The sequence below is a fragment of the Ailuropoda melanoleuca genome, chromosome 10, assembly GCF_002007445.2.
Source record: "Ailuropoda melanoleuca isolate Jingjing chromosome 10, ASM200744v2, whole genome shotgun sequence".
NCBI lineage: Eukaryota > Metazoa > Chordata > Mammalia > Carnivora > Ursidae > Ailuropoda > Ailuropoda melanoleuca.
In genome coordinates this window covers 24,274,888-24,418,556 of record NC_048227.1, presented here as the reverse complement: position 1 = coordinate 24,418,556, position 143,669 = coordinate 24,274,888, and the positions used below count along the sequence as shown (strand labels likewise).

The 143,669-nt window shown below is 47.7% G+C and overlaps 2 protein-coding genes and 1 long non-coding RNA gene across 4 annotated transcripts in view; all 3 read right to left on the bottom strand.

The window, feature by feature from the left end:
• Nucleotides 1-25,202: 25,202 nt before the first annotated feature.
• CLEC19A (C-type lectin domain containing 19A) lies at nt 25,203-46,289 on the bottom strand. Its single transcript, XM_019800997.2, has 5 exons — nt 46,185-46,289; nt 37,594-37,759; nt 31,591-31,684; nt 28,690-28,822; nt 25,203-27,480 (listed from the first exon to the last, which is right to left on the bottom strand). The coding sequence occupies exons 1-5, from the start codon at nt 46,273-46,275 to the stop codon at nt 27,401-27,403; spliced, it is 564 nt and encodes a 187-aa protein (XP_019656556.1). The 5' UTR covers nt 46,276-46,289; the 3' UTR covers nt 25,203-27,400.
• A 5,559-nt stretch (nt 46,290-51,848) lies between these two features.
• On the bottom strand, nt 51,849-127,424 carry SYT17 (synaptotagmin 17). Of its 2 annotated transcripts, none has more exons than XM_019800991.2 (8): nt 126,975-127,424; nt 123,303-123,320; nt 122,495-122,643; nt 116,352-116,500; nt 113,012-113,631; nt 82,490-82,610; nt 80,770-80,925; nt 51,849-53,152 (listed from the first exon to the last, which is right to left on the bottom strand). In XM_019800991.2, the coding sequence occupies exons 1-8, from the start codon at nt 126,987-126,989 to the stop codon at nt 52,956-52,958; spliced, it is 1,425 nt and encodes a 474-aa protein (XP_019656550.1). In that variant the 5' UTR covers nt 126,990-127,424; the 3' UTR covers nt 51,849-52,955. The 2 variants fall into 2 exon arrangements, with proteins under 2 accessions (XP_019656550.1, XP_019656553.1); XM_019800994.2 differs by lacking the exon at nt 126,975-127,424 and adding an exon at nt 123,487-123,560 and having other exon boundaries at nt 123,303-123,325.
• Nucleotides 127,425-130,471: 3,047 nt separating this feature from the next.
• The window catches only part of LOC109489820, a 22,585-nt gene continuing 9,387 nt past the window's right edge, over nt 130,472-143,669 (bottom strand). Inside the window, exons 3-4 of the long non-coding RNA XR_002142954.2 lie at nt 137,066-137,260; nt 130,472-136,059 (exon numbers count right to left, since the gene is read on the bottom strand). This is a non-coding gene — a long non-coding RNA (uncharacterized LOC109489820). The remainder of the gene's footprint in view (nt 136,060-137,065; nt 137,261-143,669) is intronic.

Here is a 143,669-nt window from a genome sequence, read left to right as displayed (position 1 = left end):
GTCACATGGAATGATATTTTTATATTATCTTTTTAAATGAAATTGAGGATAGGAAGGTTCTGTAAAAAGTGGGTGCTCCAGGGGCCTGGCCTCTGGTCTGCTTGGGGGTGTGGGGATGGTTATGTGTGACTGGCTAAGGAAGAGTCAGGGATGGGAGAGGAGTTAAGAAAGGAGGAGGGAGGCAGTAAGGTTTCACATGGGGAGTGGGAGAGACATTTTGACTATGTGCAATCTTTCGTTATCTGAAAACTGCACCCCCTTCTGCTATCTTTCATAGATGTGCCAGAGGGTCTGAGCCCCAGGCTATTGGTTTAAGCAGGAAATGTGAAAGAATGGGATATAATACAACTGGTTTCTCCACTGTCACAGCGAGGAAATTATTATTATTTTTTAAAGATTTTATCTATTTATTTGAGACAGAGAGCAAAAGTAGGGAGGGGGATCAGAGGGAGAGGGAGAAGCAGATTCCCTATTGAGCAGGGAGCTCGACTCAGGACTTGATCCCAGGACCCTGAGATCATGACCTGAGCTGAAGGCAGATGCTTAACAAACTGAGCCACCCAGGTGCCCCAAGAGAGGGAATTCTTATTGGAACTGGGATCTTAGGGATTTGGCAGACCCAAGCAGGATCTCTGCCCACAGAAAGAACACAACCAGGTTCCCAGAAAAAGAGTACCAAGAATTGTGTTCAAGTTGTGACCTGTGGCTGGAAAAAAGAAAATTTAGGGAGGCCTAGAAGTTATTCCCTGTGAGTGGAAGACAGGTTGGAGCAACTAGTATGGGACGAAGGCTGGGTAGGATGTGTGGATATGGGAGGGCTGTAAGTGAACTGCAGGTTGTGGGGTGGTGGCAGGGTGGGGGTGAGGGGTTGAAAGAAGGGAGAGTTTGTGAGAGGAAGGTTTGCCAGATTTAAGAAGTGAAAGATAGCCTCCCTTTTCCCCATTCCATTGTTTCTGCCTTCCAAGACGATTCTTATTTGTGCTGACGTGGATAAAAACATCAAGAGAAATATTAGATGAGTTAACCTCTAAACAACCCAAGCTGAGCATAGTTATTTGGTACAAGATGATTTAAAAATCTAATTTAGAGGTTAAAGAGCAAGGCACTAGGGGCTCAGACAGACCTGAGGTCTATCCTGGGTCTTCTCTTCACTAGCTGTGTGACTGTAGACAAGTTACTTAACTTCTCTGTGCCTCAGTACGCCTTTGAAAAAGGGAATAGTAATAAAATCTACCTTGGGTTGTAGTGAGAATTAGATGGAGACAATCCACGTAAAATGCCTAGTACAGATTCTGGAGCACAGGAGGTCATCAATACACCATGGTTTCTCTGTTCCTGGTGACTTTAGGGACATCATTTAATCTCTTGGGGCTTCTGGAGATGGTTGTGTGGAGAGAATGATATAAAAGATGGGAAATTGCCTTGAAAAGTTAAAAATGTACTTATAAACAGAAGGGTTTTTTCTTTTTTTAAAAAAGATTTTATTTATTCACGAGGGAGAGAGAAAGAAAGAGAGAGAGCGTGAGCACGCTAGCAGGGGGAGGGGCAGAGGGAAAAGGAGAAGCAGACTCCCCACTGAGCAGGGAGCTTGATGTGGGGCTCAATCCCAGCACCCTGGGATCATGACCTGAGCCTAAGGCAGACACAAGCTTAACCAACTGAGCCACCCAGGCGCCCAACAGAAGTTTGTTTTTTTTAATCATTCGAGAATATATAAATAAGGAGCTGAAGGGATTTTGCTGGTTGCTTTGAAAGCCAGAGTTCTGGAGGCTGTCCAGGGGCAGCAGACATCCATGTTGACAGAAGCTAAGATCTTATCCATGGCCAGCTTGGGGTCTCCCAGTGGCTTGATTACTGGAAATTGTGTGTAGGATATCACGGCAAATACTGCTAGTTGCTTACCTAGTAGACATTTTCCCTTCTTATCAACCATATTCTGGTTTTGTTCAGATATTCTGTGGTCATAAGCTTTAAGGAATGCTGGTCACCTCCCCAGCCCCATTGAATGGGGAGGGTAAATCCTGAGTATTTCAAGCTAATCATAGTAATTCTGCTTCCTTGGCCAGTGATCGGTTAAAAAAATGGGCATGTGGGGGCTCCTGGGTGGCTCAGTCGTCAGGCGTCTGCCTTCGGCTCAGGGCACGATCCCGGCATTCTGGGATCCAGCCCCACGTCGGGTTCTTCCACTGGGAGCCTGCTTCTCTCTCTCCCACTCCCCCTGCTTGTGTTCCCTCTCTCGCTGGCTGTCTCTCTCTCTCTCTGTCAAATAAATAAATAAAATCTTTTTTTAAAAAAATGGGCATGTGAAACCTTTCTGGCCAATGAAGGAAAGTCTGGAGGGGGCCTCCGTGAAAGTTTCCCCACCCTATAAATGGACACAAGGAGCATGTATGTCCTCATCTCTTCCTCTGACCTACGGATGTTGCTTTGTGGAGATGTGATTTTTGGACCCGTGTTAGTCATTGTGCACCCATAAGAAGCAACACTATATTTGGCAATGTGGAAAACTTTAAAGAATTTAGGTACTTAATGATACTGTTAAACAATCAGGGCTATCCCTCCCCTTCAGGCATCTTGATATACGATTGTTTTGTATATTGATCTACTCTGGAACCTTGTTAAACTCATTTGTTCTAGCAGTTGTTGGGTGGATTCTTCAGGTTCTTCTATGTAGATAATTACATCACCTACAAATAGAGACTGTTTTACTTCTTCCCTTCTGATCTCTATTCCTTTCTTTCTTTTTCTTAGCTTATTGCAATGGCAAGAACTGCCAGTATAATGTTGAAAAGAAGTGGTGAGAATAAGCATTCTTGCCTTGTTTATGATTTCATCCTATTACATGAAATTGTACGTTTATCATTGCTTCAGCCAGTTAAATCGGGTTTTCTGCAAGGCTTAATGCTTCCAGCTGAAAGCACTGTAACTGACACTGTTATTAAAGAAAAGATTGATCCCAGAAAACTTGGTTGAATATAGGCTGGAGTTACCAGTGATATGGTTAAAATAATAACATCTCAAGTTACTTCTAATTGCAGATCTGTCGGGTTCCATTTGAAAATACAGCTTCTGGGGCGCCTGGGTGGCACAGCGGTTAAGCGTCTGCCTTCGGCTCAGGGCGTGATCCCGGCGTTATGGGATCGAGCCCCACATCAGGCTCCTCCACTATGAGCCTGCTTCTTCCTCTCCCACTCCCCCTGCTTGTGTTCCCTCTCTCGCTGGCTGTCTCTATCTCTGTCAAATAAATAAATAAAATCTTTTTAAAAAAGAAAAAAAATACAGCTTCTTTGCTTCTGGGGAACCCTGCTGTTCCCCGTGATGCTGAGAACTGGATTTTAGATGGGGTGACTCGATAAAGCCAAGATCTAGGTCTCATGGAGAAGCCTGGCTGCATTCCCCACAGAATCAAGAAAGTACTATTACAGCTACATATTTCTGTGACAGGCTCCCAGTCTCCTAGGAAGAAGGCTGGAATTTGAGCTCACTGATGCCAATTACCAAAGAGGATGTGATCTAGAAGCCAGATAAGGATCAACAGGGCTCAGCTGGGATTTGGCCTTCTCCAAGTGGAAGGAATAAAATCTTCAGTTGTCTCTGAAAATGAAAACTAAACAAANGATTTGGCCTTCTCCAAGTGGAAGGAATAAAATCTTCAGTTGTCTCTGAAAATGAAAACTATCTCAGGCGATCACAGACACAGTTCTTTGCTATCCATGAGCTTTTTAAAAAAATTTTTTTAAACAAATGTTAAGATTCTCCTCTGCGGATCTTGACTCCAGCTTTTATGCTGAAACCCAACATCACATTCAAAGCACCTGCAAGCCATATGTGCTCCAGAAAGGGCTTTGGGAATGTCAGGTGGCGCCAGTGGGCACGTCTGATCCCCACCTGCTACCACATGAATGCCCAGACCCAAGGACTACCGGTGCCTTTCTGAGCAGTCACTCAGAAGCCTGGCCAAAATATCACGATGCCAAGTAAGATGGACAGAGGGTGCTTGGCTTTCACCTGCAGCGGCCACCTTTCCAATACCGGAGGCTTTGAGGCTTTTCAGTTCCAAAAGCCATACGGCAGCTCTTAACCTGGAGAGAAGGCACATGGGACAAGTGGCATTCTTCCAAAGCCTTTATTTTGGTCGTTTGGGATAACTGGGTTTTAAAATGCTGGTGCCTGTCACAGTCTTTCCAGCGTGACATTTTGGAGGAGGCGTGTCTAACTTTATAAATTTATGATGCATCATGAACCATGGGGAAATCATTTCAAGAATGTATTCAGGCAGCTTCTAAAGGGCCACTCCCACAGCTGCTGACATAGGTCATTGACGGTGCTTGGATGGGGTTATAAACAGTCAGTCACCGTTTTTGGTTTGCCCTGGTTCTGAGTAGAGCTGAGCTGTCCCTGGCTGATTTAACTTATGGCTCTGCGGTCAGTCAGTAGGGCATGTTCACAAGACTGCAGGCTGGGAAAAACTGCTCTCCTGCTTGTTCAAATATCTCTGTATGGACAGCAATAGCCTTTGAATAAAGCAATAATACGAAACTCACAGATCACGTATCATCTGTCCAAAGCAGTCCAGACTTTGTGACACTGTTAGGATGAACAAATGAATACTTTTTTATTGTGGTAAATCACACAGCATAGAATTTGCCATTTGATACTAAATGCCACTCACTTGTACTCAAAATATCCACTGTATTACTAATTGCTTTGTTGTAATAGGATTTGGTTAAAAGTAGTTCACTTGGCAGAATCTTAATATCCATTTGCCAAAGCCAAGGTCAAGGTTGAAATGGACATGCAGCCTCTCTGCTACTACGATTTGATTTTATTTTTTAAAAGATTTTATTTATCATTTATTTATGTATTTATTTGAAAGAGAGAGAGAGCACAAGCAGGTGGAGGGGCAGAGGGAGGGAGAAGCAGGCTCCCCGCTGAGCAGAGAGCCAGATGCAGAGCTTGATCCCAGGACCCTGGGATCATGACCTGAGCCAAAGGCAGATGCTTAACCAACTGAGTCACCCAGGCGCCCCTCTGCTATTACGATTTTAAATATTATGGGTATTTCGTGTGTGCTGGTGTCGTAAAACTTTATATATTTTAACTAATTAAAATGTGGGTATTATCAGTATCCCCCTTTACAGAGATGAGACCTCTGAGGTTAAGTAACGCATCTGAAGAACTACACANACCCAACTTTTTTTTTTTTTTTTTTTTTTTTTTTTTTTTTTTTTTAAGACTTCAGTTACTCATTTCAGAGAGAGAGAGAGAGAAAGAGCACAAATTGGGGAGAGGCAGAGGGAGAGGGAGAAGCAGGCTCTCCGCTGAGCAGGGAGCCCGACGTGGGGCTCGATCCCAGGACCTGGATATCACTACCCTAGCCAAAGGCAGACGCTCAATCGTTGGAGCCACCCAGGCACCCCAGGACTACAAAGCTTTAAACCCAGATGGGCTCTAGAGTCCACGTGCTTAAGCAATAGGTTAAATTGGTAATAATTACTACTGTGTCACATCCGATGTTGTCATTGGTTGAGGGCTGACTGTGCGCCTTTTTTTAAAAAAAGGATCTATTTATTTATTTTAGAGAGAGAAAGTGAGAGAGAGCAATGAGAGACAGAGACTCTCAAGCAGACTCCCTGCTGAGTGGGAGCCCGACACGGAGCTCCATCTCACCATCCTGAGATCATGATCTGAGCCGAAATCAAGAGTCAGACGCTTAACTGACTGAGCCACCCAGGTGCCCCTGGCTGCGTGCCTTTATACATATACGTGTGTGTGTAGAGAGAGAGAGAGAACTGCCCAAGATCATAGGCAGTGGCAAAACCAGTATTTGAACTTGGCTCCTCTGCTCTGGCTTTTTCCGTTACTCTATGCTGCCGCTGGTGATGGAATTAGCAAGCAGGGAGTAGCACCTTGAGCCCTGTCAGGATTAAGGAAGCTGGCAAGCAGGAAGATGGGCGGACCTGTTTGAAGCCCAGCATGACTACCCACTTGGGGGCCAATTCAAAACCAATTCCAGAGAGGGAAAGACGTTAACTGAGTTACTTTTATCTTCTGCAGTTGCTGTCACCACGGCTGGACCGACCCAGACGAGTGGGCACCCGGATGGGCAAATGATGTGTCCGGTTGAGTCAGGTGGTCAGGGTTAAAAATCTGGCTCCACCACCTTACCACGTTTATGACCTTGAGCAAGTGACTGGAGCTCTGTGCCTCGGTTTCCTCATCTGTAGAATGGCAACAATAAATTGTACTGACCTTGTAGGGTTGTAATGAAGTCATCTGTAGACACAGAGCCCTGTAAGTCATTGCAAAAGATAATGACAATTTTCTCTATGTGGTTGCATTTCCAGGGATGTTTTAGCACCACCCTGTGATTTGGCACCTACTGTCCCATCCCTTAATTCAGTTTGAACCCTCTAGACCCTCTCCTGGCCCCAGTCACTTTGCTAATCAGGATCTTATCACATCTCAGTCTGGGTTCTCCCAGACCAGGAAGGGACCCCTTGGGTCCTGCCGGCCTCCTGCCACTGTCTGCATGGCCCTCAGCTGGGGAGACAGAAACCGAATCCTTCCCAAAGACGCTGGGAAATTAGTTTAGCACCGTCTGCCGGTGTGCGGTGACTCAGAGGCTGCCAGCGTGGTGGGGCTCATGGGCTCTGGGGTTTGAACAAGATTGATGTTGTCATGAAGGCAAAGTGGGGCGAGGTTGCTGGGAGGCTGTGAGGCAGGGAGAGCCAGGGCCTTCTGTTTGCTCCTTGGTCCCTTTCTAGGTGAGCTGAGGTTTTGGGCAGCAGGGCTCCCTTGGCAGCTCACTCTCATGGCAGAGAAGCCAGAGGGCTCTGAGAAGAGGCATTGATGTACAGGAGAAAACTAGCAGTTGGTTGGAATAATGTCAGTGGGCCTCCATCCTGGTTGCTTACTGTGTGACCTTGGCAAGTAGTTTAACCTCTCTGAGCCCCCATCTCCTTGTCAGTCAAGCGGGTATAATAATAGCAACTGGGGTTGCTGGGAGGATGAGTGAGATCTTGGATGTGAAGAGCACAGCTCAACACAGAACACCGTAAATGCTCAGTCATCACACCAATCACCAAGGTTGGGCTTGATATGCTCCGTCTCTTCCTTTCTTCAAACATTCCCATCCCCTTGGACCCTTCAAAAGGACTCTCTGAAGGCAAACATTCACCAAAAGGGTGGCAAAGGAAAGACCAGAGGTGGTGGTATGACCGTGTGTGTGTGTGTGTGTGCGTGTGTGTGTGTGTAAGTGTAAGAAAGAGAAGGAGAGGGGCGCCTGGGTAGCGCAGTCGTTAGGCGTCTGCCTTTGGCTCAGGGCGTGATCCCGGTGTTCCGGGATCGAGTCCCACATCAGGCTCCTCCGCTGGGAGCCTGCTTCTTCCTCTCCCACTCCCCCTGCTTGTGTTCCCTCTCTCGCTGGCTGGCTATCTCTGTCAAATAAATAAATAAATAATCTTTAAAAAAAAAAAAAAAGAAAGAGAAGGAGAGAGACACACACACAGAAAGAGAGAGAGACCAGGGGGTCCCAACCCTGGCTCAGCCACTCACTAGCTGTGTGACCACAGTCACTCAGCTTCTTGGTGCCTCACCTTGCTCCTCAGTACAACAGGGACAGCAACAGCCCCTCCTCTGTAGGGTTGGTGTGAAGATTAAATGAGTCCATATAAAGCGGTTTAGTAGAGAGCCTGGTGCACAGTAACTGCTCATGAATTGTGGCAGGCAGGAGTCCAAGATGGCGCCCCCCGTGTCCCCTCCCCATATCGTCCCCTCCCCTGGGGTGCAGGTGGGATGTGGGAACATGGTGAGGCATCACTCTGCTGATTAGGTTACATTATTCGGCAAAGTGAAAGGATGCTGCAGGTGCAATTAAGGTCTCTAACAGGTTCAGTTTACCAAAAGAGATTACCCCAAGTGAGCCTGATTTAATCACATGAACCCTTAGAATCTGCGTCCAGAGGTCAGAGACAGAAGAAATGAAGACATTCAAAGCCTCCGAGATGCTCTCCAGTTGGCCTTGAAAAAGAAACAGCCGTGTGCGGAGAGGGCCCTGTGGGCGGGAACAGTGGGAAGCCTCCAGGAGCCAAGAGCTCAGTCCCACAGCGGGAAGGAACTGAGTTCTGTCAACAACCAGTCAATCCTGGAAGAGGACCCCAGCCTCAGAGGAGACCTCGGCCCCAGCTGGCACCTTGACTCAGCCAGGTGAGACCCAGAGCCATTATGGTATTAAGATACTTACCCATTCTATAGTTAATAGGCGTTCGGATTGTTTTCAGTTCTAGTTGACACTTTTTCTATGCTCAGCAAACTTTTTTTTTTTTTTTTTTAATAACAGGGCCAATATAAAGCAGGCTGGCTGTGAGAAATCCTGCCACACGGCGTTCATGTTATGGTTTGGTTCTACTTGGGTCAGAGCTTACGCTGAATTTGCACTGGCCCCTTCCTTGAACAAGGAGCTGGAAGGAGGGATTACCACCTAGACCGGCTCCATCACTCCAGGGCTTGCACGGAGGGGGAAGTGCCTTCCCTGAGATTACAGAGTAAGTTCATGGTCGAGCTGGAATTAGATCCAGGCATCCCGGAGAGAGCATGAGCTTTGGAGTTCGGAGGACATTGGTTCCATCCACGCACCAGCTGCGTGATCTGGGAAAATTCCTAGAGCCCTCTGAGCCTCGATTCTCTCATCTGTAGAATGCGGGATCTAGTAACACCTTGCAGGAAGGATTGATGAGTTAATAGTTGTACGTGCTCAGCACAGTGCCTGGCCCTTCGCAAGCATTCAGGGAAGGGGTTCTGATCCCCAACCACCCCCAGTCTGGTGTCCTTTACATGCACCTCGCTATCTTTGTAATAACACGGAAGCGATCCCATGGTCTGAAAAGCTTTCGGCAGAACTTCACGCAAGCCAGACTCCTCTCAGTCACTTCCCAGAGGTAACTATCTATTCATCTGGAAAGATCTATCTTGACTTATCTACAGTGAAGAGCGTATTTTGCTCCTTTAACATCTGCTCTTGGTGAACCACAGGCAGGAGATGGTTTTTCGCAGGAGGTGGAAGGAATGTCCCAGAGAAAGGGAAACCAAGAGCTCTCCCCACCCCACCCCTGGTCCCTTTCCTTTTTCTTTTCTGTCTGCAGTCTCTTTCTTCATTAAATCTTAGGCCAAATAATAATACTCTTTAGCATCTGGGAATACACTCAAATTTTCAAATCCCTTCACATCTTATCACGTTTTAACTTCACAGCAATTTAACACTTAGCACAGGCCTATCACATGCTTATAGCTGGCAGGACAATATTTATGATAAATGATATAATTATATGATAATTTAATAATGGCTAATATTTGTTGATCATTTACAAAATGCTTGGCACTGTTTTAAGTGTTTTTATGGGTGTTAATCTTTTTTTTTTTAAGATTTATTTATTTGAGAGAGAGAGCGCGCCTGCACACGCATGAGAGTGGGGGGAGGGGCAGAGGGAGAGAATCACCAAGCAGTCTCCTCACTGAGCACAGAGCCTGACTTGGGCCTCGATCCCACGACCCTGAGATCATGACCTGAGCCGAAACCAAGAGTAGGACGCTTAACCGACAGAGCCACCCAGGCACCCCGGTGGGTGTTAATCTTCACAACAACCCTAGGAGGTAGGTACTAATACTAATATCAATCTACAGGTGAGGAAACCGAGGCACATACAGGTGAAGGAACCAGCCCAAAGTTGCACAGCTGGTAATAGAGAAGCTGGGTGTTGAACCCAGGTGGGCAGATTTTTCTCCATTTGTCCCCTAGATCCAATGGCTGTCTTCTCTGCCCACTGTGTGCTCCAGCACTCTGACCTCCATGACCTGTTCCCTTGTTCTCTGATTTCCAGCTGGGTTCAACCCTCCTGGCTGCAGTTCTGGTCGGCCACAGCTCTGTTAAGAGCCCCCCGTCTTGGCTCTCCTCTGGCTCTGGGACACATCCTCTCTTCCTGTACTAACCGGGGTGGTCCAGCTCCCTGCTTCTGGTATTCCTGCCTGTTGTACCACCTCATCGTTAAACTTTTTTAAAATAAACACTGTAGCAGGTGTCCTGTGTTTTTCTGGCTGAGACCCCAGGTAATCCAACCTCAGAGGCCGAACGCTCAGCCGCCAACTTACATTGCCTCAACCCAGAGAGGAAGCTTTAGGATTCCCCTTGGAGAGGAAAATGAGAGAGCCTCTAGTCTAATTATCTCATTTCACACCTGAGAATGCTTTAGGAGGGGCTGCATGGGGAAATGTCTTGCCTTTGACTGTAACAGATGTTGGTGACGCCCTGGGCTCCCATCATGCTGTACGGCTTCTTACTGCCAGGCACCTGTGATTTTCTGCCTGGACCACTCTGTGGCCCCAAGAATCTGTTCGCGAATCACTCCAGCCAAGCAGCTTCAAGCAGTGACAGATAGAGGCTGGTGGATAAATGCCCCAACTCCCTTACCGCTTAGATGAGTTTTATACAGTCTCCCAGAAGTCCCCAGCTGGATTGGGTCCCAACTGTTCTAAGCAGTAACCCACTCATGAACGCACCCTGTATTGACGTCCTTCCCTTCCCTGTCTCACTTCCCCATGCCCTGTTGGTGCTTCCTGGGATCCTTTCGCAAATAAACTACTTGTCTCAAATTCTTGTTTCTGGATCCACTTCTAGAAAACCCAAACTAAGGTAGGGACCACTCAGGGATTTCTCTTGTCCTATACCTTCTTTTAGTTCTGGGAAGCAGCCTTCCCGCCCTCAGTCCACGCCTTGGGTGGGGTAGATCCCACTTCCCAGCTCCGGGGTTTGGAAGTCAGAGTACCCCTGTCTGTCTGACCACACTGATTGGTTCAAAGATGAGCATATGTGATACTGTGATTTATAATAAGAAATAAGTATTTGTTCTTCATCCACAGGCTCTTGGCTCAAAGCTCCTAAAGCCCTTGGACTTTCTTGTGATGAGATCAATTGTCATGCTAATCATCTAAGGATGGGGGCAGGCTGTCAGTGGAGCCAACCTTGTGAGAAGAGGGTTGGAACTTTCAGTCCCACACCTCTCCCAACCCCATCTCTGGGGAGGGAAGAGACAGGCTGGAGACTGAACTCAATGCTCAAGGCCAGTGATTTCATCAATCCTACCTATGTAATGAAGCCTCCATATAAACCCAAAAGGACGGGGTTCAGAGAGTTTCCAGGTTGGTGAACACGTGGAGATTTGGGGAGAGGGGGGCACTCAGAGACTTTGGAAACTCCACGCCCCTTCTTACATACCCTACATGCCCTAGGCATCTCTTCCATCTGGCTGTGCCTGAATTATATCCTTTTATAATAAACCAATGATCTAGTAAATACACGTTTTCTTGAATTCAGTGAGTGTCTCTAGCGAATTCATCAAACCCATGGAGGGGGTCATGGAAACCTGCAATTATAGCTGATTGGTCACATGTACAGATGAATGACAACTTGGACTTGCAATTGGCATCTGAGGTCAGGTGGGGGGTGGGGGTCAGTCTTGCAGGACTGAGCCCTTCACCTGTGGGATCTGATGCTATCACCAGGTGGACAGTGTCAGAATTGGCCAGAACTATAGTTGGCGATCGAATCTTAGCGTGTCACTCAAAGCCAGGTGCATAGAAATCAAGTATAAGACCACTGGTGGGAACAGAAGCCCTCCTTCCATGGGATCATTGAACTCTATGAAGAAGGGCAGTGGGACTGCCAGCAGACCTCTGCCACCTCTTAGAGAAAGCCTGTCTAAGAATGAAGCCAGCTCCAAGGAAAGCAGGGCTGAGAGAGAGAGAGAGAGGCAGACTTCCTGATGACACCGTCTGCATCCTTGTTTTAGAGATTTTATTATTATTTAGGCAAGGTCAACAAATGAGATGATTAAAAGATAACCTGTTACGCTCACAGGCCTTGAGAGAGAGTACATGTCACATACTGGGGGACAGCATGGAAGGGGAAGCACGAGGATCAGTCACCAGGCAGGGCTGGGAAGAGGCTCTGCGGGTAAGAGCCTTAATTTTTTAAAAAAGATTTTATTTATTTATTTGACACAGAGAGAGAACACTCGAGGAAAAGCAGGGGGAGTGGCAGGTAGAGGGAGAGGGGGAAGCAGGCTCCCCATGGATCAGGGAGCCAGACGTGGGGCTCAATCCCAGGACCCTGGGATTATGACCTAAACCGACTTAACCGATTAAGCCACCCAGGTGCCCCAGGAAGAGTCTTTATTGTGGTTTCTGTGGGAAGGAACAGGTGAGGCATTGGGTAAGCAAGTTTGAATAACTCAAATGGACTCTGGGGCACTGGGGCTGTCCCTGATTGTTACCTGGCCCTGGGGTCATTAGAGCAAGTGTTTGGTGGCCTGGGTGTGAGAGCCCGATAAAAGAGGTGATGAGGGGTGTAGGCTCTGGAGTGGGTGGTTTGTACCTGAAAAGCACATTTGGAGGAGTTCTCCCGGGGAGTGAGGGTGACGAAGGAGGCAGGAGGCCAAGGCAATGTGACTCAGAACTGAGACATATTATCGTGTTGTCTAGAACAAGGTGTGTCCAGCATAAGCATGCAGTGCAGATGGTAAAGCAACAAGTTTCCAAGATATATAAACATAGTGAATATTGTCCCTGGATCCAGCCATACCTTGATTTTGGACTTTGTCATAGGAGCCAATAAGTTCCCTATTCTTTTGCTGAAGCCAGTTGACCTTGTTGTCACTTGCAAACAGAAGACTCACACAGCTAGCTGAAGGCAGGTTTGGGAGTAAGAGACCACATATCTTAACATCCAGGCCAGTCTTTTTTTTTTTTTTCCACTGCACCTCTGATTGTGTTCAATGTGTCCCAGACACATGCCACGTGGCCCCCGGGCTGCAAGAAACAGGGTGGGTGACATGACTCCATGGAGACTGTAATGACATCGGGTGATCAGCTACAGCCTCCCATCGAAGCTTGACGAGAGAACGAGGGCACCGAGATGTGCTCAGCTGGGGCAGCAAACCCATCAGCAGAGCCTGGGCACCTACTCCTTCATTTCAGTCTCCCCAGGATGACAGAGTAAAATTCCAGAAATGTGCACCTGTTCTGTATTCTGGAGATTGTTTTTGTGCATAAAGAGACCACTTGAGGCCCTGCAAGCAAAGACTTAATGGAGCTGAGTCAAAGTCTGGGAATGTGATGAACTGACGTCCTCAGATAGAGATGACTTGTGGGCATAAACTAACGGAGCAAATGCCATGGGGTGGTGATGACGGTGCCGTTAAAAAGCGCTTTCCCATCCTTCCGGCTCTGCTACCAAAACACAGCAGATACTCAGCCACTCCAGAGGGTTTCATCCAGAGACCAGAAGTTCTCTGAATGAGGAAGAGAGAGGGTGATATTACGTTGTGTTGGTTGGCACAAGGGTTTGACAGCTGTAACCAAAACTCAAAATGATCATGGCTCTAACAAGATGGAAGTTTGTCTTTCTCTCTCAGGCAACAGTCCCAACTGGTGTGGTGGCTCATTCTGTGACGTCATGTGGGGGTGCAGGGTCCTCCCACCTTGTTGACCTGCCTTCCCTGGGGGTGCTGACTCATCTGTAAGTTCCAAGATGGCCACCACAATGTCCGAATTCCAGACATCAGAGAAGAGGGGAAGAGGAGAAGAGGAAGAGGAGGGCACACTTCTTCCTTTAAGGGCATGATACAGAGGTCTCTCATATTGCATTGGCCTGAACTTGGTCCCATGAGGTCATTATTCCAGTCAGCCCTGTGCCCAGCTAAAAATTGGGAACCTGTAGAGCTTGGTTCCCCAGCCTTGGCACCATTGACATTGCGGGCCACATAATTCTGTGTGTTGTGGTGGGGGAGAGGGGGACTATCCTGTATGTTATAGGGTGATTAGCTGTCCCCGGCCTCTAACCACTAGATGCCAATAGTGTTCCTCCTCCACATTGTGACAACTCAAAGATGTGTCTCCAGACATTGCCCAGTGTCCCATTCGGGACAAAACTGTCCCTGCTTGAGAATCCAATTAATGGTGCTTTATAAAGATAAAGCATTGTCTCTCACATGAAAAAAATCTGGAGGCAGGTGTCCGGAGTCGGAAAGACAGCTTGACATTGTCAGCAGAGATCCAGGTTCCTCTGGCTTTCTGCCCCACCATCATTAGCATGTGTCTTTCAATCTCAAGGTCATCTCGCGGTCACAAGTGGTCACTGCAGCCATTGTTCTCCCATCCGCATACCAAGCGGCAGGAAGGACGGGATAGGAGCAAAAGCATGACTATCAGCTGAGCCAGCCCCTTTTCAGAGAGCTTTCCCGGAAACCTTATCCAACAACTTCTGTTTCCATCTCATTGGTCAGAATTCTCCCTGAAAGGGAATCTGGGAAATACAGTTTTTTCAGCCAGGCATATTGCCTCTCCCGGGGTTACAGAGCTCTTTTGGAAGGATTAAGGGGTGAATTGATGTTGTATAGGCAACTAGAAGTTTCTGCCTCACCTTCCAAGGTGGGAAAAATCTGTGCGTGACCAAAGCTGAGGGTGATGGGGTTGGGGGGAGTAGGGAGGAGTGAGAGAAAGAGAGAAAAAAGAGAGAGCAATCATTGCTGAGTCAAATTCTGAAAGGAAGTATCACTCCCAGGAGCTGCTGGGCCTGGTTTGAGGAGAGACAGGTCAATGCAGAAGCTGGCTTCTCACTCCTATGCTGGGTCTTGCTCCTGGTATTGTCCCCCCATTACAGTGTGTCCCACTCAGCTGTGAGTCCATTATTTTTATGTAAGCACTTGTCTTCCATACTGGGTCATAAGCCCCTCAAGGGTGGAGGCTGGATATAATCCAGTGTTTTCAGAGGCATACCTGCCTGGCAGGCACAGAGTAGGGTGATAAAACAGTTAGCAAACAACTTTTCTTTAGATTTTTCCCCTCTTGTGCTATAGAAGGTCCAGATTATCAACTCCTTCATGGCTTGTAATGGGAGTCCCAAGGCACACGTGCTCAGAACATAGACCTCTTGATTTTTTTTGCCACTTGCTCCATTCACTTCTTTCTTTAGTGATGGGCTCTTGAAAGGAAATGACTGGGTCAAAGGCCATTGAACACATCTTGATAGAGACTGCCAAACTGCCTCCACAAAAGTGTTACAATTTAAACTACCCAACAGTGTCTGAGGGTGTCCATTTCACCATAACATCTCCAACAACACATCTTTTGTTTTTTAGCTTTTTGCCTATCTGAATGATGGACCCATGTGGGTCCTGGCCTTTACTTTATTATGGACTCTGAGCGTTATTTCATATGGTTACTGGCCATGCGGTTTCCTATGAGACACCTTTCAGCAGTAGAGGCATGTGGTTTGGAGGACCATATTGGGACCTCTTTTTCATGTTTTCAGATTTCTGTGCCCCAATGCCTACCACAGGGTATGGACAAGGCTGGCCTCCATTTGTGTCTGTTGAAGGGCACTGAATCTTTTTGCAGTCAGCAATGGTCTAACTAAGCTGTTCCCTGGGGCTGGAAACCCTCCAGTTCTAGAAAATCATACAAAAACAAATTGCAGAGAGTGAGTGGAATAAATATTTGAGCATTTCAGAGCCACGGTGGCTTTGATTGTTAAGCTGAGTGTCTTGCTGAGGGGCAGGTGTCTAGATTGACAGATCACAGGCTGTGGAGCCCTTTGTGGGCCAGACCCGCTGTGCTATTTGCCAAGACTGTCCCCAAAGATTCATTTGGAAGCTACCCAGTGGAGAGTCCGAGGCTACTGCAGGAGGCACTGCCTCCCGGCGCCTGTGTTGGATGCGACCTGCCCTGTGAGTCAGAGGCTTCTTGGCTGCAAGGAATCCAGAGGGACCAACGTGAGCCTACCCTGACCACCAGCCCTCCAGGGCATGCCCTTCACGACAGCCAAACCGCCCGTAAAATTCCCCACTTGTCCCTGAGCCCAGCCCTGCAAACTGGCCGCGGAGACTGGCCTTGGTCTGGCCGCCTCCCCTGAGTCCCATCTACTGCCGTCTCCACTCGCTTGCGTCTTGAGTGCAAGCGCTCCTACTTCCTTGGCCGTGAGGACAAAGTCTGAAATCAGAGACCTCTGCACTCACATCCTGAGCGCTGAGAATGATGCCGGGTATACAAGAGCTCACTCATCAGCCTCACAATAAATGACTCCTTGACACTCAAAGTAGGATCCCTGGATCTGTAGCAAAGGCATTGCCTGGGAGCTTGTGAGAAATACAGCATCTCGGGGCCCTGCTCCAGGCCTAACGACACAGCTTGTGCATTGTAACAAGACCCCCAGGTGATTCATATGCACCTTCAAATTTCAGAAGCACTGGCCTAATTCATACACTTGTCCTGAAAGTCAATGACATCAGGTGTGTTCGTGCCTGGCCAAGAGCTTGGTGTATTACAGATGTTCAAATAACATGAGTCATTTCTTTCTCTGTCCCTTCTGCCCTAGAATGCAAAATCCCTGAAGCAAGGGGCCATGTCTCATTTCTCTTGAGATCTCTAGTTAAGTTTAGCACCTGGCTTGTCGTCATGCTCAGTAAGTTTTTAAGTGCTAAAGACTTAGCATAGCTTAGCACAGTGATCTTTCCAATTTCAGGCTGCAATCCACTAGTGGGTGGGGAAATAAATTTAGTGGGTTGTAACCATTTAGAAAAATAATTAGGGGGCACCTGGCTGGCTCAGTCAGTAGAGCGTGTGACTCTTGATCTCTGGGGTTGAGCCCCAGGTTGGGCATGGAGATTACTTGAAATATAAATACATAAATAAAAATTAAAAAAGAAGAAAATAGAAAATATCAGAGTGCATCCCATGTAATAAGGGTAAGTTTTATTGTGTGAGATCTTGTTTCTGTCTTGTGTGCGCATGTGTGCACATGTGGGTATGTACGGGGTCAATCTGTCAAGTGTATTTCTTCCTGAGAGTCACCGTCTAACTTGGTCATGTGAGGCCATACTTACCAATTCTGTGTGCGGGTTCTGGAGTCAGATAAAGATGGATCCAAATCCCAGTTCTCCTATTTATCGACTGTGTGACCTTGGGCAAGTTACTTAACCTCTCAGTTGCTTCCCACTGTGAATGAAGTTTTTATAAACATCCATATGCAGGTTTTTGTGTGGACATAAGTTTTCAAACCCTTTGGGTAAATACCAAAAAGCATGATTGCTAGGTTGTATGGTAAGAGTATGTTTAGTTTTGTGGGTTTTTAAAAAGTTTTTATTTAATTCTTCTTCCTTTTTTTTAAAAGTAGGCTCCACACCCAATGTGGAGCCCAACATGGGGCTTGAACTCATGACCCTGAGATTGAGACCTGAGCTGAAATCAAGAGTAGGACACTTAACCGACTAAGCCATCCAGGCGCCCCTTAAAGTTCTTATTTAAATTCCGATAGTTAACATACAGTGTCATATTAGTCTCGGGTATACGATATAGCAATTCAACACTTCCATACAACATCAAGTGCTCCTCACAAGTGTGTTCCTTCATCCCTGTCACCTGTTTCCCCCTTCCCCACCCACCTCCCCCCTGGCAACCATCAGTGTATTCTCTACAGTTAAGAGTCTGTTTCTTCGGTTGCCCCTCTGTCTCTCTCTTTTTTTCCCCCTTTGCTCGTTTGTTTCTTAAATCCCACATAGGACTGAAATCACACAGTATTTATCTTTCTCTGACTTATTTCGCTTAGCATTATCCTCTCTAGCTCCATCCATGTCATTGCAAGTGGCATACGGATGCTTAGTTCTATAAGAAACTACCAAACTGGCCTCCAAAGTATCCGAGCTATTTTGCATTCATTCCCACCAGCACTGAATGAGAGTTCCTGTTGCTCCACATTGTCGTCGGCGTTTATTATCGTCAGTCTTCTCGATTTGGGCAATTCTAATAGGTATGTGGCGGTATCTCACTGTTGTTTTCATTTTCATCTCCCTCAAGACATCTGAGGCAGAGCGAGCCTAATGTTTTCAAGGTTCACCGGCACTGTAGCAAGTGTCAGTACTTTGGTCCTTTTTATGGCTGAATAATACTCTCAATTATTTATAGTAGAAGAAATAAAGGAAGTAGGTCCTGGGATTTTTTTGTTTTTAATGCTTCAACAACTACATGGGAGAAAATAAAAGTCGCTTGTGTATCATTTTCATGATGGTGATATCACCTCCACTGTATGAAGAACTGTCCCTAACCAAGCCGTTTCATGGCCTTAATACACTTCTGCTTAAATTAGTTCTGCTGGAAAGAAGTTATTTGGGTTCCCCCTCACCCAACCCCCGCTTTCATTGGGTTGGTAATTTGGAGCTGACAAACTGTTGAATTTGTATTATATCACCTTAGTTAGCTACAATGGAACTGCCTTTCTCAGAACTCCCTTCCTTGCAGAGTTCCCTGTTGGCATGAGCTGCAGACATATTTGTGCAAGATTTGAAAGCTGGAAATGGGGTGGCAACTGTATTGCTGTCCATACGATAGAGATTATACTAGGTTTCCACTGTTGTTGTTCTGCTGTGGTGGTGGCCTTTTTTTGCTCTCCCAACAGCTGATCACCCTAGGCCAGGGGAAAGATTCAGATTATATAGAATCTGTTGGAAAGTATGTTCAATGAATGGAAAACTATAACAAAGCATATGGATATACTTCCCAAATCTGAAAATAAACAACAAAGAGAATAAATTGGAAATGTATGCATCACCAGATGAAAGGATTAATTATGCATTTTCCCATATGAATTCTTCCTGTGAACACTACCGCAATAAGTCACTTGCACATACGTCCTTGTCTTAGGCTCTGCTTCTAGGAAATGTGACCTAAGAGAGCAGGAATTCCTGGGTGCCTGGAATGTGTACCGCCTAAGTGCTGGTCTGGGGGTCCCGAAAAGATGGCAGAGGATAACAGCCCTCACCCACCTCTTCGGGGACAAGGGACTATGTTTCCCAAATGCCAAATGCCTACAGGTCCATTTCATAAATCCCAAATGTCTCCAAGGCTCTCAGGATACCGATAAGGTACAGGGGAAAAAGGGAAACAAAGTGAGAAGTATTATGGCACCATATAGTGGTGTCAGCCCCTACCCCTCATCCTAGAAATGTATCTAAGAGCATGCGGGGAGGTGGTGGGAGCTGGAAGTGGGAGAAATATCATGGACTTGCATGAATACTCTAGTGCGATGAAATGCTGATGCTGGGACTTGGACTTTGGGTCCTGCCTGCTGGGAGCAAATTGTGAAATAGGTGGGCAATGCCTCTGTGATATATTGATATGTTTAAGTCCCGACTCACCCACAGTTAAAAAAAAAAGCAAACAAAACCAGCCCACTTGGCCTGGGGCTAGGGGCTTGGGGGTGATGGCTAAGGAATGTGTGTTTCCTTTTACAGGTAATTGAAATATTCTAAAAGCGGTTATTGTGATGGGTGCACAAATATGTGAATGTTCTAAAAGCCATTAAATGATACACTTTAAATGAATGAATTTTATGGTTGTGTGCTATAGACTGAATGTTTTGTTCTCCCCACCCCCGCCCCAATTCATACGTTGAAATTTATCTCCAGTGTAATGGTATTTGGAGGTGGGGTGTTTGGGAAATGATTAGGTCATGAGGTGGAACCCTCATGAATGGAATTAGTACACATATAAAAGAGACCCCTGAGCATTCCCTCGCCATCCTCACCCTTTCCACCAAGGAAAGACACAGTGGGAAGTTGGCCATCTATGAACCAGGAAGCAGGTTCTCACCAGACACTAAATCTGCTGGCGCCTTGATCTTAGATTTCACCTCCAGTAGTGCGAGCAAGAAACTTCTTTTGTTTATAAACTACCCAGTCTATGGCACTCTGTTACAGAAGCATGAGCTAAGACATTGTGTGAATTGTTTCTCAGAAAGGTTTTTGAAAAAGAAACCCACCCAGACTTATTTCTGGGATGCTCCAGTGGTGGCAGCAGCCCTGGTGTGCAGTGTGGGCCACTTGAATGTATGGGGTTAGCAGCCGGGAATAACTGGTGGGGAGGGCAATCTCTCCCCAATTTATTGGAGAATGGCTACTAAGTCTAAGTCCCTTAAACCAATAATAATCAAAATGCCACCCAGTTCCCAACATACCCCCAGGACATCTTGGCTGCCACTTTGGGATTTGCCCCTCTCCACCCCATTCCACCTAGGCTGACACAGAATAACCTATAAGGTAGACCAGCAGGCCAGTTTTCCCCCAGTTCCTCCTATTTTGTCCTAAGTCTGGTTGTCTTCTCTCTGCTCAGAATGAGAGGCCTTCTCTGAGCTTTATGAAAGAGCTCTCCAATCTTCAATTCTGAGAACTCCTGAGAAGGAAGTGACTTTCTAGACAATGAATTGTAGATCATTATAGATCACCCAGTCTCAATTACTTAGTGATCTTTTGGTTCCAAGTGTTAAGAACAATTATCCACAAGTTTGAAAAAAAGGAAAAAGAGAGCTATATAACTTTTCAAAATTAAATTAGAACACTATCTGCTTAAAGGTTATCTGATTTTCAAGGGGATGTAACTGTTTGACTTCGTTATTGACCGGGCCACAGTTCTATAAAAGTCGGTGTTAACTTGTAGAAAATTGGTAAGTTGCAAATGTTTTTTGTCTTGTGGAGATGCAGCTGATTTTTGCCCAGTAGAGACGTAATCTCAAAATTATTGACATGTCATTATTTTAGAGCAGAGGTCAGGGAACTTCTTCCGTAAAGGGCCAGGCGATAAATATTTCAGGCTTCGTGGGCCATACATTCTCTGTTGCAACTATTCCACTCAGCCATTGTTGTATGAAAGCCACCACGGACTGCTGTGAATGAGCATGGCTGCGTTACAATAAAACTTTATTTATGGACGTGGAAATTTGAATTGTATGTCATTTTCATGTTACGGAATATTGTTCTTTTTCCAGCTGTGTAAAAATGTAAAAAAAATATATACAAAAATAGGTGTTGGGTTTGATCACCAAGTCATAGTTTGCTAAGTCTCGGCCTAAAGGTTTTATTGTCCTGTCATTAACTAGTTTCATATTTAACTTGGAAATTTATTCCAACATTTTTTAAAGATTTTATTTTATTTTTATTTATTTTTATTTGAGAGAGAGAGAGGATGAGCGGAAGGAAGGCACAGAAAGAGTGTTCTCAGAGACGCAGACTCCCTGCTGAGCAGGGAGCCCCATGTGGGGCTCCATCCCAGGACCCCGAGATCATGACCTGAGATGAGCTGAAGGCAGACGATCAACCAACTGAGCCACCCGGGTGCCCCCAAGATTTTACTTGTTAAAGTAATCTCTACACCCAATTTGGGGCCAGAACTCACAGCCCCAGATCGAGAGTCTGCACACTCCACCGACTGAGCCAGCCAGGCACCCAGCATTCTGTTTTCTTATGAACGATATGTGGTGGCAATGTGGATGTATGAGTTTCTTCTATCCTCTGAACCAGTTTCGCCATCTAGCTGGTTCCTTCATTAAAGAATTAAATACATCTTTGACACAGGCTCACCATGTATTTTCAATTCATTTTGAATATGGAATTGTTTGGCTATCTCTTTTGTTCCTTGGGCTCCTCTCCTCTCCACCAAGTGCTTTATCAAGACATTTTCCTAAATAAAGTCAGGTCTGTCTCTAAGAGAAATTCTGATGCCTATGATTTTTCCCCACCCCTCTATTATTACGATGAGGCCCTTTGTGCAACAATATCCTCCTTTCAAGGGGCCAACTGCTGGGGGCTGGCAATGGGCTGGTCTGCACGGATGAAAGGTAATGAGTTAATGACACTGATCGTGGCAAATGCACAGCGGGGCTTGGCAATGAGTTACCAGGGCCCACGTGGAGGAGAGCAGGGTGTGTGGAGCCTCTGAGGGCTCCTGCACGGCTTCTCCCCATCTCCCCCCTGCATCCATGCTTGCAGCACAGCTGGGGACTCGTTCCTGTGGTATCATTAACAGGAACCAGTGCTCCCTAGAAGACGTGGCTTTGACAGGCCAGCGTTATTGCTGGAGACTTTCTATTGTAAGACAAATAGCAATGACTCCAGTGGGCGTGGGGAGACGCCTCGGCTCCTGCCGCGGGGAAGCTCACTGGATGCCTGGTTGTTACTTGGTTCCATGGGGGGTAGGTGTTCATTAAATAGTCCCTGGGTGGTGGGAGGGAGGGCATTTCCCAGCTGAGGAGGACTGGAAAACCGAGCACCTCTCCTCCCAATTCAAGATGGCCACGACCACTATAAGCAAATGCCCACCCTCCATGGTAATCAAAGAATTACTGTTTAAAAGCAGTACTGGCAATGAATGCTATTATTTTTGTCATCTTTGCATAGATTACAGTGGAGATTGTTAGTACCTCCTTGAAGGCATTTGGCAATAAATTTATTAAACATATCACTGTTTTGTCTTGATCACTGCAGTTGGTCCTGGGTCCCTGACCAAGTCAAACCTAGCCTTAGGGGGTTATGAGAGAGAATGGGCTGAATTCATCATATTTTAAAAGTAGCTACATAATGAACATCCCCTAGGGATCACGAAGTGTCACAGAAGGAAGGATCTGTGGCAACAAAGACATTCTCAAGTATGCACAAGGGGTGTAGTCATTCAGGTTGAACACTAAATGGGCGGTGTCCTGTCCTTGTCCTAGCCGACAAAGCGGGGATACCAAACACCATCATGACGGTGAGTGTTTATTGAGTGTCTACGATGTGCCAGCCACCGCTAAGGCCTTTTCATGAAGCATCTCACTCCTCACAGCCTCAGAGGACGACTGGCGTTCCCACCTGCATTTCCAAATGGAAGCCTGGCAAGGTGAAGCAGCTTGCTCAAGTCTACACCTTGCAAGTGCTGCAGCTGGGGTCTGAGCCAGGAATCTGACTCCAAGCCCACCACCTTCACCTGGAGGCCCAGCAGAGCCCTGTAGTGGGGTTGTGGACAGGACTGCATCGGCTTCCACGGCGAAGGTCCCTGACAGTCGGTAGATGTTAGGAAGAAGTGCTGTGTGGCTAAACCTGGATGGAAAAGAAGCCCTGGATTCTTCTAACAAGGCATGTTTGTGAGGACTGGCTTCCTCCAGAGAATTCCCCAGCTGGTGAGAGCCTCCTTAAAAAGACGGATGCCAGGCTGTTGGCTCTGAAATTCGCTTCAAAATAACAGAGGTCTGATTTCTCTCGTTTTTTTCTTTTTTTAATATTATTATTATTATCCTTCGAATTGGGCAAACCACTTAACTATGCCCCATGTGTTTATTTTGACAGCTGATACGGCTCCTGATTCTCTTTTGCAGCTCTACAGAGAATATCCTACTTCTTCTGAGCTGAGAATGGGGAAAAAAAAATACTCCCTCTAAAGACTCTGCACGGGAGTGAGATGTGGTCTTGCCCTTCTCTGGGAAGACTGCCCTGAGGCTGCAGTTAGCTTTTTGTGTTTTCAACCTCCTTCCCAGTTTGAAATTTAGAGTTGGTTCCTCGATGCCTTCCTGTACTAGAGATACTTAGTTTTGTTTTCAAAACGGCTTCCATTAGCTCTTTTTTTGACAAAACACACCTCCAATTCCTTTTGGAAAGCCATGTGTTCCTCAGTTCTCAGGCTCGATTGCACGGACCCTGACTGACTTAAGCAATCCATCTTTTATCCTCCTGGCTATGACGATGGGTTGAATTGGCCAAATAACCCAGGTACAGCCAATGATATAAGAGATGTTTGCCGGGGCTTCTGAGAAAGAAACACCTCTCCTTCTCTTGAAGGATAGAAGATGTAGACTGGCCATTTTTGCTTTGCCAAGTGGAGAGACTGGAACTTCAGGATCAAGACAACACCATGGAGGCAGAACAAAGTGACAGATGTCTTTGGCAATATCATTTAAGCCGCTGGATCAAGCTAAGCCTGAAGCTAGATACCTCTGGACTGTTCAACTCAAAGAATAAATCAAAGTCTTTTTTTGTGTTTAAGGCAGTTTGGGTTGGGTTTTCTGTCACTAGCAAGCAACACAGTCTGAGTGATGCACTTGCGTCTGAGGACTGCCAAGGGAGCGGAAGGAGTAGCCACCTGCTCACTGGGGGCTCCGTCTGAAGCTGGGGACCAATGTGTTGGCAAAAGCGCAGGTGAAGGGGGGCTCTCATATACTGTAGGTATGAGTATAAACTAGTATGGGCTTTTGGGGGGGTGTCTCATACTGTGTTTGTGTGTGAATCTGGGTCCTCTGAGAAGCAGGCACAGGGATGGATTAAGTGTGCAAGGATTTTATTAGAGGAAATGCCTTTGTGAAAGAAAATATGAAGGGAACCAGGGAAAGCTGGGAGAGGTGTCAGCCTGTGATGCAAGTCTGGCCCTCCAGTGAAGGAGAGAAGGTGGAGGCCTCCTAGACTGGCCTGTTCAGCAAGGCCATCGGGATGTCCCTGAGCTAAAGTCCACCGCCAAGGGAATGTGATCCCCCAGGAACAAGACTGCCTCACTTAGTCATTGCCTGGGAGCAGCCTATGGGAAGTGAGGCCCCTGAGCAAACAAAATGATGGAATTCACCCACAAAAGCCAGGACCCTCAGTCAATTTTGTTCCTGGGAGTAGGAGGCCCTCGTGGTGCATTCTCACGTTGCTCACGGTACACAGGCCCAGAAAACACTTTTAAAAGGTCAACAGTGGTTAACTCTGGCTGGTGGGATTATGGGAGATACGCACAAGACACTTTATATATGTTTTCGCAGTCCACATGCATATTTTTGTAATAGAAAAGTAATCCTATTTTTTAAATGTGCTTACACTTTGAACTGGTAATTCAACTTCTAGGAATATATCCCCAAGAAAATAAATGAACATGTATACAGAGATGATTATCACTGTGTTATCTGTAATTGTGAAAAATTAGATGGCACCAAAAAGACTAACAATAGAAGGATTGTTAAATACATGTTGATATGTCCACATGCTGGGATCATATGCTTCATTTGTGACGATTGTATGGGTGATATATATTTATTGTCGTGAGCACCAGCCTCCCTGTCTGTCCATCTATCTATCATCTAGGTCCCTCTAAAAATATCTCTTGATTGTTTTCCACTCCTTCCTCCATCCATCCACGCATCCACCCACCCACCCATTTAAACATCTGTCCGTCTACCCATGTATGCATGCATGCACCATCCATCTATTCATCCATCCATGCATCATCCATGCCTCCATGCCTCCATCCATCCATCTATCATCGATCTATCTCCCCCGCTCTCCCCCACCCTCTCTCTCTCTCTCTGTCTCTTTCACGGATTATTCTCAGGCTTGGTTGCCTGGCTTCCCTGCCCACAGCATCTCAGCAGCAACAGTCTAGAAAAGATGGGAGATTCTGTGGGCTGCCAGAGACTGGCACAGTGACACCCAGATATGATGACAGGCGACAAAAATACCTGAAGTAGACGGAGCGCACATGACCCTGAATCATCGAGAAAAGACTAATCTTGCTGAATATCATCTGTTTAGGGAAGCAGGGAAATGTGTACGTGGTGTAAAAAGATTGCGATCCAATGTAGAAAAAAAAAAAAAGATAGTTGAGATGCTCAGGGAATGAGTTTTAGTTTTCGGGAAAAGTCCCTATAAAGCTCCTCATTCCCCAGATAAATCACAGTCAGAGCTGACGGGGAATGCATCTCCACTTTACAAAGGACAAAACTGAAACTCAGAGAGGTTAAGCCACTTTCATGAGGTTACATGGTGAGCGGAAATGGTGGCATTTGAACCTATGTCTTTTTTAAAGATTTATTATTGGGGTGGAGGGCGCGGGAAGGGGCAGAGGGAGATGAGAGAGAGAATCTTAAGCAGGCTCCATGCTCAGCGCAGAGCCTGACTCAGGGCTCGATCCCACGGCCCTGAGATCATGACCTGAACTGAAATCAAGAATTGGCTGCTTAACTGACTGAGCCACCCAGGCACCCCCAACCTATGTCTTTTTGATTCCAGTTGTGCTAACACGGAGATGCACCACTCAGATCCCGAAGAGGGCAGACAGCTTTCAGCTGTCAGCAACTTCAGGGTCAGCATCAGCTCCGGAGAAGTCACATCCTTTCTGGGGAAGCCTGAATCGCCGACAGTGTAAAGTTTGGGTCTTTCAAGGCCTGGCCCTTTCAGCCCCATGTAGTCCACTCTGATAGCAATATTTCTTTCTCCTGGATCTCCCTGCCAGGTTGGCTGATAATTTTCCAGGTCACGTCTCAGTTCCACTTCTTCCTCCGCTTTCCCTTCGCAGGTATTGATCCCTAAGCAATCTCTACGCCAAACGCTGTCTCAGCAACTGCTACCGGAAAACCCAGTCTAGAACCACGGATACTGGGAGCAGTCTGAGGGAGCAGGCAACAAGGCAGGGGCGAGCATCTGGATGGCCTCCCTCTAGGCTGGCCATCAGTCATGGTGGGTAGAGCACATACAGTTCCCAGGACCACGTGGTTCAGACTTTCATGCAGGGAGCTGGGAGGGCGTTCCGGGGGGAGGGAATGCACCAGCAGAAGCCATGCATCGGGTAATTGATGAACAGAGAAAACAGTACACGTCAGCCTAACTAGGTTGGTTGGCTATTGCTACAAGGCTTTGATGCTCTACAGAAGGATACTTATCAGCCAAGGACGAGTAACGGGCCCTTGCTCCAGGAGCGAAAGCTGGAGAGCCTCTTTGGTTGCAGACAAAGAAGTTGGCGGGAGGGCAGACCAAGGCCAGGACTCAGAGTGACCAAACTTCAAAGGCAGTGAAGGTTCCCAAGGAAGGCATGCAGTATACTACGGTCAGGGCTCTGGCTGGGACCCTCAACCATGGGATGAGGTCATCTGGGTGGTACCCCCAAAGATGTTTCCACTTTGGGGGTCATTATGAATAATGCTGCGATGACCCCTCACGTTTGAATACCTGTCTTCAATACTATTGGGTACATACCCAGAATTGGAATTGCTGGGTCATATGGTATTTCTATGTTTAACTTTTTGAGGAAGCACCATATTGTTTTTCAGAATGGCTTCACCATCTTATATTCCCACCAGCCATGCATAAATCTATTGATAATTTTGTTTTAATTTGGGGAATTGCCCACCTCTTTGGGCCCAGGTGGTTCAGATGATATTGACTCAATACCCTTCCGCCCCAGAGATGTGCATCTAAACAGGGTCTAGCCAACCAACATAGCCAAAGTGGAATGGGACTGAGCCAGGCCAACGAAATTCAACTCTGAGTCTAGAACAACCTTGGACTTTTGTTACTTGGAGCAATAAATCCACCTCCCCTTTTTATTTATTAAGCCAGTTTAAGTTGTGTTTCCTGTCACTTATGACCGAGTAACCACTCTGTAGCATTAAGACTTGCTTGTTTAAACTCTCTTTCTGGGAGCTTTATCTTTCCCGTGTTTCACATTTATTGAGTGTCCGATCTACACTAGGTATGGCTACAAAACGGTGCTGGAGTCGGGCTTGCTGTGAGGGGACAAGACCAGATCAGTGAATGGTCAGAGACGCGATCTTGCAGACAAAAGGGAACTTGTGGTTGCAGGTGTTATCATTCCATGACCTCAGAGCTGCGGTGGGAAGAAGCAGAGAATCTGGGTGAGGGTCCACCTACCACAGTAAAAGTCACCTCACCACCCCACTGGAGTAAAAGCCCTCTCCAGTGGCCTCGTGTCTGCACTGGCACCTCTTTCTTGCTGTTGCTTGATAAGGCTGCTGTCCAGTCTTTCTCTGTCATAAAGCTGGTCTTGACTTGCCACTGTGCATGGGGCGGGACAAACTTCACCCAGAGGCTTGGCCCAGCTCTGGCTCCCAGGCTCCAGCCTGGCCCCCAGGGTAGCAAGTCCCCATTCCATCCCTCCCTCCTCCAATCAGGAAAAGAAAAAGGAGCACAGAGGGAGTAGCAGTTGAGTACTTGAATCTGGACTTTGTTTGAAACCCACTTCACTCCTTGCTGTGTGACCATGAGCAAATCACTTAACTTCTCTGAGCTTCCGATTCTTCAACTGCAAAATGAGAATAGTAATAGCTTTTACTTCTCGAGATTGGTGTGAGGAGTGGTGATGTCGTTAAATGCTGATGGCGGTGATCGCTAATACCCCATGCGAGCCATTGTGGCCACTTTATGTACGTTAGCTTCTTTCTTCTTCATAGCAACCCTGTGAGTTAAGTATCAAGAGCCCATTTTGCAGATGAAGACACTGAGGCACCAAGAGGTTAAGGCATTCACTTTGGGCCGCGTGATTAATAAGGGGTGGGGCTGGGGTTCCAGAAAGAGCATTCATGCTGGACCAACTGTACTTCCTATAGCCCTCAGATCTGCCCTGTGGATGCGAATGATTACTAAATCCATTTTACAGAAGAGGAAATGGAATGTCAGAGAGAATAAGTAATTCCCTGCAAGCGCACAGAGCTAGAGAGCAGTAGGACTAGGGTTGGAACCCAGGTGTGTATTCTTTTCACTGCCCCAGGCACACCTCTGTTCTAATACTCAGGATCCTGGGGCAGGGGCTCACACGTCAGTGCACTGGTGAGCTGACACAGAAGCACCATCCTTTGCTCTTCGTACAAGTCCTTCCCCCCACCCGCCCCCGTGCTTCTGCCACTAATACTTTTTCATTCAAATCCCAGTCCGCGTTCAACCATGCGCCGCTACGTACTGTTTAAACTGCATCCGCTGTGGAAAAGGACGCCCCCAGCCACCTATTTCGCCAGCCTCCCTGCCATCCGTGGCACCTCCCCAGCACCCCTGCGAGAGCCCTGGTCTCAGGGGCACCCACCGCTGGTGGGCCGGTACCATATCTGCACGCAGTCCTCCTCTTCTGGGTCCGCGTGGACGCCGTCATCCGGCTGGCTCCCGTCCCAGTAGCTGTAGTCATAGGAGGAGCCGTCGGTCCATTCGAACTGTCCTTCCTGAGCAGTCCCATCCGGAGTCGAGGAAAGCAAGCCCGTGGGAGAAAGATCTGGCATTAGAGCCAGGCCCAGCTCAGGGAGGACATTCTAACACCTCCACGTGGGGCAGTACGGGGGTCCTCATGTGGATGTGAGATACTGTTATTACCACCACGCCAGCTGCTGTTTGGTGAAGCCTTATTAGGTGCCGTGCCAGGTGCCTGAACCTCACTGTCCTCCAAGGGGCATGCTCGTCTCCCTTTCACAGAGGAGGAAACCGAGACTCAGACTGGTCTGGCCAAATTCACACAACTCATACAGCATCCGTGCTGCGATTCCTTCCAACTCAGGTCTGTGACTGCAGTATCCAAGACCTTACCTACTCCACTTTTTTTTTTTTTTAATTTACCAGCAGAAGGGGGTCACCCTTCTTTTCTTTCCTTTTGTCCACACAGTGTATATTTTTCTTGCCCAAGGTGGGACCGCTCTGTCCAATTACAAGAAAACGCCTGTTGGGAATTTGATTGGTGTTAAAATAAATGTGCAAATTAACTGTGGAGAGAACTGCATCTTTGCAATGTTCTGGAACACAAGGCGTTTCTGCATTTATTCAAGTTCTTAGAAAAGTCTCCCCCAAGGCACTGATGATTACGGAGGGGGCGTCAGATAATGGAAATAGCACGCCGCCTCTGAGACAGAGACTCAGGCCTGCCATCCAGCTCTACCCACTTCCTCACTGCAGTCTGGACATGGGACTTAACCTCTCCAGTCCGTTTCTGCACCTTTACGAGGAGTCTAACAGCTCCCCCAGAAAGCTGCTGTGAGGACTGATGAAGTAAAGCACGCAAAGGGCTTAGCTAGTGCCTGGCTCACGGTGCCCAGTCCTGAAAAGTTTAAAACACGAGCCCTTCGGCTGTACTGTTTGTTACTATTATTCTTAAATCTTGTCATACAAGTTCCTTAAACCCCAATTCACTGTATTTATCATCCCATTTTATTATATATAATTTTTTTAAATTTAGTTAGTTTGTTTATTTATTTACTTAAGTACTCTCTACGCCCAATGAGGGGCTTGAACTCACGACCTCAAGATCAAGAGTTGCATGCTCTTCTGACTGAGCCAGCCAGGCACCTCTATAATCCCATTTTATTTTAATATTTATTTATTTATTTGAGAGAGAGAGAAAACATGAGAGCATGCACATGAGTGGGGGGGTGGGGCAGAGGGAGAGAGAGCATCTTCAAGCTGTCTCCCCAGTGAGCACAGAGCCTGACCTAGGGCTCGACCCCGAGATCACGACCTGAGCCAAAACCAGGAGTCAGACGCTTAACCGACTGAGCCATCCAGGCGTATCCCCCCCACCATAGTTCCATTTTAAAGTTACTATTACAAATAGAAATTTTATAGGTTTTTAAAAAATTACAACTTCTAAACAGGTTCTTGCCAGCTGAATTCTATGGATCTGTGAGACGTGTCTCTGGCAAGCGTGGCCTCTACGGTTACCTCTGCTACACTGGCAGCAGCTCCCACCAGCCTTAATGAGCTGCGATCGTGTGCCAAGCACCAGGCTAAGCTCATTTACTTTCTACAACAAGGCACTGTTATCATCATCCCCACTTTGTCACTGAGGAAACTGAAGCTCAGAGAGGTTAAAAAAAAAAAAAATCGCCTGAAGTCACCTACCAGCCAGTTAGCGGCAAGACAGGAGCCGAAACTGGAGCCTTGTTCCCCACAGCACTCTGGGGCAGGGCTGGTAGCATACGTCTCTCAGAACAGAGGCAGTATTCAGCTCACTGAGGGAAAGTCTGGGGACAAAATTTCCAGGTGGAGGCTGAGGTGCTATTGCCAGGTATTAAAATATGGTGTCAGCTCTCCTTTTTGACCTAATGCTTCACCATGAATCCATCGACCCCTGCCCCGTGCTGCATCCCAGACCCACTTGTCTTTAATGTCCTTGAATGTGTCAGGATCGCTCACACCTCAGGCTTTTTGCCATGCTGTTCCCTCTACCTGGAATGCTTCTTTCTCTGGCTGACTCCTATTTACCCATTAGATAGTAGCTTCAATGTCTCTAACCTAGGGAGGCTGTGGCAGCCATGGAAGGACACTGCTTCAAGCTCTTTTAGGAGGACTGGCTACAGGGAACCTGGCTGACGGACAGCCTCAGTTCCCCTGCCCCTTGGGATCCATCCCTGCATTCACAGTGAGACCAGGTTTCCCCCAGGCTGTGCCCCGTCAGTGACTCAGCAAGAACTCAGGGGTGCCAGTGCTGGCCCAATTCTGCCCCATTCGGTGTTCCTCTCCTGGCCCTTCTTTGCCTGAGGACTCCCCACTGGTCTAGCCAAGTCTTTCTCAGAACTCCGCTATACCAAGAGGCTCTTCCTTTCCCCACTCCCCTCCCAGGTCTCAGACCCACCTTGCTGTCCGGAGACCTTTCCTGCCTCCTCATGCTCCTTCCTCTTTCTTTCTTCACAGAGCTTTCCCCTCAGAAATCTCTTGCACATCTAATCACATATTTGTGTCTGCTTTTCTGAGAACTCAAACCCAGAGGCCTTCCCTGACCATACTATGTTCCCATCATGTTCACACCACTGTATTCTAGTATTCACACCACACTATGTTCACACCACTGTATTCTACCTGGGGCATCTCGGTGTTTGATTTCTCTCTGTGTGCTGGGCACGTAGCAGCGACCTGACATACAGGTTCCATGTGCAAGGCTGGCTAAATCGAAATGGCATCTTGGCTGGGAGCCTCCAGGAGGACCTAGTGGTCATGGCTTCCTTACCTGTCTGTGATCATGAAGCCCTGTCCAAATGTCAGCTGGGATCCCAGGCACACAGCTGTTGACAAGGTCATACACGAAGACATTCTCTTCCCAGCTGCAAATGTAAGCAACACAGTAAGCATGTTACTCCTTGCCTCTTTTCATAGGACAGAGTCGAAAACTGAAAACAATCCTTAACCTTCTGGGACCACAGTAAATTGAGGGTACGATGCAACCCTGCTTTTTTCTTCTTTTCTTCTTTAATTACATCACCCGTACGTGACTGTCTTTTCATAGATACCTCTGGATTGGATTTGTGCTGGTTCAAGGCAGATCTCAGCACTGCTATTCATTCTAAAAATTTTAATCTGCCTCAAAAGCACAAGCAAACGAGGTGGATTCTGGGGCGCCTGGGTGGCACAGCGGTTAAGCATCTGCCTTCGGCTCAGGGCGTGATCCTGGCATTATGGGATCGAGCCCCACATCAGGCTCCTCCGCTATGAGCCTGCTGCTTCCTCTCCCATTCCCCCTGCTTGTGTTCCTTCTCTCGCTGACTGTCTCTATCTCTGTCAAATAAATAAATAAAATCTTTAAAAAAAACCAAAAAACAAAAAACAACAAAAAAACGAGGTGGATTCTATTGACAATATCATGAAAAGACAAAGAAAGAGGTGTGCATTGCGCACATTGAACAACTTAATGAAAATCTCCACTAGACATCTGTGTTTTCTCTCAAAAGCCCTCCTTATGCTGCCGGTCCTTACCTCTCCTACTAATTTTTTTCTCGCATACCATCTCCAAAATCTTTTGCTTTCCTGGAAAATTCAGCTCTGGGCTTGAACTTACAGAGCCCACTCAGCAAACCAAAGCCCTCCTCTCAACAGTCCACGCTCCTTTAGAAAATGTCTTAGTCTTTTCAGGCTGCTGTATCAAAATACCACATGCTGGGTGGCTTTCAAACAACAGAAATCTATTTTTCATAGTTCTGGAGGCTTGAAGTCCAAGATCAGGGGGCCAGCATGGTCACATGAGGGCCATTTCCCTTCGGGGTCACAGACTTCTCACTATATCCTCACATGGAGGAAGGGGCTAGGGAGCTCTGTGGGGTCTCTTGTAGATGGGCACTAATCCCATCCGTGAGGGATTAAGCACCTCCTAAATGTCCCACCTCCTAATACGATCACACTGGGCATTAGGATTTCAACACAGGAGCTTTGGCCCCCCAAATATTCAAACCATAGCAGAAGGCATTGGTGTCTTCTGGGGGATTCTCACCTCCTATTTCAAAGAGCTTATAAAATAATTCACCTAACAAAAGAAATCAGTGGAGGACACTGATGGCGGTCTGCTGCCAAAAACAACAAAGAAACAGAGATGGGTGGATGGATAGAAAGATGGACACAAAGAGATTTCCATTCGATCATTAACATGTTTCTGTGTTATGTGTTTTGCACACAGGAACTCATTGAACCTTCACATCAAAACAGCATGAGGGCAGACACGTCTGATTGCTTACTCCACAGCCACGACTAACCCCTTTTGCCTGCATGAGAAGTTAGTAAAGCTAGATTTCACTTTCCAGCCTCCTTTGCAGCTCCCACTGGCCATAAAACCCAGTTCGGCCAATTGGATGCAAGGGGAAGTTTGTAAGGGCATCTTGGAAACTCTCCTCCCTGATAAATGGACACAAGCACGTAGAGAAGACCCAGTTTCCATCACTGCCTTTCCCTCCTGGGTTATAGTCATGGAGTATAGACATGGTACTTGGAGTTGCTGCAGGGAGACACCCAGTGCCTGGACATCGGTGAGCCTGGAAATTCCACTGGCCGAGCTCAGAAGGGTGGGCAAGGGAGGTGAGAGCCAATGGACAAACAATGGGCACACTCCACTCAAGTTGTTCTCAGACCCTGAGGAACAGATCCCACTGGATAAGGGATTCCCATTTTTGGCTTCCACGTGGCATTAAAAGGTAAACATTAGTGTGTTGAAGAAGTTATGATAAAGTAATAATTATCACCCTCGGACCTAACACCTAATGAGTAACTCATTTCAAAACAGGACTACGTTGGCATACCCTTTATGTTGCCACAGAGCATATCTGCTCTCGTTGGCTTCATCTGAATGGCTGCTCTCCAAAGGCTGCTGCCTTGCCTAAAATGCCCACTATTAAATTTCCTTTGTCTTGAGCCATTGGTAGCAAATCAAAGCAGCCGTGTTTATTCTTCTTAATTTTGTGTTTGTGGAAGAAATTACTAGTCTGTTCCAGAAGCACTCAGACTTCTGGCACTCAGAACCTTTCTTGACACCATTCTCCAGGCAGTCATATTCAGGGAGTTGCTTAATAGATTCTGTTATGAACTAAATCTTTGTGTCCCTCCCAAATTCATATGTTGTAACCCAACCTCCAATGTGATGGTATTAGGAGACGGGGCCTTTGGGAGGTAATTAGTGCATGAGGGTGGGGTGCTCATGAATGGGATTAGTGCCCTGATAGAAGAAATGCTGGAGAGCACTCTCAACCCCTTTCACCGTGTGAGGATGTAGCAGGAAGATAGGCCATTTGTGAACCAGGGAGCGGGCTCTCACCTGGAACCCAACCATGCTGCCATCCTGATCTTGGACATCCAGCCTCCAGAACTGGGAGAAATAAATTTCTGTGGTTTATCAGCCCCACTGTGTATAGTATTGTTGCAACAGCAGCCTGAAGAGACTAACACCGATACTATTGGAGAAAACGGAGGGGAAAGAGGGTGAGTGAGGCAGGGCTTCCGTGCCCTCGGAAAGATGAGCTGACATGGGAATGCTAAGTAAGAACTGAGCCCCTGAGATGCCTAAGATTATAATAAATGAAGCTAATAACAGCTCCCACTGTTGAGTACTCAGCTGAGCTAACCATGGAAGAGTTTCAAGTGCTGGGTCTCCTTGGTCAGATGGTGTGCAGAGGAAGTGATAGAGCTGGGACTAGCCCAGGACTGTCTGACTCCAGTGCCCTTAAGGCACCTAACAGCTCCTCCCATGGGCTTCTCCATCTGGAACATCTGCTATTCCCAATCCTTAAGCTTCCTAAATTCTGCAAGGTCCTGACCCAAGACCAGTTCCAGAAGCCTTCAGAGAGCACCCCCTATCCATTCCTGGACCGCCTGGAGCACCCACTTCTGACCTCCCAGGGGGCAGGCTGGTTGGTTTAGTTCTCTTATTTCTCAAAGTCTGGTCTCCCCAAATGGGCCACAAGGACCACACAGTCCAACATCAAGTCTTATTTCTATCTGACATCTTCTCTCATGCCGTCAGCAGGCTCTGTTCAATATCAATGCCCCAAGAGAGTGTGGTCTGACATGGGAATGATCCAGTTTCTGGGAACAAAGTGTTCTTCAGCCCAGTGGGTCACTGACCTTGGTTCTACCCAGCTGGGTAAGCACTGGCATCCCCCAATGCCTCTCTCGGGCACAGTTTGGCTATACTGACTGCTGAACATACATTTTGAGCAGTCATCTGGTGGAGTGGCTGCCCAGTCAATTTTAGTGATTTTGCCATCTTTGTTCAACAACACCTGCTTGGGAAACTATTTCAATAATTTATTGCATTTCCCCCATATCTGGTGAAAAATAACAGGAACAGAGAGAAGCCCAAGGTGCTACTGCAAGTAATAAGGAGCATGGATCAGATGAACTTAATTCAATTCAACTGTCGCTTGAAACAAAGACGGAAATTATTAGGTAAGCAGAAAGTATGAGGATCTTAAGCTTCAATCAGATGCTCTGTGGACATAAGCTGATTGTGTGTGTAATTATGAAAGAAAAAAATTGAAAAAGCATGAAGAGAACAGCAGAAATACAAAGGCGGCCTGTGTCTCAAAGACAAGATGTAATTAGGGATTTTATAACGGTGTCTAGCTTTATGCAAACTGAACTTCATGAATAATAGGTGAATGAATTGTTCGGGTTTAACTTTCCTACATGTTTTCGGGAAAGTATATGCCAACATGGAAACCTACCTGTAAAGGAGAGGAAAGGGAGAGAATGTTAGTATAAGAAAGGCAGGGAGGGGCAGGGCAGTAGGAGTTGAGAAGATAGGAAGAAGGTAAGTCGAGGCAGAAAAGAACAGGAATTGGGTCAAGGTTGCCAGAAGCCCCCCAATTTGCCTGGAATCCTTTCTGATGCCCAGCTAACCAAGGTCGAGGTTACAAACACCATGAGCAGGCTGAGCCGCCCTTCCTGTGGGCTGGCTAAAGGGAAATCTTCATTTGGATTTTTTTTTTGGGAGAGAGAGAGAGAGAGAGAGAGAGAGAGAGCAAGTGCTGGGGTGGGGGGTGGAGGGGCAGAGGGAAAGGGAGAGGGAGAGACTGAATCTTAAGCAGGTTCCACACTGAGCGTGAAGCCTGACATGGGACTTGATTTCATGACCCTGAGATCATGACATGAGCTTAAATCAAGAGTCAGACACTTCACCAACTGAGCCACCCAGGCACCCCTGCAATCATTTTAAAATTTACTCTTTATCACGCAGATCCCATTTTCCCGTATAGGCTCGCAATTTTTGAGAACTTTGATCCATTCTTGTCCGTGCCAATCCTGGGCTCTGTTCTCTATCACAGGGGATTTGCCCTGAAGACCACTTTTCCCCGGTTTTCTTGCCAGCTGCCATGCCCATGATGGGAGGCACAGATGAAGACGGCAGGGAGAGAGAAGCCAGGGTCTCTGTCTCCCTCTCTGCCTTGGGAGTTGCTGGCCAGGGCTGCCTCACCTCAGTGGCTCCAGCTCCCCTAAGACTGGGTTGTCCTCCCGTTAGGGGTGGGATTGGCTTCCTGCCATTGTGAATCTCCGGATTGCCTCAACTACTGCCTCTTTAAGCTCTTAGATTCCAGCACTCATGTGTATTAAATTCTGTTTTGAATGATTTGTAGTGGTTCCTGTTCTCCTGAGAGACCTGACTGCCTCGCTATATCCTCCAGCACCGCTGAGAACACAACGGGAGCTCTCCGTATTGGTTGGATGAAAACATGGAGGACTCGCTTACAATCTAAGACAGAGGACCCCTTCTCTGTTCTTACCAAAATTTGGTGATTCTAAAGCATAGATAACCAACTGTCTTTCTGACTTCAAGTCTCTGAGATTCTTAAAAACAGAAGCAGGATTGTGAAGTTATAGTGTGGGTGCCAATAGGACATAGCGAACTTGGCTTCAAGGAACCCACACATCGGCGAGGACGTCTGAGGACTCGAAAACAAGTCATAATAGGGTGAAGAAAAAAGTGCTCTAGGAGAGGTGGGAGAGGAGTGCAACTAGGGTGCCACGGGGTCAGGGTGACTTCAGTGAAGAGATGAGCCTGAAGGCTGAGGAGGTGTTAATCTGGAGGAGAAGATGGGGATGGGAATTCCCAGCAGAGGGAAAAGAGTGTGCAAAGGTATGGAGGAGCAAAAAGGCTGCACCAGACTGGAGAACTTTGAGACGGTCCGTGTGGCTGGGGCTTGGGAGACACAGAGGAATGTGGAAGGAGGCCTTGGAAGGTGGGCTATGGAATTCAACTGTTCATGTTCAAATCCCAGCACCACCACTTTACGGCTAGCTAACCCTGAGCAAGTCACATTTCTGGAAGATCAGGTTCTGTGTCTGCACAATGAAGATACTTACCTAATGTGGTTTGAGACAGCTTCAGTATGATGATGTATATAAACGCCTAGCAAATAAATGTCAGTTATGATTCCTCATATTATAGTCATATAATATATGACTCATACATATATTTGTACGTATGTTATGTGACTCGTATCGCAGGGTCAAGCCCTTTGCACAAAATCAGCACTTACAAAGATGGACCCAGCAACTTGCTATTTGCCACCCAGGCTAAATGCTTCTCCTTCTACTGTTTCAATGCGAAACTGGGCTGGACCAATTCAATGAGAATTTGGGCTAGATCAAAGCTAGCAAGAATTACCCAAGAGAAACAGCAGGGAGAATTGCCATTCACTCCCCTCTCCAAAGGGTGTGCTTGGTTGGGCCATGAGGGGGATGGATGTCCACTCACCTGTGTATGGAGGCCAGTTTGGCGGACTTTCTGCCAATAGAGAACTCAGAGCAGTAGAAGTCAGCCTCGGCCCAAGTCTTATTGAGAGGGAAAAATCGGTAACAGTGGCCTTTGAACTCCATCCAGAACAGTGGGCACAGGGAAGCCCGGGGCAGCTCCGGCATGGCTGTGGGCAGAAAGAAAACAGACTGGCAGGAGGGCTGGCAGTGTGCAGACATTGTTCCTATCATGACATCTTTTCAAGAATGAACACCAAACATGGCCCATTATGATTAGTAAAATTCTACGCCTGTGGTCCAAAGAACACGTGCATACCTAACATTTACTGAATGACAGAAGTAATATATGCTTATTATAGAACACTTGGAAAAGTTACTGCTCTGATGTATTTTTCTTCACGTCATGCTTGAATGCAGGGATTTGTAAAAATTCAATCGTTCTATTGTACTATACACACCTGTCAGTATTCCAAGTTCCCAAAATGAGAATATATTTCCCCCATGTCATTATAAATTTTTGTAAACATTGTTTAAATAGCTCTTGAATCCTCCATTGAGTGCCCCCCCCGGAGTTTATTTAATCATTCTCCTATTTGTGGATAATTAGACTGGTTCCCTTTTTTAAAAACAATTACACCCAATGCTGAGATGAACAGCCCTTGTGCATCAAGCTTTTTCAGCATTTCTGGTGATTTTCCGGGAGAGATTTTTAAGGCTTTGATACAATTTGCTAAATTGCCTCCTGAAAGCAATTTATACTCCCACGGTAATGCCTGAGAGTGCCCATCTCAGTGCCCTTGCCAGCGCAGAGTGTTATCACTTTCATGGCAATCTTTGCAAATTTTATAAGCAAAAAAAATGGTATCTTGTTTCAGTTTGCAATTCTGGGTTCTGCGGTGAGGGCGGACATTGTTCCACGTGTTTATTGACAAACGATAGCCCATCGAACTCTTTATCTCTGTAAGCCCATCGAACTCCTGGGGTTCAGGATGTGTTCTTAATTCTGAAAAAAAGCACGCATGGAAAACCCATGATTGAGACAATAAAGTTCTCCCAAGCGTCAGCCCCCGTGAAGGCTTCTGAGGAGATAACTCTTTTTGGAAACCACTCAGGATGACTGGCTGGGGAAAGGAAGGCATGCTGAGAACGTTTCTTGAACAACCTTAGGTATCTCACCCGTTGCAGTGGGCAGTGGTGAGATCTGTTGTATTGAAATCTGGAGGCCTGGGTCCCAGCCACCAGCTCTAAGCCTGCCATGCCATGTGACAATGGCACATTCACTCCCTTCTCAGCTGTCAAACTGGCTGATCTTTGGGGTCCCTTTTGTGGCCACCCAACGATGTGGGATCTTTGCCTTTCCAGCCATATAACAGCTGGCTGAGCTCTTGAATAATTAAGTAGTGGACAACATTCACACAGCATTTGTGATGTGCCAAACACATACAGGGAAACCAAGGCTTAGACAGGTCAAGTGACTTGCCCAAGGTCATCCTGCTAGTCACTGGCAGATAGGGATGTGAGCTCAGCCTCCGGACACCAAAGTCTTTGATCTTAAAGCCCATGGGATGTTTCATCATGGGAAATCAACAGGACTGAGAATGGTCAGCAGTCCTTTAGCACCTACTTCATGAGGTTGGTAGACCAACTAATTGGGCCAGATCAATTCGCCAAATGCGTGGCATGTATGGATTGCTCTGTAATAGTATGATTATTAATGATTAGCTCAGGGGTTCATAACCAGGGTTGATGGGGTTTCAGGGATCCAGTGAATCCCCTGAAACGAAATGCAAAATCAAAAGTGTGTATGCGTACGTGTGCACATGCGTGTACCTCTGTGCATTTATTTGGGGGAAAGAAAGAGCCCGTTGTTTTATTCAAGAGAGCTATGCTAAGCAGACAGCTTCCATGCCTCCCATCACTGACCAGAGCCCCTGGGCTTTCCCGTTTGACCAGAACCAGCCCTTCCCCCACCCAGGCAGCTGTGCTGGGCAGTCCTGGCTTGTCTCTTCTTGTAATGCTGGGTGTTGCTGAGCTCTTTGTAGGGACTTTGTGGAACTATATGTGGAGAGCCAGGGATAATTAAATGAAGGGGGCTGGAAGGGGAAAGGAGGGGGCGAGGGTCCTCACTCCCCTCTCCCTAAGGCCCAAAGGCTTCTCCTGGGTCCTAAAGCTTGGTGGATATTTTAAATCAAGACTCCTTGTGGAAGACAAGCTTCTTCCTCCACACCGCTGGTTCCTTTGATTTTCTCCACTGAACAAATGGTGGTTATGGATGCCTGCAGTGAAACATACCAGAAAATGGGGCTGTGACAGGTCACTGCTCAATTACTACCTTTTCCACCTGGGCAGGCAAAGGCCTTTAATTGGAAAGATCTGGGAGGCAAAAAGCCACGTGTTTGCACTGGGATGATAATGAACTCCACCATGCCTCGTATCCTGCACCCTTTCTTCCTCTAGGGATTTGAGAAACTGAGAATAGAAGGGTCCCAGAGGCCTCTCATCAGCCTGAACCCCAAAATAGCCTTCACTAATCCGTGTCTCTCTTGTGAAGGGATTTCTCTAGGTTTATAGCTTTACAAGTCAGATAACGATGGCAATATAATAAACAGGACCAACACTACTGAACTTTCATCGGAGCCAGGCATGTGTCAAGTTCTTTGTATATAACAATTCATTTAGCGTTCACACATCCTACCAGGTAGGTACTCACAATTCCTCCCACTTTTCAGAGGAAGAAACTGAAAGACAGAAAGGTTGAGTAACTTGACCAAGGTCACACAGCCTCTAAGTGGCAGAGGTAGTTTTTAAAGCCAGGCTATATGGCTCCAGACCTACTTTAGGGATTCCTGCTGCATTTAAGCCCATTTCCTTTTGTCTCAGTCTTCATGGTCTGGTCCTTCATTCATTCCCTTTTTCATTCAACAAGTCCCGTTTGAGCACCAACTTGGGCTCAAGCAGTTAGTTGGCTACATGCTGGAGATACTGTGGCCAACTCCCAGAGGTGGCCTCTGACCTCTTGGGTCTTACAGTCTAATAGAGATCGACATTAAGAAAAATAAGCACAGATATAAAACGTCATTAATACGTCATTTGTGGATGTGTGTCATTCAGGCAAAACCTTGAGGAAACAGCCCCCAAATTATTTCTGGAAGCTGGTTATTTGTTTGCCCCTTTTGTCTCCCTCCTTGAACTGGTGGTTGCCCCAACCCTCTCTTCAAGGAGCCTGTGGGGTGATTAAGACAGGGCACCAGAGACCCCTTCCCGGATGAGGAATTTCAGGGAGTTGCCATCAGAGCACCTAAACGTGCCATATAAGGATTTGGAGATCTGGGAGGCTTCCTGGAGGGGATGATGTCTCATCTGAGACCTGAAAGGTAAGAGTCAGAGAAAATGTTTCAGGTGCTGTGTGGACACAGCAGGTGCAAAGGCCCTGAGGTATGAGAGAATGGAACATTTGGAGAACATTTGCAAATGGTTCAGCCAAGCTGGGAATCTGAGAGGGGGGAAGGCAAGAGATGAGGCCAGAGGTGACAGAGGGAGGGTGGAGGGGTAGAGAGGGGAAGGGATGCACAAAGAAGCTTGTTGCTCTGGAAACCAGGAGGCCAAACAGTAAGGTCTTTTACTTCAATTAGCAGCACTAAAGGCCACCAAGGTCTCCCAGCTGGGGTGGGAGTCAAAGTCTTTGGGAGCTCTGAGCTTGTGAAGAAAAAAGAACACACCAGTGGAGTTCAGGGCTCATTTTTTTTTCTCTCTCTCTTTTTAAAAGAATAAATTGTCACCTTCCCACTCAATCTGGCTGCCTGCTCCCCTGGCTTCAATCCAGCCGCCTACAAATGCACTACCCTGCTGCCTCCTGCCCAGATCAGCCTTGAGAGCCAGCCAGGAGAGGAGGTGAGAAAGGCTCTGGGGTCCACATCCCAACCCCCACCCCACTCCCACTACTGGGCCCCAGATGTCCCAGGAGACAGGAGGAAGAGTCTTCCAGTGTCTTAGAAGGTGGCGATTGGGAGGGCTCTGTCACCCTCACTGCCTCTCCTTCCCGCCGCCTCCCTGGTTCACATGTCCCACGATCAGACTGTCCTCACCAATGAGTCCTGGCTCTGGTTTCCAGAGCTGGTGGTCCTGGGCCTCTCATGCCTGAGCTTTGCTTTCCCTTCTCTGGGCCACGCTTGTGGCCACATGATACAGAGGAAAAAAGCACTGGGCCATTTCTTCTATTGCCCAAACAGCAGCCATTCATTCGGTGGTGAGAATGTAACCACTAAGACCAGCCTTGGAGGGTATCAGTATCATCCCCATTTTACAGCTGAGGAACCTGAGTCTCGGAGAGGTTAAGTCACTTATCCCACAGTTAGCAAGTTGTGGTATCAGGATGAACCCAGAAATCCCTAAACACTAAGTGCCTCCAGAAAACATCTTTTTTTCTGCCCTTGGTTTTCTCATTTGTAAGACAAATACATTAAACACCAAATGTAACGGTGTCATGGACTGAACGTTTGTGTCTCCCCCTCCTCAAATTCATATGGGGAAGCCCTAATCCCCGATGTCTTTGGAAGTGGGGCATTTGGGAGGGGAGTAGGGTTAGATGGGGTCCGGGGGGGCACCCACGATAGGATTAGTGCCCTTATAAGAAGAGAAAGAGAGCCCAGAGCTCCCCCCACGTCTCTCTCTGCCAGGTGAGGAGACAGCAAAGTGGCCATCTTGGAGCCCGCAAGAGAGTACTCACCAGGAACCAGATTGCTTAGGGTCTTGATTTTGGACTTCCCATGCTCCAGAACGGTGAAATATCAATTCCAATTGTTTAAGCCTCCCAGCCGATGGTTTTGGGGTTTTGGGGGGGATTGTTTGTTTTTACCATAGTTTATAGCAGCCTGAGCTAAGACCAAAAGTTAATCAAGCAAATAAGTCCATGCCTCTGGGTGCCTATTTGGCTTTGAGGTCTGTGCCCTCAAGCTGCTCACAGTCTGGGGAGAGGAACACACGCACAGCAACGAGTCATGCTATACTCAGACGCAGTCCGGAAATAGGCCGAGTGCTCTGTGCCCATAGAGGTGGGGGGGTTGGAATCGGGCCAGAGTGTCCATGGGGCACTCTACGATCTGACTCTATGATCCAGACTCCAAGGGGGATTCTAGGAAAGGCGGGCATCCAGTTGCACAGACCTCTAGGCTCCAGCTTGGACTCTGGATTCCAACGGCCCCCGCTGGACACTCAGCTCTTCATGCCTCCGTTTTCTCATCTATAAAATGGACATGATGATAATGCCTACTTCACAAGGAAGCCGTGGCCTGGCTCATGGTTGGCATTCTAGTAAGCGGTAGATATTACCGCGGTGGAGACAGCCCGGCCCCTGGAACCCGCCTGGAGCTGGGAGTGCAATGCCAGCCCAACCCCCCCACCCACCGCCAAGCCCTGCAGAAGCACCATCCCACCCCGCTTTTTTTTTTTTTTTAAGATTTTATTTATTTATTCGACAGAGATAGAGACAGCCAGTGAGAGAGGGAACACAAGCAGGGGGAAAGGGAGAGGAAGAAGCAGGCTCATAGCAGAGGAGCCTGACGTGGGGCTCTCCCATAACGCTGGGATCACGCCCTGAGCCGAAGGCAGACGCTTAACCGCTGTGCCACCCAGGCGCCCCTCACCCCGCTTTTTAAACGCCTTGCTGGAATTGCCTTTGCTGTGAAGAGTTCTTGGACTCAGGAGCCAGGAAAGGAACCTTGATGGTAATGGTTGAAGAACCATAATAGCAAATATTTATGTAGCTTTTACTAGGTGCCAGGCTCTCTTCTAAAGCACTTTACACTCATTAATCCCTTTGAACAATGTGATCAAAGCCAGGTTTGCAGAAAAGGTTTTGGGAAAAGGCTCTAGTCTAGCTAAATCCTCCCAAGTCTCTCAGAAGTGTCTAAAGGTTTTTTTTCCCCCCAAAGCAAATCTCGAGGTGTGGCTGAGTTGCCCTCTGCACATATATTTGCATGTTCATGGAAGGCCGGGAGACTTGGGATGAGTGAAGAAATGACCAATGCTCTGTTCCGCTTTGCACAGGAAGGCTGGGACCCAGAGGAGGAAGACAAACAAGGCTCCTTCTCAACAAGGAGGGCTCTTGGCTGTGCACTCACCTCCGTGGTTTGCAAATGCCCACCAGGATCATAGAGAAATCCTTCCTAGTCACACGTCAACATGCACTCTCTCACACACACACATACACACACACACGCACATGCACACGTACACTCACACATTCTCTTCTGGTTTGAAGTCACTTTCCTCTAGATCTGTCTGCTCAGACTCAAACTAGGCATTCTGCCCAGCTGGGCACCTGGGGTGCAGGAGAACTACCACTTGGATGGATGATGACCTTGGCAGGGTCACTGGCCTCTGTAGGCCTCAGTTTCTCCAACTGTAACATGGAAGGGTTGGGATGAATGGATTCCCTGACCCTTCCTGCCAACTCCAGTTCTGAGCTCTCCAAGATTGCTGGGTTTGAAGTGATCTCAGTCCCCCCTATCAGTAGAATGAGGGTGAGCTGGGGGAGAGACATCTGGAAGGTCCTTTCTCCAAGGGAGGCTTCTGTCACAACAGAAAGCTGTGTCTCCTGACCATTTCTATCATATCACCAACAACTGCAGTGGCAGAAGAGCTAACAGTAATAAATGTCATTCTTTAAGCACCTACAATGTGCTAAGCCCTTCATCTGCACCATCTCACTGAAGGTCCCAAAACATTTAGTAGGCACCATTATTATTCCCACTCTCCAGGGGTGGAAACTTAATGCTCAGAAAGAGGTGCCATAGGCCCTTCCCACACACACGGGACAGAAAGGCAAGACCGTGGGATATACGAGACAGACTTCAAGAATATTTTGTCCAACTTCTCTCCTGCTCACCCATTGCATGGATGAGGAGACTGAGGCCTAAGAGCAAGGATGCAAAGTCACTGTTATGGACTGAATTTTGGTGTCCCCTCCTAATTCGTATGTTGGAGCATCAACCCCCAATGTGATGGTGTTTGGAAGTGGGGTCTTTGGGAGGTAATTAGGGTTAGATGAGGTCATGAGGGAGGGGGGCCACGATGGGATTAGTGTCCTTACAAGAAGAGGAAGAGAGACCAGCGTGTGCACATGCTCTTTCTCTCTCTGCCACGTGAGGACTCAACAAGAAAGGTGGCCATCTGCAAACCAGGAAGGGAGCCCTCACCAGCAAAAGGAGTCAGGCAGCAGTTCGACTTCCAGTCCCCAGAACTGTCAGCAGTAACTTCCTGTTTGCAGCCCGAGCCGACTAAGACAGACACTCAGAGAGTTTATGACAGATCGGAGCCCCTAATGCTTGCCCAAATGAACAAAGACCACCACTCACCTTGGTTTAAGGGGGATGCCCAGGTACATCTGAATTTCGGATAAACCACAAATCACTTTGAGCCTATGTCCCACGCAATTTCTGAGACATGCTTCCACTAAAACATGTTCGTTTATCTGAAATTCAAATGTACCTGGGCATCAGGTGTTTTATCTGGCAACCCTATCACCCCACTGTTTCAATTTACCCCAACGCCGTAACAGCCCAATAATGGGGTCTTACGGGAATCTTTTGAGTCTTTCATTATGAGTTGTACTTTAAAGAAGGTCAAAATAGCATCTCTGCCATAGACTTACTGTGGAGGTTAAATAAATCCATACACAAAAAGCGCTTAAAACAGTGCCTGGCACATAGAGAGGGCTGTGCAAATCGTAACCGGTTATAGGTATTATTATTATTTTAAATATTTTAAACAGTGTTTGGAAAGAACCCTCACGGTAGAGGTGACAGACAAGAACCTCAGACCAGAGCAGACTGCAGAATTCAGGAATCTTCCCGCGCAGAAGGGGGTCCCTCACAGTGAGCACCCGGGTCTGCATTGCAAAAAGGAAGAAACTGAGCTCCTTTGAAGCCTTGAGTCTTTCACGTGGGACACTGGGAGGCCACATGCCAGAGGCTGGTAATTGCTGTTCTAATTGCTGGGGACACAGAAAACCCATAGAAGTGGGCCACAGAGCAGTGACCTCCAGGGAGGTCACGAGAGGGACAACTGTGTCCCCTTGCATGCCCAACCTGTGGCGGCAAGCAGCAGTTCTGAAAGGTCCCTGGGAACAGCTGTCACAGCCAAGGTGGGGGCGAGGGGCCCCGATGCCAAATCCCTAACAGAAACCCTATTTTTCAGAACTTGCTGTGGTACCAGGCACCAAGCATGAAGCATTTCCCCACTTTATCTTACTTCCCTTGCAGAGTTGCCCTAGAAGTTGCTACCCTGACCCCCATTTTCCAAAGGAAGCTGAGCTCAGAGAGGTTAAGAAATTTGGGCGAGGTCACACAGTTTTTAAGATGCAAAGCTGGGATTTAAAAATCAGGACTCTTTGGGTCTGCGCCAGGGACAATGCCCCTGGGGTGGGGGGAGGGGAGCAGGAAGGGCTGTCAGGAGGCTCAGCTCAGCTCCCACCACTCCTTGGGTCAGGCGGGCCTGTACCCCAGGCAGCTAGGCCTCACCAACAGAACCTCAAGTGTCCGTGAAGTGTCCGTCCTCCTCTCCACCTGCTCCGGCCCTGGCCCCGGTGCTCACCTGGGCTGATATTGATGTCCGTCTGTGGAAAGGCCTGTGCAGAGAGGAGGGTCAGGGAGGCCGCCGTGGCCCACAGCCCCCACCTTTGCATCCTGAGGCCCGAGGAAGCCACCTTCAGGCCTGAGTGGAGGAGAGACGCCCTTTCACTGGAGCTCTCTTGGGAGCAGGCGAGAACTGCTGGGAGCTCAGGACGCACTGGATAGACTCCAGTCTCCTCCTCCTCCCCTCCCTTCTCTGCTCCCTCCTCTCTGCACCGCTGGAGACAGCTCTGAGTGACAGCTTGAAAGCTGCCCCTGGTCAGCCCCCTTCAGGGAACTAAGAGAAACCACCGCCCTGCTTCTGAGCCACTGTGTGGCCTTGGGCTTGTGCTCGCTTCTCTGAGACTCAGTTTTCTCCTCTGTGAGATGGGACGGTAAAGGAGCTTACATGTGGGCCTGTCACAGGAGCTAAAGCATCTCGGGCCCCCTCAGAGGAAATACATACCAGAAGGTAAAAACAGAAGTCAGAGGCCAGTGCAGAAGTCTACGGGGCCTGGGCTCACACCCAGCCCTGGCCTTGAAGGCATTAGCACACCGCTTGCCTAGGAAGCAGCAAGGAAGGCCTAGGTGGGTTACCCTCCTCCCTTTCCCTCCACTTTTCAGGGTTTCTTGGGGGTTAAACAAGGTGCCAGTAGAAGGTTCTTGACCCAGCATAAGTGCTCAATGAAGAGAAGCAAACGTCATCATTCGTGCACAGGTCTCGTGTGTGGTTTGCTCCGACTTAACATAAATGTTTTCAAATCCACTGGTGTTTCATTGGGAATGTCATTGCACTCGTGAATTAGTATCTCCAAAAATCAGAGTCTTTCTCTCCCCCACTTCATGTGTTGTCAGGCAAGTCACTTTGCCTTTCTGAGGCCTCGGTTTCCTCCTTAATACAATAGGGGATGCCAAGAGTACCTACCTCGCAAAGATTCAATGAAATAATTTGTTTGTAAAACTCAGCATAGATGTTGGCAAGTAGTCGGTGTTCCATAAACGACAGCAAATTTCACTACCATTATCGTGGATCCCATGCAAGCCTTTTCCTGGCAGGAGACCCTGGATACTCCCCTCCCCCCCTTCCCTCTCCTGAAATGCTCCATTGGGTGCCAGCCACAGAGAGTGTCAGGGCACCCACAGGGAGGACTTGAACCTGTCCCGAGCACTCCTTTGCTCTCTGGTACACCTGCGGCTGTGCCTGCGAGGTCTAACTGCATTGCTCTGCTGGCACGGGGTAGAGAGCCTGCCAAGGCCGGACTCAGGCCACTAACGCAGATCAGGCTGTTTCCTCCTCACGCCCCATGTCTACCGGTTCCTCAAACTTTGGGCTGGTGCACACCCTAGAGCATGCACGTGTTTATTTAGAAACGACATACATTTATTATGTGAGTGCTCTGTGTCGATGACTTACTGTACTAAGAGATCAAGTCTGTTATAAAATACCCCTCCCCCAAACTGACTTTTTTTTTGAAAGGTTGACACAAAACATAGATATAAAATTTGCATCTTTTCTCCCCACTCTCCATCATCTGGTGCACTGCCCTTTGGGGGCCTCTGTTGTCACAACAGTCAAGCTACCCTCTGAGTGGGGGATCCACCAGGTGGGAAGGAGGGTGGTCAGACAGAGGCCACTGGAAATTCTCTTGAAAAGTGGAGGATCCTTTGATTTGGCAAATCAACTAAATGATCTGTATTGATAATGTCGATAGGTGGTGGCTGAAGGTTTTGGTAAATGGGTTCATTTACCGAAATGAGCAAAATGTTGGTTATAGGCCCAATCCCAGGCATTGGAGTCTCCTGGGAGCTCATTCAAAAATGCAGAATTTCAGGCCCCACCCCAGGCCCACCAATCAGAATCAAGGGGTCGTGTGTACATTAAAGTTTGTGAGGCACTGTTCTAAGCACGGGTAGGCAAAATTTTTTTTAATTCTAATTTTTAATAAAAATTGTATATATCTAAGGTGTGCAACATGATGACTCCATTCACACGCACAGTGAAATGTTCCTACGAACTGATTAACGTACCATCTCCTCACTTGGTTACCTTCCTTCTGGTGATGACAGCACCCGAAATCTCCTCTCTTTGCAAATTTCGGTATTCAGTCCGGTATTATTATCTGTATTCATTAAGCCATACACTGGCTCTCTAGACTCATCCATCCTATGTTATTGTAACTTAAACTTCTGTAAAGAGCCAGACAGCAAGCATTTTAGGCTTTGCAGACCACACGGACTCGGTCACAACTACTCAACTCTGCCGAAGACCACAAGGAATGGGCCTGGCTGGCTGCCAATAAACTTCATTTACAAAAACAAGCAGCAGGCTGGATTTGGTCTATGGGCCAGAGTTTGCCAACCCCTGCTTTAGACCTCGAGTTTACTGACCAGAAAGTAGGTAATTTCCTTACTTAACAAGTACAATCTTTGCTGTCATTTGGAGGTGGAGAGGTCTCATTGTAATATAGTATATATATTTTCTGTCTTCCTAAAGTCGTATTTATTGTGTGATGGCATTACCCACCCTCCCACCCCCAGACACACATCTACACACACTGTGCTCATTGTGGTCTGGGGATTCAGCGAAGACTGTTCCCTCCTCTCCCCTCCCCTATCTATCTATCTATCATCTATCATCTCCGTTAGTTTTTTAGCTTTTAAAAAATGTTGTTTATTTACCAATAAAACAAAGCCCCTGCCCCCTCGCCACCATTATAAAAGGGAGAGTAGAAGTTCATTTCATGGCTTTCCCTTCAGGCACCTGCTGCAGTATGACCACATACTGATTACGTAATCCCATAAGCCTCGGTTTCCTCATCTGCAAATGGGAACAAATCAATACTTGCCTCATGCAAGTGATTAGAACAGTGCTTAATATATGTTACCTACCATTAGATCACAATGCAACCTTCGAAAATACTGTATAGGAAGGTATATGGTTGAGCATTAAAACCACCTCTCAAAGGATAACCGCTGCCAACCTCAAGGGCGATGCCGTCCAGTTTTTTTTCTAGGCATTAATTTTTAGTTTTTACAGAGCTGTGATCATTCCTGAGTTATTTTATTTTTTAAGACTTTATTTTTTTAAAAGATTTATTTATCTGAGAGAGAGAGTGTGTGCACACACAGGGGTGGGAGAGGGGCAGATGGACTCTTCAAGCAGACTCCCCACTGAGCACAGAGCCTGATGTGGGGCTCAATCCCATCACCCTGAGAGCATGACCTGAGCCGAAATCAAGAGTCAGACACCTAACCGACGGAGCCACCCAGGTGCCCCTAAGACTTTATTTTTTCAGTAATCTACATCCAACATGGGGCTCAAACTCACAACCCCAAGACCAAGAGTCGCATGCTCCACTGACTGAGCCAGCCAGGCACCCAATCCCTGATTTATTTTCAATGTTCTTTTTGAATATTGAAAAGGGCAGGTAGCCCACTGACAGTGGGAGATAGGCCACTCAGAAAGGAAAGGAATCCTCCTTTCCTCCCCTGTTGTGATTCCCAGTGTTCTGGAAGTGAAATATCAGAGCTCCAAACAGCTGTTCCTGGCACCCTGGGACTCAGCATGTCTGAGCTGGCGGAGGTCATAGCTTCTGTCAGCTCCCAGGTGTGGACTGAAATCCTGAGGGGCTCTGGAGTCCCAAGAGACAAGAGGACTCAAGGATTCGCTGTGGGAAAACAGACTCGGTTTTCAAACTTCACCACACTGTTCCCATCCCACTTCCTCCCTTTGAACTTGGGTCCCCACGCCCCAAGAGGTGCGTAGGTGGCCGATGAACCTCCTTTCCCTCCTTCCAGCTGAGGAGAAGGATGCTAACGAAAACAAATGGGTAGCCCCTGAAAGGGCACCTTGAGCCCAAGTTTCTATAGAAACCAAGTCATTCTTTCACCTTTCACCACATTTCCCTCGTCTCCTGACAGGCTCTCTCCTTGGAGATGTGGGCAGCTCTGACATCCATCCTACAACTGTCCCCTCTGGTCAACCAGCAAACACTGCCTGATGTGAGCCTCATGGGAATAGCCAGCAAGCACCGCATGTGAAGACTGTGCAGGCATTATCCAGGCTAATCCTCATATGAACCGTATGGGGTAACAACAGTCACCCTATTTTCACACAGGACAGTCCAGCAAGCATAGTCACACCAGCTCTGCATTCGTCTCCAGGCCTGCAGAAACAAAGTACCACAGACGGGGTGGCTTAACCACCAGAAATTCATGGTCTCAGAGTTCTGGAGGCCAGAAGTCCAAAATCAAGGTTGGTTCCCTCTGAGGGCTGTGAGGGACGGATCTGTTCGGGTCTCTCACTGTCTTGTAGATGGCCATCTTCTCCTGTGTTTCTGCCCATCATCTCCCCTCTGTGTGTGTCTGTCCCTGGGTCCTAATCTCCATGGCCTCACCCACCTTTTTTTTTAATAAGGACATCAGTCATACTGGATTAGGGCCCAGTCAATGGCCGCACTTCAACTTGACTACCTCCGTAAAGACCTATCTCCAAAGAGGTCACACTCTGAGGTACTGGGCGTCAGGACACCACCTTTTTTGAGGGGGCCACAATTCAGCCCACAACAGGCTCTCGAGTCCGACGGGCCTGAACAGGTATCCTACTCTATCCCTTACTGGCCACTTAATCTCATTAAACCCTGGCTTCCTCCTTTGTAAAAGGGAAATAAGAACATCTTCCGTGTGGGTTTCTGCGTGAGGACTACATGAGATGTTTGGCAATTCCCGTGGTGCTTTGTCAGCCCTCTTGTTATTACATCTGAGGGAGGCAGATGCTGGAGATGTCCCACTTCAGAGCGAGCTCTCAGGCCATCTGACTTTCCCGGTGGCTGTGGCCGGGCTGGCTGTGCCTGCAGACCACACACCTGGCCAAGCACATGGCCCCCCCACATGCCACCCCATTCTCTGCCTGGGGATTTCTTGCTGCTTGCTCAACCCACACAGGACAGTCCTAAAGTGCCAAACATTTCGTATCTCCAGGGGCAACGCTCAGGCCCTGAGGTGAAGGATAAGCGTCGGGAGTTAAAATACCCCAGCTTCCCCATTGTGATCATTCTCAAGTGTATTCTCTGGGGTCCCAAGCATGACTGCACCCCAGCTGCCCACAGTGCTAGTCAAGGCATCCTTTCTCTCACTTTTTCTTCCATTTAATGCTTCCTGGGGTCCCCTCCCCAGTAAACAAGCTGCACCCAATTCCTTGCCTCAAGGTCTGCTTTCAAGGTACCCCTAAGATAACGAGGGGACCGCAGCTCAGAGACGTTATATGGCTTGTGCAAGGATATGCAATTAGGGAGAGGGGAGTCCATGATTTGAACCATGGTTTCTTTGGACCCAATCACTGGTATTCTCTCCTCTCTAGTGTCCAACACCTGCTATGTTCCTATCCTCCTCATTCTGTTTGTTCTCTCACGCTTTTATCCTCTTCTGTACAACCACAATAAGGAAGTCATTTTGTAGAGAAGGAAAATGCCTTCTCTTTTTTTCTCTTGAGAAACTTAACCTAACCTAGCCCGCCTGCCCTCCCCCTTGACGTCCCTGCCACATCAGTGCTCTGAATCACTGGGACGGTTTGTTATGCAGCAGTGGTAACCAAAACACCTTGCACTCTTCATGCCCCAGGTTCATGAAGAAAAAGATAACTCAAATGCATGGCACAAATAAATAATCTTTAATTGCAATAAATAGCTCCCCATTATGCCAGACAAGAGGCTGTGGGAAAGATACAGAAGCATCCAACAGGGAGAGATCTACTCTAACTACACTAATTCCTTAGCATGAGAAAAATGACTTTGGTTCACACACAAACACAGAGAAATGCTCAGAGTACGACAAGGAAGGAGTCCTCTTGGATGGGAGTGCGGTGTCCATTTTAATCCAGGTAACTGTCCTTTGCAAGTCTTTCGTGTGCCACAATCACCATGAATCGGTTACTTTTGCTCTATCGTATTCTATTTACTTGACATACGCACATGCTGTTACTGAAGATGGGGCCTTGACAGACAGGAGGACACTGGGTGAACTTTCACTGGGGAGGGGCAGAGGGAAGAGAGTGCTCAGGACAGAGGTCCTGCCGACCACCTTGCTCACCAGGAGGACACACAGGGACACACACGTGTTCACCTGTGAGGGCACACACAAAAACATTCCCCACAGGGGGTCCTTAGGAATAAGCTAACACACGGACAAATTCAGTTAAGCCAGGGAAGTTTCTTACACTGGAATATTTTTTGAGGCCACTTGGTTTCTCCAAATAGTCTAATCTATCACGTCTACTAAAGAGAAGACAAAGTACTTACACTTTTGGGGAAAGGTATCAGAAGCCACCCAATCAGCAGGTGTGCATTTTGGGTATGGGGGGTCGGGCCTCCCCCATACTGGCCAAGCTCTTGGAGAATTTCATCTCGATGGAGGCTGGCGCCCTTGGGGAGGCCCTTTCTCTGGCCTGAGGGTTGAAAGTGCATTGGGGGGTACGGGTATCAACAGGAGCAAGCACTGCCAATAAGTCTCACAGCAGAGCCCACTCAGCTCGTGACACATAGACGGGGTTTCCAGAAAGTTCTCAGGCTTTGCTCATTGAGGGCAACCATTTTGGGTTCAATAGTCAGCTTCCTCTCACTTCTGAGAGGATTTAATGTGTGTGTGTGTGTGTTGTGTGAATGTAATAATGTAATAGGCATGTAACATGTTTTCTGTCTTAAATTTTCTTCCTTTTTTTTTTTTTTTAAACAAATGAAAGCTGCTTTTCCCGCAGCCCTCAGGTCACCTCCAGCGAGGCAGGAGACACGCGGTCACACTCGGCCCGCGACCTCAGGCTGTGCCACTGCTCCACGGCCGTGCGGTGGGTGCTCAGCATCCGCCGCCAGTGGTTGGACTCGGAGGGGCCCGAAGAGTACTGGCCGATGACGATCCTTCCAATGAAGTCGTTGCTGCTCTTCATGTTGTGGCCAAACACTAGGGAGCCAGAGGGGCGAGGGCAGCGGGGGAGGAGGTCAGAAGAAGGAGAGAAACGGGACAGGGAGGCGGGAAGAAGACAGAGGTCGTTAGTCTACACATGCCTCAACGGCAGACACGGGCTCCTTGCTTTTAGGACATCATCGGTTTCTGTCAATGGTGTGAACGCCCCATCTCCCCCATCTCATCTGCCCGCGAATCCCTTCACTCCAGGTGCACCGGGTGGCCGGCGGTTCCTCACCATGCCAGCCTTGTTCCCGCCTCCCGGCCTTCACACTGGCTGTTCCTTCTGCCAGATAGCTGCGTCCCCTACAATACGCAACTTTAAACCCACGGCCATGGCCCTACCACACTGGGTACACAGCACTACAGGTGGGTAGTTCAAGGGGGGCAGTCAGCCATCCCTGGAGTCTGGTTGAGTAGTCAACCCGGGGTTTCTCGATGGTGGCACTGTTGACGTTCTTTGTCACGGGGGCTGTCCCGTGCACAATACTGAGCAGCACCTCGGGCCTCTATGCACTTGATGCCAAGAGCACGAGCCTCACCAGCTGTCACAATCCAAAATGTCTCCAGACGGGGCCTGGTGTCCCCTGAAAGGCCAGTTCATCCTGGAGAAGAGCCTCTAGGTTAAGCCGTGGGCCACAGGGCCAGACATCCTCGGTGACCATGAGGCTAGCTCTGGGACCCTGAGACAAGCAAAGAAATCTCTCTGAGACTCAGTTTCCTCCTAGGTTCAAGAGGAATCTTGACAGTACTTTATCCCATCCATCATTGTGAGGTTTTGAGGACATAACGTGTGTAATGTCTCAGCACACGGTACCTAGATAAGCACTCAGTGAAGGTTATACTGCTATTTTGATCCCAAGTTTCTGTCTGTGGAGCTTTCATAAAAGAGGCTTTATGTTTCCTCTGTTCCAGGCAATGGAGGCAAGCTTCCTGAGAGAAAGGGCCATGGCAATTTCTTCTACCCCTTGTTGTACTGCGTGTCTCTTTGGAAAGCTTCTCTGTTAATTCCAATGCAAGCTTAATTTGTGTCTTTCAAGCCTAATGAGATGGTTAGCTTGATTTATCTTCCCAGCCAAGTTCTGCCTAATTCTTTATCTGCGTGTGGGTTGTCCGGGCATGCCATCTCGCTAACGGGAAAGCAGGCTGTGTCTGTGTTATAAATGAAGGACTGCAGAATGGGAAATATCACAGATTCACCCAGCATGAGCCGAGCAAAAGCGGGCTGGATCCCAGGAGGGATGCCGATTATCAAATAAACCAGCTAAAATATGCAGCCAAAAACAGAGCTTGAATGCTAATGAGCCTCTGTTCTCCCCTGTGGGGTTCACATCAAGAATTCTAAATGATAAAAATTGGGGTGGGGGTGGGAACGGGAAGAAAAAAAGAAAAGTGGAATAACAGAAACAAAACTCCATCCATTGTCTAAATACTAAAAAGACCCAGGGTGAACAAGGCTAGCCTGTACCAATCAAGTCCAATACCGCTCCGGTGTCCAGTACCTGTCAGCAATGTGGACAAAAATTGGACCACGTACATTTTTTGTAACTTGGTAAAGTGTTCAGTAAGCACAGGGGGACCTCGTTTACGTGAAGATCCCTTATAGAAGGGAAAAATTAGGACAGGAATCTTTACTTAATAAAGGACATTACTAAGGAGGTCTCTGAGGCATTTGAAGTTTTGTTCTTTTTTTAAAAGATTTTATTTATTTGTCAGAGAGAAAGGGAGAGAGAGAGCACACACAGGGAGAACGGCAGGCAGAGGGAGAAGCAGGCTCCCCGCTGAGCAGGGAGCCCGATGCGGGACTCAATCCCGGGACCCTGGGTTCACGACCTGGGCCGAAGGCAGACACTCAATCGACTGAGCCACCCAGGCATCCCTCGAAGTTGTTTTTTTGTTTTTGTTTTTTTTGAAAAGGTAACACTCAGGATTGTTTTGAACCACATCTAGTGGGCAGGATAAGGTTTGATCTCACCAAAGGAAAACAAGTTACTACAGTCTGCTTCTCTGTGGGCCTTGGTAAAGCAAGATAAAGCAGGAGGCCATTTCAGGCCCTATTTGGTTTTCTTCCTTGGGGGCAAAATGTTCTATCTTCCTATGCCTTCCAAAGCTCAAGAATGAAAACGCAGAAACATCCTAGTAGGTGAGTATAGGTTTCCTTTGGGAGAAGGGTTTTAAGAAAGGACATCTCAAACACTCTCATGTATTGTTGGTGAAAGAGAAAGCTGGTTCAACTTTTGGGGGATGTTCACAGTATCCACTCGAAATAAAAATGTTGTAACTTGGGATTCAGCAATTCTATTTCTAGGAATTGATCCCATAGAATTATCTGTACAAATGGACAAAAGATATACATACGAGGATATTCTCTAGATATTAGATATTGGATAGTACCTGGGTATCAGAGCCTCTAAGCCAAATCTGGCCCGCCACCTATATTTTATAAATAGTTCTATTGGAACCCGGTCAAACCCATTTGTTTACACAATGTCTATGGCTGCTATTACACTACAGAGGCAGAGCGGAATAGCTGCAAAAGAGATTGTGTGGCCCACAAAGCTGAAACTATTTCCTATCTGGCCCTTTACGGAAAAGCTTGCCAACTCCTGCTCTAGAACATCGTGAGAATGAAAAATGTAAATAACAAAACTATCCATGAAGAAGTGTGCCCAAGGCTGTGGTACGTGAGGCCCTGTCTACCTCCTCAGCCCACCGAAGAGGCTACCCTCAGCTCTCAAGCCCTCTGCCGGGGCCACGCCAGTCTATGCTAATTATGACTTATGGTGGAGTCGTTGGGCCACTCAATAGCAGTTTGCCCTCTGAGGGGGCTGGAGACTAGGGTCAGCCACTTGGATGCCTACAGGACCAATCGCCAGATCAATATCCCAGACACAAAGGCTTGCGTGAATTTCCCTGGTTGGCAACCCTTCAAGTGTGTTTCCCCACGTCATTCCTGGGACAGTGAAGTGCTGTCCTTACAACTCCACTGGGAGAAGGCAACTGGAAACTCAAATCTGTTCTCTCCTGGACTCTGCCCTGTGTGCCTCTTTCCTTTGCTGATTTTGCTCTGTTTCCTTTTTCTGTAATAAACTGTAACCATGAGTATAATAGCTCTGCTAAGTCTGTGAGTCCTTCCAGCGAATCACTGAACTTGACGGTCTTGGGGATCTTCCAAGCTGCAGTTACCCACTCATCAAATATCCCCGACTGGCTTGCCTCCCTTTTCCACTCTCTAATCAGTACTTCCTGGGGTCACCTCCTTAGTAGCCTACCTGAACCCAAGTCATTATCTTAGGATCAGCTTTGGGAAGCATCCAGACAAAGACTGGCGGAGACTAATTAAATCATTTCTGATGTAATAATGCCATGGAAACCAATGTTGCTGTAAAATGAGATAGACCTATATATATGAAATAGAAACATCTCCAAGACATATTGCTAGGAGACAAAAGCAAGTTGCAAAATAGTATATGTAAACACAACCTCTTTTTTGTTAAAAAAAAAAAAGTTAATATATAGAATAGAAAACAATCTGGAGGAATTTCACCAAACTGTTAAGAGCGGCTCTCTCTAGGGAGGGGAAACAAGGAACTTTCTGCGGTCTGTATTATGTAAGTATGGTTTGCACTTCTTACGAGTACATATTGTTTTGGAAAGAAAACAAAAGAAAAAGAAAAAAACAAAGTTGCCATCAGAGAATCCACATCTAAATCACCAGAAGGGAAAAAAAACTAAAAGGAAGTCTAATATCCTACGCTCCTTATCCCAATTTGCAAAGTTCTTCGGTGTGCTGAATCACTTGGCCCTTGAAAGGTAGGCGCTCCTAAGTGATTCAGGCTTTCTGATGGGAAGCCGTTGCTGCTGTGACCATCTGAGTTAATTGGCAGGCTTCGGCACTTGCAAATCACTTGGTAAAGTTATGGCAATCTTAACAGTCTTTCAAAATCGAACATTTAAAATGCAAGTTATAATAAAACCAAAGCTGAATAAAACTAATGACCTCTATGATAAAAGTTGCCTGGGAGAATATCAAGATTTGCCATCACTGTAAATTCCAGGGAGCATGTTGTTGGAGAAACGGGGAATTAAGACTGGATTATCTACAGAATCCAGAAAGGGGCTCAGAGACAGTGGGCCAGATACCCCCAGCCCTCCATTTTACAGATAAGGAAACCAAGTCACTGAGGTGGTTGTTGATACAACTTGAAGTATTTGCAGCAAATACCCTGGGAAGGAAGCCAATTCTTTGTAACTAGATCCCTACTTTCCTCCTCCTTAGAAACAATCACAATTAGAAATTTTGTCGTAAGGCATCCCCAAATATCCCCACTGGTTGTTACGGGGGACTCATTCTACTGCAGTCGCTAGTGTATTACTGGACAATGTACCCTAGTCGTCTGGAAGCAGCTTCCCAACCACCTGTACAATCCAGAGAGTAGCTCAACGGTATCTCGACAGTCAGAAGAGATTCAGAATTTGTGCACAAAAGCCATGGAGAGGGCTCCTCACATTTTCTCTAAGAACCTATTTACTCTTCATGGATTTAGACATACTCTGAATAAATCTGGTCATCTGATTTCCCCATCTGCAGTAATTTTTAAATTTTTTTGTCAAGATTTTATTTATTTGAGAGAACGAGAGACAGCGCACAAGTTGGGGGGGGCAGAGGGAGAGGGACAAGCAGACTCCCTGCTGAGTGGGGAGCCCAAGATGGGGAGCCCAATGCAGGGCTCGATCCCAGGACCCTGGGTTCATGACCTGAGCTGAAGTCAGACGCTTAACCGACTGAGCCATCCAGGCACCCCCATCTGCAGTAATTTAATCTAGTGTACCTACCAGCAGATATAAGAACTTTATTATTTTTTTAAAAGATTTTATTTATTTATTTAGAGAGAGCAGGGGGAGGGGGAGAGGAAAAGGGAGAGAGAGTCACACAAGCTGACTCTGTGCTGAGTGTGGAGCCCGAGATGGGGCTCGATCTCACGACCCTGAGATCACGACCTGAGCCGAAATCAAGAGTCAGATGCTTAGCGGACTGAGCCACCCAGGTGCCCCAAGAACTTTAAGAAGTACAGTAGAAAGGGGTCATTTGGTGAAGGGACAAAACAACCCTGTTCTCCTTCACAGAGCCAAGCTATACGCAACTATGTGATCATTTATTTTTATAGTCATGACTGAATCAGTCAGAAAACTCAGGGTTCTGGTTAATGGGTCAATGGAAGTGTGAAAAGTTCCCTATCAAACTCAGATAAACATTTAAAGCCGTTTTTAACCTCAAAGGGGAGGGGATTCAGTCAGTGGAAGATTTACTCACACAAAACCCCGTTAGTGCCCCTCCCTCCATGGTCAGAGGGCAGAGCAACCACCTTGCCCAGCAAAGCACTCTGTTACTGGTCACACTGTGTTCTCTCCCTAGCCTCAACACATCTCCAGCACCCCGATGTGACAGTCTCAGAGGATGGCCCTCTGTGCAGACAGGCAAGCCACCCAAGTCCAGTTCCACTCTCAGACAGGGCATGGGTATCCCACTTCCTGGAATTTTAGGCTCAACGTATCTCTAAAGACTTAGTGACACATCTGTCTGCTTCTGTGGCACCATCATGGCAATTTCGGTGAAGGAAACCCCTTTGGCAAAACCAAAGCACGAGGAGAGGCACCTACTGGGCTTAGGGACCAGGCTGTGAGGGAGCGTGGAGAGTTACCACTGCTTTATTAAGCACCTACCACTCGTATGGCCCAGGGCAAAGAACGTCATGTGGGTGAATTTGCTACATCTCCGTATCAACACCCTAGAGTCACCCTAGAGTCAGGTTTCTCACCTTGAGCACTACCAACATTTAGGGCCAGATCATTCTGTGGGTTGGGGGCTGTTCTGAGCATTCTGGGATGTTTAGGGGCATCTCTGGAAGATGCCACTAGCTGTCCCCCCAGTTGTGACAACCCGAATTATCTCCAGACATGGCCGTACATCCCCTAGGAGCATCATCGAAGCCTTCTCCATGGAGAACCACTGCTCTAAGGCACTATTACCAGCCCATTTTACAGCTGGGGGGACAGAGGCCCAGGGAGGTGCAGCGAGATCGCCCATTGCTCCAGTCAAAACCTAGGTGCCCTGAGTGAGTCAGGGGCAAGCTGAGGCTTTCACATGTTGTTATTTGCTGTGAAAATGTTCTTAGTTCTTCCCCCCAAAGAGCTAAACTCTTTTGGTTGCTAATTTAGTTTGCCAAGGCAGCCGGTCTGGAAGGGAAGCTGGATGACTTAGCATGTGGGTGTCATAAACACTGCAAATTAAAAGGAAAAAAAAAATCTCGACAGCGCCCCATTTTGCATGTTTGGTTCCAAGGTGATACCCCCCCATGAAGCTTCAAGGCTGACAGCACAGTACAGGGGTGTCCCAGGTCATGGGCAGAACCTCACCTCATCACAGGCCCCACCCCTGGTCTACCTCTTGGGTACTGACTTAAGCTGTTCCCCCATTTCTGGAAAAAAAAAAATGCACGAAGCCAGCAAAACCCATCATGTGCTGTTTCTCATTCCTCCCTAATTCCTCAGCGCAGAGGGATCCCCACACTGTGCCCGGATGTTCAGGAGTTATCTCCACCCTCAGAGAAGCCCCAAAGCAATCTCCTTGTCCCTTTTCCTCCCATCCCTCCTCTCCGGAGGCCAGCTCTGACACACCCCAACGAAGGTGGTACCCATTCTCTCGTCAACTTTCGCAAAACTTCCTCAACCTATAACATCCCCTCTTTTTTCTTCTCTCTGAAAGCTAGAGGCTGTTTCAGGTGTTTCTTCAAAACAAGGTAAATCATATCCTTTGCCTGGGCCTCAGTTTTCCCTTTTATACAATGGGTGGGTTTATGTAGGTTTTAAGGCCCTCTTCCACTCTAACATTACTTTGGTGCTAAGAAGTTTCATCCATGACTTAGGAGTGAGGTTTCATTTCATGATTCATTGCAGCTGCTAGGACAGAACGTTTTTCTCCATGTTTTTCCTTCTCACGGTCAAAATGACAGTTTAGATAATGGTATTATTATAATTAAATACCAGGGCACCTGGGTGGCTCAGTGGGTTAAGCGTCCGACTCTTGATTTTGGCGCAGGTCATGATCTCAGGGTCATGAGATCGGGCTCCGTGCTGGGTGTGGAGTCTGCTTGAGATTCTCTCCCCCCACCAAAAAAAGATTCTCTCTTTCCCTCTCCCTCTGCCCTTCCCCCACTGCCCCCCCTTGCTCACGCGCACACTCCCACTCTGTAAAAATGAAAAAAAACCAGCGATACCAAATCCCGAGTCCTGTATGCTAGGCACCGAGAAAAGCAGTTTACATACATTTTTTGACTCAATCCACACCACAGTCCTATTAGGGAAGGTACTACTCATATCCTTTTGCAGACAGAGAATGAGAGGCTCGCAGGGGTTCGGAGGTTGAGCGCCCAAGGTCACAGAGCCAGCATACTCCATAGTAGGGATGGACACAGCCCAGTAACACTTTCCCTTCTCTTGTCTCAGAAAAGTCTCACCCATTCCCCTTTCCACTGACCCTGCTATGCGACGAAAACAAGATTCGGAGCAGAAATACACCACACACGTGTGTGTCTGAAGGGGAGGGAGGCCCTCAAGCTGGCCTGTGGGACAAGAGGCACCAAGAGTCAGATTGGGCCTCAGAAACTGCTCATGAAGGTGCCATGTTAGAGACCGTCCCATCATCTCTGTAGGGCCCAGCAGGGTCAGGTTTGCCTCCAACACCTGAAAGGCCACTGCTTCAGGTGGGCAGCAGCCATGGAAGCTGTCTTATGTCTCCAGACTATCGATATGAAAAATATAATACTAGGGCCTAACACTTACATAGTATTTATCACGTCAGCCCCCATTCTATGGATTCTTGTTACACTAACTGATTAACATCAATCCACAAGTCTGTTTACAAGGGAAGTCTATCATCTCTTAGGTCTAGAGGTCACACGGCACCATCATGGCCTGGGAACGTTACCTTGACTCCCTGGGCTTGCCTTCAGACCTCTCACCCCACTGAAAGCACAAGGCCCAGGGTACAGGCCCCCTTTGACCAGATCCATAGGAAATACTGGCTTAAAATGAGTTGTTCAGTTCCTTTAATGCAGTGGTTCTCAGCTGGACCCATTTTGCTTCCTAAATCTGCCTCTGTTAGGAGACATTCGGATTGTCACCACTGGAGAGGGGATGTTGCTAAACATCTTACCATACTCAGGGCAGCCTCACGATAAAGAATCTACCAGCCCAAAATGTCCACAAGCACTGAGGCTGAGAAACGCTTCTTTAAGGGAAAAGCATGTGACCTGGGGTTTCCCTTCAATAATCCACCACCACAAGTTGGGGAGTGGAGGAAGAGACTTCTGAGGACTATACCATGGCTTATGGATTCGGTCTCTTCCTCCTTCCTTAAGACACAGGAGTCAAGACTGAAATTCCTTTTGGGGCACCTGGGTGGCACAGTTGATGAGGCGTCTTGGTTCTGGCTCGGGTCATGATTTCAGGGTCATGAGATCAGGCCCTGAATTGGGCTCCAAATTCAGTGCGGAGCCTGCTTGAGACTCTTTCTCCCTCTGCCCCTCCTACCCCCACCTCTCTCTAAAAATAAATAAAATAAATTAAAAAAAAAAAGGATTCAAATTCCTTTTGACATTCCTTTGGACCACTGCTGCATCATTTCTTTACTCCTCTGTGTGGAAACTGAGCCATGTGGAGCCTGCGTTTATAAAGATGACATATGGGTTGGAGCATCACTTTCAGATCTGAATCACACCGTCTAGGAGAAAGCATTTAAAAGTGTGACGATCACGTAATGTGCTTGTTTTTACATGAACAACCAAAATTTATACATCTGAAAGAGGATCACCCTTGTACACTTGTCTCGGAGACGCTCGAGGGCATTGCTCTGGGGGAAATGTTCACTACAAACCGGCTCCAGAGCTAGCTGCAAGATACCTGTTGAAGCTTCAGGGGGATAATTAACCAAATCTTCCCCCTCTCTGTCTTCTAAAACAATTAAGGAAACAAAGGAGAAACATCACAAACATGTGAATCCCTCGGAAGGCTTTTAAAAAATACCAGTGCCCAGACCTCAGCCCAAGAGATGCTACAGATGGGTTTGGGGGGTGGGGGACTGGATGCCAGTGTTTTTCAAATGCTCTCCAGGAGATGCTCACGGGGTCAGGTTAGGTACACTGTGCTGGATGCAGAACACAGTATCAGCTGGATTGGTAGCTTAGCTGGACTGTAGAAAGGGGCCTGACCCTACTATTTGTTCTCCTGGAATTAAACTTCTCTGATCAAACACAGTGCAGGCCTAGTCTTGGCAGGGTCAAGCCTGACCAGCAGGCTCACTGAAGGAGCAACAGAGAATGCTCCCTGTTGTGGGCAGGTAGGTTCCAGCGAGAAGAGGAGGGCTGGGAGATCTTTAATACCTTAATCCCGTCCAGCAGCAAACCGGGGAACTGCAGATGAAAACTCACCAGGTTCCCAGTCAGGTAAGTCCGTTCTTCTCTGGGCAAGTAAATACAAGATAACAGAGAATAAAGCAAATAATAAAATGAACAGGGGCGTCTGGGTGGCTCAGTCTATTAAGCGTCTGCCTTCAGCTCAGGTCATGATCCCAGGGTTCTGGGATCTAGTCCTGCATGAGGCTCCCCGCTGAGTGGGGAGTCTGCTTCTCCCTCTCCCTCTGCCCCTTCTCCCTGCTTGTGCTAATTAATAAATAAAATCTTTTTTAAAAAATGAATAAGGAGAGCCCAGAGGTGTTATTTTAGTGCAAGTGTAGGCAGAATTTTACCATAAACAGCCCGACAGTAAAGATTTTAGGCTTCAAGGGCCACCTATAGTCTCTGTCCCAAGTCCTCTGCCATTGTAGCAGAAAGCAGCCACAGACTATATGCAATTGAAGAGCCAAGGACGTGACATAATAAAAAATATATATTTGGTCTCTGCCGCACTTCCTGACACAGAGTTCCTAAAACCCTTGTAATTTCCTTAGTAATAGGGTTGATAAGAGCATCTTTTGTTATAATATTTGGTTTTAGTCCCGGGTTCATGACCCAAGAGCTTCTAAGACCCATGGAATCTTCAAGTGACAAGTGTTTTCTTGTATATTAATGAGATGGCCAGTGGCGGAGGTCTCCAGACAGTTTCAGGATGGGGGCTGGCTGCTGAAAGACCAAGGCATGATTAGAGGGTCAGACCTTTCAGCCCATCTCAACACCCCAGCCTCCAGAGAGAGGAGAGGGGCAGGAGACCGACTTAATCACCAACGGCCAATGGTTTCGTCAATCATGCCTATGTAATGATTTTCTGTATGCTAAACTTTAACAAAAAGTCAACTTTAAAAAACAAACGAACAGAACTAATGTTTACAACTGATCTTGAAATGCATGAAAAAAATATGAACTGAGAGATAAAGAGAGGGACGGATAGAAGTGTGGTAAAGCAAAGAGCAAAATATTCATTGCAAAATCTAGGTGGTGGGAATATGGGTATTGACTGAATAATTCTTTCAGTATTTTTTCAAGGTTCTCCATAAAATGTTGAGATCATAAAAAACAAACAAACTCAATTGTTTTACTTTCATAGCTGTTAACCTGCCTTTTTTTTTTTTTTTTAAGTAGGCTCCATGCCCAGCGTGGGGCTTGAACTCATGACCCTGAGAATAAGAGTCGCACGCTCTACTGACTGAGCCAACCAGGCGCCCCCATTAACCTGCTTCTTTATGCCACAGAAATATCAGTTTCCAGGGCTGTGTGGGTACCCTGTTCACACGCTGGTCACGGGGTTGTTGGATCTTAGACCAGAAGGGAACCTGGTGAGCCATGGGGGACACAGGAGTGAACAAGGCTGCCCTACCTGGAGAGATGCAGAGGGGTTCCTGGTGGGTCCTGCCAGGTTATCCCAATGACCACAATAACCAGACCACACAAGGCCACAAACACTGTCTTGGGCCTGAATGGAAGGGGCCAGCACCCTGATGTTCTGTCTGACCACAACAGCAAACAAAAGATTCAAGTCTACTTTGGACCAATGAGCACACTGGATCCTGCTCAGGGCACGCCCCTCCCTTCTACGCCTCCCTCCTTCCATAGGTAAAGCACATGAAAGATGTCCCACACCATGAGTCATCCAAGAAATGCAAAATAAAAATCACATCCACGTGTTTTATTAAAAAAAATTTTTTGTTTTGTTTACTAAAGTATTTTTTGCCTAGAGTAAAATTCACCCATCTTAAGCATACAATTGGACGAATTTTTATTATTGTACACAAACATGTAACTACCACTACAATCAAGTTATAGCTCTCTCCCTAAAAAAGGTCCCTCTTAAAAAAATTTAAAAAAAGGTCCCTCTTCTCCCTCCCCCTCCACCCTCTTCCCTGACCCCAGTGGGCCAAGTTTTGCTTTCACACTAGAATTTCATAAAAACGCAATCAGAGAGTATAGACTCATTTGCATTCATTTAGCATACTGTTTCTGAGATTCCGCCATGCGTATGTGTATTCGTACTTTGTTCTTTTGTATTGTTGGGTAGCACTCTAACGTATGATGTATCACAGCTGGTTTATCCAGCCATGAGTTAATGCACATTTGGGTTGTCTCCAGTTTTTTTGGCTATTACAAATAATGCTGTTACACACATGGGTGTATGTGACTTTGTGCGGACCCCTGTTTTCATGTCTCTTGGGTAAATCCCCTCTCCTCTTAGTGGCATTGCTGGTTTGTATGGTAAATGTGTATTTAACTTTACAAGGTCATGCCATCCTGGTTTCCAACATGCTCACAGCATCTTGCGTTCTCACCTGAAACACAGTGGCTCTGGCTGCCCCACATCCTCACCAACACTTGGAATTCTGTCTTCAAACTGAGCTGTACTAGTGGATGTGCAGCGGATCTTACTGTGGTTTTACTTTGCATTTCTTTTTATTTTTTTTTAAGATTTTATTTATAGGGGGGAGGGGCACACAGAAAGGGAGAAGCAGGCTCCCTGCTCAACAGGGAGCCTGAAGCAGGCCTCGATCCCAGGACCCTGGGTTCATGACCTGGGCCGAAGGCAGACACTTAACCGACTGAGCCACCCAGGTGCCCCTTTACTTTGCATTTCTGTTGACTAAGGAAATACAGCATCTTTTCAGGTGCATCTTGGCACTGCTATGTCTTCTTGTGAAGGTGCGTCTGTTCAACTCTTGGCCCACTTTTTACTGGATCGTGGACTGTTTCTCTTGTTACTGAGTTTCTCGAGTTCTTTGTATTTTCTGGATACAGGCTCTTTGTTGGAGAGGTTTTGCAAAAAATTCCTCTCGGGCTGTGCCCTGCTCTTATATTTTCTTAATGATGTCTTTCAAAAAGCAAAAGTTTTAAATCTTGATCAAGTTCATTTATCACGTTTTCACTCATTTCCTTTCAAAATAAAATAATTGCACACCTTGAGTTTCTGAAGCCAGCGACCAATGCGGAACTGCTTTGCTTATGCCAACTGAGAGATGAAAAACTAATCTGAGACAGATCTGGGGTGGGGGGTCCATGCCTGCCTGTGATGTTTTCCCATATAGTTGAAGTATTATATAATACAGAATTAAAAATCAAAATGCTTTTTAAAGGTAAAAAAATATCACCTCGAAGTTGTTCAGCACTTCATAATTTTCAAAGCTTGCTTACTTCAGCCTTACAAGAATCCTTTTTTTGGGGGAGGGCAGGAGTTGGGGCCTCCCTGGGCCACAGAGGCATAAAAACATTTGCCAAAGTCATCTGTTTCAATTGCATACTGTAAGAAGACACAAAAGAGTAAAAATTGTGCCACTTTTTGGGGGGGGGGATTGCAGATTTTTTAAAAAAAAGATTTATTTATTTATTTTAGAGAGAGTGGGGGGAGGGGCAGATGGAGAGGGAGACAAGCAGACTCCCTGCTGAGTGGGAAACCTGATGTGGGGCTCGATCCCAGGACCTTGAGATCATGACCTGAGCCGAAATCAAGAGTCAGATGCTTAACCAACTGAGCTACCCAGGAATCCCTAGACTGCAAATTTTGACAACATTGATCCAAACAGACAAACATATACGCTTCGGCCGAGCAAGCCCACTGCTGGGTTTTTAGCTCATGGTACATTTGTACACATCTGCGGAGACGTTGAGGGTGCCCACCCAGTAATGCTTCTAACTGCAAAAAAACCCCTGGAATGAATCCCAATGTTACCAACAGGGGACTAATTAAATAAATTCCTCAACTCCTGGACTTAATGAAATATCATGCGGTCATTAAAAATAATTAGGGGGAATCTGCATTCATGTCAGCCACACTGATCTCCCTGCTCTCTCTCCCTCCCACGTAAGGGCTTTTGGACTTGGTATTCTTTTTGGCTGCGAGGCTCTTCCCACATCCACATCCACGTGGCTCATCTCCGACCTCCTTCCTGTCTTGGCTCAAAAGTCACCTTCTCCATGAGGCCTTCCCTGGCCACCTTGGAAAAAACTGCAATCCTCCCCCCATCCCTCACTATTCTCTTTCCTTCCTTCTGTTTCCTCTTTAGCATCGAACTTCATCTCTACATGGTATCAACCAGTTACTTGCTTTGTTTACTACCTGCCTTCCCACATTCAAGCAGGCATCTGATGAAACCAGGATGTTTGTCTAATTTGTTCACTATTGTATCCACAGTGCCTGGCCTGCATATATATATAAATATAAACATGCTAGTATGGAAAAATGTCCAAGATCTATTATGTGAAAAGAGCAAGTTGCAGGAAAGTAGATCTATTCTGGATGCTAAGAGTAGCAGATGGAGATACACACACAGTTGTGTCCCCCTGCCCCACATACGTGTACATACATGCACACACTCACATACAAAGAAGTGTATATATTCCTAGAAAGAAGGCCTGTGAAGAATAATTACCTTTAAGTAGGGAGAATTAGGGATTTTTACTTTTTGTTCTACTCTCTCCTATACGGTTGCACTATATATACGTATGTGTATATACACATGTATGTATATAATATGTGTATAAATATACATTCCTTATCATAACAACACTGAAAAGCCACCAGGACCCCTTTTCCCTTGTAAACCCTTTGCGTCACCCCACGCAGGTGACAGGAACCCATAAGCCTCAAAGTGGGGAGGAGCAGAGACCAGATTTAAAAATACCCTGCTTCTCTTCCTGAGAGGGCTCCCCACCCCCTCTCCTGCGGAGCCAGGCTGCTGTCCATCTGTCCAGGTCACACCACCTGGGAAAGGGGCTTGTGTGCCGAGTAGGATGCTTCTGTCTGCCCAAATTTTTATGCAGGCAAGGAAGCCATTTGAAAAATCTGCAAGGATGAGCACAGGTTCACTCTGGTTCCTGCCCCTGAATTCTTCACACTCAGGCAGCCAACAAAAAACCGCTAGAAATGCAGAGAGGTTAAAATGCCTTGGGGAGAATAAACATGCCTCCAGCAGGCCCATGGCTGGAGCAGACTGGCTCTGAGCCAGCGCCAACCTGCCCTTCATGGAGGTCCCACCCCGCCCTGCGAACCCCGAGACCAGCAGAGCCCACTGCACTATCTCAGACTGTCATCATCACGGGGTGCTGGTCCATGCACTGCGGGGTGCGAGCAGCATCCCCGACCTCTACTCACTAGGTACCAATAGCATCCCTGGAGTTGGACAGCCAAAAAACGCTTCTGGACACCGCCCAAGGTCCCAGGGGAGACAACTCAGCCCCTCTGAGAACCACGGGTCTAACTACTTTTACGTCAGCAGGTGCCCAGCGCTTGGCAGCCAAACAGTGATGCGGTGAATTCACTACGAGGACCACTCTTGTTAGCTGGAAGTCCCCAAGCCTGGGATTCAGTGAGGTGGGATGCCCCCAGACTAACGCTCACGGCAAACTCAGAGCCAGCAGGTGCTTGGGGAGGCAGTTGGGGGAGCAAGCTCATTCAGGGCCCAGACCGGCTTTTATTTGCCCCCTTGGCTCCTATGGCAGAAATGGCTGTGAGGTCACCAAAGCCTCTTCTTCCTGGACAAGCAGTGGGACTACAGTCCCAGCCTCCCCTGCAGGTAGGTGTAGCCGAGAGGGTTGGAGCGGGAGTGGAAGTGATATTCATAACCTCGAGACCCGGCCTGATAAAGCTTCCCATGCAGTCCTTCTCTCTGTCTCTGTCTCTGTCTCTGTCTCTCTCCTCTAACTACCAGCTGGAGGTGAAACCCTCCAAGGCCCCAGAAGATGGCAGAGCCACAAAACGGAAGGGGCCTGGGTGGCTGAATCCTTGCGTGGAAGGCCACTCGTGAAAGACCCCACAAACGCCAGCATGCAAGCAAGAGGTCAGCTTCCACTGCGGTAAACCACAAACCAGCATGGCTGATCTCCTACAGCAGCCTTCCCTAACCTTAGCTGAATCAGGAACTTTTAGCAAGTCACCTGAGCTCTCTGAGCTTCGGTTTCCTCCACTGTAAAATGGGCGTAACACTGATACCTCCCTCATTTAGTTGTTGTGAGGATCAACTGAGAGAGTCCTCGGGACGGTGCCTGGAACTCACTAAGCCTTAATGAAGGTTGCCTCTCTTATGAGTGGGAGGAACAACTACCACCGAATTCCTGCCCTTTCCAGTATCCCTTTTATGACTTCTTTTCTGAGTCACACCCAATAGCCTGGGAAAGAATGATTTGCCCCAGTCCCCACATGCCTTAGGGACATACTGAGGCTTTAGGGAAACTTCTCGTAGTAAGGCGAGGGACCCTTATCTTATCACACAGCTGTCCACGCAACTCCTAAGTGTCCTGGCCCCTCCTTACCAAAGACACCACTGAGAGGCCAAGGTGACCTTGAACAAGAATGTGAGAGGACTCTACCCGGAGTCGTCGTCCGTAGGCTATCTTCTGCTTCTCCAGCCCTGATAAAATTAAGCAGAATAAAACCTAAAAGCAAGGGTGCCTGGATGGTTCAGTCGGTTAAGCGTCTGCCTTTGGCTCAGGTCATGACCCCGGGGTCCTGGGATTGAGTCCTGCATGGGGCTCCCTGCTCGGGGCGGGGGGCGGGGGGGAAGCCTGCTTCTCCCTCTGGCCCTCACCCCACTCATGTGCTCGCTCACGCGCGCTCTCTCTCTCTCTCTCTCACATGTGTGCTCTTTCTCTAATAAATGAATAAAAATCTCTAAAAAAATGTCTTAAAAAACCTAAAAGCAAACACATAATGAGAACTTTGGCACTGAGCTGTGGACACTCTTCCTGGGCCTGTTCTGTAATTCAGGATCACAAAGAGAGTGGCCATGAGTTAAGCCCCAAAGACCCTGACTCCCCTGGCCAGTATGGGACACCACACAGAGAGGGAAGGCCGACCCCCTTGCCCACTCTGCTTATTCTTCACCCACCTGTTTGTGGGCGAATAATGCCCTCGCCCAAGGCCATCTCTAGAAATGATTGCCATTATAAGCCAACTACATCCTACTTTAGTGTGGGGGCTGGGGGCTAGGCAGAAACCCAGGGGAGCAGTTTTCACATCAACTTACACATAGGGAAAGAGAAAATTACACCCACTGAGCATCTGCTATGTGCTAAGTATCCCCTCACGCATATCATCTCACTCCTTTGTGAAGGCAGAAGCCACATCTGTCATGTTCACTAGTTTCCCCAGTGCCTAACAGTCTTAGGCACATAGTAGGTGTTCAATAAATACTTGTTATCTGAGCTTACCATGACCCCTACTTACTGCTCTGACTTCACGTATAAGTTGCTCCCTGCATTAACTATGTGCTGGCCACTTTCACCTTGCTCATTCTGGCCCCAGGGCCTTTGCACTTGCCAATTCCTCTGCCTAGAATGTTTCTCTTCCCGATCTTTGCTCAGCTGGCCCTTTCTCAGCTTGTATTACCAGCTGAAAGTGATGCTCCAGGCCCTGTAACTGTACTGTTATTACTTAGGTGCTGATTTGTCTCACCCCAGCTACCATGCCAGCATCAGGAAAGCATTAATCATTTCTGCCTTTCTGCTACTTCTCCAGCAACTAGGCACAGCGCCTCAACATAGTAGGGGCTTGATAAATATTCGAGGCTGTGTAACTCAGTGACCGAGGGCCCAGGTTCTGGATCCAGATGACCTGACTTGGAATCCTGATCCCATGACCTGGGGCACGTTACTTCTCCCAGCACTGCCTCAGTTTCCCCATTCATAAAATGATGGTAATTCCTACGTCACAGTGCTGCTATGAGGATTAAATGAGTTAATTCACGCGAAACCCTCAGAGCAGAGCCTGACATATAGGAAGTGCTGCGTATGTGTCTGCTGTCATCGTTAGAGAATGAGCCACCTCAAGGTAGATCTTAAATGTGTCCGACAGACAGGAAAGGCAGGCTCAATGAGATGAAAAGGTCCTGCTTGAGATGATTCAGCAACCAAGCTCTTTTGGATCTGGTTCTCTGACTTCTAAGCCAAAGCTATTTTCACAAGGTTTCCCTGAGATGTAGGGAAAGAAAGGACACTCAGCCCGTGCCCCACAGTCCCTGGCCTTTCAAAGACTAAGCCTTCTCCTGCTGACTGGCAGCTCTGGGTTGGAGCAGTGAAGAGAAGGCAAGGGACAGAAGGGCTTTCCGGAAAGGATATTCTTGGTTTCTGATTTCTTCCATGCGCCAGCCTTCATCTCGCAGCCACCAGGTACTGGCCTTGGCTGCTAAGCCCAGCTGCTTCTCGCCAGCATGAAGGCATAAGGCAAAGCTAAACCTGACCTTCACTGGCTCCCCTTTCCCACTCCTAGCTAGGGCTCTGCAGGGACACGTGTGGTTGGATAAATCCCCAGCCCCCTGAGGCTTTCCCCCATGGGGATTTGCCTGGAGTCAGGCTCCATCCAGAGGCACCAAAATCATTAACCAGCCACGCAAATGGAGTACAACACCCCAGGAACCCTGGCAGCTGGCCTGGTCTTTAAAGGCTGCCACCAGAACCCAAAATGAATGTTTAAGATCCAGCCAAGTTTTACCGCCTGGGTGGGGGGGCTTTGGCAGCTCAAGGAGCTCTCTGGAAGAAAGGTGAGGTGGGGGTGCCCCTGCAGGCTCTGTGCTCTGCCAGGAGAGCCCCAGGGTGGCAGGTGTCTGCTTCCAACTCCTGACTGCTTGGCTGGAGTTCCACCTCTGCCCACATCCAGGTTCAATGCCCTCCACCGAGCCCTCACTAAGGGCCAAGCGCTGTGCTAAGCACATTACATACTTCATTTCCCTTTGTCCCCACAACACCCTAGGAGTTGGGGGGCTGAAATCTACAGACAAGGAAATCTTCATTCAGAGGAGTTTAGTAGCTTGCCAAGATAGAGAATTGTCCTTTACATCTAATCCACGAGCACTTCCTGTTGACTCTGCTTCCTACGTTATATTCCACTGAGTTACTTCTTTGGAACCCTTCTGCCACGTCCCTGGCCCAAGCCACCATCCCCTCTCCCTTAGACCAGCGCTGTAGTCTCCCAGAGGGTCTCCTGGCTCCCCTTCTTATCTTCTGACAACCCTATTCTCCATTCAACAGTTGGAGGGATACCTTAAAACATGATCATAGCACTTCCCTGGTCAAAACCCTCCAAAGGCTTTTCGATGCACTCGGGGAAAAAAAAAAAAACGAAAACAAAAAAAACCCCGAGCTTCTAATCCTACAGGCTCTACTCGACCTGCCCTGTGCTACTCTTCCAAACGTACACTGCCTTCTATGCTCTAGACATCTTGGGGTAACATGGGAGAGATGAGCTGTCTTGTTGCTATTCAAAGTGTGGCCTTCAGAGCCCAGCATCAGTGTTACCCAGAGCTTATTAGAAATACAGACGCTCAGGTCTCTTCCAGACTTACTGACTCGGAATCCACATCTGACAAGATCCTCAGGAGATTCATATGCTCATCGAAGTGTAGTGGTTAAGGTGAGGAAGACTTTGGAGCCAAATAACTTGGGTTGGAAGCCTGGCCCAACCACTCACCAGCTGGATGACTTGGTACCAGTGACTGGTTACTTCCTGCGTAGTGAAGAACTCATCTCATCCAAAGAGAGATCTTGGTCCATGCCCTTGGCTCCTGGGAGGGGATCTCCAGGCTCCCGGAATGTACAGCAGAGATGTCTTTGTTCCCTAAGGGCTCTAGCCACAGACACTGCGATTTACGGTGAGAGCTTTGGGGTCCCCTAGAGAAACTGATGACTAGAAGTATTAGCTGGACCTCCAGGAGATGCTAGAGGCTGAAGGTCGGCTCCCAGAGAGTACAGGATCGAGCCCCAGGTAAAAACGCTGGACATCAAAAGCTCGGTGAGCTCCCCTCCTTGGCAATATTCTGTGCTTATTGCACATTTAGCCAGCAGGAGGACATAACACCATCCATGACTCCATGGGGATAAAATGGCAGGAAGCTCCACATCTGGACCCCTTCTGGACTCCGCCCCGTGTGTCCCTTTCCTGGGCTGATTTTAATTTGCATCCTTTTGCCATCATGAAACTGCAGTTCTGAGGAGCACCTGCCTGAGTCCTGTGAATCATTCTCGTGAATTATTGAAACTGCACGGGCACGGGGACCCTGCATTTCTAGCCAGCTGGTCTGAAGTGAGGGCAGTCTTGTGGGGACCAGTCCCTCCGACTTTGCAAATGACTCATCTCATTGTCATTTTGTTCCCTGATCTTCGGTCTCCCCAGCTGAAAAATGGCCATAAAGCACATCACACCTTCTATGTTTATTGAAAGATGAAATGAGATAAAGAACACACAAGAGTTTCATGGTAAACACAAGTACAATGTCCCTGTGGTTCAGTCAAGGAAACTGAGGGTGACAGTCAGAGGCTGAAGCTCGGTCTGGCTGACTTGAACATCTTCGTGACTGGCTTACGCTTTCCGGGAAGAGAGGGACAGGCGTAGTGCGGCCAAGCCCATGGTCCAGCAACCTGCTAAGGAAGTCATGGGACCTCTGGGGGTAAGTCGCCTGCCGCCATGCCAATGCTCTCTACTGCTTCTCTTCTCTCCTCTCTTTTTTGGGATTCACATGACATGAATATTAGGCTCTGTGATATTGCTCCATAAGTCTCTTTTTTCCCCTTCTGTTCCTCTTTTCCCCCAATCTTTTCATTCTGTTGCTCACAGTACATAATTTCTCTTCATCTATCTCTACGTTCCCTCTTTCCTCTATCACCTGCATCCTGCCACGGAGCCTATCCAGTGAATATTTTATTTGGTACCACACTTTTCCACTGAAATTTTCCACTTGGTTCTTTTTTTTCTATCTTCTGTTTCTCTACTAAGCTGCAATAGTCTCTATCTTACCGTTCTTCTCAAGTGGATTCACCCTTCCTTCTTGGAGCACGGTTATGATAACTGTTCTAAAGTCTTCGTGTGACCATCCCACCATCAGGTCATGCTGTGGTGGGTGCGTGCCGATTTTACTTCCTCTGAGAATTTGCAGACTTTGCTGGTTTTTCGTGAATCAGGTCGTTCTGGATTGTATCCTGGACATTTTGAATATTATGTTATGAGACTCTAGGTCTTGTTTGAATCCTACTAACTATACTGATTTTTTTGGCTGTACCAGACCACATGTTCTAACTTGCCTTCTGGGTGCTGTTAGGCCAAAGTCAGTTCAGTTTTCAAAGTCTGTGCAGGGAGGACTCTGCAAGTCTGTCCCTCATTTGTGTCCGCCGGGGCCCAGCTGCAGACTGGGGCGGTAGTCTACACTGTAGTTCAATCCTCAAAGTCTCTCCCATACCGTTTAGGGTCGTATCCACTCTATGGGGGCAGCTCCGGGGTGAGCCCAGGAGTTCATATATAAATTTACAGGCTTCCTTCTGAAGCTGCCTCCTCTCTGCAGTATTTCCCACACTCTGGCTCCCAGGGGCCCACTTTCATTACCCTCTGTCTAGAAAGTGGAGGCTTTCGTCTCCCCGCTCTGCCGCTTACTTCCTGTGACTGGGTCAGGAGCCAGGTGCCCACTGCCAGCTCCTCCCACACACTGTCAACCCCAGGGCACTGCGGGGAGCACAGACCAGTCTGGTTCCGTGGCTGAGTTGGCATAGCTTTAGTGTCAGTCCCTGGCTCCTGGTCGCTGGACCAGCTGGCAGTTTTGGGGTGATGGTGATTAGGAGAGGGTCCGCTCGGGAGGCGACCACAGGCAGCTGGGCCCAGCTATTCACCTCCAAAGGGCCAGCACTTCAACTCTTACACACGCTGCAATTATTGAAACAACAGGCATGATTTTCCAAGGGGCTATTTCTGGGATGGGCAGGTCCATGTGCTGATTTGCCTTTTATTTCCACGATAGGAATAATCTGCTACATTTTACACAAGACAAAGTCCAGACTCAGAGAGGTGGAGTCATCGGCTTGAAGTCACACAGCTGGTTAACAGTGGGGCCAAGATTCAAACCCAAGTCTGTATAATTCCAGGGTCCGCTCTTCTATGGCAAGGCCCAACACCACCACTACCATCATCGTTAGCATCACCATCACATTTGGTATTTATTGAGGACGAACTATGTACAAGGCGCTGTCTAAAGCTGTTTATATGATGTACTGAGGTTGGAAGAGGAGGAAATTGAGCTACAGGAAAGGAAGTCATCTGCCCAAGGTCACATACAACTGCTGAGTGGTAGAGGTGATATTTGAACCAAAAACTGCATCTCACTCCAACCCATACTCTGAGTGGCCATGCAACCGTTTCTCTAGCAGGCAGAGCTGGGCCTTGTGCCCAAGAACTCGGGTGGGGAGAGAAGACAGAGGCTGTGGGGAGGCTGCAGGGAGAAGGTGAGGCAGAGGTGGGCTGAGGCCAGATGCTGGGGAACATCTGTGCCCCAGAACAAACCCATAGCATCTCTCCATCTTGAGGGAGCTTCTGGCTCTCGCAGAATGGCTATACCCCATTCAGACTGGCTTCCTCCTCTCTCTTCTGCTGGAAACCCTCCGCTTCTCCACCGTCCTGCTTCTCAAACCCAAACGCTTTTGCAGCAGACAATGCGTGTCCTCTGGTGCCCATTCAGCCCTGAGGTCTTCCCAGGCAGGCAGGTGGCAGCATTGCTCCTGACCTCCCCTCTCCTCCTCCCCACCCTCCCCACCTACCGCATCTCACCAGCAGATTCGATTAACCAATTAGATGCTGGAGCCCGCAAAAAGCCAAGCAATTATGGAAACAGACCAGGTGCCTTGGAACTCACTCTCACAGAGGGGCCTGGGAGGCCTCCAAGCAGACAGCGGGGTGGGGAGGGCGGCAGAACTGTGTGGGCAAATGCTGCCAACCTGGGCTGGGCGAGAGAACCAACTGGGGAGCTGTGAAAAACACACCCCTTTCCTGAAATACAGATGCCCTGGCCGATTCCGTTGCTTTGGACTGGAGCCTGGGCATCAGGATTTTTTAAAGTCCCAACATAATACTAATGAAAGATGGGATTGGAGGCTAGTTGATACGCAGGGGTAAGGATTACTGCTAGAGTCTGATTCCTTCGAATGACTGGCACTCACCCAGATGCACTTCGGGGGTCTTCTGTGTATTCGCTCCCCAAAGGGTGTTCTATAGACCCACAGAGCTGGCATCACCTGGGTGCTTTTGGAAGGGCAGAATCCTAAGCCACAGCCCAGGGTGACTGAATCAGAATCTGCATATTAACAAATCCTTAGGAGACGTTAAGGATGAATGCACTGCACTCTCTAGTCCTAGGTAGACACACTAAGGTTGGCAAAAAAGCTAGGAGTGTCGGTCATTGCCCTGGTTTCCCTTCTCGGGTATTCCACAGCTGCCTGTAGAAATTCTAACAGGACAGGTGGGCAGCAGAGCATGGGGCTTCCATGCGGACCCCTGTCAACCTATTAGCTCTCAGGCTGAAGGATGAGGTTGGCCTCAATTTCTCTCCCAGACCTCAGTTTCCCTTCTGGGCTGGAGGCCTGCTTGGTCTCTCCTCACTCCCTACAGACTTCTGCACCCAGCTCACTATCACCTGCTCACTCCCCAGACAGGGTCTGGCATTTGCAGCGTACCCTGCTTTTCTCCATCATAACCCTTAAACCAATTCACAATGACGTCGTGATTGCTGTAGCCTTTAAGTGACGTTCGTCTGTCCCCCCCAACTAGCATTAAATGCCATGAGAACATGCGTCGTGAATTCTGGTTCTCTACTGAATACATAGCACATAGTAGGTGCTCAAAAAAATTTCAATCCATGGAAACTGACACTTGGTTGGCTCCTGCCGCAGGAAACTGAACCCTACCCACTCCCACCCCTGGCATCATTGGCTGCCTCTATTCTGCTTTCTGTCTCTATTAATCTGTCTACCGAAGGTACCTAAGTAGAATTCTATAGGATTTGCCCTTTCCTAGCTGGTTTATGTCCCTTAACAGAATGTCTGCAGGGTTCATCCATGTTGTAGCATGTGACCATTTCCCTCCTTTGAAGGCTGAATAGCAGTGCACTGAATGGATAGATCACATCTTGTTTATCCGTTTATCTATCTACTGATGGACACCTGGGCTGCTTCCTCCTTTCTGCTACTGGGAATAACGCCGCTGAGAGCATCGGTGCGCCAATGTCTGTTTGAGTCCTGCTTTCCATTCTTTTGGGGATATACCCAGAAGGGGAATTGCTGGATCACAGAGTAATTCTATTTTTAATTTTCTGAAAAGGCCTCATCAAGCTGTATTTCTTTTTTTTCTTTCTTTTCTTCCCCCACTTCTAAGAATAGCCCACTAACCTCAGTGGCCAATTCTACTTTACTTTCCTGGAAGGCCTCTGGGCTGCACGTCACTCTCTCACGAGCTGAAAAGCAATTTTCCCCCTTTTTTTAAACTTCAGCTGCAGAAATCACCTGATTGAAAATTGCAGAAGAACCCTCAACCCCCACAGGAACGGAACTGCTCAGCCAGCCAGCCCGCCAGCTAATTACAGGCTTTTACCAGGATTCTCGGCAAATGCTCCAAGCGCAGCTCAACCTTACTTTTGTTATGAAGTGTTTGGAAACAAGCTAATGGACTAGGTATCAGATCCTTAGCCTGGGGGTGACAGCTCTTTCCCCTAGCTGGTACATAAAGTTAGAACATCATGGATTCGAATTCGGCACAACTGTAACTTTGCCCAGATACATACCAGCTCAACCTGGATTTCTTTCATCACTGTGGTCAGTGCCCTTTGGGTGAAATGCCATCCCAGCTGCGATTTCCGAACCCTGACTGAGCGTTAGAAATATCTGGGGTGCTTTAAAAATACACATACACAGATAGAAAGACAGAGCTGACGTCCCCAGCCCAGTCTGCTTGGTCAGTCTCTGGGGGTGGGGTCTGGCCACTGGTAGCACTTTATTTTATTTTATTTTATTTTATTTTTTTAAGATTTTATTTACCTATTAGAAAGAGAGAGAGAGAACACACGAGCAGGGGGAGAAGCAGAGGGAGAGGGAGAGGGTGAAGCAGGCTCCCCGCTGATCAGGGAGCCAGAAGCAGGGCTCGATCCCAGGACCCCAAGGTCATGACCTGAGCCAAAGGCAGACGCTTAACCAACTGAGCCACCCAGGCATCCCTGGTAGCACTTGAAAGCTCCAGCCAACTCTCAGCATAGCCCAAGTTGAGCATTCCTTACTTAAGAAGGAAGGAAGACCTGCGATCCTTCCTTCTCTCGAAAGAATATTTTCAATGGGCTTTAGCCTAATGAGAGGTGCCCCTGAGCTGGGGGCACGAAACCCCAACATTTACAGAAGAGCAGCAGGTGTCCCGGGCCTTGTCTGATGGGTGCAGCTGGTGATGGCCACCCAAGGTGCGGTGGGGTGAATGAGAGATGTATGGGGGGGCGGGGGTGCTCCTCCAGTTTGAGGCTTTTGCCTGATGGGTTTCACATATGGGATTCAAGGAATTAAAAAAAACCCTCTGAACAGAAGGCAAAATTTTCTGTCCTTCACGGTGTTTTTCTGGGAAGGGTACTCCAGAGTTCTCATCACATCCACAAGCTCTGTCACACACGCCCCTCCCCCACCACACCCTGCCCCGCCCCCCACCACACGGAACCCTGGCCTTTATCACAGCCTAGCAGAGGATGGTATATAATGCAATTATTAAAAATAAAGAGATAGGTCCATCCACATTTGCATTGACCTGGAGGGACTGGACACATTCAGCTGTCAATGAAACAAAAGCCAGTTTCAGGGTGGTGTCCACAGGACGGTCCGCCAAGCGCCACAAGAGCAGGGGCTGTCTGTTTTGTTCCCTGCTATAGTCCCAGCACCCAGAAACAGTGTCTGGCCCCAAGAAAGTGCTTCATATGCACTTCCAGAATGAATGAATGACTTCCTAAAAGAGCTGAATCTTCTATAAGTGATGATGTTTGTGTGAATGAGGAAAAAAGTGTGAAATAAGGCATACCAGGATGTTAAAGGCAGTGACCTCAGGGAGAAGGGACTGGAAGGGGGATGAAGAGAGTAACACTGCCTTTTAGTAATAGTTCGCGGTTACGTGTTTGCCTTGCACGAGGCATGGTGCTCAGCACAGATTATGTCTTGTTCTCCTCTGATCCACATAACAGTCCTTCAAGACATCCTTGTGTCATTACACCCATTTTACGAATGAGAAAATCTAAGCATACAGATCTTGCTCAAGGCCACCAAGCCCAGATCCACACCCTGGCTCCAAAGCCCATGCATTTAAACCCTCTGTTCTCCTGATTCTCCCTCCAAACTCCTCTTTGGGTTGTGTCACTCACTGTGACCAGCTTGTGCTACTTTTGTCCTAAAATCTTAAGTAAAAGATAAAAGTGTCAGGGCTTTCCTTCTGGGCACTCGATGCCCGCTTGGGATCCCCTCCTGATTTAATGTGCAACATTAAGTCCTTTCTTCTCAGGGTCGATACTCCATGCCTGGATCTTATCTTGGTTCAATAGAGTTCCCACTGCCTGCTCTGTACCATTTAAAGATTCAGTGGACTCACAGTCCTCTGCTTGACCTGAAACCTTGGGGACAGTGGGACCCGTGGATAGCAGCCATCCCAGGCTGCAACAGATAGGATTGTCATACCCGCTTAGGGCAGGCAGCCCCTGACTGGATGCAGACTCTCTGGGTGACAGGCCCTAAGAAAACCCAGAACCAACCTGCCTCAGAGGAGTCTTGGAGCACAGAACATTTGCAATCTTGGTGATGAGAAGCAGTGAGCCCATGCAGAGGAAGCCTTGCATGCAAGGATTTTTTCAGCCACAGCCTTCTTTCTTGGGAGACAGGCAGCTAAGGATTTTAGACTAGATCTAAACAGATTAGGCCTCCAATTACTCTAGAACATGACTCCTCAGTGTGAGGTCAGGTCCCCAGTGCCAGCACTACCTGAATGTTTGGGGAAATGCAGACCCCTTCGTCTTTGGAGCTAGGAAGACCAGAGCTTAAATCTTGACTCTACCAGTCTGAGACTGGGTGGATTGCTTAGGTTTTAAGCCTCAGGCCCCAGCCCTGTAAGCTGATGAGGATGACGCTGATTTGACAGCATGAATTATGATGCATATTAGCAATAAAGTAAGTGAAGCCCCTGCTGGGAACAGGACACAAGAAATAATAAAGCATTACTTCTATTAACTTGACATTGTGGGAGCCAGCTTCTAAAATGGCTCCCAATGATCCCTAACTCCCAGTACTCAGGCCCTTCTGTAATGCCCTCCCCTGGAATGTGAGCTAGACCTAGTGGGTTGCTTCTAATGAACAGAATATGGCAAAAGTAAGAGGATGTCATTTCTAAGATTAGGTTACATTAAGACTCTGGCTTGCATCTTGATCACCTGCCCACTCTGATAGAAACCATCCGCCATGTTGTGAGTTGCTCTATAGAGAAGCCCATGTGGTGAGAAACAGAGGAAGGTCACCAGCCAACATCCAGGAAGGAACGGAAGCTTCCAATCCAATGTATCTCCACTGTAAGGAACTAAATCCTGCCACCCACTAACTATGCGAATAAGCTTGAGAACAGATCCTCCCCCAGATGAGCCTTAAGATGAGACTGCAGCCCCAGCCGATACCCTGACTGCAGCCAGAAGCAAGCAGCAAAGCTACGTCTGGGTTCTTGACCCACAGGAACTATGAGCTTAATAAATGATGTTTTAAGTCACTGTATTTGTTATGCAACAGTAGATAACTAATACACTCTGAAAACAATAAATTCAACTAGAGCAGCACGTGAAGCCTCTACTTAAACACTACGTCCTCTGGGAAGCCTTTCAAAATCCTCCTCTCTAAGTTAGGTGACATATTTCTCACATTTCCCTGTAAGACTATAAGCTACTTGAATCACCATATCATCAAAACTAACAGAGTGAGCACTTATTATTTTAGACCAGATTTTACTTAATTTTACAATCTCACTTAACCTTACAAGCCTAGGAAGCAGGTACTATGACTGCCCATATTTTATAGATGAAGAAACTGAGAATCAGAGGGGCCAAGTAACTTGCCAAGGCTCCAGCAATTACGTGGAAGTGCCAGGAAATCTGGCTCCAAAGTTTACATTTGTAATAATTATGCTTCATGGTTCTATGAATCTTGCCCAACTTCGCAAATGACTCGATTCAAACCAAGGTAGCTGAATATGAGATATTACCATCTCTAGACACCTTCTATCTTTAGGACAGTAAGTGGAATATGCCTCACCTGGAGTTCTTCAGTGTCTGAACCACTACCTACCTGTAAACACTAAGCTGGCATTTTCAAGTTCTTCTTGGGGAACTTTGAAGCTGAAGGATTCATTGTAGAAAGGATCAATTGTGCCCCTTAAGAAGGACGTCTTCTTTGTTTTCACAAGCTTGAGTCCATGTACTAGTTGGATTTTCACAAAGGGGTCTGAGGATTGGACAAAGAATTATAGAATGTTGGAGCTCATGAAACTCAAGCCATCCATCCATACAACTTCCAATTTATCTGATAACCCAACCACTTAACCCATCCTTTCCTCTCTCTTTTTTTCCATCAATCCATCCATCTTTCCATCCATCAGTCCAGGTGGATACCCCTCCTTTCATTCATCCATTTTTCCCATCCATCCATCTACTATCCATCCCTCCTTTTTCCCCATCCAGCTGCTTATCTGTTCATCCCTTTTTCTCTTCCTCCAGCCATCCAAGATTTATTGAGCTCCTCCCATGTGTCAGGCATTGTGTTCATTTTATAGATGAAGAAAGTGAAGACCCAAGATAGGAAACTGCCTGCTTAAGATCAAACTAGTGGAAGAAAAGCCAGACCCAGAGCCTGCCCTGGTTTTCTGTCCCTAGAAATCCATTATCATGTCAGTGAGCCCATAGCTCCATACATGGGAATATAGAGATGGCAGATTAATAACTATCAGTCTTAGATCGCTTTACAGTTTACGAATTCATGTACATTATCTAATTTAATATTTGTTTAAACAACCCAGTGAGATGGATACTGCTGTTATCTCAATTTTTCCGGAGAAGAAATTGAGGCTTATGGAGGTTAAGTATCTTCCCCAAGGCCACATCATTTCTACGCGGTAGAACGAGGACTTGGTTCCAGGCAGTTTGACTCCAGAACCTTTAATCATTTTATCATACTGCTTCTCCCACCGTGGTGAGTCTGAAACTCTCCAGCCTTAACACCATTCCCTCCACTGGCCCCTTCCCAACCTCTATTTTTATAATGTGGTTTTTGAGAATGCAAGTTGTCTTCTAAAGGCGGCTGTCACTTTATAGCAAAAGTAATTTCTTTTTGCTACTGTACTTAGAGGAGACAGTGGTTTCTCCACTGAGCTGAAGAGGTCCCAGAGACCCTGGCTACTTTCATGATAATATTCTCTGCTGTCATGGGAGAAGCTCCATACAGATGGAATGTAATCTTTTCCATTTCATGAAGTCATGTTTGAATTGGTTTGCTATAAAGTAGGCACTTAAAATATAACAGTCTTTCCAGAGCCGGGATTTATAAAGATTCAAGGTACCCTTGAAATGAGCTGGGGAGCAAGGGGGGGCGGGGGACAGTCAGGGCGTGCCCACCACTCCTGCAGACTGCAGACGGGAATGGGTGGTCGGTGCACATTACCGCCACCTGGAGCATGGCATCTCCATTGCAGGCACGGTATCTGGAAAGGCAGGTCTGCCTTGGGGGCTGCGTGTGCACAGAGGATGCAGAGGTCTGTAGTTATCACACGTGCTCTCAGTCACATCCCCAATTCCAACGGGGGTTACTGAGATACCATCATTCACCTGCCTCATCCTAAAAGCCATCTGATCTTTTGCCTCTTGCTCTAACACCCTAGTTCTAAATGCTATTTGTGTATCCTTGCAGGGTTTTATTAATAGTATCTGGAATCCAGAAACAAAAAATTCGTCCCTGTGTCAAACAAACAGATGCCTCGTTAAGGAAACGGGGGAAGGAGGGGGCCGCACTGTACCTGAACCTTGGCTCACATCTGTCTGAAGAAGTTGCTTGGCTCGAATGACATCAACATTCAGTCTCCCAGCACTTGGGAGGTAATTCAGTGACAGAAGCAGCTCCCCCAGCTCTACTTCATTCTGCAGAGAAAAGAAATGGTCAGGAAATTGCTTTTTTCTTGTATTCCTCTCTGTACCTGCCATGCAGGAAAGGGATCCCAGCAGCTCACAAATGGCTTCTGTGGGTGGATCAGCTGATAGTGGGTGCCTCTTTCTTGGACTTCTTTTAGCCTCTGTCTCTCCATTATTCCATCTATCTCAGAAAGTTCTTGGGGCACCTGGGTGGCTCAGTCGGTTAAGCGTCCAACTCTGGATTTTGGCTCAGGTCATGATCTCAGGGTGGTGAGATCAAGCCCCAGGTCGGGCTCTGCGGTCAGTACGAAGTCTGCTCCAGATTCTCTCCCTCTCCCTCTGCCGCTCCCCCTACTCATGCTCTCTCTCTCTCAAATGGATAAAAAAAAAAAAATTTCTTTCTGCTCTTAGAATGCTAAACAGCAACAACAAGCTAACAGCAATGCATCAATAATGATAATATATAGATGCTAGTCAAGTTCTGTGCTCAGCACTGTGTCTGGAAGAACTAGTTCAGTCTTCATAATGCATCTGTAAGATGTTAGTATTACTCTTACTTAATAGATGAAACTGAGGATCAGAACAGTGAAATGACATGTCCAAGGCCACACAGCCCAAAAGTGGTAGCACTAGCATTTGGACCCAGGGAGGCTGACTCCAGATAATCTGACCACTGTGCTCTTCTGCCAGTGTAACTGGGAGGAGGATAACTGGGAGGCAGGGTAACTGGGAGGAGGATAACTGGGACACAGAAGAGCAGAATACCCTGCAGAGTGACCCTGTGGCTGAGAAGTCTGTTCTCAACCCGCTGTCCACAACAGCGCCCACGTGTCTAGTCTCATTGTGGCAACATGTATCCCTCGTTAAAAAATACCCATCCCCCGGATGTCAACACTACCACACTGGTGGGAAATTCACCCAGAGCATGATTCCTTCCACACTTCCAAAAGTGCCTGAAAAACAGGAGGCCCCCACTTCTCTGTCTCATTTTTTTTTTAATTTTATTGTAAAAACTTGCAACCATGTACAAATTACACAGGCCAGTATAACACATCTCCATACACCTACGCACCCAGGGGTAACAATTATCAGAATACTTCTCTTGCTAAAGGCTGCTTCATTGCGTCTTAGTCTGTACTTGTCTTGGTTCATATACCAAAAATACCATAGACTGGGTGGCTTATAAACAACAGAAATTTCCTTCTCACAGTTCTGGAGGCTAGGAGTCCAAGATCAAGGTGCCAGCATGGTTGGGTGAGGGCAGTATTCTGGGTCACAGACTTCTCCTTGTGTCCTCACTTGGTGGAAGGGACTAGGGAGTGCTGTGGGGCCCCGTATGTAAGGCGCTAACCCCATTCATGGGGATTCCACCATCATGACCTAATGACCTCCCAAAGGCCCTATCCTGCAATGCCATCCCATTGGACATTAGGATTCCAACATGAGAACTTTGGGGAGACACAAACATTCAGATCACAGCACATCAACACCCTGACTTGCAAAAAATTTTAGCTGAATATTTTAAACCACATCCCAGACATGATGTCATTTTACCTGGATATCCTTCAGAGTGTATCTCTAAATGATAAGGACATTAAAACAAATATTTTTAGTATGGGAAATTTCCAATCATATTCAAAAGAAGGCAGAAAACTACAAGGAAACTCACTCAGATTCAATAATTATCATCTCACGGCCAAGCTTGATTTACCCATATCCTCATTCAACTTCCCATATCATTCTGAAGTAATTCCCAGACATCATATTATTTTTCTTTAATATTTTAGTATATATCTCTAAAAGAGCAGACGGGGGGCGCCTGGGTGGCACAGCGGTTAAGCGTCTGCCTTCGGCTCAGGGCATGATCCCGGCGTTATGGGATCGAGCCCCCACATCAGGCTCCTCTGCTATGAGCCTGCTTCTTCCTCTCCCACTTCCCCTGTTTGCGTTCCCTCTCTCGCTGGCTGTCTCTATCTCTGTCGAATAAATAAATAAAATCTTTAAAAAAAAAAAAAAGAGCAGACGGATCTACGTATCTATCCATTTAACCATCCACCAGCTATTCAATCTCCACCCACCCATCCACCATCCCTCCTCTATCCATTCATTTATCCTTCCTTATTCCATCCATCCATCTATCCATCATCCACCCATCCAACCATCTACCCACCCATAATCTCTATCCATCCCTTTTGTTATCAGTCATCCCACCAAATCTATGACAAGTGCCAGCTCTAGAACAGAGCTTGACACACAGTAGACTCGATAAACATGTGTTGACTGGATCCCCAGTCAAACCAAAAGATTTCTGTACAGAGTGAGCTAGTCCCCAAACAAGAAACCATCTCACATAGTAACTCAAAGGTTGCAAACTGTCAGCCTGTCGATGTGTTTTATTTGGCCCACATCAAGTTTAAACATAATTACTTGATAAGTATCATAAAATTCAAGAATCAAGATATCTCACACTTTCAAAAAAAATCTGGATTCCCCACCTTTCTTGAAAAATGAGAAGGTCTAACAAAGCTGGGCTCACATTCCCACCTGGCAACATCTGGCCACACTGCATCCCCCAGATGGGACCTGCCTCCTTCATTTCATTAGGTCCCCATCTATCCTTCACCACTTTACATAAGAATTTGCAGGTTTTCCAAGACAGAGATGGTCAACTCAGTATCCTGAGTAATTGAGAAAGTTCGGAGCCTCTATACAGAGTTGCTAGGGGTTTCCCCCTTGTTCTTGAAGGCTTGGAAGATGTCATATCCTCACGGCCTGACCCTGCAGACATATTTATCCTGAGACAAGAAATACCAAGAATTCTGCCAGCTCCTTCATATCCTTGCGGACTTAGAGCGAAGCCTTCCCTGCTTCTACGACTAACCAGCGGCTCATCTTATGATATAGCTTTACAGGTAGGGACCCTAACTTGTAATTCAGTCTGCTGATGTGGTAAAAAAATGGATTCGGCAAACCTACTGTCATGGAGGGTAGTTCATTTAGAGATGGATCCAACTGAGGAACAAAACAATATGGCAGGAAATTAGCCAACATAGACCAGTGGTTCTCAAATGGGGACAATTTTGCCGCCACCACCACCAATGTCTAAAGACATTTTTGACTGTCAGAACTGAGGTGGGGGATGCTACTAGGACCTAGGGAGTAGAGGCCAGGGATGCCGTTCAACATCCTGCAACGCACAAGGCAGTCTCCCAACCCCCAAAACAATGGATGATCCAGCCCAAAATGGCAACAGCGCTCAGACTGAGAGCCACGGGATAGAGAGAAAGGGGTATAGATATCTCTTTTACAATAGCAAAAAAAGTAAATATCCGCTGACTCAATATTTCCATTTCCAGGTTCCAGTGGGAACCCACCCCACTGATGTACCTCTCTGTGCGTCACAATGTGTGCACTAGAATAATAAATACAGTATCATGACCTTGACAAAGTGACCGTGGGCCACGACGTGCAATGACTGGGGAGCAAGACAGTCCATGTCTTCATGGAATGTACATTCTGGTGGAGGAGACAAGAGAGTAAACAGACTAAAAGAGACACAAATGAGGTGATTTCAGATGTTAAGTACTAGGGAGAAAAACCCAGCAGGGCAGGGAGATGAGGGGCCTTTCTGGGGTGAGGGAAAAATTCTGTATCTTGATTATGGTGATGGTGACGTGGGTGCCAAAAATCAACTATTTAAAGTGTATGAACTTACTGTTTGCAAAAAACACCTTAATAAAGTTGATTAAAAGGGATCCAAAGTAAGCAAATAGGACAGAATATTATTAGCACTTATCAGATCTGGGAGATGGGTACCTGGGGGTTTATTATGTCAGAAATATTTCATTTAAAAACATTTTAAACATATTTTAAAAAATAAATATTAAAAAAGCAAGCATGAAAACTTAGGTAACAGAATGGTAACTGATAAGGCACACGTAGGGGCCGCCATGTCAGCTGGTGGTGGTCAGTCAAGGCCTCCCCAGAGATGAGGTTTGAGGAAGGCCTGAAGGAAATGAGGTGGGGAGGGGGACACATGAGCATGGGGATGGGAAGAGGGAGAAATCCAGGAACACAGTGAAGGCCAGTGTGGCTGGAGTGTGCTAAAATGTGGGTTCTGGAAAGGTCCACAGGAGCTAGAGAAAGCTGTCCAGGGGCTGACCTGTGGGAGTATGCCCCCACCCCTCCCGCCTTACAGGAGATGCTAAAAAAGGAGTGAGGCCAGCTACCAAGCTCTCCTCGCCTAAGGGGGCCGCAAGCCCTTTCCAGAGTGGAGAGAGCTGCTCTTTTCCTCCCCAGGGGGCCACTGATGAACCTTCAACAAGACAGCTGCCTGGTATCACCCCCTACTTTCCTTTTTCTAAGAAGATTGTTTTTCATCTCAAAGAAAGGGAAAGCTCTTTTCTTCCTCCTTCCCTTTGAAGGATACAAGCTGCTGCTCTCTCCAGCCCCACCCCACCCCCAACACAAGCCTATCAAGGTTTTCATGATGTATTTTTCCAAGGGAAGCAGTCCCATTGATCCAGCCATTCTCTCCCTGGGCCTCGCCTTGGGAGTGATCAATTTGCAAGACCATTGTCTGGAACTCAGCGAACAGTTGGTAGAAATAAAAAAGAGGGCTGAGAAATACGCAAGGGTTCACTGATTTACTTAACAAATATTTATTCTACAGTTACTCAGTTCTAGGCACCAGGACATCATGATCCTAATAATTATGGCAAACTTTTATTGCAAAATCGCCGTAGGCCAAGGCACTGACGCTGGCAGGCTAAGCCTGAATCTCATTTCTTCCCCTCAACAGCTCTAGAGGTTCCCATTTTACAGATGAAAGAATTCAGGCTCAGAGAAGTCACAGGATGGCTCAAGATCACATTCTAAGTAAGGACAGGAGGCAAGTTCAGCCCATGCTTTAACTCTTATACCATGTTGCTGGTAATGAAAGCACAAGGCCACCAACAATTCAGTCTCTTGGTGGGGGGCAGGGAAGATATTTTTTTTTTTAAAAATCAAAAATCCAGTGGCCTCACATGCACTAGGTTGGCTATAAAAACAACAACAACCAGAAAATAACAGGTGTTTGATGCAGGAGTGGAGAAACCGGAGGCCTGCGCCCAGTTGGGGGGGGATGGAAAATGGTGCAGCCTACTGTGCTCTATGGTCTGATGGCTGTTCCTCAAAAGGTTAAACCTAGAGTTACCATATGACCCAGCAATTCCTCTTTGTGGTATTTCTATTCTCCCAAGAGAATAGAAAAGCTTGCACATGAATGTTCACAGTTGCACTATTCACAACAGCCAGAAGGTGGAAATGGGCCAAATATCCACCGTTGAGTGAATGGAGGCACACAAAGTAGGATATCCATACAATGGAATGTTACAAAAAGGAATGACCGTACTGATACACATGCTACTGTATTGTGTAGCTAAACCTTGTTAACATTAGAGTAGGTGAAAGAAGCCAGACACAGAATCATATATGGTATGATTCCATTTCTGAGATATCCAGCTCAATCTATAAAGACAGAAAGCAGATGAGTGGTTGCCAGGATCTGGCAGGAGCGGTGCTGGGGGATGGGGGGCAGATATGGGGAGTGATTGCTTAGTGGGAACAGGGTCTCCTTTGGAGTGATGAAAATATTCTGGACGGGGATTGTTCCATTGAGAATACTAAACGCCGCCAAACTGCACACTTCAAAATGGTTAGGTTGATGTGACGTGAATTTCACCTCAATTAAAGCAAATTATGGGTCCTCAGTATTAATCAGCCACATAAACCTGACCGAGAGCAAGACATAGTGAAGCACAACCCAAGCTTGGGAGGGGCATGGTCAGGGAAGGCTTCACGGAGGAGGCATTTAAGTCTTTAACTAACTTTAAACTAACTTTTAACTAACCATATCATGGTGATCACTTCAAAATATATAAGTGTATGAAACCATGACCTTGTATACCTTAAACTTACCTAATGTTATATGTCAACTATATCCCAATAAAACGAGGAAAGAAAAAAGATAAGTAGGATTTTGTCCGGCAAATATTTCAGGGAAGGACACTCCCCGTAGATGGAACAGAATAAGAGAACCTTTCATGGCAGTCCCATTACCCTTTGCTGTTCTGGTTCTGAAGTTCTTGATTTCCTAACATAAAATCCCAAGTAGCTTACTATTAATAATAAAGCAGGCAAAGATAGTTAATCATTTGGATTTCTACAATAAATCAGTGAGATTCTCCTTATAAATAACATTACCCTCACTCATTTGCAGTCTTGGTTTTCCAACATTGCTTTGTTTTTTAAATGGGAAAGACAATGCTGGCTTCACCCTTAGGCAGAACAGGTGTGTGTACTCTGGATGCCCCCAACCTCCATTCCAAATTAAAAAAGAGCAATACACTTTTTGGCAAGAATTTAATGTCTGATATTCACAAGTAACAGTGAAGTCATCACTATGGAAAAATTAAACCACTGCAGTTATCTTGAATGACTTATGATGAGAGGCTCCATATTTTTCAGGGCTTAGGATCTCAAGATTGTATCTTAACCCAGTCCAGGAGAAAGGGGAGGGTTCTCACTAAACTCAGGACCTTTGTCCCAGAATGTGTGACACATCTGAACAACACCCACTCAAACATCAAAAACTGCAGCTCTAAATATGCTGAGGGCAAAAATGTTCCTGGAGGGTTCCTGAAGATAGCATCTTCTTTGTCCTTTTCCCTAGAAATAACCAATGCTAAATTTAAAAGCTGACCAGTGGCCAGATGGTAAAGAACTTAGATTATGGGAATAGAAAAAGTAGGACCATCTAGTTTAGTAGTTCCCCAGTCTGCCCTTCCTCCCCCAAAAGAATCACAGAATTTATGGTGATCTTTGTGGACACCCATTAAGTATTGGCTCCTTTAACCCAACATCAACCCGGGGGCAATTTTGTGCCCTCCCCCACACCCCTAGGGACACTGGCAATGTCTGGAGACATTTTTTTGTTGTTGCAAGTGGGGGGTGGGGGTTGCTACTGACATCTAGTGGTTGGAGGCCAGGGACGCTGTTAAAAATCCCACAAAGCGCAGGATACCTCCGCCCCCTCCATACAGAATGATCTGGCCCAAAATATCAGTAGTACTGAGGCTGAGAAGCTTAACTAAGATTCTTTTCTTATCCATGACTCCAGCCTGAACAAATGTTAATAGCAACCAAAGACTTTGAATTTTTCTCCAATAGATATGAGGAAAAGCCCAGTCACTAGCTCAGCTGAGCCTGTCTTGGGTCTTCCACAGATCAAAAGAGGCCACAGCACTAGCTGTACGCCCAAGATCAAGCCTCAGTTCCATCCTTCCGCTTTCTCCTTGGGCCTTTCTTCTTCGCTGCAAGCAGAAACCCAAGCACCCGATACAAAACCCCTCTCAGGAAGTGGGCTCAGACACCCCAGGAAGAATGGACTGCTTATTCTGGGAGCATCTCCAACTCTGTGAAGTCTCCCTTCTCCCACCCGAATTTAGTCAGATAAGGTTTGGCATGTCAGAGCGAGAAGAATTTGGTCCAACACTCTAGGTTTATAAAAGAAAACTGAACCAGGACATTCTCTCACTTCCCTATGTAATAGCCTCCATCCACCACTCTTAGAATGGAAGCCAACGTCTTTAGCTTTGTCTAGAGGCATCTGGCTGGCTCAGAACAGCATGAGACTCTTGATCTCAAGGCTGAGAGTTCAAGCCCCATATTGGGTGTAGAGATTACTTAAATAAACTTAAAAAAAAAAAAAAAGTCCCTAGCCTCATCTACAACAAGATTTATTTGTCAGCCTCAGCACTATTTGGGGCTAGATCATTCTATGTTGTGGGCGCAGTCCTGGCATCTCTGGCCTCTACCTAGTCGATGCCAAGAGCCTACCACCCCCAACTGTGATCACCCAAAATGCCTCTCTACATTGCCAAATATCCTCTGAGCGCAAAATCCCCCAGTTGAGGGGCGCCTGGGTAGTGCAGTCGTTAAGCATCTGCCTTCGGCTCAGGGCGTGATGCCGGCGTTCCGGGATTGAGTCCCACATCGGGCTCCTCCACTGGGGGCCTGCTTCTTCCTCTCCCACTCCCCCTACTGTGTTCCCTCTCTCACTGGCTGTCTGTCACATAAATAAATAAAAAAATGTTTAAAAAAAAAATCCCCCAGTTGAAAATCACTGATCTACCAGGATCTAAATAATTTGACCCCAGCCTCCATCTCAGACCTCATTCACCAGCCCCATCGGCCTCCTTTCTATTCCTTGAAAACACCAGACCATTCCTGCTGTGGGGACTTGCACCTGCTCATCCCTCAGCCTGGGAATGGCCACTCAAATGTCACCTCCTCACCTATGCTTTCCCAGACTACCCCACTGAAAATCGCCCCCTGCCTCCCTCACTTTCGAATGCTTGTTTTCATCACCCGGTTTATTTCTTTCAAGGCACTCTGTCCTTAGGTGATGTTTTCTTGCCCCTCCACGAAGGCAAAGACAGCATCCAACTTTCCACCACTACGTTCACAGCACGTCAAACAAATTCCATCCAGATGACCACGAGAACAGGCTATGAGGCCTATATATGGAGGCTCGCCACCACCATGTCACGGTCCAAAGAGGGGTCCCCCCCATGTCTGTTGCCTGCCCTATCCAACCTCAAGAGAACTGCAGCTGTACTGGGAGAAAAAACTGGGTGCCATTTCCACCTTTTCCCATTTTAACGCGATGTCACAAATAAACAGGCCTGGTTTCCTTTTTGAAGAGCCTGACGTGCTTAATTTGGTTGAACCACGTGCGGTGGGCTTGGGAGAACCGAAATAGACCCATCTGTAAATTACTCAAACGCATCCAGAAGCCACCCCACAAGCCCCCAGCAGCCGGCTTGTACAAATGCTGCTCCACTCTCCACCCAGACAAAAATCCTCTCTCTCCCAGCAGCCTTTGAAAACCGCTAAGTCCTAATCAATAAAAAGGAAATCAAAGAAAACCATTTGGGACAAAAGACACTTTCTGGGGAAAACAACAGCCTGGCTCTCCTCTGGATACACGTCCTTTGAGGCGCTTCGAAATGGCGCTCTGGCTCTCACGCGCCTAGCAGAGGGTTCTAGATGTGTGCACACAATTTTTCATGAGGCCCGAACAAGGCTGCTCTGTGTTCTCACGGGTTTCAAGAAACCTTTTGTCTCTTAATTTACTGCATGAACAACATTAAAATAGGAATGGATTCTTAAAAAAGCAAAAATCCAATGATCATCCTAGCCACACTGCATCATGTTTCTAGTCTCCGTTGCCCCCACCCTGCCACCTCTGGGATTCTTTTCCAGTCCTTGTCGATACACAAAAATATTATTTGTCTAACTGCACTCACAACACAGGCAAATTCTGAACCAATCCTCAAACTTAAATAGACATGCTCATTTCTCATGTTACCACCTAGACATCATAAGTGTCTTATTCATTCATTCATTCATTCATTCATTCTTAAGTTCTATGCCCAACATGGGGCTTGAACTCGCGACTCCGAGATCAAGAGTCACATGCTCTACCCACTGAGCCAGGCAGGCGCCCCACTGAGTTTCATTTTTAATGACTACACAGAATATTCCATTAGGCTGAAATACGGTAATTTATTTTAACCATTTTCCTCTTGCTAGGTACTTAGGTTATTTTTAATGACCTAAAATTGGGCACTTTGGCATTTTTCTTCTTTGGGATTACATCCCTCTTTTTATTTAAGAGTTTAAATTTATTTGAGAGAGAGCACGAGAGACAGCACAAGCAAGGGGAGGGGCAGAGGGAGAGAAAGAAGCAGACTCCCCACAGAGCAAGAAGCCCAACGTGGGGCTTGATCCCAGGACTCTGGGATCATGACTCCAGCTGAAGGCAGACACTTAACTGACTGAGCCACCGAGGTACCCCAGATTGCACCCTTCTAATATAACCCACTGATGGGATTGTTGGGTCAAAGAATAGATCAAGACATATCAAAAATATAGAGATATTTTTCTGTTGCTCAATATGAACTCCCAGACCAGCCAAAAGGGGTAAACTAACTTCATGGCGACCAGCAGAAGGATAGGACAGAAGTCTCCCCAAAAAGTCACCAGGACTGAATATTAATATTTTGACACATGAGCATGGGATCAGTGGGGCTGCTCAAGTATTTTTTTGTTTGCATTTCATTGAATGAATATCTAGTCATATACCGAATACTGCATTTCCTCTTTTGCACAGAAATATTGACATTCTTTCTGGGTGAGTTCAATGCCCCTCTATATGCCTGCAGCATGGCTGACAATATACGTTTCAGGCTGGACTGTATCTGTCTGTTACTGTCAGGCTTTCTATTTGTTCCTGTCCCCTGGATATCTTATTTTGGATTTAGTTTCTATTTCCCTGGCTGCTTTCATGTTCATCGGCTCTTTATACTTTCTCTTTTATGAAAACCCTGGTCATTTCTTTGTGTCCATTTTTCTATTCGGTATTTGTCTTTCTCCTATTAATTTACAAAAAGTTCTTTAAATATTATGGATACTAAATTACCCATCTGTTATGTGTTGTTATGGGTTGAATTGTGCCCCCCCCATTCATGTTTAAGTCCCAACCCCCAGGACCTCAGAACACGACTTTATTTGGAAATAGCGTCCTTACAGACGTAATTACTTAAGATGAAGTCATATGGGAGTAGGGTGGGCCTCTAATCCAATATGACCAGTGTCTTTATAAAAGAGAGAAATTTGGACACAGACATGCATATTAGTGAGAGAGCTATGTGAAGTCTGAAGTTATGCTTCCATAAGCCGTGGAACTATCAGAAACCAGGAGAGAGGACTGCAATAGATGCTTCCTAGAACCGTCAGAGGGAGCATGGCCCTGTGGACATCTGGATCTTGAACTGCTAGCCTCCAAAACTGTGAGAGAGTAAATTTCTGTTGTTTAAGCCACTCACCTCAGTTTTTAGTACTTTGTTACAACGGCCCCGGCAAACTAATACATGTGTATAGCAAATATATTTTCCCAGCTTGTAGCTTGTCTTTTACATTTTTTTAACCATATTTTCTGATGAGCAGAGTGCATAATTTTAACATGGTAGAATGCACCCATCTTCTTCTTCCACTGTTTGCACTTTACAACTTTTTTAGAAATGACTTGCTACACTCGGGTTGTAAAGATAGTCTCCTTTTTTTTCCCTTCTAAAGGTTTGGCCTTTCAAGTCTAAGTCCTTGGACCATCTGGACTTGGTTTTGGTGTACGGTGTGAGGTAAGGCTCCGCTTTCACTTTTGAGGTAGTAATCATCTTTCCTCCTGTCTTTCTGCTCCAAGAGACAATGACCTCATTGACGGTAGTGATTTTACATTACTCTGTCCATCTCTCCAGGTACAGAACAGACTCTTGATGAATGCTGATGCACAGAAACGTTTGTTTTTATCCTGCAAATGAAGCTAGACCTTCCAGAGAAGATAGGAGAGCAATGGGATGGAGAGTTTCTGTATAGCACTCAATGGCCATCTAAATTAAGTCAATGTACTTCAGATCCACTCAAACATCTCAAGAGTGAGATACTGATGCTATTGTAAATTGAACTCCCAGCAAACATCTTATTGCAAAGAGGTTTGTTCTAACAGAGATTGCTCCAGAAGATGCAATACTATCAACCCAAACTTGCAATGACAGCATGAAGCCTTGTCTCCAGCTACCCAGTGTCTGGAACAAAGGACTAACAGTGGACACAAATGATGTTAGGGAGAGTCCCCCTCTAGTAGAAGGAGCAGTGGTCAGGATGGGCCAGGGCACTTATTGAAAGGGCTGGGAGAAGTTCTGCCAGCTAAGGGATGGCTTTGGAGCCAGCAGGGCTTCTTCCATCTACTCATTCCATTTCTGTGTAGCTAATGTTCCCCTCTGCTTCTCTATGTTTCACCAACACCTACCCAACCTCAGATCCAGCCCAAGCGTCCCATGAGTAATTATTTACAGAGTATATCTACCATATGTGGGGCACAGGGCTGGCAAACAGTAGGTGCTCACTGATTATCCTGACTGTGCTAGACACAAAGGACACAGCAGTGAGCAGGACAGTTAAGGTCCCTGTAATGCAGTTCCTGATAGTAAGCATTATTTCATTAATATGTATGACTAATTAATACGAGATGACTTCATTAGCACTGTGGTGTGTGCTCTGAAGAATAACGGAGCACTATGGGAACTGACCTTCCTAAGACTCCCCTGCAGAAGTAGGAACAGGGGTCAGGGGGCCAAGGAATAGACACACACAATAACCAAAATGGCCAATATGGACAAGTGAAGGGGGTAAAGGGGCTCAGGGCAGGAGATGGGTACAGATCTGAGTCTGAGGCAGAAGACAGGTTAGCTCCTGCTTTGCTGCCAGGTAAGGAGTATGGACTTACCTGAGGAAGAGGGAGCCACAGAAGGCTTTAGGCAGGAAGTCACCTAATTAGACATATTTTAAAAGGATCTCTCTGGCTGCACCTCATTCCTCATCTACCAGTTCAAGCCATCTCTCCTTCTGACTCCCTCTTCCACTCACACTGTACTTACCCGCCTCTCTGGCACCTCTCATACAAACTCTTTTATGAGGCTACTGGACTTTTCATGTACTATAATTTCTGGGGGGAGGGACTGCATGTTCTATGTTCTCACACACCCCTCTTTTCTGCCCTAGCATTTGGAGGTAGGGTAGTTGTTCTGCATTAGATTGTTTCCATCAAAAGACAGGTTGAAACCGTAAGCCCTGATACCTGTGAATATGACCGTATTGGGACATGGGGATCTGGTCATCTGTAGTCAAGGTAAGACAGGACCATATTGGCGAAGGGAGGGCCCTGGTGTCCTTATAAGACAGACACAGAGGAGAACACGGCGTGATGATAGAAGCGGAGAGCCAGGTGATGTATCTAGAAGCCAAGGAGCGCCAAGGACTGCCAGGCCACCAGAAGCCAGAAGAAGGGCATGGAACAGGATCTCCTTCAGTGCCTTCAGAACTGAACCAACTCCTGCCAACACCTTGATGTTGGACTTCCAGACTCCAGAACCGTGAGAGAATAAAACTCCTGCCATGGTATGCCACCCGATTTGTGGGAACTTGTGAAGGCAGCCCCAGGAAACTAACACAGTGGTGGATTAGGCAGAGGACTGAGGTCACAGACCTACATTCCAATGCCAGCTCCAGCACATACTCACTGTGTGGCCTTGGACTTGCTGCTGAACCTCTCTGGGCCTCATTACCTATCTCCCTGGGGAAAACAGGGGATATAACAGACACCCCATGAAGTTCTATAGAAAAGAGTTCTTCTTGAAATTCTTCTGTTGGTTGGCATGACTGTGCTCCCTCCTAGCTTCCCTCTTACTTCCTAGCTTCCGATTCTTTTTTTTTTTTTTTAAGATTATTTATTTATTTATTTATTTGACAGAGAGAAAGAGAGTGAGAACAAGCAGCGGGAACAGCAGGCAGAGGGGCAGGGAGAAGCAGGCTCTCCGCTGAGCAGGGAGCCTGATGCGGGGCTCAATTCCGGGACCCCAGGCTCCTGACCTTAGCCAAAGGCAGACACATAACTGACTGAGCCACCCAGGTGCCTCCTAGCTTTCAATTCTTGGTCTTCATTGTTCTCATTCCCTTTCTTTTGCCCTTAAATGCAGTTTTCCCCAGAATTCGACTCCTGGTCACCCTTTCTTCTTACATTATCCAGTGTTTCTGGGCAACTGTGTGCCAGGCACGGGATTCGGAGTGCTTTCCTTTATTTTCCCATTTAATCTGCACCACAAGCCCCTGGAGAGGGACTATCATTATCATTACTGTACATATGAGTAACCTGAGACAGTGGATGGCCAAGGTGTGTGCCAGACATGACAGCAAGCACTTGGCAGAGTCACCGTCTGACACAATAAGAAATACATACTTGGTTTTTGTCCCCAGTTTCTGGCTTACAGCTCCTAAAACCCTTGGAATCTTTGGGGGAGGTAAGAGTGTCTTCTGGATGCTAATAAGATGACTAAGGGCTGAGGGTCCCCAGATAACTTCAGGAAGAAGGCTGGTTGCCAGAAAGACAAAGGCACAATTAGAGGGTTGAACTCTCTCAGCCCCAAACCCCATCCTGCGGGGATGGGAGAGAATGGAGAGTGAGTTCAATCTCCAATGGCCAATGATTTAATCAATCATGCCTACGTAACAAAACTTCCATAAAAAAAACTCCTAAATAACAGGGTTTAGAGAGCTTCTGAGTTAGTGAACACATCAAGGTGCTAGGAGGGTGGTGGATCCCAAGAGGGAACGGAAGCTCTGTGCCCCTCCCCCCAATACCTTCCCTTATGCTTCGCTTCCATTTGGCTGCTCCTGAGTCATAGCCTTTAAAATAAACTAAAAGTGTCTCCCTGAGTTTTGTGAACAATTATAGCAAATTATGGAACCTGAGGCAGAAGCCAAGAGAACCCCTGATTTATTGCTGGGTCAATCAGAAATATGGGGACACTGTGGGACTTGTAATTGGCATCTGAAATGGGGGCGGTCCCGTGAGACTGAGCCCTTCACCTGTGGGATCTGAGCTAACTCCAGGCAGTGAGCATCAGAACTGAGCTAAGTTGTAGGACAGTCAGTTGGTATCTGGACAAATGGAGAATTTCAGGTGCCCCGAAAGTAAGGTTTTTTTGTAACAGGGCTTCTGAGTGCAGCCGACATAAAAAAAGAAAATAGTGGGGTACCTGGATGGCTCAGCCAGTTAAGCGTCTGCCTTCGGTTGTCATGATACAAAGGTCCTGGGATCGAGTCCCGCATTGGGCTCCCTGCTCAGCAGGGAGTCTGCTTCTCCCTCTCCTTCTGCCCCCTCCTCCCTGCTTGTGCGCTCTCTCTTTTGCTCTTAAATAAATAAAATCTTTAAAAAAAAAAAAAACCACACTTTCTCTCAGTCTCAGGTTTTGGGGGACCCTATGGGCAGTATATGTTGTCTCTGTCTATATGGCATCCCTCCCCACTTACTCTGGTATCAGAACCTCTTTGGCTGTGGTTTGGGTGGGGCTAAGCCTGGGCAGTTGACCCCGCCAGAGAAGTCCAAGGAGCTCTGCTCAAGAAGGTCCCAGAGAGAGCTGCCCAGGTGCCTTGTGGTTTAATTCTTCCTTTGCTTCTATGAACTACTCCACTACCCTTCAGAACTGCCCTCTTTTTTCTCCCAGAGAGCCTGGTATGAATCCCAGCTCCACCATTTACTGTGTGAGCAAGTTCCCCAACTCCCCAGACTTCATGTTCTTATCTGCACAATGGGATAGTAAGAACACCTATCAGGCAGAGTTGATGAAAGAATTAAATGGGTTAATAAATGGGAAGAGCTTAGAGCCTAGCATTTAGTAAGTGAATCTGTTATCATTTTATTTATCCTTTCCCTTAAGCTGGCCAGACTCAGTTCTGCTCCTGCTTGAACTGAAGACCCTTCCCTTAGGGCCCCACTCATTTTCACCTTGCATCCTAGTTATTGATGGCCGTGACTGCTTCTCAGAGGCCACTCCAGGAAATGAGGAAGTATTGAGGTCCAGAGTCACCTCGGTTCAAGCCCTGACTCCACCACCATTTATTCCTTGAACATCTGAGGCAAGTCATTCACTAACTGGGACCTCTGTTTTCTAATGTGGAACATGGGGATGATCACTGTACCTCACAGGCTTGTAGGATTCAACGGGGTCATGTACGGAAAATGCTTCCCATGGTGTCAGAAAACGGGAAGCATTGACAAACGCTATTTGTTATACTCAGAGTCTTGAAGGAAGGGACCGGGTCTCACGCTTGTCTGCAGCCCCAGAACCTGCCATGGGAACAGGTTCAAGTCCATGGCGACAGCCCAGTGAAACCTTCCACCTCTTCTTCTCTGAGCAGAGCCCCAACATTCTCTCCCTGGGCCACCCAACCCACCAGCCACTCAAGAGCTCAAGCCTCATCTTCACAACCCTACCTGGGGTTGACGGATTACTTGCTGGCAAATGTTGATTTAATCTCCTTGGTCAAACTGAGTCATAGTTCCTCGGCTAAGAAGACTTCAGCGCAATGATCATGGTAATGACAGACAGCAACATTTCCTTAGGGCTTACATCAGTGCGCCTTAACGGAGGACTTGGGCTGTGCTGGGTCAGTGTGAACACCACAGGCATTATTAGATGCCACCCTCACCACAACTCTTGAGGTCGAATTTGTTTTTCCTACCATTTTCCACGGAAGGAAGCTGAGCCTCAGCGACACAGGGTAGAGGCCGGGAGCAGATGCCACACTTTGAATGCAGACTCCCCCATTCATGAACTACAGAGCCTTGGGCAAGTTCCTCAGACTTTCTGTGCCTCCATTTTTTAATTTAAATTTTTTTAAAGATTTTTTTAAAAAAGATTGTACTTATTTATTTGAGAGACAGAGAGAGAGAGTGCGTGCGTGAGAATGAGTGCACAAGGGGGGAGGGGCAGAGGGAGAAGCAGGCTCCCCGCTGAGCAGGGAGCCCGATGAGGAGACTTAATTCCAAGACCCTGGCATCACGACCTGAGCCAAAAGCAGATGCCCAACTGCCCAACCGCCTGAGCCACCCAGGCAGCCCTAAGATTTTCTTTTTTTAAGTAATCTCTACCCCCCATGTGGGGCTTGAACTCACAATCCTGAGATCAAGAGTTGCATGCTCTACCGACTGAGCCAGCCTCTGCCTCCGGTTTTTGGGTTTTTTTTTTTAAGATTTTATTTATTGGACAGAGAGAGAGACACAGCGAGAGAGGGAACACCAGCAGGGTGAGTGGGAGAGGGAGAAGCAGCCTTCCCGCTGAGCAGGGAGCCCGATGCCCGGCTCAATCCCAGGACCCTGGGATCATGACCTGAGCCGAAGGCAGACGCTTAACGACTGAGCCACCCAGGCGCCCCTGCCTCGGGTTTTTTAAATGAAAACTGGAGATAACGATAGTCCCTGGGTGATTTTCAGATTTATATGGAAAGCCCTAAACAAAGGTTGGTCTACGGGACACGCTCAGGAAGTCAGCAATTGTCATTCTCAGCAACAGAGAGTAACTGCCCAATGTCTCACCACAGGAAGCGGCTGGGCTCATGCTGGCCTGAGGACTGTGGGTCTGCAGGGCCATCCTCTTGGTGTGGCACCACTGTATACATACGTCAAGGCCCTGCGCTTTCAGCCTCAAGCGAACTAGCTCTCTGGTAGCCCACAAAAACACCCTGAGTAAGTACCACCATGATCAGTGATGTGCGGTGAAATATGAAACCCTCCAGGAGGGGAAAGGGCTCTGATTTATAGTATTTGTCAAGTTCATACACAATGGCTGTCTTCAATGGGAAGTCAATCAGCTTGCGAAATGCCTGAAAATTTAAAATCAGCTCTGTGAGCCAGTGCAAGCTACCTCCAGCCTGCTATATAATCCTCATTTTATAGACAAAGAAGCTGAGGCTTGGAGATGATAAGGTAACTCTCTGGGGAGGGTATAAAAGCCAGGACTTAGGGGCGCCTGGGCGGCGCAGTCGTTGAGCGTCTGCCTTCGGCTCAGGGCGTGATCCCAGAGTTCTGGGATCGAGCCCCCACATCAGGCTCCTCCACTGGGAGCCTGCTTCCTCCTCTCCCACTCTCCCTGCTTGTGTTCCCTCTCTCACTGGCTGTCTCTCTCTATGTCAAATAAGTAAATAAAATCTTAAAAAAAAAAAAAAAAAGCCAGGACTTAAACCCAGGTCTGTTTATTCCACAGCCTGGGCTCTCAGCCACCACAGATCCCTTCCTGTGTGAGGTAAAACAGTGTGGCACAGAGGCAAGACCTCCCGCCTGGAAGTCAGGCGACCTTACTGGTCTCTGAAAGCTATCACTGAAAGCTGTGTGACCTTGGACGAGTCACTCAACTGCTCTGTGCTATAGTCTTCTCATCTAGGAAACAGGCTTGGTCCAAATCATCTCTGGTTCCCCTTCTAGTTGACATTATAACTATGAATCAAAAGCTCGTGTTGAGGTCTGAAATGTAAACTTCCATCTCTGTTTCTGGGGGAGGAAAACAAGAAGGACCACCTGAAAAGAAACTTCTAGTGAATGTTGGCTTCTAAGACTCTGACCTGGGCCCAGAGCTGGTTGCACAGAATTGCCAAAACACGGATGCTCACCAAAACCTGGGCAGGAAACCCTTTTCACACACACAGAGGCCAGCATCCTACTGAAAGGCTCAAGGCTGAGAGCAGCTCAGGAGAAGTTAAAGAGGAATGCTCATTAAAAAACTGACATTTGCCTTGTCAAGACCCTCGCCTGTTAAGATATCAGGTGGTGAGCGATCTCAAAATACAATATGCCATCAGGAGAAGCTGGGGGGTATATCGCTTCTGGCAGTTTCCAGGTAGTTGGCCCAGTCAACACATAACTCTGGGTGCCTCAAATCATCACCTATTTTTCCTTTTAAAGAACGTCCTAAATTCTTTCTATCTCGGTCTGCCTGGGACATGGTAAGGTCAAAATAGCATACACTGAAACACAAATCAGATCCTCTGGCCAATTCCTCATGGCCTCAATCTTACTTGCTTCCCAATGTCTCCTTCCTCTTTTTGGCTTCCTCCCTCCTCCTTCTCAGTGCTGGAGCTCCCAGTCAGAACTTACTCAGTGTATACTATATGCCAGGGGCTTTGCCTGCATGATCTTGGTTTAACAAGATGTAGTACAGTGGAGTAGAATGGCTGACAGCTGGACAGCCTGGGTGCAAATCCCAGTTCTGTGGCCTTGGGCATGTTACTTAATGCATGCCTCAGTTTCCCCATCTATAAAATGGGATGATAACAATCGTTAATACAATAGAAATGCTTGGGGAGCCTGGGTGGCTCAGTAGGTTAAGGGTCTACCTTCAGCTCAGGTCATGATCTAGGACTGAGCCCCATGTCGGGCTCTCCGCTCGGCGGGGAATCTGCCTCTCCCTTGGCCTCTCCCTCTGCTCCTTCTCTCTCTCTCTCAAATAAATTAATAAAATCTTAAAAAAAAAAAAAAAGGAAAGAAATGCTTATCACCATGCCTGATGCGGTGAGTACTATGTCAGAGTCAGCCCTCTTTATTATTATCCTTACAACACTGCCCCAACTCCCCATGCCGTAAGCATTGCGTTATTATCCCTAATTTATAGGTGAGGAGTTGGGCTCAAATTCACACAGCTGGTAAAAGGTGAAGCCGGGAACTTCACCAGGTCAGTCGAACTCTTAAAGCCAATACTCTTTACACAACCATATTTATTCAATTCAAAAAATATCTAACGAGTTCCTTCTCTATGCCAGAAATACCGAGAATAAATAGAAGCAGGAGTTGATGTTATGGAGAGTCTGGCCAAGCCTTTGGCTGTACATCAACAGGACGCAGAGGGGGGCGTTCCCTGTTGGCCCCAGAACTGGCCACCTGGGCCCAAAGCTGGGGACAAGCGACAGGTACTATGGAGCAGGCAACAAGTGGGGCCCAGCACCTCCCTCTGGGATTTCTAAGAGCCAGAGCCCGGGCCCCACAGGTCCGGGTCCAAATCATCACCGTTCCCTCCCTCCAGAAGCAGAAGAGGGGACACTGGCTGAGTGGGGAAAGCTGAGCACTGTCCCTGCCCATCCACCCCAAAGCCGAGAGAGATGGCTGCCAAGAGAGTCACTTGCAAAGATCACAAAGAAGGGAGACTGGCACCTTCCTAGTACAGGCATCTGTTTAACCAGGGGTCTTGCTCGTCTGCCCCTCACTGTTCTGACCAGGGGAGAGGAGGAATGGAGAGAAGTGACAAGCAGAGGGAAGGGAGAGCATGGAAGATCCTGCACTCGGAGCCCTCAAGGGGGCAAGAGGAAGCGTGGGGGTGCAGAAGGTGCCACCCCAGGCCCCAGGCTTGACCACATCACTGCCAGAGGCCACCGAGCTCCCTGATGCAGCCCTACATCTCCCCATCTGAGGAGTCTCTCTGGCCACCAGAGCCCTCCCTCTTCACGTCCATGAAACAGGCTGGAGGAGCCCAGGGAATTAAGGGTTTCTGGAAGCAGCCCTCAACCTCTACCTGTAGGGAGCTGGTGAATAAACGCTCTGGCGCTGTGACCCCTCCACTAAGTGCCCAGGAGGATCATGACCCAGGGGCCCACAGTGGTAACCTGCCTGGTAACGCGTCCTTCAGTACAGGTCTCATCCCCCCGCTTCCCTTCTGGTTTGTCTTGGCCTCAGGCCCAAATAAAATACTTGCACTCAAGTCTTAGTCTCAGGGTCTGCTTCTTGGAGAGCACAGTCTAGGTCCGAGATGACTTTCCCAGGGCCAATGAGCCATCTAATTAGGACCCAGCTTTGAGGGCTCCTCCTCCAGGGAAGGGAGCTCTACAGCAAAAAGCCATGCGGTACCCTTCCAGGGCCAGGGCAGCCCCCGTCCATTTCCAGGAGCTTCCAAATAGTTGACATCTGCCTGCTACCACGGCCCTGACTGCCAAGGGTCTTCAGTTGGGGACATCAGCCAGGGAAGCAGTAACAAAGAAAGAAAGAACAGCAACTGTGCAGCTAAGTAAGGAGACATTCACCCTTTCTTCTCCAAAACCATGCTCCCTCCCGGTGCAAGGCTCCTGAGTGGTAGCCACCGGCCGGAATGTGGATGTGGTAACCAACCTTCTTCCACCATGTGGACAAGGGTAGGACTCAAGGAAGGACGGGTCCCTGAGGATCCTCCCTGGGACTTCTGGAAGTCTTAGAAGAGAGGACCTTTCTTCCCTCGTGTATGCCCTTGCCGTGGGAGGTAAGCCTGGGCCAACTTGTGGCCAGTTTTGCTCCTATGCACGGGAAGGGTCTTCCTGAGAAGAAAGGTAATAGGAGGAAGGCAGAGCTGTGGAACATTCCAGCTGAGAAGGATTCCCGGGGCACAACCTGAACCCCAGACCCAGTGGCACCGGGAGCCCCCACGACCACAAACCTTCCTCTTTGGCCAAAGCTAGCTTGAGATGGGTTCTGCCAGTTTTAACCAAGAGTCCTGATAAAAACAGACATTTTGAGGGTCACCCAAGAAAAGTAAATCTCTTTACCTCAGGGTTGTGCAATTTTTTTTCTATTCCTCAATCAAAATAAACAGCAATCCCACACTGATACCTATTTCGGTTCCCAAATCAGACTATCCTATGGACATTCTCAAAAATCCAGTCAGTTTGGTCCTGAGGAAAGCCATGAGCACGCCCCACGGACTCTGAAGGCTCTCTTCAACAACAGGCCCCAAGCAAACACAGAATTCCTTCTAAGGGGTAACTCCAAAAGCTGAAAGGAAGCAAGGTACATATTCATATAAAAATATGATTATACTTATGAAAAATGCAGTCTTATCCCACCTGAGTTACACAGGGTGGATCAATTTACAAAGTCATAGGCCAGGGCCTTCTCCTAAACAGATTATTTCATAGTGGTTACGGGTGTGGGCTTAGAGTCAGGCTCAGGCTCAATTCCCCAGTTCAGCTGTGCAACCATGGGTAAGTTTCTTAGCCTCTCTGAGCCTCAGGGTCCCCATCTATGAAATGCAATGTCATTCCTAACCATCTGGTAGGTAATGTAAGTGTTGCATGCCGCCCAGGGTCTAGCATGTGTGAGGACCCAGAACATATCTACTGCTACATGTGAAATCTCTGAATCTTACTTGGCAAAGGCAATACGTACGCACAGACTTCACTTCCTAAGCCACGGGGCCCTGGATGCTAGGTGTTGAAGACTGAAAAGGCGTTCCTTCGGTCAGAGCAAATCTCAGGTTAAAGCAATTTTCAGAAACATCAATATCCAGCATTCCCATGTGCAAATATCACTTTTGACGAAACACATTTTCTTCTTCTGAGTGCAAGTCAAACATTTCTCCTCAGTGGAAAATCTGGCTTTGTAATAACAGATACTACACCCTTACTCAACTCAGAATTATCCCCCAAGAACTTTTCTTTTAAAAAAGATTTTATTTATTTATTTGAGAGAACGAATGAGAGAGAGAGAGCATTAGAGGGGGGAGGGTCAGAGGGAGAAGCAGACTCCCTGATAAGTAGGGAGCCCGATGACGGGGGACTCGATACTGGGACTCCAGGATCATGACCTGAGCTGAAGGCAGTCGCTTAACCAACTGAGCCACCCAGGCGCCCCGTGCAAGAACTTTTAAGAGCATTCTAACCTGAGTCTACTTCTTCTCAAATGGTGCCACCAAACAGAATCCTGACAGCAGCCTATGTTGGCCACTCAGCTCATTCAACCCCCACAACAGCCAGCCAGTGAGTGGTAGAGCCACGCTTCCGACCCCGTTATGTCCAGCTTGGACAGCTAACTCTTTCTACTTGCGTCACTCAGCATGAGGACCCCAGCTCACACACATCAGAATCTCCCAGCATCTTTGCTGGAATGTGATTCATCCAAGACTCAGGACCCAGGACCCAGCGAGGCGGAAGTCTGGGAGCCTCCCCTGCTTGTGAAAACAAGAGAACAGCCAGCATGATGGTAGACTCCCCACTCTGTCAGGCAGCCTTGTTTACAGCGCCCCCAAAGCTGGAGTTGAACATCTAAGTGCAGGTCCTGGACATCAAACAGTGCCTTCTAATCCTCTCTCCAGCTGGCCCTTTGTGCACCTGTCCCTCACACCCGGGTCCTGCCTACACAACCATAGCAAATTATTCCTAACTGGTGCCTCTGTTATCTTCTCTTTGCCCTCCAACATTTTATTATAAAAACTGTCAAATTCAGAAAAGCTGAAAGAACTGCACAGTCACCTCCTTCATACATATCACCTAGCTTCTGCAATGCAGTTATTAATATTAATAATGCTACATTAATATTTTAAAACTATGCTATACTTGCCTTACTGTGTATCTAATGATCTTTTTAAAGATTTATTTATTTATTTAGGGGGGAGGGGACGAGGGAGAGAGAGAATCTCAAGCAGACTCCAGCTGAGTGCGGAGCCCGACGTGGGGCTTGATCTCCTGACCCTGAGATCATGACCTGAGCCGAAATCAAGAGTCAGATGCTTAACCGACTGAGCCACCCTGGTGCCCCTCTAATGATCTTTTTTTGAAGGCGTCTTAAAATAAGTTACAGACATTGATACACTTCCTACCTGAAACACTTCAGGAGGCATCTCAGTAGCCAGAGTTCGATGTGTGTTTACGGCTCTTTAATTTCCCCGCAAATAACATTTACATCCAACAAGATGCACCAACCTTAAATGCACCTGATGAGTTCAACAAACGCACACACCTGTGTATCAAAGTCCTATCAAGATGCAGAACATCACTATTTGTCCAGAAACGTCCCTCTTGCTCCCTTCCACTCAATCCCCTTCCCTATCATTCCCTTCCCACAACCACTGTTCCGATTTTTTCACCATAGATTCATTTTGTTGGTTCTCAAACGTGATATAAATGCAGCCACACATATGTGCTCTCTTGGGTCTGGCTTCTGCTTAGCGTTAACGGTCGCTCAGAAAAATGTTCTACTTGGCACAATGTTCGTGACATGCATCTGTGCTGTCATGCACATCAGTACTTTGTTCCTTCTTATTTCCGAATAATGCTCCATTACAGGAATATACTATAGCTCGTTACCGTTCATCCTGTTGATGGGACACCTGGCTGTTTCTAGTCTGGGGCCTATGACAGGTGAAGCTGCTGTGAATATCTGAGTACGGTTTTTCCTGCGGACATAACATTGTCATCTCTCTTAGACAAATAGCGAGGAGTGGCATCACTGGCTCATGAGGGTAGATACATGTTTAGTTTCACAAAGACCTACTAGAACTTCTTCCTAAGTGATTACACCACATTATTATATCCCTCCACTGTCTGAGAGTGTCGGTTGCTCCACATCCTCACCAACATCTGGTGTTGTCGGTCTTCGTAACTTTTAGACATTCCGGTAAGTGGGTATGTAGTGGTATTTCGCTGTGGTTTCAATCTGCAGTTCTCAGATTGGCTAGCGACATCAAGCACCTCTCCATGTGCTTAGAGACCATCTGCATGTATCTTCCTTTGTGGAAAGTCTGTTCAAAACTGTTGCCCAGGGGTGCCTGGGTGGCTCAGTCAGTTAAGCATCTGCCTTGGGCTCAGGTCATGATCCCAGGGTCCTGGGATTGAGTCCTGCCTCGGGCTCCCTGCTCAGCGAGGAGCCTGCTTCTCCTTCTCCTTCTGTCCCTCCCCCTGCTTGTGCTCTCTCCCTCTCTGACAAACAAATAAAATCTCAAAAAAAAAAAAAAAAAACTTTAAATTTTAAAATTGGGATTTCTTTTTAAGGGGGAGAGACAGAGAGGGCAAGCAGCAGAAAAGGGCAGAGGGAAAGAGAGAGACTCTTAAGCAGGCTCCATGCCCGACGCAGGGCCTGATATGGGGCTCGATCTCACAACCCTGAGATCATGACCTGAGCCAAAATCAAGAGTCAGATGCTTAACTGACTGAGCCACACAGGCAACCCTGAGATTTTTTTTTTTTTAAATTTTTGGGTCATTGCAGTTCTTTATATATTTTGGATGTAAGTATCTTGTCCCCCAACGACTTCTCTCCAGGGCAGCCTGATGGGATTACCTCTTCCTCTCAAAACTCTCCAGGACTTGCCATTATACTTAGAAATAAAATTCAAGTCTTTGCCTATACCTTTAACTATAAGACTGATGTGAAGTGACCTTTTATACCAAAATTCAACCTCATCTCCTCTCATACTCTCCCCCTCACTCTACTCTGCTGCCAAGATGCCAAACCAGCTCCTGCCTCAGGGCCTTTGCACTTCCTAAAGTCACTGTTTGGAGCGCTCTTCCTCCAGACATCCTCCAGGCTCATTCCCTCACTCCATCTAGCTCTCTACTTAAATGTCATCTCCTTATCCATTTAAAATAGCTTCCCCACCCTCACCACCTAGCCATCCCTCTCCAGCCCCTTATCCTGCTTCGTTTACTCTCTTGGCATAGACAGTGAAACATGGCTTTATTTGTTAACTCATATTTTTGCCACAAGTCTCCCTCCACCGGAATGTAAACTCTGCGAGGGCGGGGACTTTGTTTTGCTTGCGGGAGATAACAGGTATAATGTCGTGGTTATGGCACATCATTATTTACATCAAACAGCCTCAGTGCTACCATTTAGCAGCATAGACAAATGACTTAACTTCTCTCTGCCCAGTTCCCGCGTTTGTAAAGTGGACTCTTGTTAGGATACACGAGTTAGCACATGGACATCATTTAGACCATGGCTTGGCTCACCGCAGACACTAACTTATGGCTATATCAGAAGTCCCAGCCCCCTAGAACATGAAAAGCACCTGACAAAACTCACGGACTGAATAACTGAGTGATGTATATAGGTACGCTGTTTTTATTGTATATTTACTGAGTCAAAATAATGATCATTTTCCCCCAGTTCAAGGGACTTTCACTTCCCCAAAGTCCTTTCTCCTGAGAAGGGTTCACATCCGTGTGGATGCATGGTAAGGGACGCAAAGTCGTAGGCACTAGGTCTGTGCTCAGCACAGGCAAACCAAGATCCGTGGGTTACATGACTCCAGCCACAATGTGCAACAAGAACTCTGCTCCTTCCTAATGCTCTGGGAGCTTCTGCTATGTCCACAGGGCGTCAACTCTTTCTACCACTTTGCCCATCCTTCCCAAAGCCACAGGATCTCAAGAGAAAATAAACTGCCTTTACCCTGGACACGTTTCTGGCTCAAAAAAGGATTGAAGAAATATGTGTACACCCACATTCATAGCAGTATTATTCACAATACTGTTATGTACTGTTGTATATTATATATTTAATGTAATAATACTAGCTCTCACATTTGTTATAGGATAATATATAATAGATATTGTAATATCTACTATAATATTATAAAACTATTCACAAGAAGCAAAAAGTGGAACCAAACCCAGTGTCCACTGACAGATGAATGAATGGACAAAATGTGGTATATACATACAATGGGATATTACTCAACCTACAAAAGGAAGGTAGTTCTGATGCATGCTACATCATGGATGAACTCAGGACACAAAAGACAAGTACCATATGACTCCACTTATATGAGGTACCTAGAATACACAGATTCACAGAGACACAAGGAATGGTGATTGCCAGGTATTGGGGGGCAACAGGGGATGGGGAGCTATTGTTTAACGGGTGTAGAGTTTCAGTTTTGCAAGATGCAAAGGGTTCTGGAGACAGATGGTGGTGACGGTTGTATAATGCTGTGAATGTACTTAATACCACCGAAATGTGCACTAAAAATGGATAAGCTGTTGCACTGTATGTTAACTAGCTAGAATTTAAATAAAAATTTTTAAAAAATGGATAAGCTGGTAAATTCTGTTATGTGTGTTTTGTCATTAATTACTAATAATTTTTTTTTTTTTTTTAAGAAAGAGTAGATCCTAAGGGCCCCTGGGTAGCTCAGCTAGCTCAGGTCATGATTCCAGGGTCCTGGGATCTCGCCCTGCGTCATCAGGCCTGCTTCTCCCTCTCCCTCTGCCCCTCCCCTCGGCTCGTGCTCTCTCTCTCTCTCAAATAAATAAAATCATAAAAAAAGAAAAAGTAGAGCCCACACAGATTTCACGTTCAATGGCCACAGTGTTGATTCACTGCCATCCACTTGGATGAGCAGAATTTCTCTTAGCGGCGAGAGTAACTTCACACCTGTTCAATCATGCCATATGTTTTCTATTTATCTGTCCTCATTTTGATTATCTCCTAGCCAAACCTTATCAAGTAGACCAAAAAAATTTATAGTAGATCCATTAGCTGCTAGTGTCTTGAAGGCCAAGATCAAAGACACAATGTTCAAAACCACCAAACAAAAGCCACCAAACAAAACAAAAAGATGTCCCAAAAGCTGGGACATTCCGCTGCAAGCCAGAGGATGCCTACATGCCCCCATTCCCGTGGGTTCTCCAAGGCACACAAACCTAGAACTCAGCCCTAAGGGTCACGCTGATCCCACGCCAGTTAGGCAGGCGGAAAACAAGAAACTCCGAGCTCTGCTGCTACCCGACACACTGCAACTTCCCCTCCCGTTCGGCAGACCGACAAGCGCTTTGGTGAAGGCAGACGTTGGCCTGCAAGGAAATTCAGCATCGACATCCAATGGTTTCAGTGCATGGTGTGAGGATTTTGTTTTCTGTCTCCAGGGCAGGCCTACTTTGCATGATATGGATTTTTGTTCAGAACCAGTATCTCCTTTCCTACATTTGGAATGTAAATGCAGTTACCTGGATGTCTGCTCCTAACACCCTCTGCCCCTGGCTATCCCTGCTTCCCAGCCGATGTTTCTCCTGGAAAAACGCTCCCCAGCCTTCAGGGACCAGCCCTGCCCTCCTCTTCCCTGCATGGCAGACCCTGTTGCTGCCCTTGAACCCCCACTTCCCCTTCTTCCATCGTGGGCTTTCTCCCTCTGCCACTACAGATGCTTTTGGCTAGAACATTCTTCGTGGTGGGGGCTGTCCCATGTACTGCAGGTACTTAGCAGCTCCCCTGATCTCCACCCACCAAAACCACAGCGTTTCCCAGCACTGCCAAGTGTCCTGAGAGCAAGACTGTCCCTGGCTCAGAACCACTGTTCTGTAGGATAGAAGCTGCAGGGAAGCCCGTGGCCGCCCCGCTAAAAATCAGATTTCCCCTGGTCCCACCCAGACAATGACTGAGAGGCGGGAGGACAAAAGTTTGGCTCCCAGTCTGAAGGAAGAAGGACCCTGCAGTGGCATCCAGTGATCCATACTCCCTTTCCTCACCTCCGATCAGGCTGAAGCTAGGACCGTGCCCTCCCTAGGCTGTCGCCCCTTCACCTAGACTGCTTCCCTCCCTCCCCTGCAGGGCATTCTCCTACATCCTGCTGTGGGTTCAATGATATCCCCCTAAAGATAGGTTATCATCCTCACTTCCATCACTTCAGGATGTGACCTTTCTTGGAAATAGGGTTGTTGCAGATGTAATTACTTAAAATAGGAACATAATGGAGTAGGGTGGGCCGCCTCATCCAATAGGGCTGGTGTCCTTATAAGAAAAGACAGAGACACACACAGAGAAGGTCATGTGACATCAGAGGCAGACATTGGGGTGATGCAGCTGTAAACTGAGGGACGCCAAGGACAGCCGGCAACCCCCAGAAGCCAGAAAGTGGCAAGAAAGGATTCTCCCCTCTAGGTTTCAGAGGGAGCATGGCCTTGATTTTGGATGTCTAACATCCAGACTGCAAGACGATGAATTTCCGTAGTTTTAAGCCTCTAATTTATGATGTTTTGTCACAGCAGCCCTACAAACTAATCCACACCCAAATCCTTACCTCAAGCTCTGCTTCCAGGGAACCCAAACCTCAGACAACTGGTCTTTCTACTCAGAGTGTAAATTCCAGAGCCAGCCTGAGACGGGAAATGGGAGTCTGCTCTTCCCTCAGCCAGTTTCCATGAGCCTTTCTTTGAGTGAGAAGGAAGAAAGAGGAAATGAGGGAGAGTGGCTGGTGGGAGAAAGTTCACTTCGGGGAGGTGGCCTCTGGTGCCAGCTAGAGATGGTCCCAAAGTCCTGCCTGGGACAGGTATCAGCTGAGGAAGACAGCTGCTTCCTGTCCCAGCCCATCCGTGAGGCTGTGGGAGCCCAGCTGACCAGCATGAAAAGGCCCGAATGGCAACCTGAAGAGTCACCATTGACGCTCCCTCCTTCCTTGTGTTCTCCTCACCCCTCACTCCTGCTTCCTGGGATCACCTCCTAAATGAACTACCTGCACCCAGGGCCTTGCGTTGGCCTCGGATTTCGGGAGAATCAAACTAGGGTAGATGGGCCTGGAAATCTCTGCTGAGATTGTAACACTTCAGCCAAGACCTAACATTTCAGCCAAGGCAAGGTGTGTGGATGTCCAGATTCTCTGGATGCCCAGGGTCTTCCACGCTGATGTGCACAATTGAGCGGGCCATACAGAGTTGACAGTGGGCCTTCCTCTTTCAACTGTAAGTTTCTTGATGGTTGAAAGCCCACTGATATCAAACATTGAGGAGGCTACATGGAAAGCATCTAATACGTCCAGATCATGTGATGGGAAGGAGGCTATGGGGTTACAGCAAAAACTGCTAACACCTGGACCACCGCCTCCTGGTCCTGATCGCTTCAGTGCACACAGGCCTGCGTGCGGCTGCCAGCTCTTGTGCTTTTTTTTCTGCAACTGCAGATGTCAAAGGTCTCTTTATCTGCCAATGTTAATGGGCCAGAAATGCCAGGAAAGGAGCATCTCCATCCCCCAACAGCCCTCATTCGATGGATGATAGGAGTTGGTGTATACACACCCCAGCTCCACCACCCCTCAGATGGAAAGACTCGTAGGCATGTGTCTAACGCTGGCTTCCCATTCCGCCAGCAGGTTTCGGCTCCAGTCACCCACAGTGGCGGCCAGCTGGGGGTAATGCATACTTTGTGTGAATTTCCCACTCCCTCCTGGTGTGTCCTCTGGTGTCCCCTCCCTAATAAATAACTTCCCTTGCCTAGGGATTTTCTTCTTCTTGGGGGATCCAAACGAAGAGAAGGATAAATCTATCTTTGACACACACACACACTCAGTGGAGCAACTCATCCAGTCCCCATGTCTAAAACCTGCGCTCCAGGTGTGATGCTGGATCATCCAATCCCTGACCAGTAAAGTTCAGCTTTGAAAAGCACCTTGGTGTGTCGGACATCAAATAACCCTGCCTACATTCCACAAGATAGTCACCCTCAGCATGAATGGACTAGACTGGCCTCCAAGTGGCTGGGTCTTTTCCTTCCCTTGGGCTCCCACCTCCTCTTTCCGCCCACACTGCGTGCACTGTCATTCTCTAGTCCACAGAATGCCCAAGGGAGGGATGCTATCAGCCCACTGGGGACAGAGCCTGGTCCGTGGGTGGCTTCCCAAGCAGCCAATTGCCTGTCTGTGGGCTGGTAGGGGGAAAGAAGCCAATCTCACAATTTGCCTGAAAAACATCCATATATCATCCTGTTCTTCAGCCCTCATTTTATTTTTCCCAAATCAATTTCTGAAAGTCAAAATGACTGATGGCTTCATACCCTGGATAATCATTCTCCTTATTAAATAACCCGGCATCAATGACAAAAAGCTCTCAGGGTGGTGGTGGTTACACGAATCTATACATGTGATAAAATTTCGTTGAACTACATAAACACACACACACACACACACACAGAGTGATGCGTGTAAAAATCCGTGAAAATTCAATAAGGTCCAAAGCTTCGTTGCCAACGTCACTTTGCTGGCATTGCTAACGCACTCTGTGTAAGATTTATCACTGGGGCTGCTGGGTGAAGAGAACACAAGAACTCTGTATGGCGTTGGCAACTGCTGTACGTCAAAAATTATTTCAAAATAAAAAGGTTTTAAAATGCAAAGGCGATTTAAATAATGAAATGAAAATCATCATTTTTTTTTTAAAGCTCCCAGAAGGAGACACCGCCAACCCACCCCTTACCTGAGAACTGGGGACCAGCGCCTTCCACCAGTGCCCGCCTTTCACCAGGTCAACCTCGCACAGAGGCACGGACACCTTCCCAATGACACAGTGGCGGGAGAACTTATCAAAATCCACCACGGTGAGCAGCAGGGTCCTCCTCTGCGCTTCTAGGAAGGGGATCTCGAAGGTGTAACGCTCCTCAAACACGGGTTTCTGGGTCTTGCGTTTGACCCCCGTCTGCTTCGAGTTCTTCTGGTCCGGCAGGAGACAGATCTTGACGTAGGGGTTTGAGTGCGCCATGTCCTGGCGCGAGCCATCGTGGGAGATGGGGGGTGGCAGGTCCCTGGCCTCGATCACCCTCACGGTCAGATGGTTGTGCAGTAGGTCGTACTGGGTGCTGAAATGCAGCATGCCCAGCTGGTACTTGGACAAGATCTCCTCGTCGGTCAGGAAGTCCACATCGTCACTGTTGGAGTCAAGGGAGTATAGCTGGGGCTCGAACTTTCTGAAATAGTCATCTGGGGTATAGGTCCGTCTGAGCACCGAGGGCTGGATGGGCTCCTTTTTGGCGCTGAGAACACCAAACTCAATGGGTTTAATGTCAATGAGCGGGGAGCTGGGTCGTCTGGATTCGAGACCTAAACAGCCACCAGAAATAACAATTAACACTGCCACATGTGGGACCAAACCCCAGACCGCTTCATGAGACTGGCAACAGTTCCCAGATTCTCATGTTGTTCACCCCGTTTCCTTAGGCTCTTTGCCATCTGCTCTCCACACCTTGAGATCCTCTTATTTATTCTCTGAGAGGCAACATGGCGGCATGACCACCTCCATCACTGCCAGCCACTGTTCTCAATGCACTGACATATCAAGTCACGGGATCACCACAAGGTATTAGATTACGGTGATCCCTACTTGAAAGATAAGTAAACAGAAACTCGAAATAAGTCTCCAGAAGTGACACAGGTAGTAAGAGGAAGAACCAGGAGTCAAGCCCAGCCGGTCTGGTCCCAGAGTCTTGGGCTAACTGTGACCCGATACTCCCTCCATTTCCGGAGAGTGGACTCCTGAGCCAGAGTTCCTGGGACTCAGTTTCCCCATCTGTAAAATGGAGTCAATCATAGCACCTGCTTCAAAGAGTATGGTGATTCACGGAGCCAATGCATGGAAAGGGCTCGGCACAGAACGCTCACACGGTAAGACCTTGCTAAATGGTAACCACTGTACTTCTTCAAGGATCATATTTGGACTTCCCCACTTGTGGGGCGCCTCTCCCCTCTCCCCTCAACCAGCAGAGTTCATAGCTCCCAAGTCCATCATTCGAATCTTTGCTCATCCCTCTATTCTAGCAATGAGCTCACAGAATTAAAAAAAAAAAAAACAAAACCATTGAACTGAGGCACAAGTGACATGGACAAAAGCCATGCATATGAGTTTGGAGGTAAGTACGCACCCATAATACCATCACTACATTCCATGCTATAAACATACCCATCACCTCCCCAAGTGTTCTCCTGCCTTCTTTATTTATTTGATTTTTCTGGTGATAAGGACCTTTCACATAAGATCAAGTCTCCTGGTAAAATTTTAAGTATACAATACAATATTGTTAACTATAAGCACTGTGCTGTATAGCAGATCCCCAGTACTTCTTTATCTCGCGTAACGGAAACCAACACCTCCCCAGTTACCCCAGGTTACCCCGTCCCTGCAGTCCCTCGTAACCACACTTTCCTCTCTGCTCCTAGGAGTCCATCAGATTCCTCATATAAAGCAAGGTCATGTAGCACTCATTCCTTCATGACATGCTTGTTAATTGCCCCAACACCTGTCTTGTCTGCTAAAACCATGAGACTTTGGTCTGGTGCATAGTTTGGTATTTCGGTAACTATATGCTAAATGAAAACCATTTGTGCACAGAGCTGGGCAGGAGACCCAGGAATCATCTAGACTGGTGCTATCATTCAAAAGAAATACAATGGGGTTCAGAAATACAAACCACACAGGTAACATAAAATCTTCCAATTTTTAAAAAGTGCAAAGAAACAGGTGAAATTAGTTTTAATATTTTCAACATCTAATCAAAATGAAAACACTGTAGCGAGACAGTTTAAATTCTCTTTTGTTTCCTGGCTTCAAAATCGTGGGTATAGAACATATACTGCACGTCACGACCGGGCTTAGCCCCACGTAAATGCTCACCAGCCATGTGTGGCTCGTGGCCACTGTACTAGATAACGCAAGTCAAGAACAGGCCTCTTGCTTTACAGATGGAAAGACTGGGGCCTACAGAAGCCCCACGTCTCCTCTGTTTCACTCTTTCAAGCCCTTGAACTTCTATTTCCTTCCCCTGCCCCCATGTACCCCCAGGAAAGATCAGACACCAATATTTCCACCTGAGTGGATTTATTTCATGAGTTTTAAGCTTTTTCCCTCTGTTAAGTGAACTGCAGACAGCTGAATAAGACAGCAGAGATACTTTTAGGGAGCGAAAGGAGGCTGGGAGTCTTTGGGCTTTAACCTTTTTCCTCCCCACCCAAATCATGCCATCTGGTCAAACACAAGACGCCGTACATCCGAGCAGACAAACGGGGGGTCCTGTGGACCCTATCTGACCCAGAGATGCATTCTGTCTGGGTTTAAAGCTAAAGAGGTTTCATATAAAAACCCAGATTGCCAGTTTCTCTTTAGAAAGGGCAGGCAATATGCAGCCCACAGTCTCTCCCACAGCAAGAGCTGAGTAGCGGCTGCCCCTTTTAGTCGGGCACTAGCTTCCCAAATGGCCACAGTCCCCTACCCTGCCCTGGTAACTGAGGCTGAGTCAGCTGCCACTTGTCACTGCATTAGAACAATCCTCATCTCTGTCCAACCCTCTGCAACTCATTCACTCACACAACCCATCGGGCCCCCAAAGTTACTTGAATTTGCAAGCAAATGCTGCCATACGACATGGTAACACTCGCCTTTCGGGGTCTGAAATGATATATGCTGACCATGTCAGTCAGATGAACCAATTCAATGAAACTTGCGATCAGTAAAAAGAAAAATCGATCAAAATAAGTGCTTCTGACTGAACTCAGCAGAAATCAGGTGCAACGCACTCCTGTCACATTGTCATTATCTCTCCATCATCTTGTCTCCCGGACTGTCATTCCACTCTGTCCCCTCCCCAGAGACAACACCTTCCCTCACATCTTTCCTTGGGGATGCTGCCGAGTGTCTGGGAAGCCAGCTCTCTTCTTTTGTCCTGGGGATCTGGTTAATGGGATTTTAATCCATGGGCCCTGAATGGTGGGGGAACAGCACAGGATTGCATGAGCCACAATCCCTAGACAGTCACAACAAAGATGCTTACTTGAAATCCTTCGGGTCAGGCTGTATGTAGACTTAGATGTGTCTGAAGACGAGCATCTTCGATCTGGGGAGTTGGTCCGCGGGGTCAGAGGGACTTCACTGGCTGTGTGGACGGAGTCCCCGTCCTTGTCACTGCTCCGGCTGGCCATCCTATAGGAAGGGATGAGGTCTCAATGGTTGTCAAAATATCTCCAGGGACTGGCATCCCTGCCCCTGAGGACAGAGCCACAATGAAACAGCTCTCACTCAGATCCAGTTTATACAACTTGCAGTAATACAAACTTGAATCAGTGTGGCAGCCCTAGACTCTCAACAACATCTTACTTTTTGCACAAAATGTGAAATGATATGAATAAATACTTTCCAATTTAGAACAATCTGTCAAGAATGTGCATAATTTCAAGAGAGGACGGCAGGGAGGGATAGGTACTTATTCAGGCTATTGCCACATGGGGGCACCACATTGGCTAAATCAAGCCCAGACCTGTCAATCCTCAGTCTGGAAGGAACGGTGGGATTGTCTATACCCATCTGAACTTTTGCAAGTGGCTGTTGGTGGGAAATGGCCTGCTGTTTCAACCCTCACTGTGTCTATACTTGAACATTTTTTAAAAGTATCCTATAACGGTGTCAACTCAAGAGTTCTGTGAGTGGCAGGGCTAAAGCTACAAAATGGCCCTGAGAATCAATGACTTAAGAGCAATAGCGCAATGTGAAGAAAACACCTAAAAATGAACAACAGCTCATTTTTCAATGTGCTCCCGAGGAGGATGAAAAATACTAAAAGAAGAAAAAGCACTGGGTCGGAGGTGGGGAGATACAGGGTAGTAACTAAGAGCACAACCTCTTGGTCTGAACCCTGGCTGGGTGACCTTGGGCAAGGCCCTTCCTCTCTGTGCCTCCACATACCCATCTGTAAAATGGGAATAATAGTACCCACCTTATACGGTTGCTCTCAACACTGAATGTGTTAGCACATATAAAATGCTTAGAATAAATCTTGCTATGTAGTAGGTATGTGCTCAATATGTTTTAGCTGGCTTGATTACAGTCTTTAAGATCTCCCAATCCCCATAAAGCCAGGTAAGGATGCTGGGGGGAGGGGAGAGGAGGAGAAAAAAGCTAGCGGCATGGCCGGGAGATGGATGCTGCTACTGACATGCCCCTAAGCTACTGTGCCTGTAGATGGATACCTTCTGAGACTGCACCCCCCCCCCAGCTTGACATTTAAACCTGTGCAGAAGCTAGTCTTGAAAAATGTAAGTTTCCAATTCTAGGAGGTCTTTAGATGCATCCTGTGCATGAAATGAGATGGATCTGATGTTCTTCCAAAGCAATATAAGGGTCACAGCCAGGATAAGACGGTGCATATTATTGGGGCGTGGGGAGGGGGTGTGGGGGAATGCCCCATCCTTGCATGCCTCCAGCTCCTGTCAGTAAAAGGTGCAGACAAAATGCACGGAGGGGGAGTAGGGGAAGGCACAGAAATATAGCCATATTGTATCATTCATTCTTCTCTCTCCCTTATATGAAAGCTGCAGCATCTTCCAAAGAAGGTGGAACCCCCTCAGGCACCCCCACCTGCATGCCTGTTTCCTGGAGGGCCACTGCCATATGTCACTGCAGTGGCCACCTCCAGCCTGTGAAGTCCCATTCAGTCTTCAAGGCTCAGCTTAAGTGTTGTCGTCCCTGAAGCCTCAGATGAGTCCTCTCAGACAATGTCTGAGCCACCCCGGCCTCCTCTGCACCCACCAGGCTTCCCAGCCCCTCCTCCAACACACAGAGCTGAGCCATGCTATTGACACTGCCTGGAATGCTCTTCCTGTCTCCATCTCCTGTCTGGTTCCTTTTCATCAGTCAGGTCTCAGCCTCAACAGCACCTCCTCAGAGAGGCCCCACCCTGTCCCTATCACCTCCTCCTACCCCATCAGCCCTTCTTTCCCTCTTCATCAACGCACATAATTCTCTTTGGTTGTGGCTTATCTTCTGCCGTCTAACACAAAGTCCTTGCTCCGTGTCTCTCACTCACTACCCCCGACCTGGTCCCAGCATGGCGTCTGGCATGTGTAGAGTCTTCCACGTTTATTTTCTCAGTAAATGAATGAATGACTTCACCCTTCTTGTGATTCTTATCTGATTTCATCTTGTCTCAAAATGATCTGAGTGCATATCTTGCTTCCCCCCCCCCCCCCCCGCCGGCTCACACAGCAGGGTACGCTCCTTAATGGGGCGATCTGTACTCTTGATCAAAGGTACCAGGTGCTTAGCACCAAGTATGCTAAATGCTGTCTGAATCATCTCATTATTCCTTAGAACAATCCAGAGTTTACTTGTTATTCATAGGCCTCACCCCCTTTACAGATGGTGGGGGTGGGGCATGGAATGGAAGCGTGGTGGCGTGGGGGATGGGATGGATCATTATTTTGCACCACTGTTAAACTCCCAATGAAGTCCCGCAACCCCAGGCTCCGAACAGCATGCCCCAAACTACTGAGCTGGGTATCCCTCATGAGGCCTGTCAGAGCGGTGTAATGGTACGTCCTCGATACATGCTTGATAGACAATCGATGAGGGTCTTTCTGGCATCCCTCCAAAAGGAGCCAATTGGACTGTCTACAGTTTCCCTGACCTTCATGAGCCCAGCCAAGGAAAGCTGGGGGACCCAAATGACAGAAGCATATATGACAACTAATGGTGTGTCCCCCAAAATCCCACACTCAAAGGACTAGCTCAAAGGCCACAGGCCGCCCCACGGAGAGGCATCTCCTGTGGTTCTTAGCTCAAATGTCACAGGAGGAACAGCACTGCAAAGCCTGTACACTTGACATTTCTACTCCCTGCCTGTTTGATAACATACAACTGCCCACTTGGTAAATAAATCTGGGGAAAGCACAAGCTGTAAATTCACTTTTTGAATGATTTAACCCGCCTCCCCTTTATAGATTTCTCTTAACGTTTTGCATTATGTTGAGTGCCAAAAATGTACTAAGTTGCTACCCAGGATTCAAGATTTTCATCCTGAGAAGCACGGAAAGTCATGTTCCATTGTTCAGGCTCTAGACTGCAAAGCTCTAGGTGGTATCATTCATAACGACTACCAGGTGAATGGGCCTTCCAGAGCGGTGTGGTGCATCAGCTTTGCTGGGGAGGTTCCAGCCTTCTTCTCTGTTTGCGGCAAAACCAAAGTAATTGTCTTCCCAGAGCATCCCCACTCCTCGCCCCCAGAAAGAGTCCTGCACTTGCACAGTGGGTCAGCAGCCAGGGTAAAGTGCAACTGTCCTCCAGCTCAGCGCTAGAACCTAGGCCATGCATCTCTAACACTCAACCTCTGGGCAGCTGGGGCAAACAGGTACCTGACTGTGATTTTCTGGGTCCATCAGGATTCTCCACTAGTTCAGAGGCAAATTCAAATTCCTTGATCTGCCATTCAAGACCCTACATGACTTGAGTTTGCAGGCTCATCTTCCATGATTCCCCCAATTCTTCCTAGGTGCTGTAGAGTTTACTCACCCAGGGTCCATTCCCTCCTCTCTGGTTACAGCACCCCAACTGTCTAATACAAAGATCGCCGAACTATGGGGCCCAATCTGCTGCCTGACTTCCTACGTGAAGTAAGACTGGAACACAACCACGCCCATTCATTAATGCACCGCCTATGGCTGCTTTCACACTATGTCTAGGAGTGGTTTCGACAGACTAAGCCCTTTCTAGGAAAAGTTTGCCCACCCCTGGTCTACTAGCTTGGTTCCTGTGTGTCAGGTGGAAATGACCCTTTCCCTAGTTCCAGGGTGGTCAGACAATCCAGGCATGATCCTAGCACTATTTCCTCCAAGCAAAAGTGATTGGCACATGACCCAAATCAGAGCAATGAGAGCCCTTCCCGGTTTGTTTGCAGCTACTGAGAATGAACCAATGAAGAAAGTAAGCTTAAGAATGAAGCCAATATGGGGGCGCCTGGGTGGCTTAGTTGGTTAAGCGTCCGACTCTTGATTTAGGCTCAGGTCATGATCTCAGGGTTGTGAGACTGAGCCCTGTGTCGGGCTACAAGCTGGGTGTGGAACCTGCTTAAGATTCTCTCTCCCTCTCCCTCTGCCCCTCCTCACCCCCCAGAAAAGAATGAGGCCGATATAGAAGAAACAGAGAGAGGTGTGGGGAGAGGGCACAAATGCATGCCCATGAAAACATCTGACCCCTGGATCCAGCTATGCCTGAAGCCACTGTCCTGGATTTTTTCCACAATGAGACTCTAAGCAGAACTGTCATATGGGTGTGCAGGGTGTGAATGCACAACTCTAGGGGGCGGCCAGACCCACATACCTGCCTTATCTCCCGTACTACGTTTAAAATCTCCTGTGCACAGTAATCGGACTCTATCTAGTCTCTGCATCCCACAGTGCCCGGCACACAGAGCAAACTCGAGAAATAGTTACCAAAGAAACTGAGATTAAGTTTTCAACCAGATGACTGGCACTTTCAGGATTCAATTTCTGCCTGTAGGTTTGTCAGTTGGTCAATAACAATTTTTTGGAGTGAACAACACAGTTAAAAACCCCGCCCTCACAGAGCTGGCATTCTTCTGAGCATGGCTTTCAAGACACCAGATGGGCTGAGCCAACCTCTGCCACTAGGGCACTGGAAAATGGGAACGATCTCTCAATCATTCACCGACCATCTCAACTCTACGCATAGCTGCAGGATCCAGGCTACAACCCGTGACAAATGCAAGCTTTTCTTAACACTGTCTTTACACCAGTTTAGAGAATCTCCATCAATACCTACAAATTCAGAAATGAATATTTACTACTCCATGAAGCATGTTATGTGCACAACTCATTACTCCAAATCACAACTCTATAAAATAAGTTCTCTTACTGTTCTCACTTTATAGATGAGGAACCCGAGACCAAACAGGGTAAGACGAATCACTTACACGTATGATTGCCAAGCAGGTGCCAAGCATTCGTAAGTGCTCTTCTGTGGACTAATTCAGGCAGTCACCACAACAACCATATGAGATAAACACTATTATTTTTATCATCCCCATTTTACAGATGGGAAATCAAGGCACAGAGAACTAACAACTTGCCCAAGGTCACAGAACTAGAAAAAAGGAGACAGAGGATTTGAAGGCACAGAGCCTGACATAGAGCCATTTTGCTATGGAAATATTTCATGCTTGCTTCTAAGAAGAGCAAATGAGAGGACTGAGACATGACCCCCAACTTGGAGGGAAAGACAGGATATCATGGACTTCCAGAATCTCAGCTCAAAGATTTAGCTGGAACAGCACCAGGTTCCCACTGAGGCTCTGGCTGTAGGCCCTTGCACTGGCTCAGGCCCTCTCCGGGCCTCCTGCTCTATGTCAGGAGAGCTGTACTCAATGATGGCCAGGTCCTTCTAGGCGCTGGCCTTCTAGACTCAACCCAGGCGCTCTGGCCACGTTCCTCTCTTAGCCACTGAGAGGTGGACCAGACACGTGGCTGAGAAGCTTCAAAACTGCGTTCCCAAAATATCGGAGCGACTGGCAGATGGAGATGTTGTATGCAGGCGCGGGAGGAGCACGAATTGGAAATAAAACGAAAAGATGCCAGAAGAGAACATAAACAGCGTTGGAGGACAGCATGGAGCCTGGAGGTGCTTCTCTGCTTCCCTGTGTCTGAAGTTCTTGTGCAGACCAGCAACAAGGCACTTGTGTGTCCATTCAGTCTACCAACCAGGCAGCATTGCCTCTGTGCCAGGCACTGGGTCGGGTGCTAGGACCATGGGTCATCCTGACATGGATGGCCGCCTTTAGAATTTCGACATCCCCTTGAAGAATGCAGATGCTCACAGAGCTCTTCTTCCACTTGGAATGACACTCAACGTGATTAAACGTGCACACAGGCTTAGCACTGCACCGTTCGCATCTCAGAGGCACCGAGGAGGAAACCAGCTAAGCTAGAGCCCGGCCACCAGCTTGCCACACAAAACAAGAGGCACAGAGCAGGTCCCCCACCCCTTGTCGGCAGCAAAGAGGCCCACAGACACTCGGCGTTTCCCCCTTGTTCATACCCTGAGCCCTCCTACCCGCACCCCCTCGCACAAACTGAGCAAAGAAAACGTCTTGAGACTGCTCTCAAGGAAGTTCAGAGCAGTTTTACTTACAGCCAGGGAGGAGTCTGGGCAGGGAAAGGTCCCAGAATTTCAACTTCATCCTCACTCGACTGGCAACAGCTGGACTCATAGCACTTCTGACAGCAGTGCCTGCAAGTCCAACTGCACAGTAGCAGATCGGAGATTCTAGAAAGAAAACCCTGAGGCCATCGGGGGAGGTGGGCAGCGGAGGGGGGGGAGGTGGGAGGGGTGGAGAGGAGGAAAAGGAAAAACACCCGAAAAATTACAAGCAGCCGATCCCTGCTAAGAAATAAGGACATTCAGGAGGTCTGTCTCTGCCGCTGAACACTTAGAACAAAATGTTTTCCGTTTCTATTTACCAACTGCAGGCACAACATGGCAAACACCAACTCGCTGGACCCGTTAATAGCGAGCAAAACATTTGCAGGTATTTTCCCTGGTAGTTTATGTGAATGTCTTTCTTGACAGGTGGGTGGTTTATACAACATCGGGAGGGCTATACAATATGTTCTCGAAACACAATGAATATTACTCTGTCTTCTTGAAAGCAAAGCAAAAAAGGTTTTTTAAAAAATCGTCTCAGTGACATGAAAGTAAACAGAGGTAACCAAAACGGTGTAAGGAGGGGGTGGGGAGAGCAATCTAGCCTGTCTACGAGTGTCTCCTCTTCATCGGGATCTCCCTCCCTTCCACAGAAAGGCATCAAAACCGTGCTGTTCTAAACACCCAGTCATCGTTTAATAAGGAACAGCCCCACAGCCCCACATAAGACTCCAAAATGAAAGGCAAGCACCTCTTGATCAGAAACCAGACCAAAGAAATCATCGAATTAACCCACCTCGTTTAAAGGTTCCAACTGCCCTTTTAGAGATCCACGAAGAAGCCAAGGGGCGTCGGGGGTGAGAGGATTACAAAAAGAGAGACAAGACCAGTTTAGCAATATTCCAGCAACTCAGAAAAGAAAAAAGAAAAAGAAAGAAAGAAAGGAAAAAAAAAAAAAAGCCCTGCATCTTTCCACTTACCATCCTGGGAAGGGAGCGGACTCCCTAACAAGGTGCGGCTATGTGCGGGGCTGCTAGTAGCCTCCTGGCTAACCAACACCGAATAAATGGGAAACTTTAGCATTTCGATTTGATTTGCACCGTATGCTGTTATGAATCAGAGCGGGTGGATAGATAGTCATGCTATCCAATGCAGCCACACTTCAGAAGAGCAAACCTTCCTATACAGAAATAGCCATGAAGCCAACCCAAAAGGACATGATCAGCTAACATGCAGGCACACGGTGGAAGTGACTTGGCTCCCCCCACCCTCCCAGAGGCCCTACCTTATAATTCTGCTCCAATGGTGATGGTGGGGAGTTTCATATGACCACCCACAAACACAGGGAGCAGAAAAGGAAGCCATCATCTGGCCCAGGGAGGGGGTGGGGGTGGGGCTACCTCCTTTTCAGCCCCACCTCCCACCAGGACTTCTTCTCACAGGTTCCCAAGGCACAGACTCCCTTCCCCTCTGCCAGAAAGGGTCGCAGTGGCTTAGGAATGAATGGGCCAAGTAAACCAGGTAGGAGTCCCGCATCCCAGCCTGGGATAAACCCTGGAGATGAACTCAAACTCAGAACTTTAAATCAAGACGAAGAAAGTTATCCTCTTTTTCAATTTTCTCTCGAGGAGGAGGAGGTCTCAGTTTGGTAGCAGTGCATGTTAACATGTTTCTAACACTTGTACATCTCCTCCCCACCCCCTCTTCTTTTTTAAAGAGAGAGCAGACCTCAGCTCAGAACCTTGGACATAACTAACTATGTGGCATTATTATCATTGTTTATTTTTCCAGTTGCCTTTTGTTTATATCAAGTGACCCTGGTTGTCTACTATGGTAGTGACATAAAGTTTCCTTTTCATGTGATTTTAAGTTAAAAAAAAAAAGTGAGTCCATTTATAGAAAAAAAGTATTAAGTAAATATAGTACAAGTGGTACACAGCTCATGAAAAATTCAAAATCCTTGAAGTGATAAGGGAATGGCTACAGCTTGGGAAAGAAAGTCTCAGGCACTAATCACAAACTCTTCCAAAAGCAAAACTCGAACCACACACAGAGCAAGCCCTGAAGAGCCTTGGGGGCCACGCAGAGCTGAGCGGGCAAGTGTTAGCACTGGCTTCACCACCAGCCAATCACGTGACTTGGGTAAGTCAGACGGCCACTCTGAACCTCAGTTACCTCTTTTCTCTAGTGGAAGGGCTAAGCTAGGACTCTATGAAAATGTTTGCACGTGCTGCCCAGCTGCAAAATATCTGCACTCTTTCCGCGGCTTTATGAGAACAAGGTGGTTTGTCAAGACCAGATGGAACCTATTAGGCATCAGAGACTGTCCTGGCCGATACAACAGTGAAAAAGCAGCAAAAAGCTACACCCTCGTGCACTTCCATGAGAAAGTGCTTGAAAATGCTTACAATAAAGTGCAAGGATAAAGGGCTGCTTTTTCCTTGGACAACAGTCCATGCCCATTCTTTTTGTACAGGAAAGCATTTCCTGGGTGTGTGGTGATCAAAAGACACCGTTTATAAAACCACGTGAGTAGAGACAAGACCACCCTAGGGCCCAATCACCCAGCTTTCTCAAACCCCAGGTACAAGATGAATGTCCAGGAACAAAGAGAAACCGAGGAAGAGGAAGAGGGGAGGGAAGATGTTTTTATGTTCCCAGCACGCTTAGTCTTTCCTTACACTGGGTCCACTGGGTTCATGATTTGACCTAATAGGGGATCACTGGTTCAAGACAGACACAGGAAGGAGAATCCAGATATTCTAGAACAGGGGTTGGCAAGCTATGACTTGCAAGGCTAAATCCAGCCCACAACCTGCTTTTTTGTATGGTCCTCTAGTTAAGGATGGTTTGAACATTTTTAAATGGTTGGAAAAAAATCAAAAGCAAATGAATACTTCTTGACTAGCATACAGTATATGAAATTCGAATTTCAGTGTCCACAAATAGTTTTATTGGAACACAGCCACGCCCATGCATTTACTATTGTCTATGGCCGTTCGACGCCATAGTCAGAATTGAATATTTGTGACACAGACCATGTAGCACCCCAAGAAAAAAAATTTACTATCTGGACCTTTATAGAAAAAGTTTCATACCTTGTTCTACAAGGAAAGTCAGTTTCACCAAGCCAGTCTCATTTTAGCTGCTTAACAAATCCCCCACCGATTCCCACCATCTCCCTTTTAGATCCCACCATGACCCCTAAGCAGCTGTGTGACCTTGGGCAAGTCACTAATCTCTGTCCTGAAAGTGGTTATTAAAAACCACAGAAGCATGTTCTAATATTGTGTATTTCTCACTAGAGTGTGCATTCTGAGGGGCAGAGACTGTGCTGTTTTCACAACTGTATCCCCATCGCTCACATATAGTAGGTGGTCACTCAAGTGTTTGTTGAGTGACTATGGAATAGCCCCACAACATTCAGCATGTAGTAAGTGTGCAGTTAATATGACCTTCACTGAACTTAAAAAGAGGACCTAGAGATTCCATATAAGCCAATGGAGCAAATCTAAGCCACGAGAGGGATGGGGAGAGGGTGACAGAGCACAGAGTTCCTGCCAGGTTGAAAAGTCTGAGGAAAAGATGTGAGCCAGTGGGGAACTAAGAGACCAGCAGCCCCCAGCTGTAGCCGAGGGTAAGAGAAGTGAGCCCAGATGCACCCTACATGTGGGAACCTGTAGGCTTCTCTGCTGGGCAGAGAGAAGCCAACCCCAGAAAGCAAGCAGCTCAACGGGTCTGACTGCAGGTCTGACTGCATGACCTTGGCGCTGACCTGTCGCCACTTCCCCGCCTTGTACTGAAAAGGGAAAGGTCTCGTAGTCAAGCAGCTTCCCCCAAAAAGGATGCTTGGAAATTATTTCGGTCCAAGCATTCTTGTGAGTTTCCTCAAGGTGATGGGGGTCCACAACTCCCAGACCCCAATGCAATGGCCGAAAATGATCGGTAGCTCCCGCCGCCACCAACAGCGCGCTATAGTATGTCCCCCACCCCTCAGCACCCAGTGCCCGGGAGAGACGACGTCCTTGTCCCTCCTGGCCGGAACAGCTGCCTCAGGCTCGCTCCGCCGGCCAATTAGCCAGAGCCATCACCACGGCAACGGCAGCTGGCGGGCCGGGCGGCTGGCGCGTCCCGGGCCGCCCTCCCCGCGGCCCCTCCCCTGGGGTGGGGTGCAAGGGGAGGGAATGGGGGCAGAAAAGTCCGCCCCACCCCCACTCCCTTCCCAGGAGGCGAGGGCGCGCGTGAGAGTTCACAGGTGCCCAGCATCCCGGGGTGTGGGGGTCCCCAGCCCCCCATCCTGGGTCGCCCCCCCGCCGCTGCACAGGTTGCGTGCCCTCGGGCACCCTTTTTCTCGAGGCAAGTTTGTGGGAGCCCCGCCGTGTGCCCTCCCTTCCGCGCGCTCACGGCCGGAGGGGACGCGGCACCCCCCACCCGCACCGCGGACCTTGCCCCCCAGCCTCAGCCCTACCTGGATGTACGCCATTTTCGCCCTCGCGCACTCACTCCGGCCCGGGCATGGCGCCGCCACGGCCACTTTGCCCTCGCCAACAGGGGAGGGGGGAGAAAGCAAAGGGGGAAAGGAAGAAAAAGGCAGCCGGGTGGCCCCAGACGTGACTAGCGTGGCTGATGAGCGGCGCCCGCCCCTCCGCCGGCCGCCCCGTCCTTGCCTTTCCCCGCGTTCCGGCTCCCAGAGTCGGGGCCGTCTCCCAGGTTGGGAGAGCTGGGGCGCTCAGAGCCCTCGCCTCGGCCACCCTCGCTGTCCGGCGCTCCCCCCGAGGCGCTGCCCTGGCTGGAAGGAGGCCGGGGCGCCTGGGGCGGGAGCCTGGGGCGGCCGCGGGGACTGCAGCGACCCCGGCGCAGGCGGGGCTGGAGACGCCGGGGCCGGTGCGAGCCAGAGGCGGGGGAGGGGATGGGGAAGGGGGCGGTGCGCGGGTCAGCCCATCCGGTCGGCACCGGGGCTGGCACCTACCGAGAGCAGAGCCCCCGGTACGGCCTTGAAGCCGAGGGGGTACAGTCCTGCCAGCTGTGGAGTCTGGAGCGGGAAGGGTCCTCCCCATCCAGCCCTCTCCCAGTCCGGGTTGGAAAAACTTTATTCCCGCCCCACCCGACGCGCCTAGAACTGTTGCGGAGAGAAACGCAGAGGCCAAATGAATGGGAGCCTTAAGTTCAAGTGGGGCCTAGGGCGCCCGGGGGAACGTGCTGTGGCCGGAACCGCAGGGACGCGCGGAGAGCGCGGAGCCCCCCTTTACCCTAAATCTGCCCGCGTCCCGCCCTGGGCTCAACAGGTCTGGAGCGGGGCGGCCCAGCAGCGCCACCCAGCGTCGCGCCGGCGACGTGCGCGCCTCTGCCCGCTCAAAGCTCCGTGCCAGCGAGCGTGCGCCCCCGGCCGTGCCCACCCTGTCCCACCGGCCCGCGTGGCTGGGGCGCCCTGGGCCTGGAGTCCTTCCTCCAAACCGGTTCGCCCACCCCAAGGCCGCAGAACTGGAGTCCACTCTGCTACTGAGGGATTTGAAGTGGAACATTGCCCTCCGCTGGTTCTCTTTTTAAAATGCCCAGCCGTCTCCTGTTGTCAGTCACCAGTTTATCAACCTGTTCACTCCCAATGCCTCCGTCTGTTTTTTCATTTAAGAAAGGTGGCATACAATCTCTGTCCTGCCTTTTCTCCGGGGCTGTTTTGTGGGGATACATGAGGAAACGAACGTGGAAGTAATAAACAAAAGGCGTAATGTGCATCTGTGTACCTCTTTTGCGTGAAAATCTAACAGGTACATGTTTTAGTATGTCTGTCATATTTCATTCGTAGCACGTGGCATGCAACACACGCTGAGCACTGATCATCCGGCAGACACTGCGCTCAACGCTTCACAAGCATGATTTCATTTCATCGTCCTCTGCCTTGCTCACTATATGTCTAGCACAGTGCCTGACCAGAGTAGGCACTCAATAAATGTTTTCGTTGTTGCTGTTGCCTCCTCCTATTTGAGGGAGGCGCTGCAGTGGTCCCCAGTTTACAGATGAGACTGAGGTGCAGTGAGATAGACCCCCCCCCCGCACCACAGAAGCATGGCAGCTGCTGCCACTGGCATTTGAATCCCCACAGTGTGCCCTCCTAACCACTTAATGGTATTTATGCATACTGTTTCTTCAGCACTGATAAATAGGGTGCTTGGTGGGGAGAGGGCTTCACAGAGGAGGGGTGACTACTGGGATGGGTGCTTTTTGGGGAAACTTGAGAGAGGTGGAAGAGATTCCCAGGTGTTCCCAGGAAGAATAATAGCTAACCCTTTTTGAGACTGGGTGCCAGGCTCTGCTTTAAGCCTTTCACACAAATTCAACTTTCAATTCCCTGATAACCATGAGGTGGGTACTATTACTATCCCAGTCTCTAGATGAGAAAAGAGGAGGAGGCATAAAGCCATGGAGTAAGTTGCCCGGGGGGTAATCGTCATTGAGGAGCTGGGATTCAAACCTAGATAGCCTACACCGAACTCTTCCCCTGGCCACCGCACCACATTGCCGCACAGTACTGGGTATTGAGGGAAGAGGGAGGAAATCCTTAGGGTTAGTTTGATACCTTTATCCCTAAGGACTTAAAACTGTCTGAGAAAACCAAGCACCCCTCCTCCGGTGAAGGAGGTTATTTTAAATGGGCATAAGAGAACCTACCTTTGGGGTTATCAAATTCTTCCCCATATGTAAAGCACACGGCACACAATAGGTGCTTAATAAATGCTTACTGAATGCGTAAATGGATGGTAACAAAAGCTAAGATGGATGCTGCCAACCTCTTGAGTCATTATCATGGTTGAGAGCGGAGCACTTCACATGCGTGACTTTGTAATCCTCACCAGAGCCCTACAAGGTGGGTACTACCATCGTCCCATTTTCCTGATGAGAAAGCTGAAGTTCTGAGAGAGAAAATGGGTCACCCTAAGTAACAAGTGAAGAGTGACAGGGACAAGACAAAAATGCAGATGTGTTTAACTCTGAAAGCCCAGCTCCTCGGAGCTGCGCCCTCCTGCCTCCAACAAAAGAATAAACAAGCAGTCAGTTCGAAGTCATTTGTCAGATGTCACTCCAAGACTGGCTTTCAGGGTCCCCAGCTCCGTGAGCCTCTCCCTGCTCTTCACAAGGACCTGTAGTCTGGCTTTGAGGTGCACTGTGCACTCAGCAAGGCTGTGCCTGTTTGGACAAAGCAGCTGGCACCCGCCCAGGTCTCGGGAGAAACCCTACTTCAGAATTCTGTGGGGTTCCTGAACTCAGGAAGGAAAAGAGTTACATCTCTATTGTCACTAACCTCTACGTGAAATTCAGTATCTCCTTTCATTACAGATGCAGGCAACAAACCACAACAGTACTAACATTTACCTGGGGTTGTCACCAATAGAAACAGAAATAGAGTAGAATAGAAATAGAAGTCAATAGAAATCAGATACATTCACGTCACATTACAGTTGTGGTGAATAACTTGAAATTCTATTTACACTCTTTACTGCTTGAAAATCACAACTATGGGACACCTGGGTGGCTCAGTCAGTTAAGAGTCTGCCTTCAACCCAGATCATGATCCCAGGGGCCTGGAATCCAGTCCCCCATCAGGGAGCCCGCTTCTCCCTCTGCTACTGCTCCCCCTGCTTGCGCGCTCTCTCTCTCTCTGACAAATAAAAAAAATCTTTTTTAAAAATCACAACTATTAAGGGCGCCTGGGTAGCGCAGTCGTTAAGCGTCTGCCTTCGGCTCAGGGCGTGATCCCGGCGTTCCGGGATCGAGTCCCACATCAGGCTCCTCCACTGGGGGCCTGCTTCTTCCTCTCCCACTCCCCTGCTGTGTTCCCTCTCTCGCTGGCTGTCTCTCTGTCAAATAAATAAATAAAATATTAAAAAATAATAATAAAAAATAAAAATCACAACTATTAGATCTATTTAATGCATTAATGAAGAAGCACCTACATTACCATATTTAAATTAGTTTTAATATTTTGATAAGTATATACCAATAGAACTATCATTTCATTATAATCTTATGTATTCCACTCTATGATTTAAAGACATTATTCTGAGATGGGATCTATAGGCTGCAGCAGACTAGCACGGGGTCCATGGCACAGAAAGGATTAGGAACCCCTGCAGGTAATGTGTGCATTAGCTTAGGAGTGAGAGTAGGAACTGACAAGTAATTCTCTGGCTGGAGAGAGGGGAGGATGGCGTCAGGTGAAGTTCAACACATGGGAGAGGCCAAATGCCTTGCAGCCGGGTGAGTTACTCCACAGAAGAGCGGGAAGGTTCAGGCCCAGAAGGATTTTCTCAGGGGTGTGTGTGTGTGTGTGTGTGTGTGTGTGTGTCTGTCTGTCTGTCTGTCTGTGGACTTGGAGTAGACAAGCCTGGAGGCAGGGAGGACGTTGCATCAATCCAAGTGTGAAATGCTTTGAGCCTGAACTATGCTCATGGCAGTGAATCAATGGCTGGCACTGAATGAGCAGTGAGGGAGGTTGTGGAAGGCAGGGGAGGCTGGAGGAAGGCAGGTTTGCTGGAGGGAGAAGTCGGGGTTTTCTATTTGGATATGTTGAATCTCAGATGCGTATTATGGAGGGTTCCTGGAAGAAACTCCATTCCATCCGGATCGAGCTAAAAAGAATGTACGGGCTCATTACCTGGGAAGTCCAAGGGCAAATCCTACAGCCGTGGCTGGATTTAGAGATGCAAAAGAAGTCACAAGGCCTTACTCTCCCCATATCTCACCTCGCCACAGCTTTTCTCTGAACATTGGATTTTTTTTCTCCTGGAGTAGGTTTGCTTCACGAGGCAGAAACATGGGCAGTAGTGGACTTGAGTTTCTGTTTTAATAGTTTATGCTCCAGAAGTAAGAGAGACTTTTTATGAAATCTTAAGGAAAAAATTCGAATTGGTCCTGTTTGGGTTAAGTGCCCACCTCTGGACCAAGCACTGTGTCCAGAGGGGGCAGCACCCTGCTTGAGTCCACCCAGACCAGGTGAGCAGAGATCATGAGCCACTGTCCCATGAAGACCACGCAGAGAGGGGGACGATGGGGTTCTCTAGGAAAGACATTCTGGGAGACAAAATGACACGCCCATAATGGCGTGGCTATGGGACATGGCCAGGGGTGGTAGGGAGGTGTCCGATGGGCAGATGAGTTGGTTCCAGGATTCAGACCCCCCTAAGGCAGAACGGTGCTTAGAGTTGATCATGAGATAAGTCTTCAGTCGTCTCCTGGGGACACTTCTGGGCTCACCACAGTACACAGCTTCTAAAAGGAACCTGGCTCCTCACCTTCTCCCCTCCAACCCCAGAGGGCAGACATATAATAATGGTTTTCTTTTCAGGATCCTTAAGAAGGTAGTTAGGAGAGGCAGTGCAAACCACAGATCTCAGGATATCAGTTATAATTCAAAAGCACTAGAACAGCAAAAAGCAGTCTCTGGCAACCATGTGGGCAACACGCGTTCTGGTTAGGTGACTTTCTATTTCTGCCAAACAGGCTGGCAGCACTCATCTTCTAAGTCAGTTTTAATCATACAGCTTCCCGAACATGCCATTCCGATCCTGTTTTAGCTGTGCCCATACCCTGAGCAGTGTTTCTGAACTCTGGGGAAGCGAGAAGGCTCTGGGCTAATTAAACAGCTGGTCTGGCAAGAGGCAAAGCAGCGACCTGGTGTGTTCCCCAAGGCGGACGTGACCAAGTAACCCCACATAGGAATTGGACCCCCTTCTTCCCCATCTTCACCAAGGGCAGTGTGGCTTGATGATAGCAAGAGATCTGGATTCCAGTCCAGACTGGCCTACATAAAGAGCTGCGTGGCCTCAGGCAGGCCGCTTTGTCCCCGTGAGCCTCAGTGTTCCTCACCAGCAGAATGGGTATGATACTCCCCTCTGAGGGCTGGTGTAAAGTCAAGAAAGTGAGAAAAACGCATGTGAAACACTAGTGTATGTTCACAATTAGTGGTTATCTGTTTCTTTCTCCCACAACAGACATTGAATCTGGGGCTATGGCGCCCCTTACTCTATTTTATAGTTTGCAAGGGAATGTTGTGTTAGGGAGGAGGAAGGGACAAAGTAGAGGTTAAAATCCTGGCCTCTGGGATCAGCCAGGCCTGGGTCTAAGTCGTGCTGCCTGCCACTTAGCAGATGTGTGACTTCAGACCTATCTCTCTGTGCCTCAGTTCCCTCTTCATTGAATGGGATGCTAGCAGTCCCCATTTCATGGAGGTGAGGATTCCACAGGCCAATCTATATTCATCCCTTGGCACGGTGCTCGTTATGACTATTTTTTATTTTCAGAATGGAAACATAGCACACGAAGTTGCTTTTATTACTAATCACCGTACTAAGTGCTTTGTTAAAATCCCGATTCTCAGACTCCTCCTCCAGAGACTCTGATGCAGTAAGTGTAGGGGTGGGGTCTGGAGGTCTGCATTTCCTAACAAGCCTCTCAGGAGATGGCAGACGCAGGTGGTCCAAAGTCTGACCTTGACCTTGCCAAGCCAGGACACCATCTTTGTGATGTTCACACACTTCCTTCTTATGAGGATCGGCACCAATGGGGCCGATCTGTTGGCTGGAATGAGTCAGCTGGGAGATGGCCCTGGGACAGGGGTGTGTCTGATGGTGCCCATAACCCCTGAAGATATTTGACTCACTGGTGACCCTTCACCTCCAGCTGATCTCTGCATCACGCCAGACGTGTCATCTTGCCTGCTGTCTGCTGGCATCACTTCTAAGGATCTTGCTGAGATGAGGAGTCCCCTGGTCTAGCTTCTGAAGCCCCCACCCCATCTCACCTCCAGCCCCCACACGGGTTCAAGAATTTCTACCACATACAGGGCGCCTGGGTGGCACAGCGGTTAAGCGTCTGCCTTGGGCTCAGGGCGTGATCCTGGCATTCTGGGATCGAGCTCCACATCGGGCTCCTCCGCTGGGAGCCTGCTTCTTCCTCTCCCACTCCCCCTGCTTGTGTTCCCTCTCTTGCTGGCTGTCTCTATCTCTGTTGAATAAATAAATAAAATCTTTAAAAAAAAAAAAAAGAATTTCTACCACATACGCCCCTGTCTGAGGCTGGTAGCTCCCGTCAGCAAACCCTCTCCACCCCATGATTCAGAGAAGGGTAGCTAATTATTTCGTCTTCAAGAAGGAAAATCTGAGGGCGATTTAATAATGGGCTGCAAACATCTGAAGAGCTTTAGCAGGGCACTGGTGACCACCTGCTCCCTCTCTCTGGCACAGGTAGGAGAGACAGAGATGAGATTTAGCTGCAAATAGAACAGAGAGCCAGGGTGGGCACCAGGGTGACAACTGATGTGGTTTTAAGGGGCAGTGCATAAAATCTGCTTTCCTAGGACTTAGGACAAGGAAAGAGCTTTGGGTCTGATGGGTCATCCTCCCCCAGAGGCCAGGAGCAGGGTCTGATGCTCTGCACAACTTCAAGAGAAGGACGTCGTCTTCCTCATCCCTGCGTCCTGGCACCAGGCACACTGTAAGCCAGTGGTTCTCAAAGTGCAGTCCCTGGACCAGCAGCATCAGCGTCTCTGGGTCCTTGCTAGAAACGCGGAATCTCCGTCCTCAACCTGCACCTACTGAATCAGAAACTTCTAGGGGGTGGGAGGGGGATCGCAAGCTGTGTTTCAAGAAATGCTCCAGGTGATTCTGATACTGGCTGCAGGGTGAGAACCACTGGGGTTCCAACTTCACTGTGCATTCCATTCGCCTGGGGATCTTGTTAAATGCAGTCTCTGGTTCACTAGGCCTGGCATGGGCCTTAAGGTTGTGCGTTTCTAACAAGCTTTAAGGGTGATCCGCAGACCACAACTGGGGGATCGAGGATCTAGAACAAATGCCAGCTCATGCCATTCCTCTGCTGGAAACCCTCCAGTGGCTCATCTCACTTAAGTCATAAAGGTCCCACACAACCTGGCCCCCCCATTACCTCCTTTGCTGTCCCGATCTCTACTCCACTACCCCTTGCACGTTCCACTCCACACCCGCCTCCTCGCTGTTAAACACTCCAGTCAAGATCCCACCTCAGGGCCTCTGCACTTGTTTCTTCTGCCTGTTACACTCCTCCCTCTGAGCTCCCCCATGGCTCACTCTTTCACCTGAATAACAGGCAGCATACTAGATGGCCCATAATGATTCTGCCTCCTGGTATGGACGCCCTTGTATAATCTCCTCCCATTGAGTATGGGCAGAACTTATCACATGTGATGAGATGTCACTTCTGTGATTAGGTTATGCAAGGCAGTAATTTCTGCCTTGGTAGCCAACTCTTTCTGCATAACCCAAGCTCCCATGTTGGAGAGACCCACGTGGCAAGGAGATGAGGGTGCCCTATTAGAAATTGAGACCCCAGTCCAATAGCTCTAGAGTAGTTAAAATTCTGACAACCATGTGAGCTTGGAAGCGGATCCTTCCCTGGTTGCACCTTCGGGTGAGACCCCCACCCAGCTGACCCCTTATTAAAGACTTGAGAGAGACCCTGAAACAGAGGAGCCAGCTAAGAAATATATGTTATTTCAAGCAGCTAAGTCTGCGGCAATTCATTAGATAGATTTAGATAATACAACCTCCTTTAGGTTTTGCTCAAATGTCACCTTTTCAATCTGATCTCCCTTCACCAACTTTCCTCTTCAAAATAGCAACCTCTCTCCTCTCCCAGGAACTCGTTTGCCTTCCCTGCTAAATGTTCTCCATAATACATATCACCATATGACATATCTTCTATTTTTCCTCTTTTTTAATGGTCTGTCTCCCCAACTAGAAGCGAGCTCTATGAGTTCAGGGTTTTTTGTAGTTTTTTGGTGTGTTTCTCCCACACCTGTATCCCTAATACCTGGAACAGTGTCTTGCGTATGGAAGCCATTCAACAGTATTGTTGAATGAATGAATGGATTTTGCCAACAGGCTCCTTCCACGTAGAGGACAAGGGACCCTCGTGGGTGCCAACTTTACATTTTCTCTGCATAGCCACTCCAGTGAGAAAGGAGATTTTTCCAGACATCCGTATGTTTATCAATCCAGGGAGGAACTAATGGGTCCTACCTGGTTCTTATCCCACCTTGTTAAGAGAGACATGGGGAAATCTTCTGTATAGGGACTGAGACCTTCTGACAGCCCCTATAACAATTTTGCCTTCTCTGGGGTAGCAGATGAGTTTGAAGCTGTTATCCATTATTCAAAGCAAGGTTCACGAAGGCCTATGTACTCTTCCAAGAAAGAGCCTGTTTCTCTGTGGTGAAGTGAAGAAGAATTCAACATCATCAAAAGAGCCATTGCTCTGCACGGAAACTTGTATGCAATCCTTCACAGCAGCATTATTCATAATTGCCCCCAAATGGAAACAATCCCAAGGCCCATCAATGGGTGAACGCATCAACAAAATACTAGAGCCATACCATGGAATGCTGCACAGCAAGAAAGAGAAATGAACATCCGTATATGCCACAGTATGGGTAACCTTGGAAACATCTGACTAAGTGAAAGAAGCCAGGTAAGAAAAACCACATATATGACTCCATTCATAGGCGAGGTCCAGAAAGGGCAAATCTGTAGAGACAGAAAGGAGAGTAGTGGTTGCCTGGGGCTGGAGGTGGGAATGCGGAATGGATGCAGACAGGCACAAGAGAGTTTTGGGGGGTGACAGGAATGTTCTAGAACTGTTTTGTGGTGATGGTGGCATGACTCTGTACATTACTGGGAATCACTGAATTGTATGCTCAAAATGGGTAAGTTTTATGGCATGTAAATTACATATGAACAAAGCTATTTTTAAAAAGAAAATAAAATGAACTCTCTGGCCAAAAGGTTGTTTTTGGTGTTGTTGTTTTAGTTGTTCTATGTCTAAAGGCTCTCCTCTCGAATTCTCTTTGAGAAGTGTATGTTTCCTCACTTTTTAGACACGTTTCTATGACAGAGCAGTGATGGGGCACATGGGTGGCTCAGTCAGTCAAGCCTCTGCTTCTGGCTCAGGTCATGATCTTGGGGTCCTGGGATTGAGCCCCGCATGGGGCTTCCTGCTCAGCAGGGAGTCTGTTTCTCCCTCTCCCTCTTTGCTCTCTCTCAAATAAATAAATAAAATCTTTTAAAAAAATCAATGAATATACCCATTGGTGTCCCAGTTAATACAAATAAAGGTTATAAATAGGCCTTATTTCTGCCCTGAGTAAGACCCAAAGGGTTCATAACATTCTGACATTTTAAAGTGGTTGTCTGGGGACGCCTGGGTGGCTCAGTTGGTTAAGCGTCTGCCTTCGGCTCAGGTCATGATCCCAAGGTCCTGGGATCAAGCCCCACGTCAGGCTCCCTTGCTTAGTGGGGAACCTGCTTCTCCCTCTCCCTCTCCACTTGTGCTCCTCTCACTATCTCTGCATCGCTCTCAAACAAATAATTAAAATCTAAAAAAATAAAGTAAAATAAAGTGGTTTTCTGGTCACGTTCGTAGACCCTTGGTTGTCTGACCCTGTCACTGAGTAAACTGCACCAGCCCCAGGGATCTATGTGCATCAGAGCAACATTCACGTGGGGAGGAGGAACAGGCCGAGTAAAATCTTACGTTGTGATGACAGGAGACGGAGGAAGCATGAAATACTCGATCGGTCTATTTCCGGGTGACCTGCCATTTCCATCTCGGTGCAATCAGAGGAGGCAGGTAGCTCCAGCTTTGGCAGCTCCTAAACGGCCACCGTGGGTCCATCACAGAGGTGAGGGGGGTGAAGAACTCTGGCCCAGCCCGGGTCATGTACCGTGCCTGTGGTGGGAGACAGGACACCGTGAGTGTCAGACCCACTGGAAACCCGTGCAAAAGGAAAGGGCAGCTCCCACAGAGGCAGTAAGAATGGTGGAAAGGCAGAAACACCAGATAGCCATTATATTACCCCCTTGTGCGGAAAAATCCTAACAGGACCAGATGGCCCATGGGCGAGGGCAGCCAGTGTGGACTTCAGAGTACGTAGGTGACAGGCTCACAGGTGCGCATAGGGAAAGGCCTTCCTGGTTATATTCAGATCCACTCTGATCAGGGGCAGCAAGGCTTTCCCTTCTTAAAGACAGTGCCATCCATATCCACGTCCTCTCTCTTCGTTCAAGAGGACTGACAAGTGTTGAATGATTCTGGGAAAGCAGATGATCCAAAGGGGACGGTCACTGGATAGTCCATGGGGGCAGGCAGTTTGGCATCCACTGAGCCCCCTCCGCTGCTCACCCTTCTGCTTATACGGGGCTGGCCGTGCATGACTCTCAGGGCTCAGTGCAAAATGAGAATGTGGGGCCCCTTGTTCACAATTATTTACAATTGCAAGGCGACAATGGCAACAGCTCTTCAAACCAAGCTCAGGATATTTCCGAGCCCGGGATCTGTACCATGACCACTAATGCCAGCCCTTGTGACATAAACCTCCTTTTCCTTGTCCCGCCTGGAGGACTCCAGTACCTCCTTCCCTTCTCTGAGTCCCTCCTCACCCCTCCTCCTTCGCCCCCACCTCCACTCCTATCCAGTATTGAAAGCTAAAAAACAAAAAACCACCGTCCCCTGCAAGCTTAAATCCAAATGATCTCTGAAGCTGGAGAGCTCTGTGAGGAGAAAGAGATTCTTATTTTAAGAGTTTTATTCTTTAAAAAAAATTTTTTTTTTTACCCTTAAAGTGAGTCTCACAGTGTTTACTCTCATCCTTGCCAAGAATTAGCCCAGTATCTTTCCTGGGCCTTGGGTTAAAAATATCAAGTAGCTTTCCACACCGAATCCCAATCACTAGGGCTTTCGCCGCTGGATGTTATTCAATAACTATTCTGTTTATTGAGCCCTTACTATGTGACCAAGCACTGCCCTAAACACTTGAACACGTGTCTTCCTTACCATCCTCACAACTCTGTGAGCGAGACACAGAGGCGGTATCCACTTTTCAAGAAAAAAGCTGAGACCACGAGATATTCAGCAAGTAGTCCCAGGCCAGACAGCAACTAAGGGGCAGATCTGGGATCTGAACGGTGTCTGACAGTGATCTCTTTCTGTTATACCAAATAGTGCCTGATCAGTCCTTTCTGACCCCACAGAATCCTGGAGACTGAACACGGGATGAATGAAGGCATTATTATCTTTGGATATCTGTGCCTTTGACAGTGCTCTAATTCCATTAAACCTGATCAACTTTGAAGGTTATCATGGAAAAAAAAAATCAAAGACAGGCCAACCACAGTGCTTTGGGTGAGGACCAATGTCAAACCCTACTAAACGACCCATTGTTCTAGGTATTTGTGGGTTCAGAGATAAGATCTGTGAAGCCTAAACTGCTAATCTTCCTAAAAAAAATCAAATGCATTTATTAGAAATAAATGCCAAGCATCCTGCAGTGGAAGGGTGGGCTGGATTTTGCTTTAAGGCAGTGGAGAAGGAGGCTGAGCTAAAGTTCCCCCTAAAACACTGCAAAGATCATTTATCCTACCAAGTGTATTGAGCACGTTTCCGTAAGCCAGGCATTGTTCAGAGTAAGGGTATGGAAAACACTAGGCATGCCAGTGCCCAGCTCAGAAGCCTTTCATAGCCCCCACTGCCTGCAGGATAAATAGCAACCCCCTCCCTGGCACACAAAGCCTTCCCTAACCTGACTTCCTCCTATCTTGCAGAGGGAAATGCACACAGTGCAGGGAAAACTGGAGAAGGGGAGCTTCACACAGGAGGAGCTGAATTTAAAAAGTGAGGTCAGCCTGTCACACCCAGGTTAACAGTGGATCCTCTTTGTGGCTCTGCTGACTTCACTCTCCGGGGGACCACATGTGGCCTCCCCGACCACCAGAGCCACAGACTTCCCTGAGAAGGGGATCAGGTACCTCACCAGGGTCTCAGACGCCCAAACGTGTGCCTCCTTGTAGGGGGGTAAGTTCAGCACTGAAGTCTAGGCTTTTCCCTGGATCTGCAATGACCCAGAGAGTGTCCCTGCCCATCAGGCCCCCTCCCTCTCCAAAGTAAACGCTGCAGAGTGAGTAACAATGTAATTACTGGGTGGGACTGATCTGCTCAATTCCAGACCTGCCCTCACTCTGTAGGTTCAGCCAGTTTCTCAGAGAGAGGCGTCTACCCACCCATTGCCGGGCTCATCTGTCTTAACGGGATCTCTATAACACATCTGAGCCTCCCACCCAGCCAAGTTCTTACGAGGCTCAAACCCTTTCTTGTCTCAGACAAACCTTCATTTGTTAAAAACTTTTGGGGGCGCCTGGGTGGCACAGTGGTTAAGCGTCTGCCTTCGGCTCAGGGCGTGATCCCGGCGTTCTGGGATCGAGCCCCACATCAGGCTCCTCCACTATGAGCCTGCTTCTTCCTCTCCCACTCCCCCTGCTTGTGTTCCCTCTCTTGCTGGCTGTCTCTATCTCTGTGGAATAAATAAAATCTTTAAAAAAAAAAAAAACTTTTGATGCCACGTATGCCAACCGTGAAATACCCCATAGCAAACTTGACACTATGATTCAGTCGTGCAAAGCAAGGAAGTTTCTTTGTTTCCTTCCATTTTTCTATCTGGATCTGACAATCCCTTTCTAGTTCAGGAAACTTTACCCATTAATGATAACCTAGTCTCTTCTGATCCCAAATAGTCTTTTTCCAGGAAACAGAGTGACTAGAACCCTTTCCATCAGCTCAAGGGTGTCCCCAGCCCTGACCGTTTTCCATGATGGATACAGGGAATGTGTCAGAATCCCCACAACAGGGTGGGAAGACTGTTAAGTCTGTGGGACCTCAGTGTAGGGGAGTTTCATTCCTCTTGTCTTTGCGTGGGGACTGGGGCTAGGGGGAATGCTGACCCTGCATTTGCACTACCCTGAAATTTTGTGTCCAACGTACCTCCCTCACCTGACCTTAGTCCTGGCCCTGCTTTGCATGTGGGCTTCTCTTCTTGCTGCTTTTCACTGAGGAGTGGCAGGCAGGTCTGTGCTGGTCTGGACTGTGTTGGTTCCTGGATTTCATGCTGGAACCCATTCCCAATGATAATGGGTCCTGCTTGTGTCCCTGTGATTGCTTTTGCTTTTTCCCAACCCCAGACTTCTAACGACCCACAGTAACCTTTGCAACCGGCTCAACCCTGGGAAGGTGGGGGTGGGGATTGTTGTAGACCCTGCAGGATTTTTCTACAGCAGCCAGGTCTGGGAGGCTGCCCTCAGGGCCACCCTCACCCTAGATCTTCCCTCAGTCTTGGTTAATCTACCATTCCCAGGCCGCACTGACGCTGTGCCATGCCAAAGCGGGCTTCTCTCAGAGATCTGCAATCTCTCTAGGCTGTGTTATGCTCAACTGAACACCACCTCCAACTCTCTCGGTTTCCCCAGAACTGTGCCGGAGATTGCTGCAACCCACTGTCCTTTGCCACTTCCTCCAAGAAGTAAGAGTGAGGACTTTTAAATCTGACCTCTTACCTCACTTCCTCTCTCTCCCCTCCTCCTCCCGGCCTAGACTGAGCTTCTACTTTCCCATCCTGTCTGGTCGGAGTCCCCACTCACCATGACCTCAGAACTGTTTTCTTCCTGCTCAGTAGTTCCCAAGGTGTGGTCCCCAGACCAGAACATCAGCATCACCAGGGACCTTGTAGAAAAATGCAAACTCTAAGGGCCTAACCCAAAGCTTCTGAATGGGAAAGCATAGGGGGTGAGGCCCAGCAATTTCTATTCTGATAAGCTCTCCAGGGGTTCTGATGCACGCTCAAATTTGAGAAGCACTGCTATGGCGTCTGAATCAATGATTCTCCATCCTGGCTGCATTAGGATCACCCGGGAGCTTTTACCATGTATTGGCTGCTAAGCCCCGTCATGGACCAATTAAATTCAAGGCCCATGAAGAGACACAGTCAAAATCTACCCAGCCCCGTCTAGATCGACAAATTTCCCAGATGACCCACAGACACGTAAGCATGATTGTGGTTTCAGGTGACTACGTTTTGGGGGTGGTTTATTACGTGGCGGTAGCTAATGGATACACAGCTCTCGTAAGAATGTCTGCTGAGACAGTGATGGATCTTCTTACTTTCCTCAAACCCAGCCCTCACTTGCATTCCATGCCTGCTCTCCTAGCTGCTCCAGCCACCAGAAGCAGACCCTGGCATAGGACTCCAGGTTGGAACTCCCTATTTCTCTGCCTTAGCCTCAGCAAGAGAACCTGACTGGTGGCTCCCAGCAGGTGCTGGCCAATAGAATCATAATGTAAACCACGTATTTAATCTTAAATCTTCTACTAGCCACGTTTTTGAAAAGGTGAAGAGAAACCGTGAAATTAATTTTAATAATATACTGTATTTTATGACATAATTTCCTGACATATTTACATGTTTTCTTTAACCCAGTATATCCAACGTACTGTCATTTCAACATGTGGTACTAGGCACATTGCAAGTGTTGATTAGACACATGTGCCTAGTGACAAGCATACTGCATAGAGCAGCTCCACGCAGATCCCCACACATGTCCCTTCCACAGCAAGGATGATAACAGGAATAAGAAGCAGAAGGAGTGAGAAGAGCTGAGTCTCTGCCAACCCCACATCATACTAAGTCTTGACACGAGAACAATTATGCCTAGCACGCTGCCAGTTGTAAGACACCTGCTCCTGCTATTCCCCAATACTTCTTCCCATTCTGCCTGACTCAGCTCAAATGACACCACCTCCACGAAGCCTTCCTTGAATGCCCGTAGCATTAACTTCAGAATTCTAAAATAGCTCTTCATAGCCTATCCCAATGACAGCTACACCATTTGTTGAGCGTTTACTCTGGGCTGAGTGCTTAACCTGAATTATACCATTTGATGCTGACACAACACCATGAGGTAGGAATGATTATCCTCATTATACAGATGAAAAAACAGAGGTTCAGAGAGGAGAAGAAGCTTCTCCAAGCTCACTCAGCTAGTAAGTGGAGAAGCCAGGATTTGAACCCAGGGAGCTCAGGCTCCACAGCCCATGCTTTCAATGTCTGGTCCTTTGCCAGTCAAAACTCTGAAGCAACAGCAGTCTCTGGATCTTGTGAGAAACATAGATCTCAGGCTGTGTCCCAAATCTGCTCAGAATCTACATTTTAAGAAGCACTCAGGTGATTCATGGGCATATTAAACTCTGACAGGCACTGGCTGAGGCTAGCCCGTATTTAATTGCTTGTTTTGTGTCTGTTGCACCCCAAGGCCACCTGCCACTTGAGGGTGAGGAACTGCACCTTTTCACCTCTGTTTCTTGAACACCTGCTCTAGAAAGCTGCTAGAAACAGATGTTGCATCAAGTTCTTCTTAACCTACCCACCAGAGCGTCCTTGTTTGTTTTCCTGTTTTTAATTTTTAAAAATTTGCTTTAAGGGACACCTGGGTGGCTCGGTCAGTGAAGCGTCTACCTTCGACTCAGGTCATGATCCTGGGGTCCTGGGATCGAGCCCCGCATCAGGCTCCTTGCTTAGCTGGGAGTCTGCTTCTCCCTCTCCCTCTGCCCCTTCCCCTCCCCCGTGCTCATGCTCTCTCTCTCAAATAAATAAATAAAATCTTTTAAAAAAATGGCTTTAAATCCTGCCTGGGGAAAATAGCAAGAATACCCTGAGCATGGCCAATTTAGAAACATCTGTCCGTGTCCCCACAATTGCCAGTTCCACCTTAAAAGTGCAAGGTATGGCAACGTCCTGGTGTTCCTGGAGCCTAAGATAAATGGCACGAGTTATAGAGCTAATGCCCAAAAAAGCTGTTGGAAGCCAGGCCAGAGCTCACTGTGCCATTCCGATGTTCGCTTTTCAAGAAAGTATTCTCTCTGAATGGAACTCATTCTATTTTAGAAAGTGTTCAATCTTTAGGGGCTCCCCAGCAGAGGTAGCCCCAGAATTTTTATACGAGGAAGGGCTTGGGTCTCTGGAAGAAAGGACTTGAAGATGAAGGTGTTTAAATACTACATCAAATTAAGACAATGTCGGGGCGCCTGATGGCTCAGTCAGTTAAGCGGCTGACTTTGGCTCAGGTCATGATCTCAGGGTCCTGGGATCGAGCTCAAGTCACATCAGGCTCCCTGCTCAGCGGGGAGTCTGCTTGTCCCTCCGTCTCCCTCTGTCCCCCCCCACCTGCTGGTGCTCTCTCTTTCAAATAAATTAAAAAAAAATTTTTTTTTAAAGCCACTTAATAAACGTCCATTGATTTACTCACAAAACAAGCAA

What these genes read in the sequence shown, in the direction of transcription:
- SYT17 (XM_019800991.2), bottom strand. An exon ending in CGCTGGTCCCCAGTTCTCAG is followed by an intron (nt 82,611 to 113,011) that starts GTAAGGGGTGGG and finishes TTTTCTCTGCAG; the next exon opens with AATGAAGTAGAGCTGGGGGA. An exon ending in AGATGTGAGCCAAGGTTCAG is followed by an intron (nt 80,926 to 82,489) that starts GTACAGTGCGGC and finishes TCCAATCCTCAG; the next exon opens with ACCCCTTTGTGAAAATCCAA.
- CLEC19A (XM_019800997.2), bottom strand. Translation starts at nt 46,275, where the DNA reads ATGCAAAGGTGGGGGCTGTGGGCCACGGCGGCCTCCCTGACCCTCCTC. An exon ending in GGACATCAATATCAGCCCAG is followed by an intron (nt 37,760 to 46,184) that starts GTGAGCACCGGG and finishes TTCTGCCCACAG; the next exon opens with CCATGCCGGAGCTGCCCCGG. An exon ending in GGCTTCATGATCACAGACAG is followed by an intron (nt 28,823 to 31,590) that starts GTAAGGAAGCCA and finishes GGGACTGCTCAG; the next exon opens with GAAGGACAGTTCGAATGGAC.